Genomic DNA, 142,192 nt, shown 5'->3' on the forward strand with positions numbered 1-142,192 from the left:
CATTCCTTTACATCCTCAGTATAATAGTGGTCATGTTTGCAGGGTAAAGTATAATATGGTACATTTTACGTGAGGTGCACAAAGAGCGACGCCTAGAGGACAAATGCATCCAGTTGACTGTTGTGCAGTCAAAAAAGACACGAGTAAATTATACAGATATAACGTTTGTATCCAACAGTAGAAAACAGTGACAACAAAGCCTAATAACCATGATTAGAGGTTGTGGGTGATCCCTTTAACCAAAAGTAGGCCGGCCTATTGAAACATGCTGCAATAACACATTTCCATTGAAGAGCCGCAAATACCAAACGAAGCCTTTATTCATTTGACTATTTACAGGCTCAAATGTTCATGTGTCACATGAAGGCTATAGTGTGCTCATGTATTAGATGATTCAACATAAAATAGTCGTGCAACTCTAAAGTCACTCACATGTCAGGTTGTAACTCCAGAGATGATGCGATGCGCGTGGTGTCCAGTGCTATCATACACCAAATTAAAATGTCCAAGAACATTATTAATTCACACAGAGAAGACCACGAAGTAAAGAATGATGTGGTGATAGGTAAATATCTCCTATAGTCGCGTCAAATAATTATGTGCATCCTGTCTCCGACTGAAAACGCTCCGAAACAAGACTACAATGCTTCGTCTCCAGCCACAAGATTGTACCGTATCTCGAGAGCTTGAGAGAAGGTCTTGTTGTCCCCACAGTTTGCATCCCCCTTCACCGTATGGGCTCCATATTATATTATATTAGATCTCGTTGAGTTAGAAACAGCGACCTCCAGTGTTGTTGTCGTGAATTTATTAATAGCTATGTATTACAGGAGACTGCCCTTCTACGCAAATGTGCAGTTTTCTCATATGTTAATTCAAATGTAGGCTCACGGTACTGAGTGCAGAGTGGGACATTAATGGCTGTGTGTGTGTGTTTCTCTCTACATCCTGCACTTTCCATTCTCTCTACTTCTTTCTCTCTGTTTTTCTCCCTCTTTCTCTCTTTCATCTTCTCCTTCAATCACTTCCACTCCACTTTCACTTTCTGCATCTCCTCTGCCTTCTCTTCCACATCTACTTTTATTTTGTAGAGGAAGAATAAGATTAACATCTCATTCTCTGTCTTTTTTTCATCATCTCTCCTGTTCCTGTAATATTCTACCTTCTCTTATTCACATCCACTTTCAACCTTTCCACCGTCTTATTCTTCCTATCTAATTTCTCTTTCTCCTTTTCCAACTTTCCAACTTTCAGCAATATTTCAGGTTTCTTGCTCTTCTTCTCAAGTTTCTCTTTCTGCCTATCCAGCCCCTTATCTTTCGGCTCTACCTACTCCCACTTCTTCTCCATCCTCCGATTCTCCTTCTCTGCCACCTGTCTCTGCCTATCCAGCCCCTTGTCTTTCGGCTCTACCTACTCCCACTTCTTCTCCATCCTCCGATTCTCCTTCTCCGCCACCTGTCTCTGCCTATCCAGCCCCTTGTCTTTCGGCTCTACCTACTCCCACTTCTTCTCCATCCTCCGATTCTCCTTCTCCGCCACCTGTCTCTGCCTATCCAGCCCCTTGTCTTTCGGCTCTACCTACTCCCACTTCTTCTCCATCCTCCGATTCTCCTTCTCCGCCACCTGTCTCTGCCTTGCCACCTTCTCCTTCCTCTATACCTCCTCCTTCCTCTTCTTCATTTCCTCCTTTGCGTTCTCCATTCCCTACCTCCTCCAACACATTCCCCTTTATTTCCTCCTCCCTTCTTATGGATCTTCTCCGGCAGTTTGTAGAGCGTTTTCACAGTGTCTTCTATCATCTCTGCATCCACACTCTCTTTAACTCTCTGGATTTCCCTCTAAATCTCTGCACATGTTTTTGCTCCAACCTTCAAACAATTGTGATACAACTGCTGAATAAGTAGGCTTAATAATTTGTATCAGTTAATAATACACCAGGCAACATTTTAGGAAAATCGATGCATTCTTATGATCAAACAATAAAAAAAGTAGCTCAAATATGTTTTGACCTATGGTTAATAGGTACCTACCATGTGAGACAACATTTATTTTTACTTCACTACATTCCTAAAGAAAATAACGTAATTTTTACTCTATACATTTCCCCAGACATCAAAAACATTTTGAATGCTTAGCAGGACAGGAAAATACTCAAATTTATGCACATGACAACATCCACAGTCATCCATACTGACTCTCATCTGGCAAACTCTCTAAACACACATGCTTCGTTTGTAAATTATGTCTGAATGTTCGAGTGTGCCCGGGCTATCCGTCAAACAACCTCCACTCATCACTGTCAAACGCTCCCTGAAACACTTCAGCGAGCAGGCCTTTCTAATCGACCTGGCAGGGGTATCCTGGAAGGATAATGATCTCATCCCGTCAGTAGAGGATGCCTGGTTATTTTTTTTAAATGCCTTCCTCACCATCTTAAATAAGCATGCCCCATTCAAGACATTTAGAACCAGGAACAGATATAGCCCTTGTTTCTCTCCAGACCTAACTGCCTTTAACCAACACAAAAACATCCTTTGGCGTTCTGCATTAGCATTGAACTGTGATATGTAACTTTTCAGGGAAGCTAGAAACCAATATACACAGGCAGTTAGAAAAGCCAAGGCTAGCTTTTTCAAGCAGAAATTTACTTCCTGCAACACAAACTCAAAAAAGTTCTGGGACACTGTAAAGTCCATGGAGAATAAGAACACCTCCACCCAGCTGCCCACTGCACTGAGGATAGGAAACACTGTCACCACTGATAAATCCACTATAATTGAGAATAACAATAAGCATTTTTCTACGGCTGGCCATGCTTTCCACCTGGCTACCCCTACCCCGGTCAACAGCACTGCACCCCCCACAGCAACTCGCCCAAGCCTTCCCCATTTCTCCTTCTCCCAAATCCAGTCAGCTGATGTTCTGAAAGAGCTGCAAAATCTGGACCCCTACAAATCAGCAAATCAAATTTCTTTCTAAAATGATCTGCCGAAATTGTTGCAACCCCTATTACTAGCCTGTTTAACCTCTCTTTTGTGTTGTCTGAGATTCCCAAAGATTGGAAAGCAGCTGCGGTCATCCCCCTCTTCAAAGGGGGGGACACTCTTGACCCAAACTGCTACAGACCTATATCTATCCTACCCTGCCTTTCTAAGGTCTTCGAAAGCCAAGTCAATATACAGATTACCGACCATTTCGAATCCCACCATACCTTCTCCGGGTGCACCTCAGCCACGCTCAAGGTCCTAAATGATATCTTAACCGCCATCGATAAGAAACAATACTGTGTAGCCGTATTCATTGACCTGGCCAAGGCTTTCGACTCTGTCAATCCCCACATCCTCATCGGCAGACTCGATAGCCTTGGTTTCTCAAATGATTGCCTGGCCTGGTTCACCAACTACTTCTCTGATAGAGTTCAGTGTGTCAAATCGGAGGGCCTGTTGTCCAGGCCTCTGGCAGTCTCTATGGGGGTGCCACAAGGTTCAATTCTTGGACCGACTCTCTTCTCTGTATACATCAATGATGTCGCTCTTGCTGCTGGTGAGTCTCTGATCCACCTCTACGCAGACAACACCATTCTGTATACTTCTGGCCCTTCTTTGGACACTGTGTTAGCAACCTTCCAGATGAGCTTCAATGCCATACAACTCTCCTTCCGTGGCCTCCAATTTCTCTTCAATACAAGTAAAACTAAATGCATGCTCTTCAACAGATCGCTGCCTGCACCTGCCCGCCCGTCCAACATCACTACTCTGGACGGTTCAGACTTAGAATATGTGGACAACTATAAATACCTAGGTGTCTGGTTAGACTGTAAACTCTCCTTCCAGACTCACATCAAACATCTCCAATCCAAAGTTAAATCTAGAATTGGCTTCCTATTTCACAACAAAGCATCCTTCACTCATGCTGCCAAACATACCCTTGTAAAACTGACCATCCTACCGATCCTCGACTTGGGCGATGTCATTTACAAAATAGCCTTCAATACCCTACTCAATAAATTGGATGCAGTCTATCACAGTGCCATCCGTTTTCTCAACAAAGCCACATATACTACCCACCACTGCGACCTGTACGCTCTCGTTGGCTGGCCCTCGCTTCATACTCGTCGCCAAACCCACTGGCTCCAGGTCATCTACAAGACCCTGCTAGGTAAAGTCCCCCCTTATCTCAGCTCTCTGGTCACCATAGCAGCACCCACCTGTAGCATGCGCTCCAGCAGGTATATCTCTCTGGTCATCGCCAAACCAATTCTTTGGCCGCCTCTCCTTCCAGTTCTCTAATGCCAATGACTGGAACGAACTACAAAAATCTCTGAAAGTGGAAACACTTATCTCCCTCACTAGCTTTAAGCACCAGCTGTCAGAGCAGCTCACAGATTACTGCACCTGTACATAGCCCATCTATGATTTAGCCCAAACAACTACCTCTGCCCCTACTGTATTTATTTATTTTGCTCCTTTGCACCCCATTATTTCTATCTCCACTTTGCACATTATTCCACTGCAAATCTACCATTCCAGTGTTTTACTTGCTATATTGTATTTACTTTTCCACCATGGCCTTTTTTTGCCTTTACCTCCCTTAGCTCACCTCATTTGCTCACATTGTATATAGACTTATTTTTCTACTGTATTATTGACTGTATGTTTGTTTTACTCCATGTGTAACTCTGTGTTGTTATATGTGTCGAACTGCTTTGCTATATCTTGGCCAGGTCGCAATTGTAAATGAGAACTTGTTCTCAACTTGCCTACCTTGTGAAATAAATTCAAATAAATTCAAATTAAAAAAGCAAGAATTTGATGCCGTCTGGTTTGCTTAATATAAGGAATTTGAAATAATTTATACTTTTAATTTTGATACTTTAGTATATTTTAGCAATTACATTTACTTTTGATACTTAAAGTAAAACCATAGACTTTTAGACTTTTACTCAAGTAGTATTTTACGGGGTCATGTGGACTCCCTTCAAATGAGTGGATTCGGCTATTTCAGCCACACCCGTTGCTGACAGGTGCATAAAATCGAACAGTCATGCAATCTCCATAGGCAAACATTAGCAGTAGAATGGCCTGTACTGAATAGCTCAGTGACTTTCAACTGTAAGTGCTGTTATTGTGAAGTGGAAACTTCTAGGAGCAACAACAGCTCAGTCTGCAAAGTGGTAGGCCACATAAGCTCACAGAACAGAACCACTGAGTGCTGAAGCGCAAAGCACGTACAAATCGTCTTTCCTCTGGAAGCAACGTCAGCACAAGAACTGTTCGTCGGGCGCGTCATGAAATGGGTTTCCATGGCTGAGCAGCTGCACACAAGCCTACGATCACAATGCTCAATACCAAGCGTCTGCTGGGGTGGTGTAACGCTCGTTGCCATTGGACTCTGAAACAGTGGAAACAGGTTCTCTGAGTGATGAATCACGCTTCGCCATCTGGCAGTCCGACTGACGATCTGGGTTTGGCAAATGCCAGGAGAACGCTACCTGCCCCAATGCATAGTGCCAACTGTAAAGTTAGGTGGAGGAGGAATAATGGTTTGGGGCTGTTTTTCATGGTTCGGGCTAGGCCCATAAGTTCCAAAGAAGGGAAATCTTAATGCTACAGCATAAAATGACATTGTAGACGATTCTGGGCTTCCAGCTTTGTGACAACAGTTTGGGGAAAGCCCTTTCCTGTTTCAGCGTGACAATGCCCCATGCACAAAGCGAGGTCCATACAGATCGGTATGGAAGAAATTGACTGGCTTGCACAGAGACCTGACCTCAACCCCATGGAACACATTTGGGATGAATGGGAACTCGGACTGCAAGCCAGGCCTAATAGCCCAGCATCAGTGCCCAACCTCACTAATGCTCTTGTGGCTGAGTGGAAGCAAGTCCCTGCAGCAATATTCCAACGTCTAGTGGAAAGACTTCCCAGATCCGTTGAGGCTGTTATAGCTGCAAAGGGGGACCAACTCCATATTAATGCCCATTATTTTGAAATGAGATGTTCGATGAGCATGTGTCCACATACTTTTGGCCATGTAGTGTATCTTTACTTTTACCCAAATATGACAATTGGGTACTTTTTCCAACACTGCAGAAATCATTACAACAGATATTATAACAGGTATTTTATTGTACCAAGAACAATCATTTTCATGTGACGTAAAACAACTTCCGGTTTCGGTCCACATCCATTACATTCGTTCAGGGCTGCAGTGTACATTGTTGTCCCTTTCAGCTTCCTGGAATCAACATATAAGGATGCTACATCATTTGTAATGCACTCTTGAATCTTCAGCTGGACCATATCCATTTTTGCACGTATATTTAATTGATGGGAGAAGAACAAACCAAAGGGTAAGGCCAGCTAGGTAGCTACCACTACCAGCTAGAAATTGAGCTAGCGTGCTAGATAACTGCCTGTCATACCGACATTTCAAAGTATCTGGTCAGGCCGCAGTCAGTAGTTAGCTTGCTACTCGCTAAATACTATTTGGAATTGCATTTATGGGGCTTTATATGGGTAAACATTACAGACACTAAGCGCACCAACATATCTAGATAGCTAATTTAGCTAGCTAGCCAGCTTGATACCTAGACAGCTATTTTTTGCTGATATTCCAGCCATCCAAGGTCTATTTTGGTTTCATTGGTGAAAATACTAGCTATTAGTAAGTGGTCCTCATTTGGAGAGTGGAGATACATTCAGGCCATTGATTCAGATGCTCCTTTTATCCTTATCACATGATAGCATCGCGAACATTCGTTGTATTTTAATCCAACGACGAAGACCATCACCATCAATGTTTCCTGGGGTATAGTTAGTTAAAAAATAAGCCTATATGTGGCTACATGGATAAAGCATTTTATTTTAGCGCCTCTTCTCTTAATACATAAACTGAAACTTGCATGTCGTTGTATTATTGTTGTGAAGGGGAATTCCAAACTATGTTGTGTAACCAGTTAGTTGGGTTTGCTGATATTGAAAGTAAATGACGCTTTTAAAAATATTTTTCAGCCAAATGAACGGAGCAGCATTCCCCTCTCCCACTGCAGAGATGGCGGAGATGAACCGCATCCACTACGAGCTGGAGTACACAGAGGGCATCAGCCAGCGCATGAGGATTCCAGAGATGCTCAAAATTGGCCCCTATGGTCATGACAACCCCGAGGCAGTCTCACATGACCTGCACAACGTCATGATGCAGGTCCCAGAGAGGATCGTAATGTCAGGTAGCCACATTGGTCCTCCACAGGGTCTCTGTAGTGTTGATACTCGTGGACCATGTTCATTAGGCTCAAAATCGATGATGTTCTTCCAGACACGAGTTTCATTTTCCATTGCAAACTGTTTTAGGTTTCAAGTCTTAATAAACATAACCCTTTATTGGCCCTTATGTGACACCCCTCCTGACTGCTCTTCTCAGGAGACAGTGAGGACTCTCAGTTCCCCAGGCCCAGAGACCTGGACTTGATCCAGTCCACCCCGCTAGAGAGCCTGTCCCTGAAGACCCCTCCTCGGGTCCTCACCCTCAACGAGCGGCCACTGGACTTCATGGAAATGGAGCGCAGTGCAGCCCCAGCCCAGCCCAGTGAGGAGGTAGTGGAGGCTGGAAAGTCTAGAGATGAACAGAGAAAGTACTGATGGGTTGATGTGATGGACCAGGGCAGGCATGTGTGAACAAGCGGTATCAAACCCTGGTCACCCAAGCAACTCAAGACTGTGCTAGCTCTTTGAGCTAAAGCTTAGACATTAGTTATTTGAGCTTACACAAATGTTCAGATCTCTGTCATGTCCATTTGTCTTGTGATCTTAGTTCACAGAACCACATCCTCTACACTGAATGTGGAGTTTATTTGAATGTGAAGGCAAAGTCAGTATTTTACAGGAAGAGGATATTAGTATTTAACTGTTCTCCCCTTCTCATAGGTGCGTTTGCAAGGGCGGTTGCGGCGGGAACGTTCAGCCAGCGAGAACACCACTGTCCGTCACAATGGCCAGATTGCCAGAAACGATTCAACGTAAGTAGCCTATCAACTGTGGTCCACACCCCAGTAGGCCATGCACAATCCACCACCACACCCCTCTCCTCTTCTGGAAGCCTGTCCTTATCCTCCCATCTGTCCAGTGGTTTTCCCCTGTCTGCTGACCTGTTTGTCCATCTCTCACTCTCTGTTTGTTGTGATAAAGGCTGTAGTTGGGTGTCTGTATCTCAACGGTGTTGTTGCTCACTCTGTAGCCTGTTTGGTTGGAACCTGTCTTTGGGTCTGCACCCAGTGCTGTTGCAATGCTGTGTCACTGTGAAGGTAGTGTAGTTTCCTCCTGTCCTGAGCGTGGTACTAAAACTTGCTCTTAATTCTCTTCACTATTAACATATTAATATATTATACTGTACCAGGGAGAGGCACCTTACAGTAAACTTGGCATAGAGCCATTTAATTTGTTCAAAGCTTATTTCACTATATAAAGTCCTTGGGGATCCTCTTTTGTTCAGAGCAGCTTTGTGGGGGATGATTCATTGGGACCTTTAATTAGGACCTTTCCATGCTTTTGTTTCTGCATCTCCCTTCCTGGTAGAGGGTTAGGTATAGTTCAATGGTGCACTAGTATGATCTGTTTGGCATCACACCATCAGTACCATCTGTTACTCTTTGGTCACTTATCTCTGCTCAGTGAGTAAAGTGCAGATGGTCTTTCTCTCCTCCCTCTTATTCACTCTCTCGCTCTCTCTGCTCTGTTTTCTCTGGCTTGGCCACTCATGTTGGTGGGGGCAGTGTGACCCCGTTCCCCCCAGCCCCTCTCCGCGTCTTCCCCCCTCTCGCCATGGCCGAGGACGAACAGAACCTGTACAGCGCTAGCGGCGTTCTCTCTTTCATCCAGTCCACCACGCGCCGGGCCTACCAGCAGGTCTTGGAGGTTCTGGACGAGAACCACCGCAGGTGATCCCATGACCCCTCTTAAGGTCATCTCTAGGCTGACCTCTCCCACTCTGCTCACCATGCAGAGATTAACCCCAAAATTCAACACAGTGCAATTGTATTCATTCTCTCTGAGGCAATGAAGTCCCTGCTGTTGTTTCTTTCGTGTGGACAGGGTCATCAAATCTCGGCTATTTGGACAATTTAAAAAATCGACGATAATTTAATTTGGATATTTGCTCGATGAACAAAATGATTTCTTCTTGACCATATTTTGATAATTTATTTTGGGGCAATGGGTAGGAAACACCTGGTAATTTCTAACATTCAGTAACACTATTAATATGTCATGATGTATATTTATCATTGCAAATCAAGATTGACTTTGCTTGATGTGCTGTTATCGAGCTGTGATAGGAGAGTAGTGTGTAGATCTCAGTCATATTTTCATTGAAAACAGTCCGTTTTAAATTAGTCCTCTTCTTGCTCTATCCATGTGTTGTAAGGCCATTATCAAGCATTGTCAACAGCCAGCCTATATAGTGACGTCTACTCTGAGGAGAAGTTGGTGTTTTGGAGATTAATATATTGGCAGTCTTACAGAGGTCTGTTTTACACTGCATGATCGAAGTCATGAGACCTGAGTGAATGTGAGAGACTTTGGGATTGTATGTGTGAGACTGTACTTTGGTGTGCTGCTCCATCTCTTTCTATTGCTTCCTCTCTCCCTTCCCTGTTTCTGCCCTCTTCAGCAAGCCGTCACTGCGAGGGGGGTCTGCTTCGACCTCTAACCACCTGCATGAATCCAGGTAACTCCACCTGGCACGTAGACTTCACTCCTCTCTTTCTTCCCTTTTCCTCCTCTCTCTCTTTCCTTTCATAATATAGGCCCCTCATACTCAACTCTGGACCCTTTTTTATTTGTTATTTTTAACATTTATTTAACAGCAAGTCAGTTAAGAACAAATTCTTATTTACAATGACGGTCTAAGAACAGTGGGTTAATTTCCTTGTTCAGAAGCAGAACGACATATTTTTACCTTGTTATCTCGGGGATTCGATCTAGCAACCTTTCGGTTACTGGCCCAATGCTCTAACCACTAGGCTACCTCTTCAGAAAGCCAGTTCCACGCCATTTTTTTTTTTTCATTGTGCCCCCTAATCAGGAACTTACTTAGACATGGAACATCAGGTGTGTACAGATAATGATCAGGTGGAACAGAACCAGCAGGCTCCGGACCTTGTAGGGTCAGAGTTGAATACCCCTGATATAGGCTGTAGTTATTGTCAGAGGATGAGTGTCATTGCTGTCAATTTTTCAAGTTTCCAATATTAGTTGAAAAGATAGTTGGGCAATGAGTAATGCCGGTCTATTGAACTATTGTCAATGTATTGTGATTTTATTTATAATAGAAATACATTGACAATAGTTCAATCATTGATCATTAAGCTGAGAACTTCAATGTCATATTATGATCAATGATCAGAAATATAATCTTGCATGATCCATGATAGAAATGGTTAACCAGGATGTGTTTGGTCTATTTCTCTTCACCCAAGGCTTAACCTGGCCACTCTAGACACTACTCTGGATGTTTCCATGGCTCCTGATGACATGGCTGTCGTAGATGCAGCAACGCTTCGACGTCAGGTCTGCTCCTAATACGTCTTGACTGTACTACGGAAGGTATATCATTTAGCGGTTTTTGTTTTGGCTATATTGGTTGGTGGTGTTGATGTGATTGTCATTGGTGTGCCTTTAGATCATCAAGCTGAACCGGAGGCTCCAGCTCATAGAAGAGGAGAACAAGGAGAGGGCCAAACGTGAGATGATCATGTACTCCGTCACCGTAGCCTTCTGGCTTATCAACAGCTGGGTTTGGTTCCGCCGCTAGAATCCTTTCCTCGGAACCACTGACAGAGAGTGGAGAACATAGCCTCTCCCCTCCTCTTCTATGTTTCAAATGGTAGAAAAATGTACTCTCTGCATTTAGCCACAGTGCTGGACAGCCTTGCTCTTGGGCAATGGGATGTTTGATTTCATTTTATTGTATACATGTACTTGTAATTATTTTTTACAATGCTATATTTTTTTTTTGCTTAAGAATCAAAGAATGACTCGGCTGTAAATATTTCTTCATGTTACTCAGTTGTTATCATTGCTCCTGAGGTATTTCCAACAGATAAGGTCTAAAGAAAATGAAATCATAAGCCACGGTGGAGACGCATCAAAATGGGTTAAATATTTATTGGGAATTGGAATGATGTGAAAAGATTTAAAAATAAATATATATTGTGAAGCACTGCTGATATATTGTAAGATAATACATAATGTAAAATTGACTCATGGTTTTAATTGATGTATAGTACTGCAAGGAAATATAAAGTCACACTGTTGCTATTACACCATTCATTATGTTATTATTATTTATTCATTGTGTATGGCCCATATCCACCAAGCCATAAGCATGATATGCTTTTTCTCATATTTTATCTTCAGTTACTACCTTCTTTTTTTTTTTTACCAATAACTTTTTGGCTGAAGTACAATGTTATCAAATTGGTTGTAGTTTTCAGTTGTAATGTACCAGCATATTATGCTGAGAGTCATGCAATTTTATTGGAATAAATGACAAAATAGCTCATTTGGATGTTTGAGTTTAGTTATATTAGTTGTTACCAGTATTAATTAGCAGTGTTGGGGAAGCTACTCTGAAAATATAGTTGACCAATTACTTCACACTGAAAGAAGTTAAACTACACTAAAGTTACCCGTAAGAAAAATATAGCAAACTACTTCATGAACGATTCTCCCATCTAAATCTGAAATGTCATAGACTAAAAATTGCATGAACAGATCACCCTGTGATCAGATGTAAACAGAATGTGTAAATTAGCCTATTAAATACAGTGATTTAGCCTATAAAAACCAAGCTACTGCTAAATCTAATGAAATTACTAGTTGAACTAAATGTAGGTCATTACTCCCTGCCTAACATTGTTAATTAGTATTAAGTATATTGTTATTACAACGTAAAATGGAACCGTTTATAATCTGGAACTAATTTGACGCTTTATGGTTGCTTTCCGGAAGGTTTTCATAGTCACACACCATCCGAAAACTGTCATGGCGTCTGGATACATTGTAAATCGTGGTGTGCTAACATTTGGAATTCACTATCAACATGTTTCTAGAAATGTACTCCTTACACATACCCGAGAGAAGAAGCGATGGATGAAAGCATATACTCTTTTGATGGAAAGAAAGTTGAAGATAGAAGGGCCTCCACCACCTAAGCCACGGTATGTAAAATGCTAGCTTAGTAAGGTAACGTTATCTTGGCATCATAGGGGTCAAGGCCATTGGTGTTCATGGTTAGCTTGATAAGAAAGTTGGCATAAATAGGATGCAGAATTCAACCATTTTGTGTAAAATCCAGTGCACCTGTTCATTATCTAATGCAATGCAATACGTCCCCGCAGGAGGCCTAATGGTAGGCCGTTATTGTAAATAACAATTTGTTCTTGAGTTCTTAATTTTTATTTTACTATGTAAGTCAGTTATCTTAATAGGATCAATTTGATAATCGATTGGACATGGGCTATAGAATCTGGAGCAATTGACAATAAATACGGAAATTAGCTGGCTAGCCAATATAGAACAGACTACACTACATGAACAAAAGTATATGGACACCTGCTCGTCGAACATTTTATTCCAAAATCATGGCCATTGATATGACTTGCCTAGTTAAATAAAGTAAAAAATAAACAAAGGTGCAGCGTGATTCATCACTCCAGGGAACACGTTTCCGCTGCTCCAGAGTCCAATGGCGGCGAACTTTGCACCACTCCAACCAACGCTTTGCATTGTGCATGGTGAACTTAGGCTTGTGTGCGGCTGCTTGGCCATGGAAACCCATTTCATGAAGCTCCAGGCAAACTGTTCTTGTGCTGACGTTGCTTCCAGAGGCAGTTTGGAACTCAGTAGTGAGTGTTGAAACCGAGGACAGAAGATTTTTACGCGCTTCAGCACTCGCCGGTCCCGTTCTGTGAGCTGTGTGGCCTACCACTTTGCGGCTGAGCCGTTGTTGCTCCTAGTAATTGCCACTTCACAATAACAGCACTTACATTTGACCGAGGCATTGAAAGTCTGTGAGCTCTTTAGTAAGGCCATTTTACTGCCAATGTTTGTCTGTAGAGATTGTATGGCTGTGTGCTCAAGTTTATACACCTGTCAGTATCTTAGCTACATACTGATTGCATGTACCGTGATCTTCGTTATGAATTTCCCTATGTTCTGTCTCCTAGTGCTCAAAAACCTAACTGGGACTACCATGCAGAAGTCCAGGCATTCAGCAGCCGCCTTAAAGAAAGTTTCTCCCCGGAGCTCCTGAAGACAGCCTTTGTGAACCCCTGTTACATTCAGTCAGAGCAAGAGAGGAGGCAGGCACTCGGTGTGGACTCTGAAATGGCCGCTCTGGTCCTGGGGGACAACATTCAGCTGCACAGACAGGGTTTGGTGTTCACCAAGAGCTTCTTGTCTGACTGGTGCAGGGCTAGCTTCCCTAGCCTGCCCAGCATGGGAGTGGTCGCCATTGTCGCGCACCTGACCAGTCATCCAGTCGTGTGCCTTGTGGCGCAGAACCTCGCCATTGAGGACCTAACTATGAGCGCTCAATTCCCGGTCCCTGATGAAGTATTGCACAGTACGTTCCTCGCTGTGATCGGAGCACTCCATGAGAGCAGTGGAGCTGAGAGAGCAGGATTTTTCCTTCGGGTAAGAAGATTCTTACAACTTTCAACACCCATCTCAACAGTTATGATTAATCATCTCAAATTTACATTAGTTTGTTTGTGTAGCTGAAGATGATCACACCTCCCATGCCCTCTTCTCTCCTTTCAGGATTTCCTGGTCACTCAGCTGGTAGGGAAAGACCTGTTTGAGATGTGGTCGGTGGTAAACCCAATGGGGCTGCTGGTGGAGGAGTTGTCCAAAAGGAACAGGGCCCTCCCAGAGCCTCGCCTCACCAGGTCGGCCGGCGCCGGCACTGTGCTCCCACTCTACTTTGTAGGGCTGTACAGGTATGCCTCGCTGGTCACTCCCATCAGTACACCTCCTGATAAAGCCAGGAGATTTTCCTGACCAGGAATACGCTGTGTCCCAGGACTGAAAGTGTTTTTTTCTGGTCAGGACAAACTCTTTGCATTACTTATGGAGTATGTGTGTTCTGCCGGTACTTATTTGTTTGTTGATCATGTTACTGAGTGAGTATGTGTCCTCAGTGATAAGAAGCTCCTTGCCGAGGCTCCAGGGGAGACCGTTCTGGCTGCGGAGGAGGAGGCGGCGCGCGTGGCCCTGAGGAAACTCTACGGCTACACTGAGAACCGGAGACCCTGTGACTTCTCTGCAGCGGCGCAGCCTCAGGCTCCTGGCCTCCAATCCTTCAGCAGCAGCTAAAGGACGTCACCCCAAGCACTACAATGTCTTCCATCAGTTGATGACAGCTCTTGACACAACAGAGGGTCAAAGTCAAGTGGTTCCCTTAGCCTATAAGGACCAACCTCTGACAGACTCATACCTAAAGACATAGGAATTACCCTCCAAACTATGTGGTCTCATCAGCCTTGCAATTAGAGGACTGTCCTTGGGCAAAAGATTGTTTTTTTTTGTGTAATAGATTATTGATCTAAGAGCTAAATGTTTCATGTCCATAATAAATCTGTATCCCTGAGCACATCTCTTCAAAGGAAGTGTATCATACCATCTTTGGTTTCTCCTTGTCTGCTTATTATTAGGTGTTATTTATTGATGTATGACATTAGTCTGCTCTATAAAAAACATGGTTTAGCAATGTGTAAAGTGTCTGGATTGATTTCACAAGAGCAGAATCCAAGACACTAAGTTGGCAAGTCATTTTTGGCTAGTCAGGATCACCTGCTGTGATTGGTTGCCAGGACAATGTCTCTGACATCCATAGTGGGAGATGTGGCTCCCTCCTTTATCCTCCGCAAATGCCACGGCAACCAATCGGCAGAACTTCGGGTGAGAACTCGGCTTGAGTGTCTGGCCTGGTTTATTAAATCAGTATTTTACTTTAAAAAGTGACGCCAGTATAGACACCCGTTTTAGCACTTTGAAAATGCACTTTTGTGCATTTATTTGCACAGTATGGGAACAACTGGATAATTGCTATAGAACTGAACTGGGTAATTTGTCTTTTACATCAAATTACTTTTACAGAGAGTATTTGTATTCTGTAATTCATCTTTGTTTCAAATGAAGTATTTTATCTGTAGTGATTGCAGGCAAAATTTAGCATGGCTGAACAGTGATGTTATATGTGGGTGTGAAATATGCACTTGTTTCACTCCATCTGGTTCACTTCATGCCAACTGTGCTATCCTCCCTCCCTGGTCCCTCAGCATTGGCAGCAGAACCTGTGGGCCTAGCTGCATTCTTTCTCATCAATTCTTTATTGAAGCTGTCATTTTGCCTTTAGGGGGAGAATTTCTGCAGGCAGAAAGTGTAGGCCGCCCTAATAGGCCTACATCTTACTATATTAATCACTAGGATCACAGAGCAGGGTAGAAAGGGTTACATCCTCCTTCTCATTCATGTCCATTTGTATTTTGTCTTAAAATTGACATTGGATTCTACACTTATTTTTCTGCGCTGATACATTTGTATTGATAGACTGATGTTTCTTGACCCGTATTCAAAATGCATCTCAATGTAGGAGTGCTAATCTAGGTTTTGCCTTTTGAATCATAATGAATAAGAGGGGCAACCTGATCCTGCATCAGCACTCCTATTGTGAGATGCTTTATGAATACAGGCACAGTACTCTTGACCTATGTTAAGCCAGTGTCCTCCAAGGTAAGTTGTCAAAACAGATCTTCTCTCAGGTGTAGGCTACTCAGTGGGACCGAGTCACCCTTGGAGTTCCAGGAAACAGCACTTGTTTTTAAACAGTAGGAGCCATGAATGGGAAGCACAGTCACTCACATGGGGCATGCAAGCACAACAGCCTTTTCATTTACTATCAATGCAGTAGCCCATCACTGTATGTACCCCAACATTATGTGCTGATTTTTGTCTGAATGATAAGAAAACCAGTGAGAATAGCACACTCTCAAATTGTGTTCCACCACTAATTAAGAAATTTACGATCATTGAAATCTATAACACATCGTCGCCTAAGGTACAGTAGGTGACGTACAAATCTTCTGCACATCTCTGACATCTACAAATCTTCTACACATATCTGACATCTTCTATTCCAAGGATAATCAACTAGATTCAGCCGCCGATTCTTTTGTTGAGCAGATGGTCGGGGGGCTGGAACATAATTACAAATAATTTGTAGACTGCAAATTGACCGCAAGAAGCCCAAAGAGATATAATGTTAGACTAAAACAATCACTTCAAACCTTGCTTACGTTTGTTTATGATCACGTGTCTCTCTATTATGCATGGGAATACTTGGGAACAGATTTCTTAAATTAAAATCACTTGGAGCCGATTTCCTGTTTTTACAGTATTTTATGTCCCACAATGTAAATGAAAAAAATATATGTAGTTTTTTCTTTTCTCAGAAGACTTACGGAGCAAAATAAAACCACCTCCGTGCCAAATTATATTCTAACTATTATATTCAAATTCTTGTTCCAATGAATGATAGACTAATAATATATTTACATCTGGAGACGTTTGAGATGAGAGGGGTGTTTCCTCTTGGTATCATGAAAAGGAAAGTGCCAGGAATTAGGCCACATGAAATGATAAGCGTCAATCCGTTGGGTGGCGCTGGTAAACCCATGGAAATCAGGAGCGTGCAGTGCGTGACTCTCCTCTCTTGACTACAACGCCTCCTGTTCAGCCGACAGTCACAGTAGCCACTCTTCCTTTCAGAGTAGGTACCCGTTTAGCAGCAAAAGCTTTTCCCGTTACCTGCAATTCCCCATCCTTCCCTGGTGTTGTGTCCTTCCCCTACCTGTCCCAGTCATGGCGGCGAGTGCGAAAAGAAAGCAGGAGGAGAAACACCTGAAGATGCTGAGAGAAATGACGAGTTTGCCTCCTAACAGAAAGTGCTTTGACTGCGATCAGCGCGGCCCAACCTATGCCAACATGACGGTGGGGTCTTTCGTCTGCACCTCCTGCTCTGGCATACTGTAAGTATAAATGTGATTGGATGAGTGACCTTTTCATTCTGCGTTGACAGGCCGCATTCAGGATGCTAACTACCTAGTTACTTGCTAGCTAACCGTTAGCTAAGTAGTTAGCTATAATCCATTCCTCCCTGTCTCTTTCCACTTCGAGCTTAAATTGTCTTGTGGGTTGGGTGTCTGCTGTGCTAGCTATAGCTAGCTAAATAACGTTTAGATATATTTCGTTAATCTGTCTTTATCTAGTACAAGAATATGATAGTTCGCTAAATAACCAGATACAGTTAGCATATTTTAGCCACCAGCGAGTTTAGTAGCCTAATACTAGCCACATACTGTAACGGCAATTTACCAGTACAGTAGTTAGCTACAGAAGCTAACGTTAGCTGGATCAAATCAATTAACGCGTGAATCAGTTTAGTTAGCTACTGTACCTAACTAAATTGTAAACTGCTACATGTGAAGGTATCTAGGCGAGAAGCCAGACTGAGATGGGTGTGTTAAGCGAGTTTGAGATGTGTGGACAAGATGAGTATCATTTTTAAAAACGTGTCACCTGCTGCAGTAGTTTTCACACTGCAACCTGGACTCAGGAGTAGATGTAACATAGTGAACGAAAATCCGGGAGACCTAATTAGTATATGTTCCATTTCGTATGCAGGGATTTACACTGACCTTTTTTACAAGGAGCACATGTGCGCCTAAAGTTGAAAAATGTAGACACACACACAGAAATGTAGGTAGCCAGGGAACCAAAACAGCAGAGAAGTTGAGCCTCATGCTTCAATGCTCTTAGTTGTTTTGTTATATATATATATATTTTATTTATTTATTTAACCTTTATTTAACTTGGCAAGTCAGTTAGGAACACATTCTTATTTACATTGACAGCCTAGGAACAGTGGGTAAACTGCCTTGTTCAGGGGCAGAACGACAGATTTTTACCTTGTCAGCTCGGGGATTCGATCTAGCAACATTTCAGTTACTGGCCGAACGTCCACTATGCGTTTTACTTCCTGTATCTAAGTCATATTGCTGAGTCTACTTAAATAAAAATTCCACCCGAAAACCATCCTTTGGTATTTGTTTCATTAGTCCATTGTTTATATAGTCCCACACAGACATACAGCTGGATGAGGCGTTTTGCATCATATGGGGCTAAATGTATCAATACTGGCTGTATTTCTGGATTTTGAAGGATATATATCTTGAAAACTTGATTGTGACATGCAAAACATTTAGGGACTATATCAACAATGGACGAGTGAAACAAATACCAAAGTATATTGTTTTGCTGGAGATTAACCTTCTATCTTATGTAACCATAACAAAGGTAACATATCATACTAATTTCAGTGTCCCAGATTTTTGTTTACTATGTTACGTCTATGAGCCAGCTAACTTTTCTCCTCGGGTGGCTAGCTAGAGTTTTTTTTTTTGCCCACCACACAGCTTTTTTTTGGTCGACCACCCAGCTAGCTATCAAGCCAGGCAAAGTTGACCATATTAAAACAAGTGTCATCTACCAAGCTATGCAGTTCATAGGGGCAACTCAATTGCAAAATGGCGTTTGACTATTTAACATTACAGTATTTCTGTGATGCAAGGTTGATGCTCTACCTCTGGCTTGTACGCTTGTGTAACCAAGCATCTGTATAGTTTGGGATTTGAGGATTAGTGGGACCGAAGCTGTGCTTTTCTCATTCCTACCCGCAACAAAATAATGCAATCTCAATTAAATGTCAAATATTGTTGAGGAAATTTATTTTAAAAGATATAACACCACACAGGCAGAAAATAAAACAAGATAATTTTCTAGATTTTTATGTGCCACTCGGCTACTTTATGTCAACCTGACCTTGTTTGTTCAGAATCTGCCAGCAATGCCTGGTGATTGAATGCATGGTAACGAATGACCTGTTACATATCTCAAACAGAGGGCGTCATTGGTAACGAGGTAAAAATCTGTCTTTCTGCCCCTGAGCAAGGCAGTTAACCCAGTGTTTCCCGGGCGCCGAAGACGTGGATGTTGATTAAGACAGCCCCCCGCACCTCTGATTCAGAGGGGTTGGGTTAAATGCAGAAGACATATTTCAGTTGAATGCATTCAGTTGTACAACTGACTGGGTATCCCCTTTCCCTTTAATAATTTGCTGCTTTGCAACTAGGTTGAAGAACATCAGGTGTCTTCAACAGCATCAAGCTTGTTTTCGCCATTGAAGGAATTCCTACAGACATTCAAATGAGATGAAAATGACCCCAGCCCTCCCTGGTTTGCTAGCCTATAATATTCTTTAGTAGATCTATATGATGTAGTTATGCTCATCTTTTCATTTTCACTTGAAGAACATCTTTCCTCTCGAGTCTTTGGGGGATTTCAGTTTTCACTCTTTCTTACAGTTAGGCCTGAAACCACCCATGTTGTGCTAGTCAGTACATTCAGCCATTTTTCACTATCAGTTTGTCTATGAGATTTGCTGTAGCCATTCCTCCCCCTCCCTCCCAGGCCCCCACTGTTTGCCGAGCCCTTTGTGGAGACACTTGTGTAACCTTGTTCAGAAAGAAACACAACCACATTGCCTGTTAATTCAATAAGTTGTTCATTGTAATGTCCTGGTTACTTCGTCAATGCTGCCCAGTGAGACGCCAGTCGCCGGGCTTAGCTTTCCTACCCTCAATGCCTCACTGAGGTCAACCTGTCATGGTCCATTAGAGGGTAGTGGTTAGCTTAATAAAGACAGAAAATGTGAAGTGTGTGTGTGTCCCTCCCTGACTCTCTTATTAAGTCCTCCATAGCTCCGTAAAGAGGTAGGGGAACTGAGACTGACTCGGCAGCTTCCCAGTCTGGTTTTAAGGTGCACCTGTCTCCGTGTTGGGTTTTCCCCGTCAGAATTGTTCTCCTGCACCACAACCCCTTTCTCTTATGACACACACTGGATTAGTTTTAAGTGTGTATTTGCATCATGAGGTCTAGCCTAAATGCTACTATCTGGGTGGGCAGTGTTTCTCATGTCTTAGTTTTGGCAGCTAAGGGGGAGGGGTGGGGGGGTGCACTTCAACTGTGAGAACACGGTGTGATAATCATTGCAGATGGACAGAGTTTGGCCCTTCTCTCTCATCTCTGTAATGGTTCTGCAGGGAGTCCACTGTGAATTTCCCTGTGGTGCTGTAGTATTAAACTTTGATGTGGGATAATGGAATTATTTTCTAAGCTCAGACACACAGGCTCCTCTGAAGAGGTTCACACTGTCTCTGACTGTGTAATGTGAAAAAAGAAGATGGTAGCCAAACTGTAAAGTGTATGCTACCTAGACTTTACCTAACAAACGTAGGCCTATAGGCTAGCCATATCAGATAGGTTATTCATATGTAGTCTAGATAGTGGTCGATACCTTGTTCCAATGTAATAACACAGTAGCTAGGTGGTCATCTTTAGTACTGGCGGGATTATATTTGGTTTCCCAGCAGAACAATGACCTCACTGACCTATCCTCCTTTCTGCTGATCAGGCGATCCATTTTACTTATGCGGTGAATCTTGAGTCTTGTGCAAATCTTTCTTGGCAGGACTGAGCGACTGCCATGTTGCTGAGCTAGAGAGACGTGTGGGACTCAGGGAAAAGGACTGCTTTGCTGTCTGCCTCTTGGTACTGTATGTATGCAGGAAGCCTGGTGTGATTCTAGTGTGGGGAAGTGGTGGCATGGCCCTTTGGCCCTGTTTCGCTACATCAGCAGCAAGCAGGGTAGTTAAACAGGAAGTGGAAAAATGCAGGAAGTTGCGAATTGACTTCAGCTCTCTCACTTTGGTTCCCAGAAAGGGTAGAGGAGGTTAGCACTGACTGAGAGACATCAAATGACTGTATGCGGGACAATTTCCCTGACCCAGAGAAGTATTTTTCTTGGGAAACACTTTCAGTGGGGAATCTGTGTTGAGGAAGCATTTTAGTCCAGCAGTAGGCTTATTCTGGGTCTAAGAAACTGCCCCATTGTGTTCTTTGAGACTCATTTGTGCTTGGCGACTTATACAGTCACAGACTAATCATAGTGTTACAAGCTCCTGGTTTAGGCCTATAATTTAAGGATGTGTGTGTTTGTATTTTTTATAGGAAAGCTCTTAGTGCTGCTGGCATGTCTGTCCTTCCCACACCCTGAAGAGGAATCTGAGGGAAATGTGACCAGTTTCACACCCATCCTCCTGAGCTCTGTCTCTTTATTGACCCCTTCCCTTCTACAGGAACCTACCTTAAAGACCCCCCTCACTATTTCAATGCCCATTCATGGGACTCTCTTTTACTTCTGTTGATCCTAATGCCTTTTGATTTGGTTTGAGATTAATAGTTGGTTTTTGGTCTTGTCTTCTCGTCATTGATTTGAGTCGTTAACTAGGCCAGTTAGTTAGGCTAACTCATTTGAGTCGTTAACTAGGCCAGTTAGTTAGGCTAACTCATTTGAGTCGTTAACTAGGCCAGTTAGTTAGGCTAACTCATTTGAGTCGTTAACTAGGCCAATTAATTAGGCTAACTGATTTGAGTCGTTAACTAGGTCAGTTAGTCTAACTCATTTGAGTAGTTAGCCAGTTAGCTAACTGCTTGCCTACTTGTCAGGGGTTCAGAGCCAGGGCACCCCCCCTCCCTTGCCTGTGGCTTGTTTAATGGGTGGGGTTGGAATCTACTGTGTAAACACATTCCATATGAAGGTGGAGAGGCTTTCCCCAGGAGGAACACAATGTTTGTTGTAGAGGTTTCCTTACAGTAGGAAGTTATTATAGTGACACATTGACCATAGTTCAGCGACCATAGTTCTTTTCTGACCATGTGACTTGACCAGGAAAACCTCAGACCTATTTGAATTTTCTGGTTAATTTGATTAGTAAAAACTCCAGAGCCCAACCATAGTTTATGGTGACCTGAATCAAGATGACGGACCCTTGTGTTCTTGTAAGCATTGAATGAATGCTGAACAGTGCTGACGGACACCATGTTATCATCTACAGGGTCATCTGTTGGCTTTGGCTTAGAAGTGTGTGTGTCTGAGTACTACAGAGGCGTTGGCTGGTGAGGATGCTGCATAGATGGCCTCTGCTGTGATATGGGTTCAGCGCTCTCTGTCCCTCTCGGTCTGTCACCCTCTGTCCCTCTCGGTCTGTCCCCCTCTGTCTCTGTCCCTCTGTCCCGCTCTGTTTGTCTCTGTCCCCCTCTGTCTGTCCCCCTCTGTCTGTCCCCCTCTGTCTGTCCATCTCTCGGTCTGTCCCCCTCTGTCTGTCCATCTCTCGGTCTGTCCCCCTCTGTCTGTCCATCTCTCGGTCTGTCCCCCTCTGTCTGTCCATCTCTCGGTCTGTCCCCCTCTGTCTGTCCATCTCTCGGTCTGTCCCCCTCTGTCTGTCCATCTCTCGGTCTGTCCCCCTCTGTCTGTCCATCTCTCGGTCTGTCCCCCTCTGTCTGTCCATCTCTCGGTCTGTCCCCCTCTGTCTGTCCATCTCTCGGTCTGTCCCCCTCTGTCTGTCCATCTCTCGGTCTGTCCCCCTCTGTCTGTCCATCTCTCGGTCTGTCCCCCTCTGTCTGTCCATCTCTCGGTCTGTCCCCCTCTGTCTGTCCATCTCTCGGTCTGTCCCCCTCTGTCTGTCCATCTCTCGGTCTGTCCCCCTCTGTCTGTCCATCTCTCGGTCTGTCCCCCTCTGTCTGTCCATCTCTCGGTCTGTCCCCCTCTGTCTGTCCATCTCTCGGTCTGTCCCCCTCTGTCTGTCCATCTCTCGGTCTGTCCCCCTCTGTCTGTCCATCTCTCGGTCTGTCCCCCTCTGTCTGTCCATCTCTCGGTCTGTCCCCCTCTGTCTGTCCATCTCTCGGTCTGTCCCCCTCTGTCTGTCCATCTCTCGGTCTGTCCCCCTCTGTCTGTCCATCTCTCGGTCTGTCCCCCTCTGTCTGTCCATCTCTCGGTCTGTCCCCCTGTCGGTCTGTCTCTCTCGGTCGGTCTGTCCCCCTCTGTCCATCTCTGTCTGTCTCTCATCCTGGAGGAGTCCGTATGCTAGGCGCTTCCCTGATGGGTGTTTCCGCTCTCTCTACACATACTGTGTGAGAGTGAGAGAATAGTGTCAACGTTTGACAATACCACTGGGTATGCAAATCAACTGGGTTTCACTGTAACCACGTACAAAGTGTCTGAATTGTTCAATTGCGGTGTGATGCCATCCTTTTTCAGAGCTGGAGGGGTTTGGAACTCTCTCCCAGTATCTGACCTACTTTCCTCCTCATGAGACTGTGAACTGATCCTTCATATGCCCCACACACACACACACACACACACACACACACACACACACACACACACACAGAGTCAAACGCTCACTTCGCCCTCATAGTTGGCTAACTGGCCGGTCTTAGCTAGAGAGAGAAGGTTGAAAAGTCAAATGTTCCCTGCACTTGTGACCACAACTGCGCTGTCGGGTGTGCTGTATTTTGTGCCAGCATGAACATGGTCGGAATGATGCTTCTGACAGGCTGAATAGAATGTATGTATTGGTCTGGGTCTCATTCATTAGTGCACTTCACACCGTAGCAAAATGCTTTGCAGCGGAAAACAAGCTTTTCTCAAGTTCAAACTCGTTCCTCCCCGTTTTGGTCTGTTATCTTTCGTTTGGTGTCTGGTATGTAACACAGGTTGACTGTAATCTCAGTGTGAGACCTTTATGTGTCAGTCATTCTATTTGTGACAAAGTGGATACACCCCAAAGCTCAATAGTAGATCTGAATATACAACTACCCCTGTAATTGGTCAGTAATTCAATTAACATTTTATTGGTCACATACTAGAGGTCGACCGATTATGGTATTTCAACCCCGATACCGATTATTGGAGGACCAAAAAAAGCCAATACCGATTTACAATATATATATATTTTTAATAATGACAATTACAACAATACTGAATGAACACTTATTTTAACTGAATATAATATATCAATTTAGCCTCAAATAAATAATGAAACATGTTCAATTTGGTTTAAATAATGCAAAAACAAAGTGTTGGAGAAGAAAGTAAAAGTGCAATATGTGCTATGTAAGAAAGCTAACGTTTAAGTTCCTTGCTCAAAACATGAGAACATATGAAAGCTGGTGGTTCCTTTTAACATGAGTCTTCAATATTCCCAGGTAAGAAGTTTTAGGTTGTAGGAATTATAGAACAATTTCTCTATACGATTTGTATTTCATATACCTTTGACTATTGGATGTTCTTATAGGCACTTTAGTATTGCCAGTGTAACAGTATAGCTTCCGTCCCTCTCCTCGCTCCTACCTGGGCTCGAACCAGGAACACATCGACAACAGCCACCCCCGAAGCAGCGTTACCCATGCAGAACAAGGGGAACAACCACTCCAAGTCTCAGAGCGAGTGACATTTGAAATGCTATTAGCGTGCACCCCGCTAACTAGCTAGCCATTTCACATCGGTTACACCAGCCTAATCTCGGGAGTTTGATAGTCATAAACAGCGCAATGCTTGAAGCATTGTGAAGAGCTGCTGGAAAAACGCACAAAAGTGCTGTTTGAATGAATGCTTACGAGCCTGCTGGTGCCTACCATCGCTCAGTCAGACTGCTATATCAAATCATAGAATTAATTATAACATAATAACACACAGAAATACGAGCCTTTGGTCATTAATATGGTTGAATCCGGAAACTATCATTTCGAAAACAAAACCTTTATTCTTTCAGTGAAATACAGAACCGTTCCGTATTTCATCTAACGGGTGGCAACCCTAAGTCTAAATGTTTCTGTTACATTGCACAACCTTCAATGTTATGTCATAATTATGTACAATTCTGGCAAATTAATTACGGCCTTTTGTTAGGAATAAATGGACTTCACACAGTTCGCAATGAGCCAGGCGGCCCAAACTGCTTGCACGGAACGCAAGAGAAGTGACACAATTTCCCTAGTTATAAGAAATTCATGTTAGCAGGCATTATTAACTAAATATGCAGGTTAAAAAATATATACTTGTGTATTGATTTTAAAGAAAGGCATTGATGTTTATGGTTAGGTACATTGGTGCAACGACAGTGCTTTTTTCGCAAATGCGCTTGTTAAATCATCACCTGTTTGTCGAAGTAGGCTGTGATTCAATGAGAAATTAACAGGCACCGCATCGATTATATGCAACGCAGGACACACTAGTTAAACTAGTAATATCATCAACCACGTGTAGTTAACTAGTGATTATGATTGAATGATTGTTTTTATAAGTTAAGTTTAATGCTAGCTAGTAACTTACCTTGGCTTCTTGCTGCCCTCACGTAACAGGTAGTCAGCCTGCCACGCAGGCTCCTCGTGGAGTGCAATGTAAGGCAGGTGGTCAGAGCGTTGGACTACTTACCGGAAGGTTGCAAAAATGAATCCCCGAGCTGACAAGGTAAAGAAATCTATCGTTCTGCCCCTGAACAAGTCCGTTAACCCACCGTTCCTAGGCCATCATTGAAAATAAGAATGTGTTCTTTTTTTATTTTTTTATTTTATTTTACCTTTATTTAACCAGGTAGGCAAGTTGAGAACAAGTTCTCATTTACATTTGCGACCTGGTCAAGATAAAGCAAAGCAGTTCGACAGATACAACGACACAGAGTTACACATGGAGTAAAACAAACATACATTCAATAATACAGTAGAAACAAGTCTATATACAATGTGAGCAAATGAGGTGAGAAGGGAGGTAAAGGCAAAAAAGGCCATGGTGGCAAAGTAAATACAATATAGCAAGTAAAACACTGGAATGGTAGTTTTGCAATGGAAGAATGTGCAAAGTAGAAATAAAAAATAATGGGGTGCAAAGGAGCAAAATAAGTAAATAAATTCAAATTAAATACAGTTGGGAAAGAGGTAGTTGTTTGGGCTAAATTATAGGTGGGCTATGTACAGGTGCAGTAATCTGTGAGCTGCTTCCAGTGTTTCCAGTTTCAGAGATTTTTGTAGTTCGTTCCCGTCATTGGCAGCAGAGAACTGGAAGGAGAGGCGGCCAAAGAAAGAATTGGTTTTGGGGGTGACTAGAGAGATATACCTGCTGGAGCGTGTGCTACAGGTGGGAGATGCTATGGTGACCAGCGAGCTGAGATAAGGGGGGACTTTACCTAGCAGGGTCTTGTAGATGACATGGAGCCAGTGGGTTTGGTGACGAGTATGAAGCGAGGGCCAGCCAACGAGAGCGTACAGGTCGCAATGGTGGGTAGTATATGGGGATTTGGTGATAAAACGGATTGCACTGTGATAGACTGCATCCAATTTGTTGAGTAGGGTATTGGAGGCTATTTTGTAAATGACATCGCCAAAGTCGAGGATTGGTAGGATGGTCAGTTTTACAAGGGTATGTTTGGCAGCATGAATGAAGGATGCTTTGTTGTGAAATAGGAAGCCAATTCTAGATTTAACTTTGGATTGGAGATGTTTGATATGGGTCTGGAAGGAGAGTTTACAGTCTAACCAGACACCTAAGTATTTGTAGTTGTCCACGTATTCTAAGTCAGAGCCGTCCAGAGTAGTGATGTTGGACAGGCGGGTAGGTGCAGGTAGCGATCGGTTGAAGAGCATGCATTTAGTTTTACTTGTATTTAAGAGCAATTGGAGGCCACGGAAGGAGAGTTGTATGGCATTGAAGCTTGCCTGGAGGGTTGTTAACACAGTGTCCAAAGAAGGGCCGGAAGTATACAGAATGGTGTCGTCTGCGTAGAGGTGGATCAGGGACTCACCAGCAGCAAGAGCGACCTCATTGATGTATACAGAGAAGAGAGTCGGTCCAAGAATTGAACCCTGTGGCACCCCCATAGAGACTGCCAGAGGTCCGGACAGCAGACCCTCCGATTTGACACACCGAACTCTATCAGAGAAGTAGTTGGTGAACCAGGCGAGGCAATCATTTGAGATGATCTTAACTGACTTGCCTAGTTAAATAAAGGTGAAAAAAAAAAAAAAATTCTGCAAATTGGTGTCCAAAAATACAGATTGTTATAAAAACTTGAAATCGGCCCTAATTAATCGGTCGACCTCTATCACATACACATGGTTAGTAGATGTTCATGCGAGTGTAGCGATAATTTAACCCCATACACAGGCCGTGTACCAAATGACACCCTATTCCCAGTCTAGTGTCACTACTTTTGACCAGGGAACTCTGAGTGCCGCTCCAGTCAGTCAGTTGAGTGAGTAGTGCTGTATAGAACTGAAGATGGAAGGTGATGGATGGGTGATCCATAGGTATACAATGAGCTGCTCTACCATTTGGGTGGCACTCATCCCTAATTTCAACAGAGGGCTAAAGGCAAGAGCAGTGAATAATTGAAGAACAGCCCTAGTCTAGTCTTACACAGCGTTGCTCCCTCCCTCCCATGTTCTCTAGAGCTTTTAGAGCTCTTGGGTCTCCATGGAGACTGTTTAGGCAAAGTGTGTGTGTGCGAGGACCACCATTCGCAGATTCCTTTTTACATCATATCTTGGCTGTCAAATTTAGTCCATTTTAGCAGTGAATGTAAACAGGCCTATTATTATAAACAATTTGCATTGTGAAAGTAATGTCAAATTGTGTATTATACCATTAATAATCCCAACTGTCTTTTATAATATATATATATATATATATATTACAAAAATTGCGGACCACCTGCAGTACCCCGGACCACAGGTTGAAAACTAGTGGTCTAGAGCAAATGTTAACGAGACAGATCTTACTAACAAGTGCTGAGGCTCAGGTGTCCCGAGTGACACAGGGTACAGTTTCACCTGTTCCTCAGACACCTGTTCCTTAGGATTGAGCTCAGTGAGCTAACACGGTCTTGTGTGTCGTGACGGCAACCTGGGTTTCAGTACCCGTGTTAGGCTATACAAGGGAAAAATTGCGCTCTCTCTCTCTCTCCCCCTCTCTAGTGATGTCTCTGTTGTCCCAGATTCTGCAGTCATAAGCCCAGCAGAACTCAGCACGTTCCTAATTAATCGCGCCAGTCTGAGGAGCTGTCAGTACAGGGATCTGAATCTTCTGATCCTATCTAATGGGAGCTCTTAATCTGTGATGCTTTACAATTAAATGAACCCCCTTCCTGCTTTCTCTCCCCTCCTCTCCCTCCCCTCTCCCATCTTCCTGTTCTTTCATTACTCCTCCCCTTTCCCATCTTCCTCCCTATTTCTTCTCTTCTCTCCCCCTCTCCTGTCCTCAGGCGAGGGCTGAACCCACCCCACAGAGTGAAGTCCATCTCCATGACGACCTTCACGCAACAGGAAATCGAGTTTCTCCAGAAACACGGCAATGAGGTAGGGTCAAACATTGTGACCGGGCCCCACAGACCTCCCAGGACTGTTGTCAACATGGCTGATGTCTGCCTGGGTTGTATTCACTAGGAGCCAAAGGGAAGCAAACAGGCCAAAATGAAATGCTAGTTTTTGTTGTCCAGCTCTTCCAGTTCTTAGCACCCCGATTGAGACTAGAATGCAGAAACACATAGGTTTATAATGATAAAGAAGTGTTTTTCAAGCCTGGTCCCAGATCTGTTTATGCTCTCTTGCTGACTTCTATGCTCATTGTGATGGCCAGGCACACAAACAGATCTGGGACCCGGCTAGTAGCCTATGTTTCTATTCAACTTCCATTGTCCTCCAAGCTAGGCCACCATTCGGATGTCCACCTCTTTTTGTTTGATAAAAAAAATATAAAAAAATAACCTGTATTTGACTTGGCAAGTCAGTTCTTATTTACAATGACGGCCAAACCCGGACGATGCTGGGCCAATTGTGCGCCGCCCTATGGGACTCTCAATCATGGTCTGATGTGATACAGCCTGGATTTGAATCAGGGACTGTAGTGATGCCTCTTGCACTGAGATGCAGTGCCTTAGACCACTGCGCCACTCGGGAGCTCTTAATCTGTCTGAGGGCTGGCTGGCTGACTCCTTGTCATCAATGCCCTGAGACTTACTTTAACCCCAGATCATGGAAATCCATACGTTGTGTTCCAGAATCCTATATGGCCGGCCTCACCCTTTCCCCCTTTTGGTTTTGGGTGACATTCCACAGATATTTCCCCTAATCCTATAAAGTGTGATTTGTGTGTTCTCTGAGAATAGCGTGGTGGCCTGCCGACCGGGTGGCCACGGCACAACAGACACAGAGCAGCTCTTTCAGGAGATGGTGCTCTGATGCTCACTCATGCATTCCATGTGTCTGGTTATTTATTTAGTTGTCCCTGACACACACACACACACATACACACACACTTTAATCTGCCAAGGATTCTGAATTGGAGTAATGCTCTTCTGCTAGATGATGTGGTAGTGGTACAGAATTGAGCTTGTGCTTGTCCTTGTTGCTGTTCTGCAGGCTATGTATGTCAGGTGCTTTATGTAGAAGAATATTCTAGGCCTATTGGAAACATCGACACAAGCCTTGGAGGACATGCATTATCTTCAGCCTTGACTTTCCTGTTTGCTGTTGTCTGTCCTCTTTTTATAAATGGTGTCTCTCTCGGGGTGTCTCGGCCTCTCTCTTGGTCTCAGTTTGTCTCTCTCCTCTTCTCCTCTCGCTCAGGCTCGGTTTGTCTCTCGCCTCTCCTCCTGCATCTCCTTCTGCCTCTCCTCCTGTCCGTCTGTCTCTCTGTTTCAGTATGTATTCGGTTGTTTGTCTGCATCTAATTGTAAAATGCTAGATATCCATGTATACTGTAACCTCTCTTATCCCTTGGCAAGTTGTCTGTAGATCGCTCCATTTCCGGGCTCCCAAGAGACCCTGGAATGACCCTGAATGTGCTACATTCTGCTGCAGCTGTCTTGGCCTGGAGGTGTTGAAGGGTTTTCTCTCTCTCTTTCACGTTTGTCTTTTTCCTCTGTAAAGGTGATGAACCACATCTTCTGATTTGCATGTGACTTTTATTCGCCTTTCATTTTTCACCAAACATGTTTTTCTGCTCTCTCTGTCCGTTCTCTCTCTCTCTGCCCCCCCCCCCTCTCTCTCTCTCTGTCTGTCCCCTCTCTCTCTCTCTCTCTCTCTGTCCGTCCCCTCTCTCTCGTCTGTCTTCTCTAGTCATGCAAACAGATATGGCTGGGGCTTTATGACGACAGAACTACCTCCATACCAGACTTCAGGGAACCCCAGAAAGTCAAGGAGTTCCTTCAGGAGAAATACGAGAAGAAGAGATGGTGAGAGGCTGCTGTAGTCCATAGAGCTCTGGTCAGAAGGAGCAGCAAGGCACTTTGCAGCAGTAACAACCCAGATGTATTTGGTGGATGATGTCTGGGTCACTATGCATTAGTTGAATCCAAAAGGAAAGTCTAATATTTACACACAACCGTCATACCAGTCAGCATAGCGGGACAAGGAAGCAAGGAAGAGGGTGGCGGAACGACGGTATGCGTTGCTATGATGATATCAGTAAACAAACAGTGCAAATCAACATCCGGTAGGAAACGCGATGGCAAAAGTCCTGTTTACCGTGGCGGCTGGCGGCATTTACCGGCATGCTATCATTGAAAACTTGTCCATTTCAATTAAAGCCTGTGTTGCTGTGTAACCAATTGAACATGGTTGTTGTTGTGATTTAGGTTTGTTCCCCCGGAGCAGGCCAAAGTGGTGGCTTCTGTCCACGCCTCCATCTCCGGCTCGTCAGCCAGCAGCACCAGCAGCACCCCCGAGGTCCGACCCCTCAAAACATTGCTGGGGGAGTCGGCCCCCACCTTGCACCTCAACAAGCACACGCCCAGTCAAGTAAGACACACTGGTTACTCAGCTGGCTGATAACAGGCCATACAACGTTTTTCCTGACCTGAAGTAGGGCCCAGGGAGTTTTTCCTGGAAAGATGTGTTCAGGAAACCCTCCTGGCTCTAGTAGGCAAAACATCATATTTTTTTGAGTTGCTTTCGACAAGATGGCCTGTGTGAAGTGCGGATATCCAGGTGAACTATTTCTGCATGGTTGAAGTGTCCGTCTCTCTGTGAGTTAACTGGGTCATATTTAGCACGAAATGGAGTGAAACGGGGAGGTTTCATCCAAACTTCTGTCCAATAAGAAACGCCCATTTTTGATTTCTGTTGCAAAGCGTTTTGCTACGGCATGCCCCAATGAACACAGCCCTGTTGTCTCTCTAGTCTCCGGTGGGGAGCCGTGTGGCCCAGGCCCTCCAGCTGAGCCAGCAGCAGCAGTTCCACGACAAGAAGTTTGACCTCCTCAGCGACCTGGGAGGAGACATCTTCGCCGCGCCGCCCCACTCTCAGACTGCAGCAGGCTCGGCGGCCAACTTTGCCAACTTTGCACATTTCAACAGTCAGCCAGGTAAGGAGGAGGAGTGGCACGAGCTGCACCGGTCCCCGGAGCCGTCACTACACCTTGTGTTAGAAAAACCCTTGGCACAGTGGTTACATCTACTGCTTAGTGCTTAGACTCCATTGGTCAATGATACGTATACTCAATGATAGTTATGGAATTAGAACGAGGTCAATTTCCTGAAGAGTATTTGGGTGTTTTGCTTCAGCAAAAGTCTGTTTTATGGTAGTGGAAGAAACTTTAGAGGCATTTCGATTTCCTTCATTTCAAGAGTATGGACCTTCACATTTTCTTACCACACTTTGTTTTTCATCTTACGATACAAATATACACATAAGAATGACAACTTGCACACAAACAACGACGTCATCTCCTCTGCCCAGACCCGCATGTTCACACCCCCCTCCCTAGTGCCTGCATTATGGTTTGCCACATGGCCTTAAATTGTACCAATCTGTTTTTCTCGGTTGCCCAGGCTATTTCAATAATAAATCATTTGATTTTTACATTGTTAATGATGGCGATTGGTTGATTTCCAAGTTTTTGGATACGTTTTTAACCCCCTCGTTGTCCATCACACTGATCTATGTAAAGCATCGCCAGATACTAGAGTTCTCATAGGGCTATGGGCGGTCAGTCTCCTTGGTTACTGAGGCCAACGTAAAGCTGTTTGCTCAGAGGATAACGTTTTCTCGTCCTCCAAGAGCCATAAAGTTCTACCTTTGTGCAGAGAGGCTGCACCAAGGTCAGCCCACACGAGGCTGAAAGACACACGCACGCCCTCTAAAAACACATCACAATTTGGTACTTGAAATATGATTCCTTTTTTTAAAATAGAAAATGGACGATAACCTACACACTTATCACACGTTCTATACCTGTCAACCCTTTCCTATCCTATTTTCTACTACTTAAACAAAATAAATCAGTCACAGGAAGCCCATCTCTGCAGCCCACTCCCAACACCCCCAGAATGGCTTCCAGATTCCCCATCTCTGCAGCCCACTCCCAACACCCCCAGAATGGCTTCCAGATTCCCCATCTCTGCAGCCCACTCTCAACACCCCCAGAATGGCTTCCAGTTTCCCCATCTCTGCAGCCCACTCCCAACACCCCCAGAATGGCTTCCAGTTTCCCCATCTCTGCAGCCCACTCCCAACACCCCCAGAATGGCTTCCAGTTTCCCCATCTCTGCAGCCCACTCCCAACACCCCCAGAATGGCTTCCAGTTTCCCCATCTCTGCAGCCCACTCCCAACACTCCCAGAATGGCTTCCAGTTTCCCCATCTCTGCAGCCCACTCCCAACACCCACAGAATGGCTTCCAGTTTCCCCATCTCTGCAGCCCACTCCCAACACCCACAGAATGGCTTCCAGTTTCCCCATCTCTGCAGCCCACTCCCAACACCCACAGAATGGCTTCCAGTTTCCCCATCTCTGCAGCCCACTCCCAACACCCCCAGAATGGCTTCCAGTTTCCCCATCTCTGCAGCCCACTCCCAACACCCCCAGAATGGCTTCCAGTTTCCCCATCTCTGCAGCCCACTCCCAACACCCCCAGAATGGCTTCCAGTTTCCCCATCTCTGCAGCCCACTCCCAACACCCCCAGAATGGCTTCCAGTTTCCCCATCTCTGCAGCCCACTCCCAACACCCCCAGAATGGCTTCCAGTTTCCCCATCTCTGCAGCCCACTCCCAACACCCACAGAATGGCTTCCAGTTTCCCCATCTCTGCAGCCCACTCCCAACACCCCCAGAATGGCTTCCAGTTTCCCCATGTTCTTGTAGAACAGATGTTTCTCCTGCTCAGGCAGGTGCTGGTTGTGGTAGCAGAAGCTGGCCATGTTAAGGGACTGGAACGTACAAAAACTCAAAACGCCAGATCTATGAGTCACTCGGGAGGACCTGGCCTAAAGTAACAATAAAAACCAATTCCATTTATCTACATGGAATTTGAGAAATACTCCATAATAAGCCAAATGGAAAGACAGAAATTAACCAAATCATGGTAAGAATACAGTATTTGATGCTTACAATTGATGGAATTTGAAGTTCTCGCAGGAAGATGCGTCTCTGTGCCGTCCATGGTATGAACTGGTGAAATTACTGGGTGTTGAAGTTAATTTGTGAACCATTTATAATCTTCGATAGCAGAGCCAAGTCAGACATCTAGTCTTGAGGTGGTTGTCGAGTTCCAAGTCAACATTGGTGCCTGTTAACATTCGACATTCTACTGAAGTTGCTCTTCTCGACTGTGATATCACATTGAAATGTAATTGAATTCTCATGAATAGAATGACCATGGCAAGGAAATAAAATGGGGTTTCAAATGAACACTGTTACACTTACCAACCAAACATTATACATTCAAACATCTATAGAGATCCAATTAAATTATTCGTTCTACCAACTCTGCTTTGGTTGATTTATTATTTGTATTATTCAGAATTGTCATGACGATGAGTGTGTAGAATCAATGGATGTACTGTGTGCTTCATTTAAAATATGTTTTACATTGAACCAGAACAGTGGCAGACACACACACTAGAAGGGAACATGAGCTTCGGTCAGAGCAGTGCTCTATAGGAGAATGTGAACCTATCATCATCACATCCATTTTTGGATGGTCATTGTCATCTGGTGCCAGTCTGTCATTAGCCATCTAGTTTAGTTCCATATCTCTGTGTCATTTCTGTCATTTTCTGTCCAAATGGCACACTATTCCCTATTTAGTGCACTACTTTTGACCAAAGCACTGGTCAAAATTAGTGCCCTAAAGCAATAGAGTGCCATTTGGGTTGCTGCCTGTGTCATGTGACCATTAGTCGTCTCATTCATTGAGTCCTGTTTTGTTTGTCTTTTTTGATTTTATGTGTCTGACCCTGGTACAAACCTCCAGCTGCTCAGAACGCAAACGCAGACTTTGCTAACTTTGATGCGTTTGGGAGCGCGGGTCCATCGGGTGCTTTCCCCTCGGCACCCCAAGCCCCCTTCCAGACCTCACATACAGGTAGAGCATGCTCCATTCACCTCTCATGGCCAGTCTCTATCTCACACACGCTCACATTTTCACACAGGTCACTGTTAGGCACTCTTCCTCCTTTCCCAGAGGCTCTGTCTTTCTGTCTCTGTGTTACACACTCGCATCAGTTCACTCCTACTTGTCATGTGTTTGTGTCCATTTTGTCTGTGTTGTAGTTAGCATTAATGACAACAATTTACTCTCATTGGCTCTATTTGCTAGCTGGCTGCTCAAGGCACACACACTTACTCACTGGCTCCCAAGGGAATTAGTTTCGAATGTACCACACCGCCCTCTGCCGGACACTGTCTGCAGATGACATCTATGCAGTGGTGGATGGGAAAGCACTGCTCTCTGGGTGCATCGCAGCACTCTACAGTGGCATCCTCTCCTTGTCTCCTTTCCATCATCCACACTGATCTGAAAGAATCTGTTTGCACCTATCCTATATGTTTTCAGATCTGTGCAGATGAGGAGACAAGGAGAGGAAACCACTTTAGACTATGGAGATGCACCACTTTCTCTCAAAAGCTCCTCCTTCTCTCATTCACACTGACCACCACACTGCTTGGCTTCTGCTTTCACACCGACTCCATTCTCTCTGTTATGATTTGGTTTTGCTTTTGGGTGACGTTCACACTTTTCCCCCCTTTTTGGTTTATATTTCTTTCTCATTTTTTTTTTCACCCTGTCTCTCTGGTACTCACCCCCCACCCCCATCCTGTTTTGGCTGCCAGCGTTCACGCCCCTCTCATCCAGCCGCAGTGTGGGTGAGTTTGCCACCGCTGGCACTGCTCTACCTCACCCGGGTGCAGGTGCTCACAGTAAGTTCTCTCCCTCTCACTGGGCTCAGCCTCTAGCGAACACCTTTCTCCCCACTCTGTCTGTCTGGTAGGCTCTAGGGGTTTTCCCATATCAATGCTTATGGTTGTTCCTATTGATGCGTGTGTGCCTGTCTGTGGATGTGTGTGTTGTATGCTGTTCGTTGTTTGCTGACCTGTTCATATCCAGAAGTACAGGGCCATTGGTGCAAAATAACATGATATCATGCAGTCTAAACTGCAGCCAACAGTGTAGGAAAGAAAAGAAGGGCAACTTTTACCTCGGGCTCTGGAACTCTTATCCTGCAGAAAATCCTCTTAATGATTTGAGATTATTAATAAAAAATCGAAAGATTTCTCCACCTGTGTATTGTACTAAGATCTTGTAACAGTGTAGGTGGTTCAGTAATTCACTGTAGGTGTGTTCATTTGTTAAGACAGGAGAGTAGACAGTATTTCTCATTCCCATAGCAACAGTCAGGTTCCTCCCTCAAACCACTCCCCGTGAAGTGATGATGCTTCGACTCTCACGCTGTTTCCTCAGACCGTGACCTAACCTCGACTCTCCCGCGGTTTCCTCAGACCGTGACCTAACCTCGACTCTCCCGCGGTTTCCTCAGACCGTGACCTAACCTCGACTCTCCCGCTGTTTCCTCAGACCGTGACCTAACCTCGACTCTCCCGCGGTTTCCTCAGACCGTGACCTAACCTCGACTCTCCCGCTGTTTCCTCAGACCGTGACCTAACCTCGACTCTCCCGCTGTTTCCTCAGACCGTGACCTAACCTCGACTCTCCCCGCTGTTTCCTCAGACCGTGACCTAACCTCGACTCTCCCGCTGTTTCCTCAGACCGTGACCTAACCTCGGTCTCTGTGCTGAACTAACCTTCCGTGTGAGACGATTGCTAAGAAAGACACCAATCTTCCTACAAACACACTTGAAGCCACTGTGTGGCTCTTGTGACAGTCAGACTAAGGCGCATGACTGCCGTTGGGCTCATTTCAAGTCTGCCACCGTTGACCCCATTTAGATCTGACTGTTATACTACTCAACAGTATAATGCAGATCCTCTCCATTGATTTCAGGTCAGATGAAGCACGGCGCTGTTGGAAATTACAGATGACACTGCTGTGCTCTGTAGATGCTGCCTGCCTCCTGTAGCACACAGTGTTCAATCCATCCTCACAGATTTATGCTGCACAGTCAGGAACACACACAGCCACCCCCAGGCCCCTCGTGACTCCTTTCTGTCATCTCTCTCTCGCAGGTAGCACGGCCTCGGGGGCCTAGTTAACGCTAGCAAGTTAGCGCTAGATATTTAGCTAATTTTGACCACTTCCCCAAATCCTGTAGTGCCAACTGGATGCTTCACTTCCTCCTCCCAGAGCCAGAGTAACGCCTCCTCTGCAGGAACGCCCAATGGGCCGGTAGACCGAGACACTACTAGCGTCCCCGCCGATAGATACGCAGCTCTGGCTGACCTGCATACCATCTTTAGCTCTGACAAAGACGCAAGGTTAACCTGTCCCACTCTGTTTGGCAGACTTCAAGATGCGTCGAGAAGAGTGAGATGGCTATCGGGTTGGGGACGATGAGCTCATGCATGGTGTAGAATAGATAAAGTCCGGGTCCCATCCTTTCTGAACGAGCAGGGTCCGTGGGTCCTCATTTAAAGGTTGCGTCATACCACAGCACAGCTTGCGGGGTGCTGCGGAATGGTATGGCACGTTGGGGTTGCATGATGTCATAGTATTTTACTGTCAGCCATTGTTGCCTTTTAATGCTAGTTTGACCAACAGAGGGCATCTTTTTGACGTTTGTTGGCGCTTGCTCACTTTTCAAAATAATATTAGAGAGATCCATACAGGCCAGACATTTTGATTGCTTTACCTTATTCCAAGGTTTTTAACTTAGTTTTGCCAAACAACACAATGTTTTACAGATAGTCTCCCTTTTCAGAATATGTTTTATCCAGAATAATCACATCCTTTCTATTGTATTCTCTTATATTCCATCATATTCATATTGTAAAGGCCTGGGGAATATAAGCATGTGATGTCTGCTAAATGAACAAGTTAATTTCATTGACATGGCGCCTCCATAGCCTCAGCTACTATAGCACAGATAAATACATCTTAAAACACTCTATTCTGTTCTTTTGAAATAAATTGTCTTAGTAGCATGTTTTTTTTATGACCCTAAACAAAATATGAATATATTTATTTGTGATTGTGGATGTTACATAGATTTATTAGACTGGCGGGTATTGGTAGGCTACTCATTGAGTCCCGGCTATTCTACTGTTAATATGCATACGGTGAAGCAGACTTTCGTGGTGCTTTTGAAGATGAAAGGCTCAGTCAGTTATATGTATCTCAATGTCGGTCTACTGGTAGAGGAGCAGGGTCAGGTCTCGTTTGTGTGGGCGTGATGTGTTGTTGCCCTCGCTGCCGTGTGTAGGAGACGGATGGAGCTTCTACAGTGCCCCCCTGGCCTCCTGTGTTGTGAACCGGTCTGTGTGTTTTCAGGAGGTAGTGTCCCGAGCGGGGTTCCGGGCTCTCTCCCCCCGGGGGCGTCGGCAGGACTGCGTCACCCCCAGAGTCAGCTGACGGGTACGTCGGCGGCAGACCGCTACGCCGCGCTGGCCGAGCTGGACAACGTGTTCGGCTCGTCGGCCCCCGCCACCAGCGTCTACAACACCGTTAGCACTTCACAAGGGTACGAGAACACGCCATCCGAGGAATTCACCCTCTTTCCATTACCCTCTAGTCTATGCCTTGGTCTTTCTGTCTGTCTCATATTGACATCTTTGTAAATATATAAATCAACTTTCTTGTTATCAACAAGTAGGTCTGCCTTTCAAAATGACACTCAGCCATCTCACCTCAAATCGCACCCTGTTCTCTAAAAGTGCACTACTTTTAGTACTACTGCTAGGGCATAATAGGCTGTCACTTGGGATACAGCCTCTGTCATGCTGAGTCCATGGGGTCACTCTAACGCCGTTGTTGTTTCCCAGGGGGATGTTTGGCCCTGTGACAGGAGTCTCGTCAGCCCAGGCACAGCAATGCATGTCCAGCATGCCCCAGGGTTTTGGAGGTGAGTGACATCACTCCATGTGTGTGTTTCCATCCCTGCCCTTTCCCCCTCAGTGTGCGCTTCACTAGTTCACTCGCCTCTTGGGTTTAAAAACCACTGGGTAGGTGTGAGCATGAGAGTTTTCTTCATATTTCACTCACTCTCTTGCGTGAATGAGTGCACACTTCGGGGAGAATTGGGTGGATTAGAATGGGACCGCAACACATTTCTCCAGATTTGTAGACACTTAGCTACTCAGAGAGGAACTAATAGGAGTTGGATGTCTCCTCTTCCCTTCTGCCAGGTCTGTCAACAAACCCTTTTGCTGCTGCAGCCGTTGCCCCGGCGACAGCCACCACCAACCCCTTCCAGAGCAACGGCAGAGCAGCGGCCGTGGCGGCAGCAGGTGGGGACACGCCACGGAAGTCTTGCATACCCAATGTACTTGAAACTAAAGCCATAGGCTGTGTCTGAAATCATTTTTCTTACTATTTACAAAAAAAATGTTATACTATGTACTAACTATACTACACACTGTTTAGATGGAACATACTGTTCACAAAAAATGTATGCAGTAAGCAACGGACTAGACACGCATACTGAGAAGGCGTCATGTAATGCGCAATTGGGTTCCTTGCCATTTTTACATTACGTCTGATCACGTGGTAGTCTGAAAAGACAATTCTCTTCCTCAATATCATGCAGCGAATTCGTTCTAGACGAAAAGCCGAAGTGAGTGTGACGTCTTGGAATTGAACGCTTTCAAAATGTTCTAAATATCACATCCTCGAAAACATCTTATTTTGCTCAACGCACTATTCAGAACGCAAGTACGGGTATACGGACGTGGCCACTGAGTTCGATAAGAGGGCGCACCCAAAGCCTCATGGGCAGCCCCATTGCAAAGATACTAGATGAGCTCTGACGTACATCTCTATGACTAAAGCGGTTAGTGGCCGTTTTGAGGTCGTGCAGAACAGCCATGCTGAAATCTCCCAAATGAACTGAGGCAGGTGATCATGTAAAAGCTTCTCTACGTCGCATAATTCAAGGAATAGCCTAGTAACCAACCGAAATCTCAAGTCCCTATTCTTGGATTACTTTTACAGAGGATGACTGTGACCTCCTGAAACCCTGTGAGAGGACTCGTGGTCACGAGTCATCAGAGGTCATAATGAGGTTACGAACCAGATGTCTTCACTTCGCTCAGCTAATTGTATTCATCTCGAAGTCGATTGCCGGTGGCTCGGCTGCTACAAGACGGCGGCCTTATTCACTAACAATTGTCTGTAGCTAAATGAGGATCTAGTCCAAGTAGTAACAGTCTTGCATAGAGTAAATCAAAGAGACACTGATTGGTGACTGAGTGTTTCTGTAAAGAGAGTGTGAAGGTGTATCAGCGCAAATGATAATGGCTCTGTCTGATTGCTCTCGTGATGCTGGACAGGCCTGTTTGGGGGTCTGCATGGGCAGGGTTACCCTCCAGCCCACTTTGGTAGGTCCCCTCCTCTTCCAGCTCACTCCTTTTCTCCTTCCTTCCCCTCCTCTCTGCCTCCCTGTGTCTTGACTCTGGCAGTGCTTCCTAGAGCTCTCCAGAGCGTCCTGTGACTGTCTCGCCGACTGTGCATGTGTTGTGTGCCCTGACCCCAATGCTGCTTCTACTGTATCTGTGAGTGTGGGGGTCCTGATGCCTCAGCTGCCCTCACCAATCCCCCCCTCTGCCCTCACTGATGCTCCCAGACTGTAGTGATGTGGCATCGCTGATTACCCCATCTTGCCCCTTGCTGGCCTAGAGAAATAGCCTAACTAACAGTCGTAGCTTTTCAGACTATAGCTGTTGGCGGTATGTATGTCCTCCAGCTGAGCTCTGAGGTTGTAAACTGGTGTTGGAAGGACATCAAACTGCCAGATAACCATTTAAGAGTATCCTTTAACTGCACAACCATCTTGACTGTAAGCTTCTTATTGTTTCTCACCCTCCTGGATTCTGTACACTGCCTTTGCTAAGAGTGCTTATACCCTGAGTGCTTAGTACTGTAGCTGTGTGCTAGATGCTGTCTAATTTAATTCGGATTATGTTATGGATAGAGCTAGTCTCTGTAGGTGTTTTGTTGTTGCTGTGTTTGTTTCTCTGTGTTAAGTGTAAAGGTGTTTTTAGTTCAGGTTGTGTGCCGATGTTAACCTGGTGTCAGGTGTGATTATAGCTTGACGAGGTAGGTAGGGGTGTGTGTGTGCGTGCAGATGTTTTGTGGTCTGCGTTAGCACTTAGCAGTGATCTTGTATAGCGTGAGCTCTGTGTAACTGATGTGATATTGTGTAGATTGAGTGTCCTCTCCTCTCCCGCCTATCTTGCAGCCACGTTTGGCACAGGGTCCATGAGCATGCCAGCCGGATTCAGGACCGCTGCTACCTACAACCTCCCCACCAGCTTCAGTGGGACCTTCCAACCTCCTTTCCCTGGCCAGGCCCCCTTCCCCCAGCCTCCGGCCTATCCCCAGCAACCCAACGGTGTGTGTGTGGGTGTTTGCATGGGTGCATGTTTGCTTTGCATGAATTTGTGTAGTGTACCCTTTTAATTTAAACCTTGATTATTCAACTCTTTCTCTGGTCCACCAGGAGTGGGGTTTTCAGCCTATGGACAGGCCAAGGCTGTGGTAACCCCCTTTGGACAGGCGATGGCCGCACCCGGGGTCTCTAGTAACCCCTTCTTGGTGAGTGGGACCATCAGGTGGTTTTCAACCAAATGTCCAGACTTGATAGTTTTACTAGTGGTGATTTAATGGCTCCCCTTCCCTCTCTGTGTCTCTCTCTCTCGTCCTTCCAGGCGGGCGCCCCTTCAGGACACTACCCCTCAGGAAGCTCTTCAACAAATCCTTTCTTATAGCGCTGCTCCACCTGAACTCCACCACTAGGGTGTTGTCAACTGGCGTGCTCCGCTCTCACCTCTTGCACTGTTTTGTTTTACAAGACTCTTTAAAAAGACAAACACTGTTTCTAAAACTGGTATTTTGTTTTAAGAACAATGATAACAACAAAGTGACGTAACTGACACCGTCCATGGCAACAAAAATCACAACAACGTAAAGGTGTGTGGAGGGAGGGGTTGTTAGGGGCGGCAGGAAGCCTAGCGGTTAAGAGCGTTGGGGCAGTAACCGAAATGTTGCTGAATCGGTGGAAAATCTGTCGATGTGCCCTTGAGCAAGGCACTTAACCCTAGTTGCTCCTCCTGTAAGTTGCTCTGGGTAAGAGTGTATGTAAATGTGTTAAAGGGACAGGGTCTCATCCTCTATCTAACCTGTGAACTGGCCCGGACTCAGCTGAGGCATATGTATATTCAAACTGGCTGATACTAAGTTATTGCAAAATATTCCCATTCATTACACTGGAATTTTGTAAATATTTTTTTCTTAGTGGAAATTAGCTCTGTGCATATCCGTATTTGTACATTTAACACAAGTTTAAGGGCAGAAATGTTATTTGGAAAAGCTGAGAAGACTGCTTTGAGTTGCTTTATTTGTAAAGAGGAACCAAAAGGGGTTTGTGCAGCGTGATATCGGTAGGACTATTTTTACAGAGAAAAAGAGAACATACATTTCATCATTTATTACAGAAGAGGGGGAGGAGTCTCTCCTCTTCTGTGATTGGCCCCAAGGGCAGAGGCTCCACCTGGAAGGGAATTGGCTCTCACCTATGCTCTGACCTGTCCAGGTGGTTTACCACAATATAGACTGAAGACCACTGACTTTGGGTGTTAAAGAGATTTAAGTTAATGTGTTTGTGTGTATATATATATATATTAAAATGAATTTTAACTAAAAAAGAATGACCAAACCATGCCTTTTAAATTGCTGCACTGTACATCTCCATTTAAATATTTGATCTATATATATATGTCACTATGAAGATGTTGCAGTCTGAATGTGGAGATCTTGCTCAGGAGTATGGCTGCTGGAATAAACCATAGACTGTGTAAAAAAATATCAAACAAACAGACTGGAATGTCATTGGTGTCTAATTCAGTAGGGCACCATGTACCAAAATGTTTTGTAACAGAAAACAAAAATGTGCTTTATTTTTGACACATTCAGGTAGAAACTCTCCATTTCAAAACGTTTTCTCCCATTCTGTGCCTACCAAACACGGCCCAGTGGTCAGTTTCTTCTGCTCAGTCTTTGTTCAGGGCAAGTGTCACTGTCTTTCAGACTTGGAGGCTGCTCTGCAGTGGTGGAGTCTCTGTGGCTTTGCCGCACTCTCATTATCGTGTACACACCTCTCAGAAAGAAAATGACAGCGATGGCTGAGAAGTAGCTTCCATAAATGATGAACTGCAAGAAAGAGTGGAGAGAGGTATGTTTTTTCTCCCCTTATTCTTCAGTTGTAGGGCTAGCAAGCAGGTATTTTTGTCCTGTGACACTTGAACTGTTAACTCACCTGTGGGATGATGCCCAAGCCCAGCCCCCTGCCATCCACCACAACAGATGTGATGATAGTCTGAAGGACCAAAGCCCCAAAGTTGTTTGCTCCAAAGATCAGTGCATACCTCTCCATAGAGAGATCAGTAGCAATTTGGAACCTGGGAGGAAAGAGGGCACATGTTTTTTTCTCTACCAAATATTTAAGGTTAATTGTTTTACATTTCAGATCTAAAAAGGTTTCCACGTCCCAGGCCATTTTGTTTTTTAAAGATCCAGCTATATACCACAATCTAAAATGAATAGAATAAATAGATATGGAACATTAGTCTCTACTCCACATTTTGCAGCCAGGTAGTTGTTCAGAGATTCTGGTTTGACAGAGGTATGTCTATAGATATCATTTTGACCTTTGCTTAATTCCCTCATAATTCCACCACCTTCACGCATGGTGAAACAATGAATCGTGTCGAGCAACCTGTCTGTTCTGAGAAATGTAATTTTTTCCCCCAATACAAATAAACCATTCTCCATGCACTGTAATTTTACAAATTGATAAGCTCTAGGTAAATGACTGAGTTGTTGAGATAAGGGGATTGTAAATATATTTTGCCCTCTGATTGCTGGAGACAAATGTGAAACCAGTCATATGCCAGAACTGGGATATCAATTTTCCCACTGATGCTTATGAAATGCTGGTATTATAACCTGCAGGGATGCAATTTGGAGACTCAAACTATCGGCATCTGTAGACATGCGCATATGACAGTATAGTGCCAAACCTACCAAGTTGATTTATGATTTCTAGAATGTTTGAATTATACGCCCTGACTTTTCACTGTATTTTTTTTACAATTTGTATTGTGTTAAATATTTGCCACAATCGGTAGCCACCGTCAGTTATACCAATACATTTATAACTCCCTTTAGTGTTAGTTTCTTTACATTTTACATTTCATTCCATTGTTAATTTACCATTCATCTGTCACATTTGTGTGGTTGTCCCTGAGGTTCGCTAGTAATAGTGGACCATATTAGGCTAACGTATTACAATTGGCAATGTAGCCTATTTGAATCATTATGGGACGCAGACCACATGTAGCCGTTTAAACCTGGTGCATGGTTCACAACGACTGGACCCTTTGTCATCACAGTTCCATGATTATTGGGGATTATTAAGGATACAAGATCAGAGTATTATTTATTTACCAATTGGTGCTGAAAAGGAGACCAATACGAGTGTATTTACAAGGCTTTCTTTCATTGATCCCTAATATTCTGAATGTTCTCTCCATATAATACTCTAGTAACTCTGGAGAGAATTGAAATTAAAGCTACCCCAATTTTAAATGGATGGCATTAGATAAATGTACTGAAAACTATATTGAATGAAAATTCCACGAGAAAATGTTTGGACTGCAAGTAGGAGGGTTTTCAGCGGTTGAATGAAATGTATTCGGCGTATGCAAGGGAACCACGCCTGCAAAGCCAGCATAAGGTACGTCTGAATAGTAACTATTAAGAAAGGCGTAGTAGTTTGAATCGGGCACCATGTAATTATCTTTTCCATTAATTTGGGCATGAGATGTTTAACTAGATCTATCTACATAACCAATGGTGTGGCATGGGCACTCATATTGACATTAGACAACTTTGGAGGTATGAAAACATCTGATTTAGGAGTGTAAGGTCCCTGTAACATGTGTCCCTTTTTAACAATTGACCATCAAAAGGGAATTTCTAAATGTGAAATGAGGCATATTGTTCTTCAGTCGGCAGCAGTTCTTAATGTATCATTACTGTATTTGCACTCACATGGCTATGGTGATGAGCAGAATGTAGAGGCACTTGAAGACAATGTAGCCAGCGTAGCAGGCCCAGATGTTGGCTGTGAAAGTCATCGTGAAAAGGGCTGCAGCTCCTAGGCCAGAGAATGAACCCAGAGCCAACTCTCCCCACTGGGCCCAATCCACCTGGGTGAAACCAATACCATAGGCTGTTGCTGCTCCTGCAAGAAACACAATGCTCTGAGCCCTAACATTTTACATGATGTTGCTATATACCTTTTGTGAGGGGGGTGGTAGCCTAGTAGTTAGAGCGTTGTAACCGAAAGGTTGCAAGATCGAATCCCCGAGCTGACAAGGTAAAAAACTGTCGCTCTGCCCCTTAACTAGGCAAGTCAGTTAAGAACAAATTCTTATTTTCAATGGCGGCCTTGGAACAGTTCCTAGGCCGTCCTAGGTCCTGGATGGCTTCCTGCCAATACCATTGGCAGGAAGCCAGGCGGTGTCAGAGGAAGGCCCTAAAAGCTGCCAAAGACTCCAACCACCCTAGTCATAGACTGTTCTCTCTGCTACTGCACAGCAAGCGGTACCGGTTGTCTAGGTCCAAGAGGCTACCTCCAAGCCATAAGACACCTGAACAGCTAATCAAATGGCTGCCCAGACTATTTGCATTGCCCCCCCCCCCCCCCCTTTTCTACGCTGTTGCTACTCTGTTATTATCTATGTATAGTCACTTTAATAACTACCTACATGTACATATTACCTAAATTACCTCTACTAACCGGTGCCTCCCTCCGCACACTGACTCTGTGCCGGTATGTTAACTAACTTTGCCTCCCTGGGAAGTTCTGGCCTGGCACAGGACGTGGGTCGCAGTCAGAGCCGACTCGAACTGCGCACACAACGTTTCATGACGGCGCAAGGAAATGGGTCGTTTTTGGCTACTCACCAAATAGGTTGGACACAGCTTCCACCCCTCCATTGTAGACTGTGAAGTTCTGGGATGGCTCTACGTGCTGCCACAGCACCTGAACATAGTTGACTGTCTGGTTATAGCCACAGGTGGCAAGTGCCCACCACACTGACCAGTACAGCAGCTCCCTGGTAGAGTAACACTGGAGGAAGTCTCTCCACAGCTGGATAAGAACCTGGCTGCAGCTCCTAGTTCTCACTGGCTCCTCAGGGGACTCTGCCATTTCCCCATCACCTGCACACATGTCCTCTCTTCCTAGGGCCTCTGGTAGTTCTTGGGCGTCCTGTTCTTCTACATTTCCAGTTTCATGCCTCTCCTGACTCCGATGGAAGAACATGCTTCTCTGTGGCATGGGCAGGAAGAGGGAAGTCACCAGGGCGATGGAGATCAACACCAGGGTAAGTACCAGGATGTTGTTGTAGGACATGAGGTTGAAACTGACCAGTAACTGTCCCAGCACAGAGCCCACCGTGTAGCCTAGCAGCTGTACACTACGGCAGTAGGATGTAGCTTTGCGGTAGTGTTTCAGCTCCGCTATGCTGTAGATGTATGAAAAGTAGGCCACCTCGCTGGCTGTCACCACGGCGTAGGCAAACTGCATTGCCTGCATGGCTGCCACTCCCTGCAACCAGAGCAGCATTGCCGTGGTAACAAAGAGGTTGATGCACTGGAACACCATGACGGGCTTGTAGCGCAGCCAATCGGTGAGCAGGAAGACGGGCACCAGCACAGCCAGGTAGGAGTATGTCCACACAGGGAAAATCTCATTGGTCACCTGAGGTAAATGGTAATGATGTCAAAGACTGGTGGTGTGTTCATATTGGTAAGTCTGAGAAATTAATTCCCGAGTCGGAAAACCCACTAAATGACCCTCCAAATCGGAGTTCCAAGTGAGAAACTCAGACCAGAATGAATGACGATGCCTGACCTTTCACCTTCAGATCAAAAGATGGCGGACATAGCCATTTACAACCTTAGTAATGTGTCCAATAGTCTATAGCTTGACACATTGTCAACATAAGCAAGCTAACTCGTTTATTAGCAACATTATCTTGCTTAGCCATCTAGTTTCTCATTAGTTTAATAGTTTTTCAGATTTCAAGCACTCAAATGCATTCATGATGACATCCAGAGTTCACCAATTGGGAGCTATGAGTTCCCGAAAAGCATTGGAACGCGCCATCAGTGGACCTTACCAAGAATACTTTATATTTCTTCACGTCATTCAATACATTGCACTTTTTTTATCAAGCAGGCAATAAAGGGATCATAACACCTGGTACATTGACTCACAATGATTAGGGTAACACTTTAACACAGTGACACAGTCATAACCATGTCATATGTTGTAACTTGTCATGACAGCATATTTAGACCTGTTGTGACATATTTTATGGCTGGTTATGACGCCTACATAAGAGTGTCAACCTACCACACAAGGCAAAACATTGCATTTCCTTGTCATAGCCTACTTGTCAAAAGTATGCCCCTTGTTATATAATATTTTCTGAAATTGACCATATTAAATTACCATTGTAATTGCTCACAAATTGATGACTGGGATGAATGCAGGAGCAGATTTCGGGAGAAGTATTGATGACTCTTTTTGACTGACATAAGGGCATGTACGTGACCGGCCTATCTGGCTTATATGATTATGTTGGTCATAATGCTTCTAGGCAGTGTCAAAGTGTATTTTCTTAGTCCAAGTAAAGTGACACAGGAGGGTCAAAAGGCTTCTTGACGGTGTATTTTAGTTATTTAAAATCGATGAAAAAAGCATGACAGTGAACAGAATTCATTACAACAACAACAAATGACTTAAACAAACGTTCAAATGAAAGGATACTCCTTGGCTGGGAAAAAACATTGTTTTGACACTTATGTAGTTGTCAATATTCACAACTGGTCACACTATGGGCCATGACAGTGTTATGACCATATTATGACAGGTTGTTACAAGTTACGTCAGCTGTTATGACATATTAAGACATGGTTATGACCTTATCATAATGTGTTATGACGCTCAGTGTCAACTAAAGGGTTACCGTGATTAGAAATACGGTAGATTGGTATGGTATTGGTTGAGATTATAAATATAAATCAATTGCTTGACAAAGAACCCAATGCTCACTCTGACAGCGCTCCAGAGCTCCTCTGTGGAGATGGGAGAACCTTCCAGAAGGACAACAGTCTCTCAACAGTCTCTCAAACACCCCACCAATCAGGCCTTTTTGGCAGAGTGGCCAGAGGGAATCCACTCCTCAGTAAAAGGCACATGACAGCTCGCTTGGAGTTTGCCAAAAGGTACCTAAAGGACTCTGACCACAAACTAATTATCTGGTCTAATGAAATCAAGATGGAACTCTTTGGCCTGAATGCCAAGCGTCACATCTGGAGGAAACCTGGCACCATCCCTACGGTGAAGCATGGTGGTGGCAGCAGGATCGAGGGAAAGATGAACAGAGCAAAGTACAGAGAGATCCTTGATGAAAACCTGCTCCAGAGCACTCGGGACCTCAGACTGTGGCGAAGGTTCACCTTCCAACAGGACAACGACCATAAACACACAGCCAAGACAACGCAGGAGTGGCTTCGGGACAAGTCTCTAAATGTCCTTGAGTGGCGCAGCCAGAGACCGGACTTGAACCCAATCTAACATCTCGGAAGAGACCTGAAAACAGTTATGCAGCAATGCTCCCCATCCAACCTGACAGAGCTTGCGAGGATCTGCAGAGAAGAATGGGAGAAACTCTCCAAATACAGCTGTACCAAGCTTGTAGCGTCATACCCAAGAATACTTGAGGCTGTAATCGCTGCCAAAGGTGCTTCAACAAAGTACTGGGTAAAGGGTCTGAATACTTATATTTCCTTTTCTTTTTTTTATACATTTGCAAAAATTCAAAAAAACTGTTTTTGCTTTGTCATTATGGAGTATTGTTTGTAGATTGACAACGGAAAAAAATAATTTAATCAATTTTAGAATAAGGCTAACATTACCAAATGGGGAAAAAGTCAAGGGGTCTTTCTAAATGCACCGTGTGTAACAAGCTGTGGGATTAATGTGACACTGTCTTCAATAGTAAAACAAATATTACAAAAATAAGGGTAATTGCAAAATGTTATGATTTGAAACTGATATTTGGATAAAATTCACAATTTACAACTAATATTTTATGAATTTCACATTGACCAAAAACTCTCAATTGACCAACATTAATGTACAGGGCTGGGAAAAGGTATTCGCCCACTTTCTAATGAATCTTATTAGATCTTCAACCAAAACCTAATATTAGATAAGGGAAATGTGTGAACAAATAACACAACAATTGCATACTTATTTCATAAACAAAGTTATGTAACACCCAATGCCCCTGTGCAGTGTTATAGTGCAGTGCTTATGCAGGTTGAGGAGTAATGCTGGGAAAGGTACTTTCTTCTATACTGGAGCCTCAGAGTAGAATGTGTAGCCTTTTCCCATAAAAACGATGTCCTCTCTGGGCAGCTTTAAAAGTAAAGTTAAACACCGTTGTATTCTGTGCCCATATGAATAAACCCTACGATGTAACTGCAATGATTAGATGTTTTTATGTTTTATTATCTAGCTGTCATCATACTGTGTTCAACCGTGCTTGATCTTAGCCATCATGTTTCAAGAGGACCACAATTGAAATAAATCCCAAAGTGTGTGTGTTATCCTATTTTATTCATGTGCATGTATGGCTTTTTTCAAGATGTATGGGTCCTTGATTTTTTTAAATGGTCAAATTAATAACATAACTCAAGACCGGTCGGGTAAAAAACTTTATCAGCTTCCACTCAATGTAGGAGAGTGTACCTTTTGTAAAACACAACGGGCCAGTGGTGTAGAGGTGGGTAATACACAGGTCAAAGCCGTATACCCACTTTTTTTTTTTGTGGGCATTGCTTATACTCACTTCTTAATCTTTACCGATGCGTGTCAAAGTAGTATAGTGGAGGTATACGATTTATCAATTATGTAGTACAATAGAGAAAGCATGCACAAAGTAGCCTACACGATCCTACACGACAGTGTATTCACATGCGCGCCGCACACAGCCTAGTTTCAGCGGAATATCATCTGTAGGCAGCAAGAGGGTGCAGCTCCCAAATGGTTTTGGCATGGAGCAGCTCACAGAAGATTGACATCGGTAGCTGGTAGGGTAGGAAAGACGTTTCAATTTATATTTACACGTAACTGCTAACTAAGGCAACAATAGGTATGCAAACCAGGTATTGAAAAGGTTTAGTCCAAAGTGTTGGTTAGTAGGCTATTTGCAATTTGTCTTCATGTACTGTTTGCATCAGGGGCGTGGACATGGATGAGCCTGGGTGGACAGAGGCCCACCCACTGGGGAGCCAGGCCCTGACAGGCCCACCCAATCAGATTGATGTGGTTTCAGCATTGCTGTGGACTCTTAGACCATTAAATGTTTGTATTTTCTCTATTAACAAAGTGTGTTTTTTAGAGTGGAAATCTGAAAAATATACAGGAAAACTCAGAAATAAAAAAACGGAAAACCTATGATATTTCACAAAGGGTGCCTTTCTTTCGCTGGGCGGGCCGTTTGGGAACGTTTTGGCAGAATTTGAGTATACGTACTTCTCCAGGCACCACTGCATAGGGCCGATGGAAAGACAACAGTCACACACAGCATGATGTTAAAGGATAAGCAGTCCATAAACTCGGACATAATAAGCCAGTAGGTACCAATCATAAGAATACAAAAATACAACCATTTAAGTATTTATTTCCCAATCTAACGTTACAACTATTACTTCCCATTTTTTTTAAAGAGGTTATATTTGACTTAACGCTCCATGACGTACACTAAGGAAGAAATTGTTGGCTGAATAGATGGATGCAGTTCAATGCATGAATAATAGGATTCACCATTACATTCCTTGGTCGTCTACATTTTTTTGCTATCAGGTTGTAAATCACAGCTTGACACTCAGCTGGCCTGGAACATTGTTGCCTGCATTCGGCATGCACTGTTTCAGTTTCAATGACTGAATAGTCTGGACAAAAATGGACGAATGTAACTAAGGCAGTATTGCCAATTTAGCGACTTAGTCGCTATATTCAGCAAGTCTTCAGACCCCTTTAGCGACACATTTGTTAAAAATCGACTAGGGACAACTCTAGTGACTTTTTCTGGTGTTATTGGAGACTTTTGGAGACTGACGTGAAAGCACATCTTTCTTAAGCTTCTCAATGAGCAGCAGGTGCTGCCGTGGGCCTCGTCGTCCCCGTCCCAAAGCACTCACAGGCATCCCAGTCCTCACACAGCAGTCCCTCCCAGCTGCAGGCAGAGCAGGAGATGTTCACCCCTCCGTGTCCAGACTTCAAATGAATCGCGCATGCGGGAAGCCACAGCAGGCTGGTCCCTCCCTGGCTGGGCGGGACTGCTGTGTGATGAAAATGTTCTTTGTCTAAAATAAATCACTGCATTTGACTCGCACTGCCTCAGACACTTACTCACCTTGTCAACTGTGTGTGTGTGCCTCTCTGTGACATAAGCTAAACCTCTAGCTGTCTAGCTCATCATGTTTCAGTCTAAACTGTACACCGAAAAACACCAAAAGGAGTGGAAATCAAACCCTGAACTCAAAAGGCTGGATGAAGCCGTTTATTGATAAGGTACTTTAGTGACACCAAGCAGACAATTGTATCAACATTACTGGGGCTTGTTGAGTTGGAGGGAGGAGATGCCAAATCTATAGCCCTTGCTATTGTGGCTTTCCTCTAAGTGTTGTCTTAAAAAAGAGAAACTCCTGGGGATAGGGACTGACGATGCCTCTGTTATGACAGGGATTAACAATGGGGTCCATAAAGTGCTGAAGGAGGAGTATGGCCTCAAATATCTGGTTCTTATTCGCTGTGTGTGCCACTCTCTGCAGCTTGCTCATTTGTAGTACTAAACATATTTAGGGTGTTTTTTACTCACGTTTTGTCTCTCCCACAACGTTATTCCTCTCTCCTACAGCGTCCATAACAATTACATGCACATGGCCAAATATGCAAATTACTGATGACATCATTTAGCGACTTTTAGGACAGCCAATAGCTGTGAGGAGTTGGCAACACTGAACTAAGGCTGGGAATGTCAATACAATCAAACTAGCAAGGGCAAGTCAGTTATAACGTGGCTAATAGGCTAGCGTATCTATTTATGTAGCAAGCTAAAAACACAGAGCCTAACGTTTGGTCGATATTTAGCTAGCTGCTAGGAGGATGTAATGTCAAGCCATTGGAGGAGTGGGTAACAGACGTTTTTCGGTGTCATACACAGCTAGAGATGCAGGTGTCATTTGGTTAGCAACAACTAATGAATATGACTGGTGTCCGTAAACAAGCAAAACAAATAAAGTAATAGTTAGTGAAGAACGCTCTAGATAACAAGTAAACAGCCTGACCAGCTCTACTACGGCAACTACAATGGTCAGAGTGAGGTGTTCTCTAATTTTTGTCGAAGTAGCAAGCTAGCCAACTTTAGCCAGTTAGCTTGGATGCTTGTCTGGGACAAGCATGCATTGGCAGGCAAGCTGCAGAAAGATGAGGCTACAATTCAAATCAAATATACTTTTTCATGGTTGTTTGAGCAATAGGACTGTAATAGGACTCCCATGGTGTTTACATACTTGCAGAAATCCATTCAAGTGTTTTTTGTGGCTTTTGGCAAATGCGTTCTAATGATCTAAATTCATGCTGTTGCAAACAGCCTGCAAACACAAAGTCTAGTTCAAAGTGAATGATGGCAGGCCCGTGTGGCAAATTACTTGTTTGTATAAAGGTCTACTGGAGCTCCGAATGGCTTAAACGCACAGGTCTCTGTAGACTCCGGTCCTGGACAAGAGATGGTTTTATTTGGTTTTATTTTGTGCAGTGTCTATTAATTGTCCAAATGCACAATCACTTTCCCGCTCTATATTGCTATAGAATTTTCACAATTTTTTTACAAAATTTTTATTTGACTTGGCAAGTCAGTTAAGAAGAAATTCTTATTATAATGACGGCCTTTACAATGACGGACAAACCCTCTCCTCTCCGTGCTTCTACACCTGCATTGCTTGCTGTTTGGGGTTTTAGGCTGGGTTTCTGTACAGCACTTTGAGATATCAGCTGATGTACGAAGGGCTATATAAATAAATTTGATTTGATTCCTAATCCGGACGATGCTGGGCTAATTGTGTGCCGCCCCATAGGACTCCCGATCACGGCCGGTCGTGATACAGCCCGGGATCGAACCAGGGTCTGTAGTGATGCCTCTAGCACTGAGATGCAGTGCCTCAGACCGCTGTGCCACTCGTGCCCCAAAATGCCTTAATTTCCATAATTGCCAAAAATTCTAAGAATTTATGAAAAGGTGAAAATAACCATCTCTAAGTGATCAATTGTCACAATAAAATAAAAAAATATCATATTTCTGGGGGTGTATATGTATAGATTTGAATAAGAGTCCATTTAGCGAAAAATGCTGTCAGTTCCACTTTAGATGCAACAATGTTTCACACACAAGTTATTTTCAAAGAGATGGCAAACAACAGCAAGCACGTTGAATTAAAAAACACAGTTCCACTCACCAGATGATGATAATTTGAAACTTAACTTGTTGAAAGTTAGAATCTAACAAATTAGCACCAACATCCTCTTTGATAACATCTGCTGCATCTCCTGCAAACTAACCAACAAAAAAAGCTAGCAAGACTGTGGGAAAACTACTGTTCACTATTGTGCAGTGACCTGTTGACCTTCAAGGCAGAAGTATCCATACGTTTTTGTAAAAACGGTCCCACTCATTAACTCAAAATGTGATTGGTTGATTCCACTGTCACTACAAAATGTTGCCCTAAAACAGTTGAATGGCAGATGCCTTATCTAACTTCTGATGGCCTAGCCAGTGGCTGAATTAACTAGCTAGATTTATCTTCCCAGAGACCCGCAAAGAAAAATCCTTCAGTGTTAACTCTTTCCTTTCCAACAAAAACTGAAGACTATAAGAAAAGGAGGACTGAGCACGCCCCCATTCTTATCAACGGGGCTGTAGTGGAGCAGATTGAGAGCTTCAAGTTCCTTGGTGTCCACATCACCAACAAACTATCATGGTCCAAACACACCAAGACAGTCGTGAAGAAGGCACAACAAAGCTTATTCCCCCTCAGGAGACTGAAAAGATTTGGCATGGGTCCTCAGATCCTCAAAAAGTTCTACAGCTGCACCATCGAGAGCATCCTGACTGGTTGCATCACTGCCTGGTATGGCAACTGCTCGGCCTCCGACCGCAAGGTACTACAGAGGGTAGTGCGTACAGCTCAGTACATCACCGGGGCAAAGCTTCCTACCATCCAGGACCTCTATACCAGGCAGTGTCAGAGGAAAGCCCTAAAAATGGTCAAAGACTCCAGCCACCCTAGTCATAGACTGTTTTCTCTGCTACCACATGGCAAGCGATACCGGAGCGCCAAGACTAGGTCCAAAAGGCTTCTTAACTGCTTCTACCCCCAAGCCAATAGACTCTTGAACAGCTAATCAAATGGCTACCCAGACTATTTGTATTGTCCCCTCACCCCCTCTTTTAAGCTGCTGCTACTCATTGTTTATCTATGCATACTCACTTTAACTCTACCTACATGTACATATTACCTCAATTATCTCGACTAACCTGTGCCCCCCCACACATTGACTCTGTACCGGTAACCCCTGTATATAGCCTCACTACTGTTATTTTACTGTGGCTCTTTAAATATTTGTTATTTTAATTTACATTTTAATTTTTCTTAACTGCATTGTTGGTTTAGGGCTTGCAAGTAAGAATTTCACTGTAAGGTCTACACCTGTTGTATTCGGGGCATTTGACAAATACAATTTGATTTGAGATTAAATCAGAACATCATTGAAAATAATAATAATAATAATAATATAATCATTATTTTTTAGATTCTAATCATTATTTTAGAAATCTTCAGCTTTCTCTGATGGCGTAGAAGGCCCATTGTTGCCCACTGCAGAGAGGCTTCTCTCAGCATGCATTTCTTCACTATTCTCAATGTCTGAAGAATCGATATGTTGTTCCAAATACAGTGGGCATAATGGGAACCATGTCATCCCAAAAGTTATACCTTTGACTCATCTGTCCATGGAACATTCCTCCAAGAGTCTTGATGATCGTCCAGGTGCTTACAGGTACTTTTTTGGCAAAAACTACAGTCAACTTTTTGGATGAGATGGGTCCCATTATGTCTGGCGAAAGCCAAACACTGCATTCCACAGTAAGAACCTCATACCAACGGTCAAGCATGGTGATGGTAGTGTGATAGTTTGGGGATACTTTTCTGCCTCAGGACCCAGACATATTGCCTTAATAGAAGGAACCATGAATTCTGCACTGCATCAGAGAATTCTACAGGAGAATGTCAGGCCATCTGTCTGTGAGCCGAAACTGAAGCGCAGCTGGGTCCTGCAGCAAGACAATGATCCTAAACACACAATCAAGTGTACATGGTTAAAATGGTTCAAAAGTAACACATTTGAAGTTTTGTAATGGCCTAGTCAAGTCCAGACCTAATACCAATTGAGATGTTGTGTCAGGACTTCAAACAAGCAGTCGCTGAGTTAAGGCAGTTCTGCGTGCAAGAGTGGGCCAAAAATCCTCCACAGCGATGTGGGAGACTGATCAACAACTACAGGAAGCAGTCATTGCAGCTAAATGTGACACAACCAGTTACTGAGTGTAAGAGGGCAATTCATTTTTCACACAGGGGAATTGGTTGCATAACTTTCTTAATTAAATGAATAAAATAAGTATAAAACTTTTTATTTGTAAACTCAGGTTCACTTTATCTAATATTAGGTTTTGGTTGAAGATCTGACAACAATCAGTATCAATATTATGCAAAAATAGTGAAAAGGGGAAGTACTTTCCATGGCACTGTAGGTTATTTATATTAATAGTCAAAGTATGAGTTTGACTTTTCTTTTTTCTAAGGTATTCTCTTAGTTGTGCTGCTAAACCTGATGTAAAGAAGTGACATTTTATATAATTATGTGAATATGTCTAAATACCATATAAGGTTTTAAGTACTGAGTTACAACTAACCCCCGCATAGGAGCCTATACTTTTCTAAATCTTGTGAGAAAATACAATAATTCTTATCATCAACTATACAAATAAAAAATGGAGAATGTTCCAAAGGTCAAACATAAAAAAAGAGAGGCTGCTAGGATATTTTTTTTTGTCAATAAAACCAAAGATAATTGATTAATTTAAACAAACTTCTTAGGCATGTAGAGACACTAACCAAGCATTAGTATATTGAATAACATTCCATTATCAGGCTGTTACAACTGAGCCTGTGTTACTTTGTTCCATGGTCTCCTCATAGATATAGTGCTGTTCAAAATCTCAAAACTGCGGGAATGACAACATTTTATTTACATTTTAGCACTGTCGTAGCTTACCTCTTCCACTGTCAGGTTTTTGTCTGGCCCTGTCAGGTAAGGTATGAGGAAAGGTTCTGTAGGTTTCACAGTACTGAAAAACCCATAGATGCACAGCAGAGTGGTGGGATAGCCCCATCCTGCCCTCCACCGCTTCAAAGCCTCCAGCCTCACAGATCCAAAGAGAGAGTCACCAGTGTCACCACACAACTTCATGACTTTCACGTGCTGAGGTTTTGCTGCTTTACCTGCTCAGATGAGTCTGCTCTTTCATGCCACATATGCAGGAGTTTACCTGCTCAGATTTAACTGTTACCTGTCCAGGCTAATCGGCTCCCTACTATAATACTGTAGTAGTAGCGTACTAGTCTCAGGTTGTGTGTGTAATCAATGAGCTCTGTCTGTCAATCAACAACTTGTTCAAAGGGCATTGCTTCTGGTCCACTCACATGTTCCTTCTAGAACTGAGACATGAGCTCAATAAATAAAACCAAATAAATCATACCTGCACATCAGCTGTACACCTTATCTTTTTTAGTTTACTTATAGAGTAGTTGGAGTAGGCTAAATCATGCTTATGCAACATGTACCCACTGGACAAAACTGCTTGAATAAGTGTTGTTTCTAAGTCACAAACATGTGTGAGATCAAATAGTGACTAAAGTTCAGGGCAGGGTACTGTGTAGAGGCTGGCTAGTGGTGACTATTTAACAGTCTGATGGCCTTGAGATATAAGATGTTTTTCAGTCTCTTGGTCCCAGCTTTGGTCCTTGATGATCTTCTTGGCCTTCCTGTGACACTGGGTGCTATAGATGTCCTAGAGGGCAGGCAGTGTGCCCCCGGTGATGCATTTGGCAGACTGCACCACCTTTTGGAGAGCCCTGCGGATGTGGACAGTGCAGTTAGCGTGCCAGGCGGGGATGCAGCCCGACAGGATGTTCTCAATGGTGCATGTGTAGAACTTTATGAAGGTCTTTGGTGCCAAGCCAAATTTCTTCAGCCTCTTGAGGTTGAAAAGGCGCTATTGCGCCTTCTACACCACACTGTCTCTGTGGGTGGACCATTTCAGATTGTCAGTGGTTTGTACCCGAGGAACATTCATTTTTATTTTTATTATAAATACAAGTATACAGAGCAGCATGACATTCTATGTTAAAGTAGATGTTTGGTGAGACACCTAGTCCCCCCCAGTTTTGGACAGATTAATGTCTATGGTCAGAATCGGTCAGATGAAAACACTTATACTTTGGGTTCTTCTTTTTGTTCCACTGCATGTTCAAGCTTGCAGTGGTGTACACGTGGTTGGGCTTGGAGGCTCCTCTGCAGTGGTGTACACGTGGTTGGGCTTGGAGGCTCCTCTGCAGTGGTGTACACATGGTTGGGCTTGGAGGCTCCTCTGCAGTGGTGTACACGTGACTGGGCTTGGAGGCTCCTCTGCAGTGGTGTACACGTGGTTGGGCTTGGAGGCTCCTCTGCAGTGGTGTACACGTGGTTGGGCTTGGAGGCTCCTCTGCAGTGGTGTACACGTGGTTGGGCTTGGAGGCTCCTCTGCAGTGGTGTACACGTGGTTGGGCTTGGAGGCTCCTCTGCAGTGGTGTACACGTGGTTGGGCTTGGAGGCTCCTCTGCAGTGGTGTACACGTGGTTGGGCTTGGAGGCTCCTCTGCAGTGGTGTACACGTGGTTGGGCTTGGAGGCTCCTCTGCAGTGGTGTACACGTGGTTGGGCTTGGAGGCTCCTCTGCAGTGGTGTACACGTGGTTGGGCTTGGAGGCTCCTCTGCAGTGGTGTACACGTGGTTGGGCTTGGAGGCTCCTCTGCAGTGGTGTACACGTGGTTGGGCTTGGAGGCTCCTCTGCAGTGGTGTACACGTGGTTGGGCTTGGAGGCTCCTCTGCAGTGGTGTACACGTGGTTGGGCTTGGAGGCTGCTCTGCAGTGGTGGAGTCTCTGTGGCTTTGCCGCACTCTCATTATCGTGTACACACCTCTCAGAAAGAAAATGACAGCGATGGCTGAGAAGTAGCTTCCATAAATGATGAACTGCAAGAAGAGTGGAAAAGCATTACGCTTATTTTTCAGTTACACAGTTCAGATACATATATTTTTTTAATGTTTTGAATTAGCCAGATATTTAACGCTGTTTATTTGGACAAACATCAAGGACAGTTCATAACATCCAAGGCAAAAGTCCAAGGTACCTATTCATAATGTTGGATAATGACATTGTTGGATGGAATTTCCACCACAACCCCCAATGGTGCAGAGTCGAGATCTAATGGTTTGTAGGAACTTGCCTCCTTTGACACTTGAACTGTTAACTCACCTGTGGGATGATGCCCAAGCCCAGCCCCCTGCCATCCACCACAACAGATGTGATGATAGTCTGAAGGACCAAAGACCCAAAGTTGTTTGCTCCAAAGATCAGTGCATATCTCTCCATAGAGAGATCAGTAGCAATTTGGAACCTGGGAGGAAATGGTCACGCTTATTCTTGTCTAATAATCATTCAAGTTTGGCAGCTACATTTCTCTAATGGCAGTAATTCACAAACTCACATGGCAAATGTGATAAGCAGCATGTAGAGGCCCTTAAAGGCAACATAGCCGGCATAGCAGACCCAGATGTTGTCAGTGAAGGTCATGATGAACAGGGCTACAGCACCCAGGCCAGAGATGGAGCCCAGGAACAACTCTCCCCACTGGGCCCAGTCCACCTGGATGAAACCAATGCCATAGGCCGTCGCTGCACCTGTAAGACACACGCATGATGTGATAAACTTACCAATAAGTAATTACATATTAGTAGTATGACTGAAGATTGACTGTTGGTGGTGATTGATTATTAATGCCAGACAAACATCTACAAATACCTGATGGTCATGTGAACTCGAACAGTTGATGCTTCGCTACTCACCAAACAGATTGGACACAGCTTCCACCCCTCCGTTGTAGACTTGGACTTTCTGGGATGGCTGTATGTGTGCCCATAACACCTGTACATAGTTAATTGCCTGGTTGTAGCCGCAGGTAGCCAGTACCCACCATAATGACCAGTACAGCAGTGCCCTGGTTGAGTAGCACTGGAGAAAGTCTCTCCACAGCAGCAAAAATACCTGGCTGCAGCCCCTAGCCCAAACTGGCCCCTCAGTGGACACATCACCTGCACACCTGTCCCCTCCTTCTGGGGTCTGTGGTGGGTCACTTTGACTCCGATGGAAGAACATGCTTCTCTGTGGCATGGGCAGGAAGAGGGAAGTCACCAGGGCGATGGAGATCAACACCAGGGTAAGTACCAGGATGTTGTTGTAGGACATGAGGTTGAAACTGACCAGTAACTGTCCCAGCACAGAGCCCACCGTGTAGCCTAGCAGCTGTACACTACGGCAGTAGGATGTAGCCTTTCGGTAGTATTTCAGGTCCACTATGCTGTAGATGTATGAGAAGTAGGCCACCTCACAGGCCGACTTCACGCCGTAGAAGAACTGCATCGCCTTAAAGACTGCCACCTCCTGCACCAATAGCATCATCGCCCAGGTTATGAAGAGGTTGATGCACTGAAACACCACGACGGGCTTGTAGCGCAGCCAATCGGTGAGCAGAAAGACTGGCACCATCACAGCCAGGTAGGAGTACGTCCACACAGGGTAGATCTCGTTGGTCACCTGGTTTAGAGTGCAACACTGCTGTCTGTTTGGGAGGTTGCAACATTGCAGAACATTCAGATAGAAAATGTATTGATTGTAGCGACCTTAACGCAACACCTAGCGAGCAACGCAGCGACCTCATCAAGAGATTCAGATCTCTTGCCGTAAAGGCTAAGGTGTTGGGTTGACAGCCGCAAGGTCACAAGTTCAAACTCTGGTCCGCACTAGTTCCTGACCTCACTACATCAGTTGCGGCCATCAAAAGCATGGGGGCAAGAATTTGGTAATGTAGCGAGCACAATTCAACACCTAGCAACCTCATCAAGCGGTTTGGATCTCTTGGGATAAATAAAGTGTTGAGTTGACAGTCGTATGGTCCTGTGTTTTAAGGTTAAAGCCCAGGCTGGGACGACCCCCTGATTCGCTACAGTATTGTGTAAAACAGAAATGATTGTCATAGAATCAGGAATCATGTCCACTCTGTTTATTACTTTGTTTTGTTCTGAACATTTCCCTTCACTGAATACACCCCCTGGTTTCAAGAGCGTTTTCTTCCTTGCTTTTCCTTTTCTTTATCAAGTTGGTAGGTAGTAAATTGTTCATAAACATGGTTATATTACTCATAAAGTTGTAAAGGCTCGGATTTAAAAAATATATTTAAAAAATGGGTCACTCCTCTAAAGAGACTAAGAGTATGAAGACAAGACATTGAAATGTTTGTCCTGTAGTCTACTGTACCTGTTCCACCGTCAGGTTTTTGTCTGGACCAGTCAGGTAAGGGTAGATGAAGGGCACGAGAGGTTTCACAGTACTGAAGAACCCATAGACGCACAGCATAGTCGTGGGATAGCCCCATCCTGCCTTCCACCGCTTCACAGCATCCATCTTCACAGATCCACAAATAGCGATAGCCACTACTATCACCCATGCACGTTTTTATACTTCATACGAAAAGCAGGTTTATTGCTTTACCTGCTAAAGTTAGTCTGCTCTCTCACACGACTCTTAATCCAGCCTGTGTCTCCTCCCCATATGGAAGTCACCTCGGTTTGTTTGTGTAATCAGTGAGCTCAGTCTGTCAATCAACAACCTCCTCAATAAATGTATGTGATACCTAAAACGCTAGATAGATAATGCACAATTAACATGGCCATGACTATCAATTGAACACACCTTATCTTTTGGATGACTTAAAGAGAAGTTGGACAAAACGATGCTTACGCAACATTGGTTTTATTTTTATTATAAATACAAGTATGTAACACCCTGAAATTCAATGTTAGGGTGAACTCCTGAAGACTCCTTGCCCCCCAGTCTCTGATAGTCTGTGGTCAGGACAGAACCGGTCTGAAGAGGGCACCTCCACTTTGGTTTCATCTTTCTGCTCCTAGTCCATTGACCGTTTAGGCCTGCAGGGGTGTGCACAGACTGTGTACATCCCTCGGATCAGGAAAAGCTCAGATATTGCTGCATAGTAGCTGCCATAGACGACGAACTGGAGAAAGAAAAATTTGATTAGACGGGTCAAGAACAGTAAGAATGTGGTAAGAATTATCCACCAGGTGTCACTCTCTCTTCACTTTTGGCAACTTGTGCAGCGATCCGATAAAAGAATGGGCACTGCCCTTTCTGGCTCTGGATTGTGTAACCATAGCTGTGTGACAATGTCTAGCCCCAGTGCAGTTTCCTCAACAACGATGGCTGTGAGAATGGTCTGCAGCAAGAGGGCGACAAAAGTGTTGACCTCTCCATAGCACGCCATGAAGAGGTTGGCTGCATTCTGGAATCTGGAAGGACGAAACAGATAACACGTTGTCCTGAATATTTTGTGCAGTTCTGATGAATGTCTACTGGATGCATGGAAGGTGTATTAAATAAATATAGCAGAGCTCATTGAAGTATGGCCTAGAGAGTATTCAGCATTTCCTAAGTGAGGCCTGGAAGACAAGGCCGCATGAGGCCGCATCAGCAGCATGAGGCCTTGAAGATGATGTTGCCAGCATAGCTTGCCCAAATTTTGCTGGTGAGCCCAATCAGAAACACGGCCCCTGCCCCCACCGGAGAGAACACCCTCAGTGACAGCTCCCCCCAGACATTCCAGGTCACCTTTACATGACCCACACAAAAGGCTGTGGCTGCTCCTATGGGACAACAACAGTGAATTATTTCCTTTTTTAGATCCTGAGTAAACACTTGTAAACTGTTTAAATACTTGTAAACTGCATCCTTCCTTCCTCCCTTCCTTGAAGCAATCATTGATCCAACACTGTTGGCTGGGTTAAAGCATAGGATTCAATACATGGCTTTCATCAATCAATTAATCAAATGCATTTATAAAGCCATTTTTACATCAGATATTGTCACAAAGTGCTTATACAGAAGCCCAGCCTAAAACCCCAAAGAGCAAGCAATGCAGATGTAGAAGCACGGTGGCTAGGAAAAACTCCCTAGAAAGGCAGGAACCTAAGAAGAAACCTAGAGAGGAACCAGGCTCTGAGGGGTGTCCACTCGTCTTCTGGCTGTGTCGGGTGGAGATTATAAGAGTACATAGCCATTAAGGCCAGATCGTTCTTCAAGATGTTGAAAATGCATTCATATCAGATCAGTGGTTACTCCTAGCCAGGACGGATGCAAAATTTGAAGAATTCAAACAGGACCCTCATCGTATTCCTAGGGACAGTGTTCCTACCATCATTTATAGGACAGTATAATGTCTCTATCCCTGAACACAAAGGATCGAAGAGAGGGCTTTGATTTAATTAAAGGGATACTTCGGGATTTTGGCAATGAGGCCCTTTATCCACTTCCCCAGAGTCAAATTGACTTGTTACAATAAGTCACTATCTCTCAAACCCGAGCTATCAGCAATAATCAGAAAAATAGTTTCCCAAGCTATCACTTCAATTAAAGCAATTACTCTTCTCTGCGTGCAGAGCCCAATTTGGACCAAAGCGAAGATGACCATGGAACTACTTTGCCTTAAGCCAATCGAAACACATTACCCATTTAATCATGGAGCACATATAAATCAGATTGTAAGACCAACATTCAGCTGTGTCCTGGCAATTTGGGAGTTTTATTAGTCTATTTTTATTGAGTAATAAAAAAAATATTAGCATTGTAAAATTTTATCTCAATATAAAATTGACCAACCGGTAAGCCCCAGAGCACAGTTACTCCACTGAACAAACACACAGCTCCTGTGCCTCCTCCACTGCACTCACTTCATCCCCCACCTGGATCTGGGCACTCAGGTCTAGGACAGCCTTCTCCCCCCTGAAGAACATCCCCCGCTGGGGAATGGGTAGCAAGACTGAGATGAGGAATGCAACACTGAGGATCCCCAGGGAGATGGCGTTGAGGTACAAGTAGTCCAGCCCTGCCAGGGAGACCAGCAACTGGCCTAGGGTGGAGCCTGTCAGTATGGCACTGCGGAGGTACCTCGCTGGAGGGATCACACTGTAGATGTAGGAGAAGTAGGCCACCTCCATGGAGGTCACCACAGCATAGTTGATGTGCAGAAAGGTCATGGCGGTCAGGCCAGGGGCGAAGCAGAGCAAGACATAGTTGGTGACCAGGAAGAGGCCCTGGACCACGATTACCGGCTTGTACTTCATGAGGTCTGTCAGCAGGAAGACGGGGAAGAGGTAGGACTACGTCCAGATGGGGAACAGGTAGTTGGTCACCTGAGGAGGTGATTCATTTATCAGTAGATCTAGTCAATATCCACAGGGATACTGAATAGTCATACCGATCCTCTATATGAAGCAAAAAAAGAACATAGCCCATTGTATACGGTAGCACATATGCTATTTATACAAAAGTAGGTGGACTCACCATCAAATTAGCGGATTTGCTATTTCACCCACACCCGTTTCTGACAGGTGTTTAAAATTGAGCACACAGCCATGCAATCTCCATAAACACTGGCAGTAGAATGGCCTTACTGAAGAGCTCAGTGACTTTCAACATGGCACTTTCATAGGATGCCACCTTTCCAGTAAGTGTTTAAATTCCTGCCCTGCTAGAGCTGCCCCAGTCAACTGTAAGTGCTGTTATTGTGAAGTGGAAACGTCTAGGAGCAACAACGGCTCAGCCGCGAAGTGGTAGGCCACACAAGCTCAGAGAATGGGACTGCCTAGTGATGAAACTGTCCTCGGTTGCAACACTCACTACCGAGTTCCAAACTGCCTCTGGAAGCAACATCAGCACGATAACTGTTCGTCAGGAGCTTCATGAAATGGGTTTCCATGGCTGAGAAGCAGCACACAAGCCTAAGATCACCATGCGCAATGCCAAGCGGTTCTCTTGGAGTTGTGTAAAGTTCACCACCAAAGTTCACCACCATTGGAGTCTGGAAATGCTTCTCTGGAGTGATGAATCACGCTTCACCATCTGGTAGTCCGAAGGACTAATCTGGGTTTGGAGGATGCCAGGAGAATGCTACCTGCCCAGGTGCATAGTGCCAACTGTAAAGTTTGGTGGAGGAGGAACAATGGTCTTGGGCTGTTTTTCATGGTTTGGGCTAGGCCCCTTAGTTCCAGTGAAGGGAAATCTTATCGCTACAGCATACAATGACATTCTAGGCAATTCTGTGCTTCCATCTTTGTGACAACAGTTTGAGGAAGGCCCTTTTCAGTTTCAGCATGACAATGCCCCCATGCACAAAGCGAGGTCTATACAGACATGGTTTGGCGAGTGTGGAAGAACTTGACTGGCCTGCACAGAGTCCTGATCTCAACCCCATCGAATACCTTTGGGATGAATTGGAACGCCGACTGCGAGCCAGGCCTAATTGCCCAACAACAGTGACTCAACCTCACTAATGCTTTTGTGGCTAAATGGAAGTCCCTGCAGCAATGTTCCAACATCTAATGGAAAGCCTTCCCAGAAGAGTGGAGACTGTTGTAGCAGCAAAGGGGGGACCAACTCCATATTAATGCCCCTGATTTTGGAATGAGATGTTCGACGAGCAGGTGCCCACATACTTTTGGTCATGTAGTGTATTTCATTCTATCATTATAGTGTGTATCATTTACTTTCTTATCACAACCTTGTTAACACATCCCATCAGAACTGATCATGTGTAGCATACAGCTCTCTGCTGCTGGTTACTTTACCACCTCCTCAGAGATGTTCTTGTATGGTCCAATAAGATATGTTGTTATGAAGGGCTCAGCTGGTCTGCAGTTAGTGAAGAACACATTGAGCGACAGAACGAACTGTGGGAAACACCCAGCCAGTGGACTTTAGCTTGGCCCAGCAACACATCCTGGTAGCCTACGCCTTCCGCACCCCTCACGTGCCCGACCTCTGGGTCTGAGTTCTGTGTACCACTAGTGTCTGTTGGCAGTAGGCAGCTGTAGATCACTGGGCTAAGTCTTTGTCGGGGAAATTTATTAATTTAGTCTTTGTCTATGAACTACATGTGCATAACTGAGAATGCAAGTTTATATGAGGGAGACTTTGAGCTCTTGGGAAATAGTCCAACTGAAAAAGTTTACGTCAGCCTCTGTTGTCATGACACAGAGTTTTCTAGTTTCTCGTTTCTAGTCTCTATTCTTTATGTACATGTTATTTTTTATTTTTTTGTGGACAGTTATGGAACAAGTTCTGTCTTTTTTGAACAGATTAGTTGTAGGCGAATGCGTTTCAGTCCATCTGCGCATGCGTTTTGGCCGCGATAGCCTGTCGCCATAACAACGCTTTGTTGACAAGTGATTTCTGCTGGAGAAGCGAAATGAAACTCAAACGATTCCTTCTCAGATATTATCCACCAGGTAATGAACATGTTGTTGATGATGCTAACATGCATTAGAATTAAGGTAATAAGGAATGTTTGGACAAGTAGGTAGCTAATTATTTGTACCATTTTGTGCAACTACACTGCAACTTCAGTGCTGTTCTGACCTACTGAGCTAGCTGGCTTTGCTAGCCCAGAGCAGAGCTAGGCTCTGTGCTAGACAGACCAGTTAACGTTAGCTGTAACAGGATTTGTTTTGCATGATGCACATGTTGATGCAAGTTGAAGTTACAAGTAGGCCTAAAGTAACTCGTATCTCACACTTGGTCTGGTGTCGAATATTGAATATTGAATTGATGCCTTTTGTTCACAGGTATCATCCTGGAATATGAGAAAGGAGGAGCTCTGAAGACTAAATCCATCGATCTGTTGGATTTGTCTCCGGAGTGGGTAGACAATAGTACAATTCATGTTTATGAATGAGATGATGTGTTTTTAGTGTTCATGATATGTGCAGGGTTGCCAACTTTTGAAGAAAGCTTCGAATGAGATTTGCTTTCTGAATTTCATTACTGCCTGGCACAACCCCAAGACACGGAGGCTAATTTCCTGCAAGTCTACGTATTTTGAAATGGTTTAGGCCTATGACCAGGGTGTAAAAAAACACACACAAAAAAAACACAGGTCAGTTGTATTCAGGATGTTTTAAAAATTAAATGAACACTCAAAATTCGGCGCCTTTGTTACTTTGATATTTCTTTCGGGGGGGGGGGGACGTTTAAAGTATGCTAATATTTTTTTAGGTGGTTTGACATTTCATTCAGAAAGTAATGAAATGAGATGGGGGGGGGGGGGGGGGGGGGGTACTAGAACCATTGGGAAGGTTGGAGCAGGGATTTGTATGCAACACTTACCAGTACACCAAGACGGTAACCACATCATAGATTGCAGTCTCCTTGTCCATAGACTGCTTTCAAGGAAAATACACAAACATTTTGTAATTTGGTTGATCCATCCCTTTAAAATAGGGCTCTGAGAAAATCCTGCTCGCTCTCCAGGAGGGTTGTCCACCCCTGATCTATATTTCCCAAGTGCTGGGTGTTTGATAATGTACTTGGTATAACAATTAATTTCTCACAATCACCCAACCTTCAAGCAAAGTCTAATGAATATCAATATTCAGGTGGTTTATGTCTACTAGTTGTAGATCCTTGCCATCATCTTACTCAACATAGACAAAATATGATGCGTCTATGAGTTGTGAGTCCCCCCACCATCTCTGTCCAGCATGTACTAAAATATATACAATTATATTTGATTCCTGGAGCATTTAATATCCCATGCTCAAACGGTCCGTGAATGGCTGCAAAAATGCATTGCCTCATATCATTCATTTATCAAAGACACAAGTAGGCATATCAGATTTCAAATATGTGATGATACTGGCATAATTGGGAAGAAGTGGAATAATAAAATACGTTTGGGGAATAACAGTAATGTTGTTGCTGACAAGCACAGTAATAAACCTATATTTTAGCACATTATTAAGAATGAGCATTGTTCCACTGATCAGACCAAATAAAGTAAATAGATAATAAAATCTGAAGACAAGATGACATTAATCTTCCCCTACACCCTAACCAAATTATTCTTCTATTTATTTTCCCGCTCTAGAATCAAACATTCACTTTTGGTTTCACAATCTGTTTGACAAAATAATTTTTTATAGTTACTAAAGATCACCCTACCAAACGTCCCTGCTAAAACATACTGTAGGTCTGTCTGCTGCCTTTTTGTTGTCACAGCCTAAATGCCCATCACCAAATGAGGGGACTAAAGCAAGTGTGGGTTAAATCGACTTTAGTATATGCTGTCAAAAGGCTGCATTCTGCAATAGATACATGGACGGTAGTAACAGCATTTTACATAAAACAGCGCTACCATGCTGCTCTTTTTACAGTTTTATAAAATCAGCGGAGAATGTTCTCTCTCTCCATTCAGCTCCACTCTAATCTTGAGGGGCATTTCTTTAAAACATGCATCCTATCCCCTCTGATCCCTCACATAACTAGACCAATCATATGCTGCTATGTGATGCGGTTCACAATGCTGCGGCAAGGCAGGGCAATGATAGAGGTTTTGCTCGTGATGTTAAATTGTAGGCGCAGATGCTCTGATTTCAAAACGATTTGGAGCACAGTTGAAAAGTTAATGACATGGACTAATTAGAAAAATAAAAGCAGTAGTTTTCAATGTGTGAGATATATGAAGAGGGTCAAATGCGGGTGTCTCATGGCCAATGTGTGAAAGTTGGCAGCCCTGTATGGTATGCAGTTGATTATACTAGTGCTAGTGTAGTATGAGGATGATGATTATATAGGTAAATAAACACACCCACTAATTCTTTACAATTTCTCACTGATCCTGTATGACGTCTATTCTCCTTTTTTCAATGACCATGATGCATCGCTCTGACACGTCTCTATCCATATAGGACAGACACCGAGGAGTTAATATCAGCGATCAGGAAATCGGAGCCACTGATCACAGCATCACGCGTCGACCAAGTCAAACTCTTGATCGTCAGACTGCAGGAGAAACTGGGTCAGCAGGACAATCGCAGATTCTGCCTCTTCAAGGTCAAATACAGCTTCCATATTTCTGAGCTACCTATTTATTTTCATTAGGCTCTCTTCTAATGGATAATGTCACCGTCTGCCTCCTGATCGTCCACTCTTGTGTGCCAGTGCACACTGTCTATGCAGCCATAAACAGCCATTAACATGCACGACCACACTGCCAGTGCCTTGTGCAAACGGTGCAGCCATCCTGTAATTCCTCATTTGAAGCATAGATGGCAGCAGGGGGTGGGAATTGTAGATTTCTCCTAGAATAACAGGACTCTTCCTCAGCACATCAAAGCCAGATATATTATGTATGGGTATTACATGGTCAAAAGTATAGATGTACATTTATTTAATTCAGTCAAGTAAACTGCCTCAGAGTTAACCTTTTTTTTTATCCTTCTCCCTTGCAGGCGCTGCAGGCGCACATACTGCCACTGACAAACGTTGCCTTCAATAAATCAGGGTCGAGGTAAGTTTATCTGCACTGCATGGAGATGTGCAGAGAACCCCTGGCGCTTGTCTTTTTGGTGTGCAGGAGAAGTAAACATCTCTCTTTTTACACTCTGTCTCTTTCTTTATCCTTTTCTCTGTCTCTTTCTCTGTTTCTCACTCTCTCCCCAATCTCTCCCCAATCTCTCACCCTCTCTCTCTGTCTCTCTCACCCTCTCTCTCTCTCTCTCTCTCTCTCTCTCTCTCTCTCTCTCTCTCTCTCTCTCTCTCTCTCTCACCCTCTCTCTCTCTCTCTCTCTCTCTCACCCTCTCTCTCTCTCTCACCCTCTCTCTCTCTCTCTCTCACCCTCTCTCTCTCTCTCTCACCCTCTCTCTCTCTCTCTCACCCTCTCTCTCTCTCTCTCACCCTCTCTCTCTCTCTCTCTGCAGTTTTATAACTGGGAGCTATGACAGGACATGTAAAATATGGGACACGGCGTCAGGCGAGGAGCTGCACACACTGGAGGGCCACAGGAACGTGGTGTACGCCATCGCCTTCAACAACCCCTATGGGTAACCACCTTCCTGTCACTCTACCCCAGGTTTAAAAACACCAGGACCCGTATTCATAAAAAAATCAATTATTTTTCCTATCTCAAATCATACCTTTATTTATCCCTTTTAATCCAGGGACAAGATTGCCACTGGGTCCTTTGATAAGACCTGCAGGCTGTGGAGTGTAGAGACGGGCAAATGTTTCCACACCTTCCGAGGACACACTGCTGAAATAGTACGAGGGACTTTCTAATCTAGAGATGGGACTTTCTGAGAGATTGGACTTGTCCTTCAGTATCAATATGATTGCAGTGAGCTTCGAATCAGATTTTCTATGTGAATGGCAGCTAACACTGTTTTCTGTGCTGAACAGGTGTGTTTGGCGTTTAACCCTCAAAGTACCTTGGTGGCCACGGGTAGCATGGACACTACGGCCAAGCTATGGGACATCCAGACTGGAGAGGAGGTGTCCACACTGACAGTGAGTCAGCTCTCTCTCTCTCTCTCTGTCTCTCTCTCTCTCTCTCTCATATCTCATCTCTCCTTTCCTCTCATCTCCACATGCTCTCACAACCATCCATGTCCACATCCATTTGTTAATGACTTTATTCAGTCACTTATCTGCATTCATCCATTCATTTTTGTATATAATTATTCATGATGTGCTGGTCCAGCAGTCACCCTGCTTACTGTGTTCTATCCTCCCATCATATATGAGTATGCAGCTGTGACTGTAATACATTCATAAGGTAATCTATCTACATCCTCAGTTATTGGACAGGCAGCAGTTTCCTGCTGCACGTGGGCAAACTGTGTGGCTGGGTGTTCCAGAGAGGGGATTCTGTGTGCTGCTCTCTACCCCTCCTCTCTACCCCTCCTCTCTACACCTCCTCTCTACCCCTTCTTCTTCAATTATTCCAACATTAGTCATGCTGGTGAATATTTGACTCGAGCACAAAAAGGCAAATGTGTTCCTCAAACTGAATTGGATGAAATTATGCAATTTAGCTTTTTTAAAGAAGAAAGAATGGCTTGTTTACTTGACTGTGCTTTCGTTTGCTCACTCGCTCTCCCCCCCCCCCCCCCCCCCCTCTTTCTTTCCTCTCTCAGGGCCACTCAGCAGAGATCATCTCCTTGTCATTTAACACAGTGGGTGACCAGCTAGTCACTGGCTCCTTTGACCACACTGTTTCTCTGTGGGATGTTCCATCTGGGAGGTGAGAGCCCAAGTGTGTGTGTGTGTGTGTCCATCCATGTTTGTGTCCGAGTCTAACCACCATTAACAACCTCCTATCATTCTACCAGGCGTGTCCACACACTGATAGGCCACAGAGGGGAGATCAGCAGTGTTCAGTTTAACTGGGACTGCTCCCTCATCATCACCGGCTCCATGGACAAAAGTTGTAGGGTGAGCTCTCACATCCTCTCTCACATCCCACCTCACATCATGTCACATCTCCTATCATCTCTCTCACACCCTCTTTCACATCCCATCTCACATTGTGTCACATCTCCTATCATCTCTCTCTTTCTCTCTGGTAGGGACTCCTATCTCTTTTAAGCTCTGCATAATTTAATAAGGAAAATTAAATCCTTTAATTATTCCAAGATGAGTCACACTCGCTGGTTAGTTGTGTGAATTATTCACGTGGTTGCATTCCTAAAGAGACGATTGTGGAGAGGGGAAAACACCACCATTGTGTTGTTACAGCACTTACCAAGATGGTTGTCTGTTTTAAAAGGCTTTTAAAAATAGATTCATTAACATTTGACACTTTGACATTGTGTGTGTTTGTGTCCTTATGTGTGTGTGGGTACCGGGATATGTGTGTGTGTCTATGCTTCCCCAGGTGTGGGAGGCAGCGAGTGGGAAGTGTATGGCCACACTAGCAGGCCATGAAGACGAGGTGCTGGATGTGTGTTTCGACTACACCGGTCAACTCATAGCCACCGCCTCGGCTGACGGTACGACCGCAGAGATGCTTATCTTGTTCTATTTAACTACGGGGATACCTCGACCTCTCTGCTGGTTCCGTGATTGTTCAGTCCAGGAACTTTGTGTTGACAATGTCCTAGGCACTGAACAACTATATCCGTACTGTACCCAGCCCAACCACCCCTATTTTACACTGTCATGCCAACCCAAATCGTACTGTGGTGGCTTGAATATTTATTTTTCACATTGTCCTTTCCAGCACAGTTCCAGCAACTATGGTGTATGACTAACCAGGCCAGCTCAATTTAATTCCTTTTATTTTAAGGTTCAACTTCACTCACCGGATGATATGAGAAATCAATATTTCCCCCTGACTCTTAGGCACAGCGAGAGTGTACAGCGCTGTCAGCTACCAGTGCATCTCCAGACTGGAGAGCCATGAGGGAGAGATCTCCAAGGTGAGTCACTGAGACAGGTAATGGTTCAAACAGGAACCAAAATGCCCCCTCTCTCTCGGTCTCTTTTGTCTGCCTCGGAGCATCCGTCAGACTCACAAGGGTACAGGACTGGACAGGGGGGATGAGGACGGCGGGCCGCTTGCCGGGGGGATGTTTCTACCTCCTGTTACTGCTTCTTGTGTCAGTTGCTAGGTCAACCACGTCTTGACGATGACAGAGAGAGACATGACCTTGAAGGTGTGTGTCCCTCAGGCCAGAACGTTCCAGAAATATTTTCCTGCTCTACCTATAGGCTGATTCTTGCTCTACCTATAGGCTGATTCCTGGTCTACAGGCTGATAAAAAATGACAGACCTCTACATGCTTTGTAAGTAGGAAACACTGCCGATTTTGCAGGTTATCAAATACTTGTTCTCCCCACTGTAGGTAGAGCAGGAATCAACCTATAGGTCGACCAGGAATCAGCCTATAGGTCGACCAGGAATCAGCCTATAGGTCGACCAGGAATCAGCCTATAGATTCCTGGTCTACCTATAGGCTGATTGCTGGTCTACCTATAGGCTGATTCCTGCTCTACCTATAGGCTGATTCCTGCTCTACCTATAGGCTGATTCCTGCTCTACCTATAGGCTGATTCCTGGTCGACCTATAGGCTGATTCCTGGTCGACCTATAGGCTGATTCCTGGTCGACCTATAGGCTTATTCCTGGTCGACCTATAGGCTTATTCCTGCTCGACCTATAGGCTTATTCCTGCTCTACCTATAGGCTTATTCCTGCTCTACCTATAGGCTGATTCCTGCTCTACCTATAGGCTGATTCCTGCTCTACCTATAGGCTGATTCCTGCTCTACCTATGCCCTTTTCAAAACAGCCCTGTTAAATCTCACTTCCCAAGTTTTTCTGCCTAGCGACTCTGATTCCCCCTTCCCCCCCCGGTAGTCTCATTTGATTCCCTGTAATGTTTCACCTTGAGCCCTTTAATGTCACACCTTGGTTGATTTTATTAATAAAACACCATGACATAGTCTGTCCCTTCTCACTCTGTAACTGCATTAGCCACGGCTGTATAGAGCCACATGTGACCTGGGCCTGTATTGTAGGTGACCCAGCTGTGACCTAAGTGTGTGATCTTATCAGCCTCTGCCATTTGACAGTTCTGCCAGTGTACGTGTGTGTACATATTTGTTAGTGTGTGTGTATGTGCCTGCATGTTGTGTGTGTTTGTCGCTTGGTGCCACAGCCACTAGGAGACCGATTCAGACTTAGGAAATGTACTCCTTTCCTACACACACCTTTCCTCTCAATAGTTGGATATCAGACTTACCTTATGCAGATGCGTAATGGGCTTCGCAGGCGTGGTTAACATTTATTAAATCGCTGGAAAGTGCTGGCCAACCGGTTTTCTCCTGGAGTTTTCATTCAATAGGATTTTCAGTACATTTAATCTAAATCTATGCCTTTTGTACCTTTAACTAGAATTTGTTTTCTTTTTCAGTAACAATTGGTAGATTGAAAAATATTCTGATATTGTATATTATTAAGGTTTAGGAAAGTATTTATGAATAATAAAACAACAGCTTTGGAGAGCCTTTATGCAAAAAAACCTCACTAATCATGGAACTGTGATGACAAGTTCAGTTGTTGTGCAGCGTGCTCCAGGTTTAACCTGCTTACGTGTGGTCTGTTCCATAATGATTCTAATAGGCTACATGTCCTAAATTACTGTACAGCGTTAGCCTAATATGATCCAGTAATGCTAGTGACCCTCAGGAACAACTGCACAGACGTGACAGAGGAAAGAAAGGTCAATGGAATGGAATGATGTGAAATGTAAGGGAACTAACACTAAAGTCAGTGTATGTGGGTATAACTGCCGGTGGCTACCGATGGTCGTTAATATTTAACATGAAGCAAATTGTAAAAAATACAGTGAAAGGTCTGGGCGTATGATTAAAACATTCTCATATGGTCTCCAAATTTCAGCCATAGGGCCAGCATTTCATAAACTTCACTGTGGAAAAGTTAATATACATTTCTGTCATTTAGCAGACACTTATCCAGAGCGACTTACAGGAACAATTAGTGATAGTGCCTTGCTCAAGAACACATCGGCAGGATTTTCACCTAGTCAGGCGAGAGGAATTGAACCAGTGACTTTTCAGTTACTGGCCTAACACTCTTAACCACTCGGCTATATTGATATACTTTAGTTTGTTGCCATATGACTGGTTTTACATTTGGCTCCAAGGTAAAATAAGGTAAAATATATCTAAAACAATGATAGGTTGCTCAACCTTATTCATCATTTCATTGTGCGTAAAGGTGGTGGAATCACGAGGGAGTCTAGGTCAGAATACGACGTATCTGTAGAAACCTCCGCCACATTCGTTTTATTTTATCTCCAGGCCTAGCGAATAGGGGGTGAATAGCATGTTATTATCATGCTTAAGTTCAAGGTCAGAATACACTTAGAGAGAAAAGTGCATAAAAAGGGAATTATGTTCCAATTTATACGCACTTAACTCAGGTCGCAATCCCCCCCAGCTGACTCATTGGGCTGCCTGTCTTGTGTCTGTTTACTGAAAGCCATCAGGGCCCAGCCTCGGTAATAGGCTGGAAGGAGGATGATTTCACAGGATTATGACACTAATCTCCCCCTAACAGGACACCTCTCTCCCCTCCCTCCGCCTCTTAACCGCTGTGTCAATCTCTTTTTTTTTCATCACTTCTCCCATTATTTCTGTCTCTGTCGGTCCCTGTTTTTACTTCCATTCTGATTTCCACTGTCATCCCTCCAGCTCCCTCTCCCCAATCTTTGTTGTTCCTTTCTTCCTCTCGTTACAAAGGGTCAGATTTAATCGGTAGAAGCTGACTTTTTCTTAAAGGTCCAATGCAACTGTTTTTTATCTCAATATCAAATCATTTCTGGGTCACAATTAAGTACCTCACTGTGATTGGTTTTCAATTAAAATTGTAAAAAATATTCTCAGCAAAGAGCAATTTCTCAAGCAAGAATTTTGCTAGGACTGACTGGGGGTGGTCTGAGTGGGGAGGGGGAAACTGAAAACTAGCTGTTATTGACAGAAGTTTAGAACTCTCTTTCTTATTGGTCTATTAACTAATTGACTGTCTGGTGATGCCACCAGGCAGGCCAAAACTCAGTCCCACCAAAACAGGCAGAAATTTCATGTGGTCTATTCAAACAGCTCTTATACTAAAAGGGCATTATCATCATTTTCACAACTTCACAGTGTTATTCTAACCTCATAGTGTGGAAATATATAAACTCAGCAAAAAAAGAAACGTCCTCTCACTGTCAACTGCGTTTATTTTCAGCGAACTTAACATGTGTAAATATTTGTATGAACATAACAAGATTCAACAACTGAGACATAAACTGGACAAGGTCCACAGATATGTGACTAACAGAAATGGAATAATGTGTCCCTGAACAAAGGGGGGGTCAAAATCAAAACTAACAGTCAGTTTCTGGGGTGGCCACCAGCTGCATTAAGAACTGCAGTGTATCACCTCCTCGTGGACTGCACTAGATTGACCAGTTCATGCTGTGAGATGTTACCCCACTCTTCCACCAAGGCACCTGCAAGTTCCCGGACATTTCTGGGGGGAATGGCCCTAGCTCTCACCCTACGATCCAACAGGTCCCAGACGTGCTCAATGGGATTGAGATCCGGGCTCTTCGCTGGCCATGGCAGAACACTGACGTTCCTGTCTTGCAGGAAATCACACACAGAACGAGCAGTATGGCTGGTGGCATTGTCATGTTGGATGGTCATGTCAGGATGAGCCTGCAGGAAGGGTACCAACATGAGGGAGGAGGATGTCTTCTCTGTAACGCACAGCGTTGAGATTGCCTGCAATGACAACAAGCTCAGTCCGATGATGCTGTGATACACCGCCGAGGACCATGACGGACCCACCACCTCCAAATCGATTCTGCTCCAGAGTGCAGGCCTCGGCGTAACGCTCATTCCTTTGACGATAAACGCAAATCTGACCATCACCCCTAGTGAGACAAAACTGCGACTCGTCAGTGAAGAGCATTTTTGCCAGTCCTGTCTGGTCCAGCGACGGTGGGTTTGTGCCCATAGGCGACGTTGTTGCCGGTGATGTCTGGTGAGGACCTGCCTTACAACAGGCCTACAAGCCCTCAGTCCAGCCTCTCTCATCCTATTGCGGACAGTCTGAGCACTGATGGAGGGATTGTGCATTCCTGGTGTAACTCAGGCAGTTGTTGCCATCCTGTACCTATCCCGCAGGTGTGATGTTCGGATGTACTGATCCTGTGCAGGTGTTGTTACACGTGGTCTGCCACTGTGAGGATGATCAGCTGTCTGTCCTGTCTCCCTGTAGCTCTGTCTTAGGTGTCTCACAGTACTGACATTGCAATGTATTGCCCTGGCCACATCTGCAGTACTCATGCCTCCTTGCAGCATGCCTAAGACACGTTCACGCAATTGAGCAGGGACCCTGGGCACCTTTCTTTTGGTGTTTTTCAGAATCCGCAGAAAGGCCTCTTTAGTGTCCTACATTTTCATAACTGTGACCTACCTACCGTCTGTAAGCTGTTAGTGTCTTAACGACCACAGGTGCATGTTCATTAATTGTTTATGGTTCATTGAACAAGCATGGGAAACAGTGTTTAAACCCTTTACAATGAAGATCTGTGAAGTTATTTAGATTTTTACGAATTATCTTTGAAAGACGGTCCTGAAAAAAGGCTGTTTCTTTTTTTTCTGAGTTTAGATGTGTTTTTTACTGCACTCGGCCATTAAATGAAAATAATATCTGTGGAATGAATGTCATAGAACCAAATATTGCTAAAAACATAAATTCATTGTTTTGTTGATTAAATATGCAAGAAATAATGTAAAATAGTCATTGTTATGGCATTGAATCATCTCAACAGAATCCATGTGAGTCTACTCATGACCATTCACTTACTCCATCTTCTTCTAATCAAATCAAATCAAATTCATCCTTCTATTTCTCTTCTGTTTTTCCTCTCGTTTCACCAGTCTCTTTCCCCGTTTCTTCTTTTCTAAAAATGTGACACCTCTGTGCTCTCCTCTCTGCCTCCTCCATGCTCCCCCCGTTCCTCTTTGCTCCCCCCTTCTACCTCTCCTCAGTGCCCTCTCGCTCTCCTCTTTGTGCTCGTTCCTTTTTCCCTCGCTCTCCTCTGTATTCTGTCAGTGTCACCCTCTCCCAGAGTTCTATTTCTATTTCCTGTCTGAGGCCCGCTCACCGCCCTGCAGCGTGAGGCCTTTAATAAAAACACACTTTACTTTTAGACAATGGAGAGTCAGCATCATTTAATCATCCCAGCCCCATGTTCATTTCTTCACCTCACTGTGTGCTTGTAGATCTCTCTGAAGTCTGGCTATGTGTTCCATTGGAGCCATTCCTCCATAACAAATGCCTGGCAGACCTCCAAATGCCTAACAGACCTCCATTTAGTTAATAGCCTTTTAAGAATATAGTGCTGACATGGTTGAACGTTCCGCTTGCTCTGCTCATTTGGCGGTTCCTATCTACTCTTGCACACTTCCTCATCAGTGCACCCGCCATCCAGCCATTCACTCCATCACTCCTTTTCACTCTCGTAACACACACACCCTTATGTCAATTTCAACCTCCCAGATCTGTTTTAACGCTCAGGGCAGTAGAGTTCTGACGGCCAGCGCTGACAAGACGGCTCGCCTGTGGGACGTCCAGTCTGGCGTCTGTCTGCAGGTCCTCGAGGGACACACGGACGAGATCTTCTCCTCTGCCTTCAACTACGAGGGTGACACCATCATCACAGGTAATATGTACCCTCTATCAGGGCTGGGGTCAATTCCATTTCAATTCAGCATTAAGTTAGCATTGAGAAAAATGTGAATTTCAGTTTACTTCCTGAATTGTCAGAAATGGAATTGAGCCCAACTCTGCCCTCTATATAATCATACCTAGTTCAAATGTAGCGATGCCATTGCAAACTCTTCACAGCCAAACAAGCATAATGTTTTCTCCACTCACAAACACTTTATCAAGGTTCAAATGAACAGGCCATAGCTGGGTGCGGTGAGCTACCTCCTTTTCATCCACCTGTCCCTGTCTTCTCTCTGCTGCAGGCAGCAAGGACAACACCTGTCGCATCTGGCGCTGACCCATCCTGTGGTCAGTGGTCAGTAGGGTGTGTGAGGAGGGGAAGGCCATCTGTCCATCCACCAACAAAGAAGATGACTCCAACAGGGCCCCGATTGAAGATGCCCTTCCTGGAAGTTATCACTAACCCAACGTATGTGACCTCTAACCTCCTAGTTGCTGTGGAGTAAGATTCAGTAGAACGGATAGCTTTGGTGAATGAATTTGGTCCCACTGTCATTTTACTATGTAGGACTGTCTAGACAGACAGTTTAGTGCTGTGGATGCATCCCAATGGCACCCAATCTCTATTAAGTGCACTACTTCTGAGCAGGGCCTATAGGGCTTTGCGGCCTGCATTCAACAGTTAGGATTTGACCTGGACTGGTCACTTTGGTCCTCTGTCATGTTCAGTGTTGATACTCAGTGTTTGTTTGTGTGTTAATAGTAGAATGGGCTGGATGGAATAATGTTTTCTCTACCCCTCTTTTGCTCAATAAAGTCTATTCATGCTCACATATTACATGGATTTATTGATCTCAAAAGATAAAGATACATTCAGTTTCTACAGCAACAGAGTTGAATTGTGTGCTTTTTAATGCCAACGATTTAACACTAGGGTACCACCACGCAGATAAAACCTGACAAACCAGATTCACGTACAAATTAGACACTACAAACCTTCTCTGTCTTTCTGATAGTAGTAAAAATGAAATGATAGAGAGCAGTCTTTCTACCCCAAGGTGCAGCAGTTCAAGAATCTACAATATGTACAGCTATCCATGATAAACAATTCTCAAAGAACATGAAGAACGACAGATTACTTTACATAAGAACGACAGATAACAATGAAGAATGACAGGTAACTTAAGCAGAGTTCAAAGTTACAACAGAAGTAGACAACGTTGACCGACGTAAACGACAACTATGTTCATCTGGGTCTGTATTCACAAAGCATCTCAGGAGGGCTGATATAGGATCCGTTTGGTATGATTACCAGAACCACAGGGGGGGGGGGGGGGGGATCTGATCCTAGAACAGCATTCCTGCTTTGAGACACATTGTGAATACAGGCTCTGGGCAACTGTCAAGCGTAGTAGTGCACACCTATGTTGCTGTCAGCAAATCCCAACTGGAATGATGGCTGCTGTCTGACAGTCTCTTCAAGATAGCTACTGTACATTAAAACATCATCTGGTGTCTTTTTGAGTTCGATTGGTTGAGGGAATGTGGTACAGTGTTCTATTGGTGCCTTGTTGTGTGTGTGTTTATGTTTAATAAATACATCATTTCTAAAGTAACACATCAGATTGTGAAAATGTAATGTATAAGATATATAACAACTAAAGGAATACAAATTCTGCAGGCTAGAATCTCAGATGGCTGATTTGTTTGCACTAAATAAATAAGGCCTACACCCCAAACTGATGCTGGGTTTTCCATGGGTTCGTCTAACTAGGGACCGTGCATCAGAAAATGAGAAACATGCTTATCTTATTAAAGGGAGACATGTCTGCTCACTGCAGCCTAATGAAAGTCCTCAGTCCCATAAGGTGTGTATAATGTCACGGGGTGTGGTGTTTCTTTTAGCCTGGAAGCCCGACCTGTTTGGGCTTCAGCCAGATCTTCTACTCCTCGTTGTCCATTGACCATAGGAGTTGGTAAGACAGCACAAACTAATCTGGGACCTTCTATCCTAGTAGCCAGACTTCTAGCGTTCCCTGTCATGGCTTACATCACAATTAACGAAAGAGGAATTGGCTAAAGCACAAACAGATCTGGCTACCAGGCTAGTTTTTTTTTTCATGATTCGCACTCCGTGTGCTGGGAATCACTAGGCTTTATGGTGGGGTTTGATGCATGGCGGGGTACACACAGTTGGGGACATTGGCTGGTGTGTGTGTGTGTTTGTGTAGATGGGGGGGTGTTGGCAGAGCCTAGTGGGTCTCCAGTAGCCAGTCGAAAAGACTGGACAGAGAGCTGCCTCCGTCCTCCTCTTCCTGGTGGAGTTTACAGAACTGGATCACAGCATTGAAGAGATCTCCGATCCTCCATGCCTTCTGAGACACCAGCTGCAACACCCTCTGGAACTGAGACATCACACTCAGCCAGATTACCATGCTCCTTGTGCACTACACGAGACATGCACATAACAGAGTACAATACACACACGCGTAGGGGCATAATCAGAGTCTGTGTACCTGCATGTGCTGTGCTGCACCCACCTTGGACGTCCTCTCCTTACACTTCCTGAAGTAGACGGCATGCAGGCCCAGCTCGGAGGCGGCGATCCACTGCAGGGCCAAGCGCAGCTCTGAGTCCACACACTCTGGATCCAAGTCACAGTTGACCACCAGAAGCTCCCTGTGGCTGCTACTGCCCCCTACTGTCCACAGGGAGCTGCCCTCTGCAACACACACAGGAAATACATCACGCCCACTTTCTGTATACATCACACTCACTTTGTGTAGTGTCAATGCCAATGCTACGCCGAGGTCCGATGGAACATTGGATGGATTTGGCACTAAATAGGTTCAAGTTGGGTTGGGTATAGAGAGCTTGATACCATCAATGTTGGGAAGTAGTGAAATACATTTAGTTCAACTATTTAAATACATTTTTCAGTAGCTTGGTGGTAGTTAAACTCAATTAAAATCTTGGTAGTGGTTTTAGTAGTTAATTACTTTGCCATTTAGTGGTGTAGCTAACTACTGGAACTAAACGCTACTTTTTTTTGCACAAATAAAATACGGGTGAAGTAGGCAAGAATTTACTTTCGGTTTTGGCATCAGACCTGCCTAATTCTAACTTGAAACACTTCTTGTGTGCCTCATTCTCACTTTTTGTGTTTAAAAGGCTAAATTACACATGTTAACATCTGACTCCAGAGTGAACAGTTATTGCCATTTTTATTTATTTTTCTGCAATTTGTTCTTGCAATTTAACATTTCAGATTTAGATATATAGTACCGGTCATATGTTTGGACACACTTACTCATTCAAGGGTTTTTCTTAATTTTTACTATTTTCTACATTGTAGAATAATAGTGAAGACATCAAAACTATGAAACACATGGAATCATGTAATAACCAAAAAGTGTCAAACAAATTCAAAATATATTTTAGATTTGAGATTCTTCAAAGTAGCCACCCTTTGCCTTGATGACAGGTTTGCATTCTCTCAACCAGCATCATGAGGTAGTCACCTGGAATGCATTTCAATTAACAGGTGTGGCTTGTTAACTTGTTATTTTGTGGAATTATTACTTTAAAGACTTGAAGGTCAGTCAATGCGGAAAATGTCAAGAACTTTGAAAGTTTCTTCAAGTGCAGTCGTAAAAACCATCAAGCACTATGATGAAACTGGCTCTCATGAAGACCGCCACAGGAAATGAAGACCCAGAGTTACATCTGCTGCAAAGGATAAGTTCATTAGAGTTACCAGCCTCAGAAATCCGCAATTAACTGCACCTCAGATTGCACCTCACAGAGTTCAAGTAACAGACATCTCAACATAAACTGTTCAGAGGAGACTGTGTGAATCAGGCCTTCATGGTCAAATTGCTGCAAAAAAAAACACTACTAAAGGACACCAATAATAAGAAGAGACTTGCTTGGGCTAAGAAACATGGGCAATGGACATTAGACCGGTGGAAAACTGTCCTTTGGTCTGATGAGTCCAAATTTGACATTTTTGGTCCCAACAGCCGTGTCTTTATGAGACGCAGAGTAGGTGAACGGATGATCTCCGTATTTACTGGTTTGCACCGTGAAGCATGGAGGAGGAGGTGTGATGGTGACACTGTCAGTGATTTATTTAGATTTCATGGAATTCAAGGCACACTTAACCATCATGGCTATCCCAGCATTCTGCAGCGATAACCCATCCCATCTGGTTTGTGCTTAGTGGGAATATAATTTGTTTTTCAACAGGACAATGACCCAACACACCTCCAGGCTGTGTAAGGGCTATTTGACCAAGAAGGAGAGTGATGGAGTGCTGCATCAGATGACCTGGCCTCCACAATCACCCGACCTCAACCCAATTGAGATGGTTTGGGATGAGTTGAACTGTAGAGTGAATGAAAAACAGCCAACAAGTGCTCAGCATATGTGGGAACTCCTTCAATACGGTTGGAAAAGCATTCCAGGTGAATACCTCATGAAGCTGGTTGAGAGAATGAAGCTGTCATCAAGGCAAAGGGGGGCTACATTGAAAAATCTCAAATATATTTAGTTTCTTTAACACTTTTTTGGTTACTACATGATTCCATATGTGTTATTTCATGGTTTTGATGTCTTCACTATAATTTTACAATGTAAAAAATAGTAAAAATAAAGAAAACTCCTTGAATGAGTAGGTGTGTTCAAACTTTTGACTGGTACTGCAATTTCTCATGAAGTAGTTAAGGGATGTAGTGAATTACTTTTTTCTAAGTCACTTTAGTTAAGTAAGCTATATTTTTATTAAGGGTAACTTTAGTGAAGTTTAACTTCTTCCAGTGTGAAGTAATTTGTAGCTTGGTAAACTTTATTTTCAGTGTAGTTTCCCCAACACTGGATACAATGCCGCTATATTGACCTAAAATGTTTAACTGGCACCACAGCAGAGATAAAGCAGTGATATATTTACAATTTCGACATTTGAGTTAGAATATTCATAGAACTCTGAGTGTGTAGAGATCTTACAGTGAAGAGGTTGTGAAGAGGCTGAAAAGAAGTTATCGCGAAGACAAACGAGAACAAAGATAAGACAGTAGGGGAGACAGAGAGAGTTGATTTCCTGTGTGACAGATATAGACAGTAATGACATTGAAATGAGACAGTGTGATGTAGTGTGTGTGTGTGGGTGTATGTGTGTGTGTAAGACAAGGTGACACTACTCACCATTTACGTTCTCCTTGCTCTCCCTTAGGTGACCCTTGTCTGCCTCCTCACTGAGAACAGAGAACATGACCATTAAGACAATACAGTAGGTCGCGTTCTGATTTTTTCACGTTCTACCGTTAGGCCAGATTTACTAAGCATCAGTTTTTTTTCAGTAAGGGATAACTCTAAACACAAAGGAAGAAAAAGGAAAATGTCATATTTTTCACCTTTCTGTCAATCTTAATCGTTCTCCTTACCTATTTGTTCTGTCCTGAATGTTTCATTTCCTTAACATTTTGGGGGGTGCAAACACTTATTTAATCTAGCACTGGGCATGAATTTACTTACTCCCTGTCATGGATTTAAAAACACTTAATTACACCACATTTCCTACATCGGTTGATCTCTTCATGAGGTGGTGAACAAGTATACACTTCATAAACAGGGTAGAGACTAGAGAGAATCAGACTGGAGCCTATGAGACTGCATTCTCCTGTTCAAAGGGCCTTATTTAAAGCCTCAGCGCTGTGTTTTCATGTTGTTAGGAGTTATCAGTTACCTGTTCACTGTGCTCTGACTGGGGATGTCAGACAAGCCCTCCAAGTCTGCCAGACCCAGGCTAGACGTGCTGCTGTTCCCGTTCCTGCAAATCCAAACAGAACCAAAACTCACATCCTGTCTCTTGAAATGTGACACAATCAGTGACTTGTGAAAGGAACAACAAGGAGCTGCAGTGAAGCGAGCAACGTTGTTCATTAGCTGGTGATTAACATAGAAACAGCAGCTGCAGCTGAGCAGAGTGGCTGGGCTGGCAGAGAGAACCTGACTGGCAATTGGCCCTTCCGTGTGGAGATGGGGGATGTGGAACGATTGAGAAGTCGGGCGGAGTGGGCGACCATGTCCAGTGTCAGCAGCGGAGTTAATCGGGGATGAGGTGGTCAGGTGGAGAGGAAGGCAACAGCAACCAGGTGTTTGTTTCTGCCACAGCTGTCTGCACCGGCAGATTAAAGCAGCGCGCATTTCATCCCCACTACTGTCAAGCTGAAGTCAGCCAGCCAAACAGCCCTCCTTCTGGTCTTCTGGAGCCTACAACTGTATCCATCCCACTCTTTTATCTATCCCCTGGTCTCATTTCTCCTGGCTTAGAGGAATGGCAGTAATAGACTTGCTACCTCAGTCTTTTGGCTTGGCTACGTGTCAGTATGAGACTAGCTTGTGGAACTGAGAAATGGCACTAGCTGAAGCAGGGAATGATAAAGCTAATGTTCTGTGGGCGTTTGATACGTGAAAAGCAGTGTGACATCATACCTATGCTAGCGCGGCTGCAGCCCCACTCTCTCTAACTATATTTCAGCGCAGGCTGCAGGCCCCAAGAGCTCCACACCACGCTTATTAAGGAGTAGGGCTGAGTGCACTAGGTGAGCTCTCTGCCAGTGAGCGGAAAGCCCCCGGGCAGACAGCTATTCCACTGCAGCAACAAAGGCCGAAGACTGGCACAGGACAGCAAAGAGTGAGCAGCAATGGGCTGATGAGAGGGCGACGGACGGCGAGGGCGGTAGTAGCGGTAGGAGTGCTAGGAGCGGTGCATGATAGGACGGAGCAGTGGTTGGTTGCTACGGTTACTGACCCCTCGCTCAGCTGGATAAAACTACTGGTCTCCTCGTGGGGGTCGTCATCAGGGGCGATCTGGGACCAGCTTTCTGAGCTGTCCTCACTGCTAGCACTCAGAGAGCGCTTGTTTCGTTCATCTACTGCGGGTACCGCAGCGGGCGCAGAGGGCACTGCCGTCTTGTCTCTCTCAAAGCTGGGGAGAGCAAACAGCAGGGTCAACCACTGTATACACTCTTAGAAAAAAAATGTCCTAAAAGTGTTCTAGCAGGCTGTACCTGTAGGAACCTTTTATGGTTCTAGTTAGCCATTTTTTTTCTAAGAGTGTACATACAGTGGCTTGCGAAAGTATTCACCCCCCTTGTTTGTGTCACAAGAAAAAATATTTTACATCTTCAAAGTGGTAGGCATGTTGTGTAAATAAAATGATACAAACCCCCCCCCAAAAAAATCTATTTTAATTCCAGGTTGTAAGGCAACAAAATATAAAAAATGCCAAGAAATAAGACAAAAAAACAGAACTTGAGTGTGCATAACTATTCACCCGCCCCAAAGTCAATACTTTGTTAGAGACACCTTTTGCAGCAATTACAGCTGCAAGTCTCTTGGGGTATAAGTTTAGTACATCTAGCCACTGGGATTTTTGTCCATTCTTCAAGGCAAAACTGTTCCAGCTCCTTCAAGTTGGATGGGTTCCGCTGGTGTACAGCAATCTTTAAGTCATACCACAGATTTGAAATTGGATTGAGGTCTGGGCTTTGACTAGGCCATTCCAAGACATTTAAATGTTTCCCCTTAAACCACTTGAATGTTGCTTTAGCAGTATGCCTAAGGTCATTGTCCTGCTGGAAGGTGAACCTCTGTCCACAGTCTCAAATCTGTGGAAGACTGAAACAGGTTTCCCTCAAGAATTTCCCTATATTGAACGCCATCCATCATTCCTTCAATTCTGATCAGTTTCCCAGTCCCTGCCGATGAAAAACATCCCCACAGCATGATGCTGTTATTCTCGGGGGGATGGGAGGTGTTGGGTTTGCACCAGACATAGCGTTTTCCTTGATGGCCAAAAAGCTACATTTTAGTCTCATCTGACCAGAGTACCTTCTTCCACATGTCTCCAACATGCTTTTTGGCAAACACCAAACTTGTTTGCTTATTTTTTCTTTAAGAAATTACTTTTTTCTAGCCACTTCCGTAAAGCCCAGCTCTGTGGAGTATATGGCTTAAAGTGGTCTTATGGACAGACACTCCAATCTCCGCTGTGGAGCTTTGCAGCTCCTTCAGGGTTATCGTTGGTCTCTTTGATGCTTGGTGGTGTCCCTTGCTTAGTGGTGATGCAGACTGGGGCCTTTCAGTACAGGTGTATATATACTGAGATCATGTGACAGGTCATGTGACACTTAGAATACACACAGGTGGACTTTATTTAACTAATTATGTAACTTCTGAAGGTAATTGGTTGCACCAGATCTTATTTAGGGGCTTCATAGCAAAAGGGGTGAATACATATGCACACACCACTTTTCCGTTGTTTATTTTGGGGAATTTTTTAAAACTAGTTCTTTTTTTCATTTCACTTCACCAATTTTGACTATTTTGGGGAAGTCCATTACATTAAATCCATCAATTTAAATGACAGGTTGTAATGCAACAAAATAGGAAAAACGCCAAGGGGGATGAATACTTTTGCAAGGCAAAGGCACTGTATGGTGTGATGGGTTTGGGAGACTGGGAGGAGCTCAACCCCTCTGATTTGAACTTCCCCCTCATTGGTTGATTTGGTTCCATATTTTTTTCTTTGGATACAGATTGTAAAATTATTGATTATTTTTTCAAGTGTGCTATGTACTGTGACTATACACATTTTACATTTGTGTTGGGCCGATCATCACATATTACATACAACCCCCCACCACCACAACCAAGTATTGGCCTTTTTAAAATCTTTGCCCCTTTTATAGAGGGTGGATAACCCAGGTCCTTTAGTGTGTAAAGGATGTTTTGTATTTGTACCTATCCAAATGAACCATAAATAAATAATGAAATGAAAGGCTGTAGTGTTGGCTGGTTTTTTAATGCAACAGAGCAACTGATGAATTTAAATCCTGATTAGATGATTGAAAGCTGCCAGATTCCCATAGTGGGTTAAGGTGTTGTTTGTCAATGTCAATGAACCTCACATTACCAAAAGGGAAAGACTCACCTGGCGATCTGTTCAACGTCTGCCCTGGTCGTCTCCCCCTGTCTGGGACAGGTACCCCGACCCCACTCCCCCCTCTCTCCCGAGCTTTTGCTCGCCTCCGGCACACAGGCACTGTTGGGGCGAGTGACTCTGAACTTAAAATGGCTAAACCCAAGTCGTTATATATTTTTTCTTGTGCATTTTGCTATTTGCCTCATGACTCCTGCGTGCTTTGTTGACTATGAACATTCTTGTTTACCCAACCGTGGGACAGACTATGCTTGTTCTCACACTCGGGACTCTGACTCTCTATTGGTTACACAGACTTTTGGCCTCCCATCCTATTCTAGCCACCTCTCGCCAGCTTTGTATTCATGTCACCTGATGAAATTGCTGTATAATATGATCTTGTTGCCATCTAATGTGCATTCAAATGTCATAAATCAACACTGCAGAGCTCTCCCTGTCCTCTGCCGTGCCTTGATTGTATTAGTGTTGATATCTGGAAATATGCATATACACCCTGGCCCATCTACTGTTGCTAGCCCCAATTCTGATTTGTGCTCTGATATCGGTTTCACGGATTTCTGCTCTCGTAAAAGCCTGTGTTTTCTGCACGTTAACACTAGAAGCTTATTACCTAAAATGAAAGTGTGGGTTCACAGCTCCAATTCAGGATGTGTTGGTCATTACTGAGATGTGGTTAAAAAATTGTGTTTTGAATACTGATGTTAACCTTTCTGGTTATAACCTTTTTCGGCAAGACAGATCTTCCAAAGGTGATGGAGTGGCAATCTTTACCAAGGAACACCTTCAGTGCTCAGTTGTCTCCACCAAGGCTGTCCCCAAACAATTTGATTTGCTTGTTTTTGTTGACTGCTGGGTGTTATCATCCTCCATCAGCACCGGCCTGTACCCTACCTGCCGTAAACTCTCTCCTGGCCCCTTACACTAAGTCTGAATTTGTCCTGCTAGGTGACCTAAACTGGGACATGCTTAAACCACCTGATCAACTCCTAAAGCAATGGGACTCCCTAAATCTTTCTCAGATTATTACCAATCCCACAAGGTAGGACTCCAAACACCCAGAAAAGGCTACTCTTCTTGATGTTATCCTCACAAATAGTCCTGATAGGTATCAGCCTCAAGGCTCAATCCTAGGCCCCACGCTCTTCTCTATGTACATCAACAACATAGCTCAGGCAGTAGGAAGCTCTCATCCATTTATATGCAGATGATACAGTCTTATACTCAGCTGGCCCCTCTCCGGATTTTGTGCTAAACACTCTGCAACAAAGCTTTCTTAGTGCCCAACAAGCTTTCTCTGCCCTTAACCTTGTTCTGAACACCCCCAAAATAAAGGTCATGTGGTTTAGTAAGAAGAATGCCCTTCTCCCCACAGGTGTGAATACTACCTCTGAGGGTTTAGAGCTTGAAGTAGCCACCTCATACAAGTACTTGGGAGTATGGCTTACAGTACACTGTCCTTATCTCAGCACATATTCAAGTTGCAGACTAAGGTTAAATCTCGACGTGGTTTCCTCTATCGTAATTGATCCTCTTTCACCCCATCTGCCAAACTAACCTGATTCAGATGACCATGCTACCCATGCAAGATTACGGAGACGTAATTTATAGATTGGCAGGTAAGGGTGCTCTCGAGGGGCTAGATGTTCTTTACCATTCGGCCATCAAATTTGCCACCAATGCTCCTTATAAGTCACATCACTGCACTCTATACTCCTCTGTAAACTGGCCATCTCTGTATACCTGGCGCAAGATCCACTGGTTGATTGGTTGATGCTTATTTATAAAATCCTCTTAGGCCTCACTCCTCCTATCTGAGATACCTGATGCAACCCTCATCCTCCTCATACAACACCCGTTCTGCCAGTCACATTCTGTTAAAGGTCCCCAATGCACACACATCCCTGGGTCGCTCCTCTTTTCAGTTCGCTGCAGCTAGCGAATGGCACGAGCTGCAACAAACACTCAAACTGGACAGTTTTATCTCTTCATTCAAAGACTCAATCATAGACACTCTTACTGACAGTTGTGGCTGCTTTGCGTGATGTATTGTTGTCTCTACCTTCTTGCCCTTTGTGCTGTTTTCTGTGCCCAATAATGTTTGTACCATGTTTTGTGCTGCTACCATGTTGTACTGCTGCCATGTTGTGTTGCTACCATGTTGTTGTCATGTTGTGTTGCTACCATGCTGTGCTGTCATGTGTTGCTGCCATGCTATGGTGTTGTCTTAGGTCTCTCTTTATGTAGTGTTGTGTTTTCTCTCTTGTCGTGATGTGTGTTTTGTCCTATATTTTTATATTTTTAATCCCAGCCCCCGTCCCCGCAGGAGGCCTTTTGCCTTTTGGTAGGCCGTCATTGTAAATAAGAATTTGTTCTTAACTGACTTGTCTAGTTAAATAAAGGTTAAGTAAAAAATAAAAAGATACAGATGACTCGTTCCCTAATTGGGAGTTTATTAAGTGTTACGTGAATAACCAGCAAACCCTGCAATCGTTTAGCAGCCTAAATGTAATAATCTCTTCCATCTATGTTCCTTTTCATCTTATTTATTGCATGTGTCAATCCAATCTAGAGGTAACTGCCAAAATAATGGAAACACTTGAGTAAATGAGGGATACAAAGTATATTGAAAGCAGGTGCTTCCACACAGGTGTGGTTCCTGAGTTAATTAAGCAATTAACATCCCATCATGTATAGGGTCATGTATAAAAATACTTGGCAGGCCATTCTTTTGGCTACGATGGCTATGCTCTCATATTTGGTATTTACTAGGATCCCCATTAGCCGCTGCAAAAGCATCAGCTACTCTTCCTGAGGTCCACGGGATGACAATTCCCCCCTCCCACAGGGCACGGGTGGTCACTGAATGGTTTGATGAGCATTGAAACTATGTAAACCATATGCCGTGGCCATCTCAGTCACCAGATCTAAACCCAAATGAACACTTATGGGTGATTCTGGAGCGATGCCTGAGTCAGCGTTTTCCACCACAATCAACAAAGCACTAAATTATGGAATTTCCTGCAGAAGAATAGTGTCGCATCCCTCTGATAGAGTTTAGAATCTTGTAGAATCTATCCCAAGGTGCACTGAAGCTGTTCCGGAATGTGGTGGCCAAACGCCCCATTGGTCTTTCTTTCATTTTGGCAGTTACCTGTATATGATACTAAGATTATTTTTCTGAAGTATCAACATTTACAAATAACCTCCAAAGTATTTAAACCCCATTTTCCTTTCTAAACACATAAACTTTATATTTGATCTGCTCTACCTATTTGTGCGACCTTGTGTTGTCACCTATGTCAACGTGGTCTGTAAATGTGGTCTGTAAATGTTTGTCGCTTAGCTGATGAGCTCAAGATTCTGGAACACCAATAAAGTGACCTGAAGTACATTGGAAGTTATCTGTAACCTCCTCTTTGTGGTGCCCAACTCTTCCAATACCAGGCCTCCCTGCAGTGTGTATATATCCATGTTTCACTGCTCCCCTAAAGGCCACTCTCACTTTACCAAGGTCTGTGTGAATCTTCTCACCTTACTGAGTCCCTGTTACACAATTGACCTCTGAGTGAAATGTCAGACCCAAATTACAGGACAATATTATGCCACTGTTGCATGTAGTCTGTGTCTCTTATATGCATAATATACTGTATGTGTGACATACACTCGTCTCCATATGTATTTGGAAAGGGAATTCTTTCTTTTTTATTTGAGATCCAATGTTTCCTTTGAGGTGACAGTACAGAATGTCACCTTTTACAGTGCCCTCCATTATTATTGGGACAGAGAAGCATTTAGACTTATTTTGGATCTACACTCCAAAAGTGTGGATTTGAAATCAAACCATGACTATGAGGTTAATGTTAATGTTCACTCATATCTGGTGAACCATTTAGAAGGATAGACCTGAAAATAGCTGTGCAGTACACTCCCCATCACACCTGATAGAGTTTGAGAGGATCTGCAGAGAAGAATGGGAGAAACTCAACCAAATACAGGTGTGCCAAGCTTGTAGCGTCATTCCCAAAAATACTTGAGGCTGTAATAGCTGCCAAAGGTGCTTCAACAAAGTACTGAGTAAATGGTCTGAATACCTATGTAAATGTGATATCTGTTTTTTATGTTGTATACATTTGCAAAAAAAAATATTTTTTAAACAGTTTTGATTTGTCATTGTGTATTATTGTGTCTAGATTGATGAGAAGAAAAAAAACAATTTAATAAATTTTTTAATAATGCTGTAACATAACAAAATGTGGTAATAGTCAAGGGGTCTGAAAACTTTCAGAATGCACTGCATGTGTGTATTGGTTCCATATTCATAGCACACAATGACTACATCAAGTTTGTGACTCTACACATTTGTTGGATACATTTACTGTTTCTTTTGGTTGCGTTTCAGATTTTTTTTGTCCCCAATAGAAATGAATGGTAAATAATGTATTGTGTCATTTTGGAGCGTTGGACTAGTATCCGAAAGGTCGCCAGATGTGGCCAGATGTGCAACTACGACCCAAAATGGAAGGAAGGCTTTTGATACTGTTAACCATGAGATTCTCATCACAAAATTGTCCAAGTTCAACTTTTCCCCTGATGCCTTGAGATGGATGAAATCATACCTTGAAGGCAGAACTCAGTGTGTCAGAGTGAGCAATGAGCTGTCGCCCACTCGTAGCTATGATGTGGGCGTGCCCCAAGGGTCAATACTGGGGCCCCTCCTGTTCAGCCTGTACATTAATGATATGCCTTCTGTCTGTACTGGGTCTGAAGTTCAAATGTATGCAGATGATACAGTGATATATGTGCATGCAAAGAGCAAACAACAAGCTGCACAAGAACTCACTACTGTAATGGTCCAGGTTACAAAGTGGCTCAGTGACTCGTGTTTGCATCTCAATGTGAAAAAAACTGTTTGCATGTTCTTCACAAAGAGGGCAACAGATGCTACTGAGCCAGATGTCTATGTGTCAGGGGAGAAGCTCCAGGTGGTATCCGATTTTAAGTACCTTGGCATCATACTTGATTCCAACCTCTCTTTTAAAAAGCATGTGAAAAAGGTAATTCAAATAACCAAATTCAACCTAGCTAATTTCCGATTTATACGAAATTGTTTGACTACAGAGGTAGCAAAACTGTACTTCAAATCTATGATACTCCCCCACTTAACATACTGCTTGACTAGTTGGGCCCAAGCTTGCTGTACAACATTAAAACCTATTCAGTCTGTCTACAAACAGGCTCTCAAAGTGCTTGATAGGAAGCCCAATAGCCATCATCATTGTCACATCCTTAGAAAGCATGAGCTCTCAAGTTGGGAAAATCTTGTGCAATACACCGACGCATGTCTTGTATTCAAGATCCTCAATGGCCTGGCTCCCCCTCCACTCAATATTTTTGTTAAACAGAAAACCCAGACATATGGCAGCAGATCCACAAGGTCTGCCATGAGAGGTGACTGTATAGTTCCCCTAAGGAAAAGCACCTTTAGTAAATCTGCATTCTCTGTGAGAGCTTCCCATGTCTGGAATACACTGCCATCAGACACACATAACTGCACCACATATCACACTTTCACAAAATGCTTGAAGACATGGCTAAAGGTCAATCAGATTTGTGAACATGGTCCCTAGCTGTGTGTTGCCGCTCTCCATGTTGTCTGTTGTCTGTAGCTTGTGAGGTGTGGAAACACTTTGTTGCTTTTATGAATTTTGTCTTGCTGCTTTTTGTTTTATGCTGCTCTGTCTGTATGCTACGTCTTGCTTGTCCTATGTTGCTCTGTCTGTATGCTATGTCTTGCTTGTCCTATGTTGCTATGTCTTGCTTGTTCTATGTTGCTATTGTCTATATTGTAATTGTTTTTAATAACCTGCCCAGGGACTGCGGTTGAAAATTAGCCGGTTGGCTAAAACCGGCACTTTTACTGAAATGTTGATTAATGTGCACTGTCCCTGTAAAAATAAAAATAAACTCAAATAAACTCAAACTCAAATGGCCATTGTTTTATTAGAAAAAATATGGCCCTTTATAATGTCCACTTAACGTTATGTCCATAGGATGCTGCATCCAGAAATCATATTTTTCCAGCTTTTGCTTCCCTGCTTGTATATGTGCATAATATAATGTGACCTTAGTCAAAAAGTATTTAATAACTCCAAAAAGGTATAGCTGTAGGTTGTTGTAACATTTAAGCTCAAAACATGTTTTTCATTTTTTTGCACAGCAAGGATCATCGGTGTGGTTGAATGCAGCATTGCTGTGTGGTGCACTCAAATGTATTGTAGTTGAGTGGCCAGCCGAGGCTACTGCTCAAATGTATTGTAGTTGAGTGGCCAGCCGAGGCTACTGCTCAAATGTATTGTAGTTGAGTGGCCAGCCGATGCTACTGCTCAAATATATTGTAGTTGAGTGGCCAGCCGAGGCTACTGCTCAAATATATTGTAGTTGAGTGGCCAGCCGAGGCTACTGCTCAAATATATTGTAGTTGAGTGGCCAGCCGAGGCTACTGCTCAAATATATTGTAGTTGAGTGGCCAGCCGAGGCTACTGCTCAAATATATTGTAGTTGAGTGGCCAGCCGAGGCTACTGCTCAAATATATTGTAGTTGAGTGGCCAGCCGAGGCTACTGCTCAAATGTATTGTAGTTGAGTGGCCAGCCGAGGCTACTGCTCAAATATATTGTAGTTGAGTGGCCAGCCGAGGCTACTGCTCAAATGTATGTAGTTGAGTGGCCAGCCGAGGCTACTGCTCAAATGTATTGTAGTTGAGTGGCCAGCCGAGGCTACTGCTCAAATGTATTGTAGTTGAGTGGCCAGCCGAGGCTACTGCTCAAATGTATTGTAGTTGAGTGGCCAGCCGAGGCTACTGCTCAAATGTATTGTAGTTGAGTGGCCAGCCGAGGCTACTGCTCAAATGTATTGTAGTTGAGTGGCCAGCCGAGGCTACTGCTCAAATATATTGTAGTTGAGTGGCCAGCCGAGGCTACTGCTCAAATATATTGTAGTTGAGTGGCCAGCCGAGGCTACTGCTCAAATATATTGTAGTTGAGTGGCCAGCCGAGGCTACTGCTCAAATGTTGCTGCAATAGGCCTACATGTTTCTCCTTTGCATTGTGTTTTGATGCAGGTTTAGTTTTTTGGTTATTCATTGTCAAGCTTAACCGAAGCCAGACAGCCACATTTGACACGTTCCCTCTGCTGCGCTGCACGCTGTAAGCGGGACATACGAAAGCAATGAGTGAAGTTGAATTCACTGATCCCAGCGCATCAGGCAGTAATTTCATAAAGTAGATTACTCAACTGTTGACTAATTCATACTAGCTTGTGTGTCCTATTCGGCCCACGGGCCTTGTGTTTGACACGTGTGCTAGTCTATTAGCCATATAACTGGCTTGTGATCATTGTCCTTGCGAGTTTGATTATATTGACATTTCCAGCTTTAGTAACAGCCGTCCGTTTTTGGGTCATTGAAACTGAAACAGTACATCGTAGATGGGTGGAGGCAGCAGACGATGTATGAGGCAAGCTGTGATTTACAACCCGATACAAATATTTTTTGGACTACCAAGAAATGGTAGTTGGTTTTGAAGAATAAACTGGGAATTTGATATTTTTTTTACTAATATTAGGATTATCGGTTTCATATCTGCAAAGTAATTCAAACGCTGTCAGTTCCACTATAAATTAGTCAAAAGTTTAGTCCCATATTCCTTGCACGCAATGACTAAATCAATCTTGTGACTTTACAAACTCATTGGATGCATTTACAGTTTGTTTTGGTTGTGTTTTGGGTTATGTTTTGCCAGTACCTGAATGATGACAGCAGTACATTTCTTTCTAATTAAGTAGATAAGATGTTTCATCATGAATAATGATTAGGGAGATGCCGGTTAAGAGGCAACAACAAAACATGCTAACCTCTCACCATTACCAATAACTGGGGAGGTCAGAATTCTGGGGGGGATCTTTGTGCCTCTGCAACCTTCTCATCCATCATTATTCACGATTCAGTCATGATTATCCATTATCATGGTAGCATCCACATGAATGTAGAAGTGTTCAGAAACATCTTCTATTCTTACTTACAATAAAAGTGACTCCAAAATGGCACAAAATATTATTCACCATTCAGTTCCTATTGGGCAAAACATAACGGGCAATTCCATGGTAACAGAAAACCCAAAACTATTATTGCAAAGTTAAACAAACCATACAACTCTATGCACAAGGGTGACTTTCAACAATTTCCACAGAAAATGTAAAAAAAAAAAAAACATTTACTTGAAGAACAGAATGACAGCACAAACCATTGCTTCTTGTTTGAAATACATTTTAAAAGAAAGAAATCGGAGCATCATTCTGTTAGCTTGGAATTGTCCAAATCCAGAACACAACCAAAACAAACCACAAATGCATCTAACATGTTTGTAGTCACAAGCTTCATGTTGTCATTGCCTGCAAGGAATACGGGACCAAATACCAACATTTGGATGACCTAAATACAAGTGAATGTGTCCAAATATTTGTGAATTCTTCAAATGGGGGACTAGATATTAGAGGTCGACCGATTATGATTTTTCGCCGCCGATACCGATTATTGGGGGTGTGGGGGGGGGGGGGGGTACCGATACCGATTAATCGGCCGATTTTTAAAATGTATTTGTAATAATGACAATTACAACAATACTGAATGAACACTTATTTTAACTTAATATAATACATCAATAAAATCAATTTAGCCTCAAATAAATAATGAAACATGTTCAATTTGGTTTAAATAATGCAAAAAACAAAGTGTTGGAGAATAAAGTAGAAGCGCAATATGTGCCATGTAAGAAAGCTAACGTTTAAGTTCCTTGCTCAGAACATGAAAACATGTGAAAGCTGGTGGTTCCTTTTAACATGAGTCTTCAATATTCCCAGGTAAGAAGTTTTAGGTTGTAGTTATTATAGGAATTATAGGACTATTTCTCTCTATACCATTTGTATTTCATATACCTTTGACTATTGGATGTTCTTATAGGCACTTTAGTATTGCCAGTGTAGCTTCCATACCTCTCCTCGCTCCTACCTGGGCTCGAACCAGGAACACAACAACAGCTACCCTCGAAGCAGCGTTACCCATGCAGAGCAAGGGGAACAACTACACCAAGTCTCAGAGTGAGTGACGTTTGAAACGCTATTAGCGCACACCCCGCTAACTAGCCTTTTCACATCACATCGTTACACCAGCCTAATCTCGGGAGTTGATAGGCTTGAAGTCATAAACAGCAGAGCTGCTGGCAAAACGCACAAAAGTGCTGTTTGAATGAATGCTTTTGAGCCTGCTGGTGCCTACCATCGCTCAGTCAGACTGCTCTATCAAATCATAGACTTAATTATAACATAATAACACACAGAAATGCAAGCCTTAGGTCATTAATATGGTCGAATTCGGAAACTATCATCTCGAAAACAAGACGTTTATTCTTTCAGTGAAATACGGAACCGTTCCGTATTTTATCTAACGGGTGGCATCCATAAGTCTAAATATTCCTGTTACATTGCACAACCTTCAATGTTATGTCATAATTACGTACAATTCTGGCAAATTAGTTCGCAATGAGCCAGGCGGCCCAAACTGTTCCATATACCCTGACTCTGCGTGCAATATTGCCTGCTAACCTGGATTTATTTTAGCTAAATATGCAGGTTTAAAAATATAGACTTCTGTGTAATGATTTTAAGAAAGGCATTGGTGTTTATGGTTAGGTACACATTTGAGCAACGACGGTCCTTTTCCGCGAATGTGCACTGCATCGATTATATGCAACGCAGGACACGCTAGATAAACTAGTAATATCATCAACCATGTGTAGTTATAACTAGTGATTATGATTGATTAAGTTTAATGCTAGCTAGCAACTTACCATGGTTTCTTACTGCATTCGCGTAACAGGCAGGCTCCTCGTGAGGCAGGTAGTTAGAGCGTTGGACTTGTTAACCGTAAGGTTGCAAGATTGAATCTCTGAGCTGACAAGGTAAAAATCTGTCGTTCTGCCCCTGAACAAGAAAGTTAACCCACCATTCCTAGGCCGTCATTGAAAATAAGAATATATTCTTAATATATTCTTATTTAACTGACTTGCCTAGTTAAATAAAGGTTACATAAAGGTGTAAAAAAATAAATATAATAATAATAATAATCGGCGTCCAAAATGACCGATTTCCGATTGTTATGAAAACGGCTGATTAATCGGTCGACCTCTACTAGATATATAAAGTGCTTTCATTTCTAAACTGTAAAACAGATATGAATGAAAATACCTAACTAAAAGCTGACATTCTGTACTCTTGCCTAATATGAAATATCTAAAATGCTGGAGTATAGAGCAAAATAAAAAATGTTGCTTTACTGTCCAAATACATATTTATTTATTTAACCTTTATGTAACTAGGCAAGTCTTAAGAACAAATTCTTATTTACAATGACGGCCTACACCGGCCAAACCCGGACGACGCTGGGCCAATTGTGCACCGCCCTTTGGGACTCCCAATCACGGCCGGTTGTGATACAGCCTGGATTCAAACCAGGGTGTCTGTAGTGACGCCTCTAGCACTGAGATGCAGTGCCTTAGACTGCTGCGCCCCTCGGGAGCATATGGGGGAGTGTATATATATGCGTGTGTGTTTGGGTTTGTATCAGTGTTTATGAGTATCTGCAGTATGTCGTGACTAGAGGCATGTCTATGCCACCTTGAAGATCAAGGTTAGCTTTAGATAAAAGCTGTAGCCTTCAACACAGAAACATGACTCATAACCTGGCTGCGGGTGTGTATAACCCCAGAGACTTTCACAATAGACTACGTTCTCTCTGTGAATGCAGTAGAAGCCATTATGTGGCTGGGTCTCTGATACCCAACACTATAAAGAGTTTAACAACTCATGGATGGTTATTGATTTATAAACACATTAGGTCACAATTCAAGGTGTTTTGGAAAATAATTTCTAAGGAGGACTATGGAAAGATACTACCATCTCTCTCTGTTTGAGGGTGCGATTGACTCACAGGGGAATCGCTCACTGAGAGAGAGCTTACCTGCTGCGGCTCACTGAGGCCCTCTCAGCGCGCCACTGGGCTGTCCCCTCAGGGGGCGCTGGGTCCCAGGGGTGATGCCAGGCCCTTTCCACCAGATTCCCAGACTCTGGATCGTCCCTCTGATCTGTCTCGATGTGGATCACTGGTACAGGGACCTCCCTGGGGCCCCTGACGGGGGGACCCGCTGCTGTACATGTGCTGTCTCCGCCCCCTCCTGGTTGCTCCTGGCTGGCTCTGCTCCGGGTGCAGCCAGGGCGGGACTGTTTGAAGCCTCTCCTCCTCTCCCCCACGGGCATGTGTTGTTGTCGCCCCACCACGCCTCCTCCTCCGGCTCCATCCCCATCCTGCAGGACAGACTTCCCGGTTTCCACGATGTCTGCGGCCAGGCGGTTGGCATACTGCAGCATGTGGGTCTGGGACTCTGCATCCACCAGGTCAATGCTGTCCTCCGGGTCTGCAATGATCTTGTTCTTCCGCATCAGGGACTCAATGGAGCTGGACCAGGTCTCGTGGATCAGCATGTCGGTGATCTGGTCAGTCTGGCCCCTCTGGTACAGACATGAATCAGACTTGCAGAGGCCCGTGGCAGACACCTGCACCGAGTTGGTGGGGTAGATGTTGAGTGTGTCCCCGTGCACATTGCGGACGAAGCCATCAAAGGAGTTGGCCTTGATGGGCGAGTTGACGGTCAGCCTGGAGTCTGAGAAACGTCTGTCCGGCACAGAGGACTGACGGATACAGAAGAGGGTTCTGGGAGATGGAGGCAATAGGCTGTTGCTCCACTCTTTAGTTCTTCCCATACTGTAGTCTTTGCTCTCCATGTCCATGTCTTTGAGCATGAACCTGTAGAACTCCTCCGTGATGCTCTCCGTACTGGACTGCTTGGACAGACAGGAGGTGGCCCTCACATTGAGGTGGCCGTTCTTCTTGGTGGCTGCCTGCTGCACGGCTGCCGCCAGGATGCTGCTGGCGTTCTGCCCGGCGTAGTAGTCCAGGAGCAGGTCAAAACCCCGGCCCTCCATCTCCATCTGGTTCACCATGAAGCGGGAGAACTCGTCCGTAATACTCTCGCAGCTGGACTGCTTGGAGATGGAGCCTCCCCTGCTCAGGTTCTGGCCCAGCCGGCTGCCAGGGCCCAGGGTGTTGGGGGTACCCGGGGGACCGGCGTCCTCCTCTGGGATGCTTTCGTAGCTGGCGGCCTTGCCCCGGCTCCACCGCTCGCACTGCAGCCGGCTGCGGGTCTGCTGGCCGGGCTTGGAGGTGTCAACTACGTTGAGCTCGGGGCAGTTCATGATGCGGGCGGTGACCTCGGAGGCAAAGAGTGCGAATGGGTCAAGAGTCTGGGGCATGTCGTCTAGGTTGACGGTCTCATCCACCACGCGGTTGACCAGGCACTCCATCAACTCGGGCTGCTCTTCCGTCTTCCTCTTGATCTCACTGAGGCGTGGCGGCCGGTGCTTTTTGGATGCCACACCGCCGTTCTGGCCCTCCTTTCTGCGGAGGGCCGTGCAACAGGAGGGCAGCAGGTATCCCCCCTCGGGGTAGTAGCCGGCTGCGCCCTTCAGGGCACAGAACCACGGCTGCTTCCCGCTGGAATTCTCCAGGCAGATGGCGGCCAGCTCAGTGGCCATGGAGACCACGGTGGTGGCCAGGTCATCAGCGAAGTAGTTGACAGGGGTAGTTCTGGACTCTGAGTCCATCTTTAGGCAGACCAAGGCCCCTGTGGAGGAGGAGCTAAAAGAGGACTGAGGGGTCAGAGAAGACTGTCTGCTGTCCGTACTGGCTCTCCATCTTTTCTCTGTGCCCAGGGATGAAGAGACCTGGTGGGCTAAGCTCTCTGTAAAAGGCTCTCTGATGTTTCCTCTGGCCTGCTGGCCCTGGAGATCATAGCAGTCCTTAGTAGAGGACGAGACTTTAGTCTGAGCTTGTCCGAGCTGCTGCTGCTCTCTGAAATGTGGCGAGCTGTGAGACCCATAAGGTTCACTCTCCCTCTCGAGTCCATATTTGTCCTCCCTTATCGCGGAGTAGATGGGCGTCTTCTCTGCCCAGTGGGCTTCATAATTATCGGGCTGGCTGGAGCCATCGAAGCGCTGTAATTGACTTAATGGTTCCTTGGTGTTGGCGGCTGTCTCGTAGTCCCTGGAGCCGACATCACCCTCTTGTCTGTCAAACGACCCTATATCATATTTGGAAATGTCACCGATCCTCTTTGAAGTGAGACAAAGGACGTCGAAGAGCACATTGCTCACGCTCTCCTGCAGAAAGCCCTGGATATTAGGGACGTCTTTGCCCGGGCCTTCTAGTTCTCTTTTCTTTTTCGCTTTCTCAAACGCGTGCTTGAAGAGGCCATTGGCCACCTCGCTGATGAAATCGTCCACCTTAGTCTCATCCATCTTGTCCAGATAGGACTTTTTGGGAGACGTGATGCCATCCACGATCCTGTTGTGGGTGGACTCCAGTAGGTGGGCCACACTCTTGTAGTCCTGGGGCTGAGCCAGCACCCCTGCTGCCTCCTTGTGAAGAACTTCAGCGATGCTGGTGCGAAAGGCCTCGATGCTGGTTCCCTCGGCAATGCTGCAGTGAAGAGTGATTGCCGTGGAGGCCTGCGCTGCAGATAGGAGTCCCACGGAGGCAGCTGAGTAGACCTCAGTGGTGGAGTCATCTTCTGACTCGCAGCCCCCCTCCTCGGCCTCTTTAGCTAGCTCCACCACGGCCACTGCCCCCGCCACCTGGGCCATACCACACATGGCTGAGGAGAAGGAGTAGTTGGTGCCCTCAGGGTCTCTCTGTCCCTCTCTCTCCATGTCCTCCTCTGTTGGCTCCATCGCTAGCTGCTCTGCTACCTGTGGGCTGGAGATGGTGCCGATGACACTGGCAGCACATGCCAGGGCCTGCTGCAGGGGTTTGTTGGGGTGTCGTCCACTGGTAGTGGTGGTAGTGTGGAAGCTATGGGCCTCTGGTCCGTGTTCCGCCGTTACCTGTCTGGCAGCACCACAAACACCATACTCCACAGCCACGTGAGAGGCCTGAGTACCCAGCCACTCCGGTAGGCCCTCGCAATTATCCGGGCTCTGCACTATGACGATCTTAGGCAGCTCGAAAGAGCAGGCACGTGCCCGAGAGGGCTCCTCGACTCCTGTGCTGGTGAGGACGGCAGGGGGGCGGTGGCTGCCAGGGGTCATGCTCACAGCAGCCTCGGTGGCGAAGGACGGTTCGTCCTGAGACAGGCGGATGAAGGCGTCCTGCAGTACCGACTCAGCCAGGTTGGTGGCGTAGTGGCCGGCTGACTCCTTATTGTGGTGACCGCTAGCTCTCGCCGGTGCCCTTCCTCCTTGTTTCTTGGTGGCTGGAGGGGAGCAAATGGTCACCTCAGAGTCCTCGCTGTCCTGCCACTGGTTCTGGCCCAGGCGTCCCCTCTGACACGCAGGTCTATCGCTGTGCTCTGCGTCTGCCAACCCCACTGCCACATCACTGCACTCTGGCTCATTGTGGGGAGAGAGAGAGAGAGAGAGGCATGTCCAGACCTGTTAGAGAATAGTTCCATCAAACTCCCAATGTGCCACAACAACAGCAATGACAACCCAGCTCTGGATTAACCAAGCTAGCAATAACACCAGACTTTCACTGAGCAGCATTTACCCACTCAAACCTGCATATAGCTACCAACCAAACCCTAGCTGGCCCCAGTTAAGTGTGTGCTGTCTTACCAATGACCATAAGAGTTGGCTACACAGGCTATAATACAACACAGACAGATCTGGGAAAAGGCTAACTTACCCCCATGCAAAGTAAAAAAGAGCAACCTATTAAATTATAAATATTACTGGTACATTGACTCAAAGGAGAGGCTAACCTTCACACAGTGTTGGTTCTAATTTCATACAGGCAGGGCTGAGAACAATACAGATACAAAATACTATAAACATAAATGTATCCAAATAAACTACAAAATACTTGTATTTTGTAATGTATTTAAATAAAATACATGTATTTTCTATTTTAAAATACCAAAATACATTTGCACGTGCCGGCCCGAACAGAAACTAAATTCTCAGTATCAGTTACAAAAATGTTTTTCCTTGCAGTGACTGTAATGTGTTGTTTAACTTCCTTAGTTGAGCAAGTCACTCTGGATAAGTGTGTCTGCTAAATGACCAACAAATGTAATGTATACAGTATGTGAAAATGAACATAACAAAATGAACTGCAAAGCACTCTGGGTTTTGTTTCGGGTGGAGCTCATGAATAATACTCATTATGCTTTGCAATTGTTCATTTTCACATATACATTTAGTTCATTTAGCAGATGCATTTATCACATCATAGTGCCATCCGACTTCTGATACCAATGCAATGCAAGGGGGCCACAAAATGTGAACCACTATAAATTACAGTATTTAGATACATTGGAGTGTAGTTCATCCCAATGTAATTCAAATACGTATTTCAAATACATGTAACATAAATACTGTCCATCTCTGCATACAGGAGATGAATTATAGATAAGGGGAGACTGCAGAAAAGCACGGCCAAGCTCAGGGCCATATACTGTATATTAATCTCAATCATGCAAGGGATACACGCACTAAGGAGCTACGAAGCCAGCCAGCCACAGAGAAGTGTTTCTACAGATGAAGACTGACAGGCACGAGAGAACAAGAGAACAACAGCACAAGCGGCTGGGCGCCTGTCGTTCCCTTTTGAAACGAGACGAGGGACATCTTCAGTGGTAACAATAGCTTTCAAGGAACATGTAGACTATTCGTGATTTCCATACTGAAGACTCTATAATAAACACTACATCAATAACAACTTAGATCCTTATTGAGGTTGTTACCAGCACCTATACACTGGCCTGTTTTGAGAGTAGGCTACTGAATAATTTATTACCTGACAGAAATGTCAGATTTCTCCTCCCAAAATGAGTGCTTCAAGTTAGTAGCTTTGTAAATAATAAATGATTTATCCCATTTAGCATCCACTTTTGTCGAAAGTGACCTAGAACAGTGACTGAGATCGACATTTTCATATTGGTGCCCCAAGCAAGGATCAAACCCACAAACCTGCCGTTGCTATCCTCATGCTATTCAAACTTAGCCACATAGGATTACATTACTCTACTTTCATATTCACCACATATGTCAGTAAAATATATTGAACTCAAATACAGTACATGGGTATTCAAAAGGATGAGAGAAAATCACCATTTCGTAAGCCGTCATCCTCGCTGTCATCCCCCAGGTGTTCTGAGGCAGTGAGAAAGTCCTCCTCTATGGATGAGAAGGAGCGGTTGGTGTCGTCATCCATCCTCTGCCCTGCCATCATCCGCCCCTGAGACCCCTGCCTCTCCTGACCCCACTGTAGCCCGATCAGGAACTTGTTGATCTCATAGATGATGCTGGTGGGCCGCCGGCCCCCAGGACACTGGACCAGGCACACATCTGTACCCCTCTGGCCCTGGAGGCAATACACACATACATACACACACGCACGCACACAGGTACAAACACACACACACACACACGCAGACACACAGGTACAAACACACACACACAGGTACAAACACACAGGTACAAACACAAACACACACACACACACAGAGGAAGGAAGGAATTCAATAATTGATAAGTTCTACCTTGTCTGCTCGTGTAATACTCAGAGCTGATGAGTCAGTCAATGGGTGGATGGAGGGATCTCAACAAACCATAAAATGAGAAGGAAGAAGACGTGTTTGTGTGTGTATGTGTGCTCACCTGTGTGTGGGTGGGGTACTGGTGAGGGTGAGAGGGGTCCGGAGTCTCCAAACCACCGAGCAGCAGGATCTCGTTCACCTTGGGCTGTCGCACGCTCAGAGAGCCAACCAGCTTGGGCAGGTCTGGAGAGATGGAGGCCAGTTTCTAGGGGAAAGAGAGACGTCGCCCACAGTCACTGTGATAGTCACACAGGCAGTCATCACCAGCACACACCTGCTAATTACCTAAACAAATCAACCCCTCTCACCCAGGCTAATTATCCTGAATCCATGGCAACAGAGCCAGTGTTTACGATGGTTAAGAAAGACTGGGGGAACAGGAGGAGATGAAAGGATAGGAAAGAGACGAGAGGATGAGAGAGGGAGCAGAGGAGTTAATGGGTCGGGGGAGGAGAGGGGAGGAGGGAGGAGAGGATATGAGAGGAGAGCATGGGTAGGAGGGAATAGAGCATGGGAAGGGGGGAGGAGAGGATATGAGAGGAGAGCATGGGTAGGCGGGAGGAGAGCATGGATAGGGGGGAGGAGAGGATATGAGAGGAGAGCATGGGTAGGAGGGAGGAGAGCATGGGTAGGGGGGAGGATATGAGAGGAGAGCATGGGTAGGGGGGAGGAGATCATGGGTAGGGTGGAGGAGATCATGGGTAGGTGAGGAGAGGATATGAGAGGAGAGCATGGGTAGGGGGGAGGAGAGCATGGGTAGGGGGAGGAGATGATATGAGAGGAGAGCATGGGTAGGAGGGAGGGGAGCATGGGTAGGAGGGAGGAGAGGATATGAGAGGAGAGCATGGGTAGGCGGGAGGAGAGCATGGGTAGGAGGGAGGAGAGGATATGAGAGGAGAGCATGGGTAGGCGGGAGGAGAGCATGGGTAGGAGGGAGGAGAGGATATGAGAGGAGAGCATGGGTAGGAGGGAGAAGAGCATGGGTAGGAGGGAGGATATGAGAGGAGAGCATGGGTAGGGGGGAGGAGATCATGGGTAGGGGGGAGGAGATCATGGGTAGGGCGGAGGAGATCAATGGTAGGGTGGAGGAGATCATGGGTAGGGCGGAGGAGATCAATGGTAGGGGGGAGGAGATCATGGGTAGGGGGGAGAAGATCATGGGTAGGAGGGAGAAGTTCATGGGTATGGGGGAGGAGATCATGGGTAGGGGAGGAGAGGATATGAGAGGAGAGCATGGGTAGGGGGAAGGAGAGCATGGGTAGGGGGGAGGAGAGGATATGAGAGGAGAGCATGGGTAGGAGGGAGGGGAGTATGGGTAGGGGGGAGGAGAGGATATGAGAGGAGAGCATGGGTAGGAGGGAGGAGAGCATGGGTAGGAGGGAGGAGAGGATATGAGAGGAGAGCATGGGTAGGCGGGAGGAGAGCATGGGTAGGGGGGAGGATATGAGAGGAGAGCATGGGTAGGAGGGAGGAGAGCATGGGTAGGGGGGAGGAGAGGATATGAGAGGAGAGCATGGGTAGGCGGGAGGAGAGCATGGGTAGGAGGGAGGAGAGGATATGAGAGGAGAGCATGGGTAGGAGGGAGGAGAGGATATGAGAGGAGAGCATGGGTAGGAGGGAGGAGAGGATATGAGAGTAGAGCATGGGTAGGTGGGAGGAGAGCATGGGTAGGAGGGAGGAGAGCATGGGTAGGAGGGAGGAGATCATGGGTAGGAGGGAGGAGATCATGGGTAGGAGGGAGAAGATCATGGGTAGGAGGGAGAAGATCATGGGTATGGGGGAGGAGATCATCATGGGTATGGGGGTGGAGATCATGGGTAGGAGGGAGGAGATCATGGGTAGGGAGGAGAAGATCATGGGTAGGGGGAGGAGATTATGGGTAGGGGGAGGAGATCATGGGTAGGTGGGAGAAGATCGTGGGTAGGGGGAGAAGATCATGGGTAGTGAGAGGAGTTAATGGGTAGGTAGAGGAGTTCATGGGTAGGGGGAGGAGTTAATGGGTAGGGGAGGAGTTAATGGTAGTGGGAGAGGTTAATGGGTAGGGGAGGAGTTAATGGGTAGGGGGAGGAGTTAATGGGTAGGGGGGAGGAGATAGATGGAGAGAAGCCAGCACACCTTGATGCAGCTGTCGTTGTGACGATCCACCTTCTGCTGGTCCAGATTCACAAAGCACATCTGAAATGAGAGGGAAAAAGCTTCAGAACATTGGTTTTACCCAGATAAAAGCATGATTATTAGTCTGACAGAGGACGCAAACATGCTGTGTTAGCCCTCACTTGCCATTTACAAGCCTCTAACAGGAGGTGATTTTGGAGGTATGGCAACGTAAGACTAAGCAGGACACAACAGGGCTAATTGGCACCCACTTAGTCAGTCAGTCCCCAGGGAGCGAGCGACAGTCCCTACATACAGAATTTCACTGAATGGGTCCCAAATTACACTCTATTCCCTATATAGTGCATTACTTTGGACCAGAGTCCCTATTTGCCCTGGTCAAAGAAGTGCACTATACAGGGAATGAGGTGCTATTTTGGAGAATAATCTCACTGATTGCTTTCCCATTGTTTACTCAGGGGTGAGTTTTCCAAAGCAATCGTAGATGTATTGGTATGTTATTTCTCTTGCCAACCCAGACTATTGAACAGCAAAGTGCTACGAATGTTGTTCATTCATGCATAGAACATTGGCCGTCCCATCAAACATCGATTTTCATAAGTGTTACTCTGTCACGGCAGTGCGGCTGGATTGTGGATAGAAATGATGTCAAACTTCATCTACAAATGCTTTGGGAAAGTATTCATCAATAGTTGAGTTAATTAGAAAAGGGGCGTGAGGCATAGCCCTTGGTTGCAGAAGGATCATAACTTTTTTCTTCTTCTCAATAACCAATAAACAGCCCCTCCCCCAGCTGTAACACACAGGCACACACTCCATAACCACTTCTTCTTATCTAGCCATCGTTCTCTACAGCTCTCTCTCTATTCATCCCAGATGAATTTATATACCATCTCTCCAAAACCAATATATAACCAGAGAATCAGAAGGAGATATACAAACAGATGCAGCAATTGAAACTGGAACGAATGGCCCAATCAGTTTAGAGATACAACAGTTCTATCTGCCAATCAGGCTAAATCTGGAAGTTTGTTACTCTGTGACATCATGGATGTTAGTCTCTGTTACGAGTGTATTTGATTGACATTTTCCTCTTTTACAAATTAGTCTTGCACCCCATTTTATTCCACATACTTTCTGCCTATTTCATTGGTATGTTATCAACAGCAACCTATAGGGTGAAACACTGAGCTAATCATCCCAAAGCTGAAAAGGGGACAGAATTGAACGGAGGAAACAGAACGAGGAAAGCAGCTGGAGTGGTGCTCTTTATCGGTAGAGTTAAAATGTCCACCGGAGTGAAACACCACATTTCACCCCTGTTTACATTATCAGCATCACATTCAGCCTTTCCCCTACATTTTCTTTCACGAAAGCCCACCCTGGTACTTGTACAACCAATTTAGAAGCTGTCTTAGAATGGCGGTTCTATCAAGCCCGTGCGAGCTGAGGTGTTGTGAAGGTTATCAAATGATTGGGTTTATTGTGTGTTGCATGCAGGTCAAAGCAATCGCAGAGAAAAATAAGCAGATGACTGTTGGAGAATGAGAGGGGGAGAAAAAAAAAGAAGAGGGAGGGAAGAGGAACGAGGAGTTAAAAAAAATAGGAGATATGGTGCCCTTCCCAAGGACAAAATCATTTAAACAAATCACCATTAGGTGGGAGAGGCAATTGCCTGCAGTCCCAAAAATGGGTTTCGGGTTGAAAGCTGTATGTGCCATCTAGCTATCTCTGTCAGTGAGACAGAGACCACAGATGTGAACGAGGCTCCACTAATTCTTCAGAGCAGACAGACCAGTTTAATCTATGCCTAACTAATTGACGCACAGAGATTACAAATCAAAATAGATGCTAGAAAATAGGGGTTCTGATTGGTTGCACACCCGAGTGCGTGTGATGTGCGCGTGTATGTATGATAAATAGGACCGGGACAATAACAGTGTTTCGCAATATTTTTTCCTTGGCAAACATGAAAACACGAAGCAGGCCACAATCTTTGGTCCATTAAAAACCTGCTGTATGTAAAATAGTATGCTATAGCTTGGAAAATAAATAAATGTGACTCTGGATGACAACATAATATTTGTTCCCAACATTAGGGCTGTTTTCCTAAAGAAGTTAAATCTGCTTCTTGTTTAGTTTCCTTGCCACGATACAAACGAATATCGTGATACTGTTATCCTCGACTAACCTGTACTCCTGCACATTGACTCCGTACCGATAACCCTGTATATAGCCTCATTATTTTTGTTTATTTAGTCAATATTTTCTTAACTGAATTGTTGGTTAATGGACTTGTAAGTAAGCATTTCATGGTAAGGTCTACATCTGTTGTATTCGGCGCATGTGACAAATACGATTTTATTTGATCCCGGCCCCAATGATAAATTCTGCGATTTTGGCTCAATTTATCTATGCGCCCGTTTCCTCGTGTTGTGCCCCTGCTGAGGTGGCGTCCTTTGGATGGGTGCCTGGCGGCTGGAGGACAGCGCTGGGTGTGACCCAGGGTCTCGCGGTTCACCGGGCACCCAACAAGCGGGCAAATCTACAGCTGTGCTCCAGCCTCCAGGTCAACCCAGCCAAGTGACCAATCACAACCTCAGGGTGATTCTACTCTAAATACCATAACCAATCAGGGACAGCTGGATGACTCAAACATGAAACTAATCAAGAGGTTTTTGCAGCGAGTAGCCACGAGGAAAACAGTGGTGGACAGTTATGAATTTGAAAAAAAAAAAAAGAACTCTCTCCTCTCTCAGTTAACATGCTGGTGAGAGGGGTCATATTCATTAGAAAACACTGTAGCAAAACATTTAGCAACAGACATTTTTTAGGTAGTCCCCACCTGACTGTTTTTGTCTGTTTGACCATGCAGTAGGATGTTAACAGTGAGGAGGCAACAGCAAAACTAGACTTTTCTTGCCTAGAGTGAACTTTTATTAGCAAATGTGAAGCTGGCAAAAACTGTATAAATATTTACAAACAAAAATAAATAGGACGATGAACTAAAGTTGGGCCTAATAAACTTATCGGAATCCTAATCAGCTCTAACCAAAGAAAATCCAGCAGCATATCAACCTGTTACCTGTCTGTCTTGTTTCACAAACAAAGCAATGACATGCTTCTTGTAGAAATACCCATTACCCAGAATGCATGGCAAACTCTTTAAATCACCTAATTGACAATCAACTTCAATAAAGGTATACCAACACACTCAGGTAATGTATTCCACATGATACATTTCCCCACATCAATTACAGTCGATAAAATGCTTCTCATAATAAACAGGTGTTAATCAATGTCTGGACATACATAATTAGGACAGACCCTAGTTTATGTGACAGAAGATATAGGACAATCGTCACAGTGCATAATGACCATGGTGCTATGGCAGCAGTGATGTCAATGTTTTTAACGGAGAGCTATAGCTCTGAAAAGAGTGGGTTAGATGTGTTGCTGTTCCTTGGGCACTGCAGAAGTCAGGTGTGCTTGTGTGTACGTGTAGTTAAAGCCCTGGACTGGGGACAGGAGGTTGAATGGGTACAGGACTGGTTACACAAAGAGTCAAGACAGGAACACACACAAACACGCCCACAAATGTAGAGGCTCGTTTAAGACGCTCTGACTCATTTTCCATAAAGATTACAAACATTCACAGGCTATAATACAATATATTGCAATACACACACATGCTTGGTCACACAAGCACAGGCGCAGAAAGTCCTTATTACGCTCTCACTCATTTTCGATAAAGATTACAAATATTCACAGGCTATGTAGTACAATACACATGTGCGTGCACATCCACCCACCCTAAGCTCTCCCCTCAACAACAAATCCTCTTCCCCTCACTCAATCTCACCCTCCTTTCCACCCTTCTTCTCAACTCTAACCTCTGTCGCTCTGGTTCTCTCTACGCCCCATTGCTCTCATCTCAGCACACTCAGTCATTCTTCCTGTGTCCGCTGTGTGTTCCCCTGTGGTTGTTATGTAAGCCCGCCAAAGCCAGGCCACGTTGTGACCGTGAGCCACTTGGATGCTCTGTCTCTGGTTGTCTCTCAAATGGTACCCTGTTCCCTATATCATGCACTACAGTAGTGCACTAAATAGGGAATACGGTGCTGTTTGGAACACATCCTTGGTATCCTACTGCGGCTCCTGACCCCTGACCTCCAAGCAATAGCGCCAGCCAGGAGGCATTACATGCACTTCCATTATTCATGTGCGCTGTCTGTATAGCTGTTCTGGGTTGTGATAGTCTCTCGTGAACAGATTGCACGTAAACCGAAGAAAATGACCTAGCTGACAAAATTACGCAAGATTTCAGTTCCGGTAGATTAGGGTAATGGAGCTCATTGAATATTCACAGCACCATGTGTATAGTGTCTACACCTGTTCAGCTTTCCATTCAGCCTCCAACTCTGGAATAATATTATATCATCTAACCAAGTAGTGATGATGTCCCATTGCCAGACATACCCAATCCTAGACCCAGGCACACAAGCAGGCAGGCAGGCAGACACACAAGCAGGCAGGCAGACAAACAGGCAGGCAGACACACAAGCAGGCAGGCAGACAGACAAGCAGGCAGACACACAGTTGCTGTGGGACCAAGCAGGCAATTAGAGCAGTGAGGAATGATACGAATTGGGAATATCTAATCTCATCACTGTAACTAACGCCGTCCTAGCCATCAGCCGTGAGATACAGTTAACATTCAGTATTTCTCACCTCCCCTATCTCATTGAATACCACTCAATTATCTACATAGATGCAGCTGTTAGAGCCCTTAGAGAGTGGAATAAAGACGTTAACATGATGTTTAATCATAGAACCTGGCAGCAGAAACAGCAGTGAGGACACTTTGGGTCATATTCATTACGGCACACCGTAGCTAAACATTTTGCAATGGCAAAGGAAAATAAGCAAGTTCAGGTCGTTCTTCCCTGTTTCAGTATGTTTTCTTCCATTTGGTGCCTAACGAACACAACCCAGGTGTCATCCTGCAGTAAGTCAGTTCCTCGGCTGCAGATGGCATGTTTAGTCTATTCTTCCTCACTGGGGCTGTTTTATGATGCCAGTATGGGACACATAGCTGACGTGTATGCTCCCTCACTCTGAAGTGTTTAAACCTAAAGATGAATGGATGACTGAGAGCTGTGAGTTTCAAAACAAGAAGAGGAGTGGGTGTGTGTGTATGTGTGTGTGTGTGTGCGTGCGTGCGTGTGTGCGTGTGTGTGTGTGTGCGTGTGTGTGTGTGTGTGTGTGTGTGTGTGTGTGTGTGTGTGTGTGTGTGTGTGTGTGTGTGTGTGTAGAGAGAGAGTAGGTGAAACTGGGAATACTTTTGGTGTTGATGGAATAGGATGAGGTAAATAATAGTGATGAACTCTCGTGGCAGATGATTAGTGCATGCAGTATTTGGTTCTGGGGTCTGAGATGAACAACGACATAGATCTCATCTCTACAGGTGTTTAGAATAGGATCCGAAACATAACTCCGTAACTTCACTGTAACTAGCAGAGCAGAACTAAAGGTGCAGAAGACTTTGGTTCCAAATTGCTTATCCTCCGTCAATGTGTTCAAGGATTTGGTGGAATTCACTGTGACTATCTCAGCTAGGTAACATTTCTGTTCACTCCATGCATTAAAACATGAGAGAGTGATCAAAGGTGACAAGACCTAGATTTGGTGAGGAGTGACAAGAGAGAACTTACAAGCTTTTATCTTATCACTTTGAGCTCCTGAGTGCATAGTCCCTTTTCCTTCCGGAGCCTTCCACACACACATTTCTGTCCCTATTCAGGAATATACAGCACTATTGTCACATCCTGAACCAGGTGGTTTGGCCATATTGTCTCCATCGAATGGACAATAAAGATATCAGACTTTGTGAAAGTGAAAAACCCAGGATGACATATCAATGTCACCAACTTAGCACTGTGTCCAAGACAATTTCCCTTCAGGGACGATAAACTTGATCCTATCCTCAACACGACCTCTGACCTTAACTTAAATACATCTGCTGCCGCTGAGTGTGTAATCAATGACAAGGGCATTGTGTCAATGATTCCATAAATGAACCAAATGAATACACTAATAAACCAACCCTTCCCCCGCTCCCCAACTGAAACCCGGAGTAAACAAAAACCATATCCCATCAAGCTTATTAAATCTGCATTCCAAACACTCACTAACACAGACCCTGTTTACTCCTGGCCCAGGGTCTGTAATTAACTAAGCTGATATGGCCACAGGCCTATGACTGTGATAATCCTGGTTAACAGAAGAGGGAGTGAGGGGAATCAACAAACACACAAGCATAACCCCAAGCGTGCACACACACACAAACACACACACACAAACTCTCTCACACACACACTTCTTTTACATTTGAATGATTAGTTGTGTAACCCGGGAAGAATTGCGAATTGAGAGGCTGAACAATTTGTCATCGAGGAGAGAGGTGACACACACTCGCGCAAGTGCACGCACGCACACACACACACACACACACACACACACACACACACACACACACACACACACACACACACACACACACACACACACACACACACACACACACACACACACACACACACACACACACACAGAGAGGCGATGCTACAGGAAGATGGCTGGCATCTCTTCCTGCTCTCATAAAACACACCAGGGATTTATGGGATCTGGACACATTGTGTAAAAACGTCACTGTCTCATTTCCACACACAACAGGAAGATTAAAAAGCTTTTTAATCGATCCAGAGCTCGGAATGAGACTGAGGGAAAGGACAGACAAACGGAGGGATACCTTTGTTTTCTAGTAAGAACACCAGCCCCAAGGGAGAAGTCCTGTGCTACAAAGTGCTATAAATTGCCATAGATTTGATGGCAGTCAGATAGATACAAATTAAAGAATTCAATAAGATTTTAAAATCATCCTGATGTGCCGAGTAGCCTGTTTTGCATAAAAAACTGTACACACATGGCACACACACGCACAAAAGCACACATGGACACACACACATACTACTCACCGTATTGCTTCTCCCCTCAGCGTCATCCTCCAGGAGGCCCAGCCTGCACAGAGCCTTCTCATTCCTCAGCCAGTACTCTGACGAGTCCAGCACACTGCTACTGCACAGCACCTGGAAGACCCAGATAACACACAGTCTTACACACAGACACATGACTGAACTATTTCTCAGAATGTATAATATAGGAAAGTACATACAAATACACACACACACACACACACACACACACACACACACACACACACACACACACACACACACACACACACACACACACACACACACACACACACACACACACACACACACACACACACACACACACACACGAGTCCCCCATTCACCTTCAGCTGACAATCTTAGTGTTTACCCTCTGGCTAAAAAGATCTCTACAGGCCCTTTGTTCAGGAGGTGCTCTGTGGGACCTTCCTCTGTAAGAGGGATCAATAGCCTGTCAGTTAGCCTATTTACTCTCTACATATTTACTGTGTTTTTATTCTTCCCCCGTGGGCTGTTTCAATGGACCCTATAGGTTAAGTGCCAAGTCCTGTTGACCTGTGACTTTCAATGACACTCAAGAGTAAAGAGTTCCTTTGCCATCTTATTAAGAGATATTGATTATTTTCATATTGGGTAAATGGTGCTGGAATCCCTCAGGAGATACAACAGGATATTCTAATCATAATCTGTAAGATAACTTTGATATGTAACCTTTCACATACGTTTAGTCTGAAATTGCCATCCTAATTCATCAGCGATTGAATCATCTTTAACCAATCAGAGTATCAAAGCCAATGATTTTAGGCCGGCTCTGACCCAACCCATCGGTTTCTGGGACTAATCAGAACGGTCTGAATGTGTTCCCATTCTATAAGAAGGGGAAAGGGGATACCTAGTCAGTTGCACAACTGAATGCATTCAACTGCAATGTGTCTTCCGCATTTAGCCCAATCCCCCTGAAAGCAGGGAGGAAAACAAATCCGGGAAAAGAAACGCTAGTGGGCTTAGCGTTTGGCCAGAGAGATGTGGTTGGGTAGGGGCTACAAAACAATAGCGAATATAATCATTTCCATTGTGTATTTGTAGGCTGACGCATTCATGCCCCCTGTCCAGTCTCTCCCCAGTGTTGTCCATCTGCTCTGCGCCATGGCCAGGTAGAGGTGACTCACACTCAAGTGGCCTCATGGTCATGACATCACACAATTGGGCAGAGCTTGGAGTGAGGGCAGGGTAGTCTTCATTAGGCCCAAAACGGGGAGGTGCTATTTCAACTTGTCCAATAATAAATGCTTTAGTTTTTCTACGATGTGCACCAATAACACCTGTATAGAACATAACACAGTTCTATACAGGTGCTTGAGCAGGTGCTTGATATCATCGTAAATATTCACCAGTAAAAAAATGAAGACTGTGTAATAATATTATTCTACCACATGTATCTTATTCAGACAATATTTTTATTTTCATGTCTGTCAAGACAGGCGACCTGACCTACAGTCAGGGTTCAAATGTTGTCTTTATAAATATACACTTGGGAGCCATACAGTTTGTGTCATTGTGCAGAGACTTCCATTACAAATACTACACATAGTATTATTTTTGTATGTTATGGACAGAGTGGCGAGTCTGAATTGAAGTAAATTAACTCGACGACCCGTCTACTAATGAAGTAACTGAACAAAAAGCAATATTGACTGACAGTGCTGGTTATTCTAGAGCAAGGAGGGGGAGCAGAACTGAAGAGGTTGTCATCTCCCCTGAGACCAGTGTTATCTGCCATTTCACTCATTGTCTCCCTGACACAGTGAAATGATAAATCAAACTAGATTACCTAAAACTCCAAGTCCAGGCCCTCCATCATTACTGTCTGTTGCAATGGAACAAACTCTCCCTCACCAGGGAGAGGGGGAGACACACACACACACACACACACACACAAATATTTACCGGGCATACACACCTTCACACACACCGTCCCCCTGTATTTACCTTCTTGCAGGCGGTGACAGAGGATCCCAGGGTGCTGTCTGTGCTGACTCCTTCGGCGTCTCCCGACTCAGAGCTCTGGAACATGGCTGATGACTGGAAGTTACTGCAGGAGGAGAACAAAGTGTGTCTGTGTCAGAACCAACTGAACACAGCCCAAAGCTCCAGGGCTCTGTATGGGCTTTAGAGAACCTATTAGCCTATGGGTGAACACCCTGGCCTGGCGACATGCTCCCTGACATGCCCACTGCCGTTGAGCACCAGCCATTATAAAGTTGCATGAGAGTAACACAACAACTCTGAACTTCTACCAAAAACAAGGGCAAACTCAGCCATAACATTTGTCTTGAGGTGCTTGAGACAATCTATGGTGATCGTGGGTATGTTTACAACCAATATAGAATTGAATGGATTAAATCAATTGTTTATCTGTGAATAATTATCTGTGATCTGTAATCTTAAAGTTAACTTGGAGAAAAAAAGTGCCAGATTTATCATCAGAAGTTTGTATTAATTAGGATAAAACTGGCACATAAAAAGGAGGGAGGGACATGAAGACCAGAGAGCCAGCTGGCTCTGTGGTCATTACTTTCATGGTAAATTAAAAGTATTTAATTTTGGCACTTGTTTAAATTAGGGATTAACCTACTTATGTGTGTCTACATTGTATCTTCCCCAAGGTAAGTAAGTCCCTTCCTTTGAGGGGAAGTTTGCTGTGCAACCCACGGACCAAAAGTGTTATGCTCAAGCTGTACAACTGAACCTCTATGAAATAGTGTCAAATTATTATTATACCAAATTGTAATATTGTTATAACACAGTTATACCAAGGCCACACACACTGTTGAGTGCCAGCACAGTTAGTTCAGTGGTGACCAACAAAAACACTGGATGGCCATTTTCACACATGGCATTGAGCTCCGAGACGGATTGTGTCGAGGCACAGATCTGGGGAAGGGTACCAACACATATCTGTAGCATTGAAGGTCCTCAAGAACAGTGGCTGCCATCATTCTTAAATTGTCACATCATGTACAGTACCAGTCAAAAGTTTTTCTTTATTTTTACTTTTTTTTCTACATTGTAGAATAATAGTGAAGACATCAAAACTATGAAATAACACATGGAATCATGTAGTAACCCAAAAAGTGTTAAACAATTCCAAATATATTTGAGATTTGAGATTCTTCAAAGTAGCCACCCTTTGCCTTGATGACAGCTTTGCACACTCTTGACATTCTCTCAACCAGCTTCATGAGGAATGCTTTTCTGACAGTCTTGAAGGAGTTCCCACATATGCTGAGCACTTGTTGGCTGCTTTTCCTTCATTATGCGGCCTAACTCATTCCAAACCATCTCAATTGAGATGCAGTACTCCATCACTCTCCTTCTTGGTCAAATATCCCATACACAGCCTGGAGGTGTGTTTTAGGCCATTGTACTATTGAAAAACAAATGATAGTCACACTAAGCGCAAACCAGATGGGGTGGCGTATCGCTACAGAATGCAGTGGTACCCATGCTGGTTAAGTGGGCCTTGAATTCTAAATAAATCACTGACAGTGTCACCAGCAAAGCATCCCCACACCATCACTCCTCCTCCATGCTTCACGGTGGGAACCTCACATGCAGAGATCATCCGTTCACCTACTCTGCATCTCACAACGACGCAATGGTTGGAACCAAAAATCTCAAACTTGGACCCATTTCCACCGGTTTAATGTCCATTGCTCGTGTTTCTTGGCCCAAGCAATATCTTCTTCTTATTGGTGTCCTTTAGTAGTGGTTTCTTTGCAGAAATTCGACCACGAAGGCCTGATTTACAGTCTCCTCTGAACACTTGATGTTGAGATGTGTCTGATACTTGAACTCTGTGAAGCTATTATTTGGGCTGCAATCGGAGGTGCAGTTAACTCTAATGAACTTATTCTCTGCAGCAGAGGTAACTCTGGGTGTTCCTTTCCTATGGCGGTCCTCATGAGGGACAGTTTCATCATAGCGCTTAATGGTTTTTGAAAGATCTTGACATTTTCCAAATTGACTGACCTTCATGTCTTAAAGTAATGATGGACTGTTGTTTCCCTTTGCTTATTTGAGCTGTTCTTGATATAATATTAACTTGATCTTTTACCAAATAGAACTATATTCTGTGTACCACTCCTACCTTGTCACAACACAACTAATTGGCTCAAACGCATCAAGAAGGAAAGAAATTCCACAAATTAACTTTTAACAAGGCACACCTGTTAACTGAAATGCATCCCAGGTGACTACCTCATGATGCTGGTTGAGAGAATGCCAAGAGTGTGCAAAGCTGTCATCAAGGCAAAGGGTGGCTACTGTGAAGAATCTCAAATCTAAAATATATTTAGATTTTATTAACACTTTTTTGGTTACTACATGATGACATATGTGTAATTTCATAGTTTTGATGCCTTCACTACTTTCTACAATGTAGAAAATAGTAAAAAAATTAAGAAAAACCTTTGAATGAGTAGGTGTGTCCAAACTTTTGACTGGTACTATATGAAATCACTCCCGGGACCAAGTGCATTTGTCCTCTACATCACAGTAATGTATTTACAATGGTCAATACAAGAGCTCAGCACACAATCCCAAGATACTCTGTCATTCACCAGGATGCAAAACTGGAACTGACCGCACAGGTAACGTGCTCTTCTGGACATGCAGCCTAGCCTTGTGTCACAATCACAAACAACACCCTACTGTAACTCATTTCACATATGTGACCCATAAATTGTATGGCTATTATATGCCACACACAAAGAAAACAGAAACAAATCCCCACAAAATAGAGACAATTGAAGTCAGAATATGCTAAATCTTTAGTTTCGCTCACATCCGTGGCTCGGTAGGCTAACTGATTCCTGAGAATGACCTTTCCAAATGAAGATGGTTAGCTTGACGTTTGGAAAATCAGGATGCACATTTTGCGCGCTGCTGAGCGCCCCGGTCTCATCCGATCCATGTTGAAGCCGAAACACATTTAATCTTCTGATACAAGCGGTACTCTATAACGTTTCATCATCATGATAGGCTCATTGCCTTCGGTTTGTAGATGAGCCCGGTCAAAGCGGTGGAGGCAAGGTGGGAGATACGGTAATATCGACACTTAATCATGAGGTGATAAGCAGGTTCAGCTCGTGGCAAACTGCAAATCCCCTATGTGATGTACAAAATGTTAGATTTCATATAGGCTATATCTGAATCGCTGTTAAAACTCGTATTTTCTGGTGCTCCTACATTTTATGTTGTGCTCCTAACTTATTAAAGTTGGGAGCACCAGAGCTACCAGTTGTTTTTTCATTTTTATTTTTTTTTCATTTTAAGAGCCCTTACTATGAATGACGTTTTACAGTAATTGTAAAAGTAAAAGTAATTAACAATTTGGTGAGGTGTTGATTCAGGGGAACACATATGACAGGCACTCATTTACAATATAGCCTACGTTTTTAGCTTGGCTTTTATAATGTAGGCCTACAGAGATACAGAGAACAAGAAGAACACAGAGTGACACCAGAGGAGGGGGTTGAGTTGGCTGCATGCTCAGTGATGTGGGCTGGTGTGGATTAAATGCAAAGGCATTTCTTGACACAGTCTGCCCCTGGCAAACCGATAAAATGAATGCATAAAGTATTAGGCTAATGCATTGATTGACATTTGTCTTTAGGCTACTCTGTATTGCGCATTGAAGTGAGCCGAGATGGTTAGGCTGTGTCTCCAAATGCATGGCACCGCATACGCAAAGTGGGCATTTTTGGTTAGCTGCACGACACAATGTTTACACCATTTCTTCATCATTCAAATAACCATAACACATTTTAAGAGTAGTATAGGCTATTAAAACTGTTACACAGACTACATAGGCAGATGAACTGCATCATCTTTGGAAAAATGTAATTCCATGTATAGGTTCGATTACTGTCAATCTTATGTTTTCCTGTTTCAGTTATTCATTTTTCCTAAGGTCCTCTGAGTCTAACGCTCAAGAGCTTATGCACAGCACTTGTTTCGGCGACTGCTCTGTGCAAGCTGTGCTGATACAGGCTACTGTACTAAAAATACTGGATTTGTACAAAACGTTGTTGGCGTATTTTGGCTACATTATTGCAGTATTGCAATTGACACATAAGCAACCAATTGCATTGCAACGAAAGGATTTTTTTTTTTTTAAATAGGCTAACATTTATTTGCAGTCAATACGGGAACATTCAATTTTATTAAACTCCCACAACAGTCGCCGTAACCTATTAATTAACACGCTCCGTTAACATACCTCGGCGTCTTCAGAAGGCACTTAGCACCGGCCATCCCGTCCAAGATAAGCTTTCAGAGCCGGAGTTTGTATGTCCTAGGTAGGAGAGGAGCGTAGCAATGCGGTGCGTCGCTGTCCGTCCGGAGGACACTCTCCTGTCCAAATGCACATCCCCGAACGAGGAGAGGATCAATTCCAGCGCTACGGTGACGTTACGGTGACTTCGGGCGAGTGTCTGTACTACGGTCGTTAACAGCGTGCAGCCAGGAGCAAAATGACAGTCCGCTTGAAGAGAAGCGAAGCGAAGAGAAGAGAAGCGGGAGCATTTCCCAGCATATATATCAAAACACACACGCGCGCAAAGACACGCACACACACACTATATATATATATATATATATATATATATATATATATATATATATATATATATATATATATAAACGACATCTTCACGATTCTTCATGCTGGGAAATGCTCCCGCTTCTCTTCAAGCGGACTGTCATTTTGCTCCTGGCTGCACGCTGTATATATATATATATTCCCCTTAAAAGGAAACGAGCTGCTGTAGATAAAATAAGCATTCTCTACATTTTCATAATGGGTACAAAATTTATCCGCTTTATCTTATTGGGCTATTGGTTGGAGGCTGAACTATGTTTTGCTCATTATTTGTATTTGTATTTATTATGGATCCACATTAGCTGCTGCCAATTTTCCTGGGGTCCAGCGAAATTATGGCAGTTTATACAATTTTAAAAACATTTTTCACCATCCCCTAACAATATTAGATTGCTTTACAGTTCTAATATTATTTCACATGAAACCGTGTTAAGACAAAGTCACACTCTCAAAAGAGGTGTCTACCCTCAAGGGTATTGAGTTGAACAAAGGACAGTTTAATTAATGCACTGGTGTCAGTATAGTTGTCAACTCCTGAACCACAACAGGCAGAACAAGGTCAGACAGACCAATGGGTCACACAGGGTATTGATCTGTTTTGTCGACCAGGATATGCCCTATACCACAGCAAGTCCTGACCTAGACCTGACGCCAATAGCTCCGATGGAAAAGCAGCTTCAGGAGGCCTAGAATATCAGAATAGCCTATCCATGTTAGACAATATCTCATTGCTTGATGTCACTCAATGTAGATAGAAGATGAAGCTAAGGCTGCCTTCCAGAGCTCAGACGTTGCTGATGCCTGACATATCTTACAACGCCTGGATAGGTATTTGAAGTATCAGCTAACTGCATCATATGTTATAGCCATTGTTTGTTGCGTCACCTCGCCTTAGCTGTGGAACGCGGCCGAAGGATTTTTACGGGGACACGTGGCAACTTGATTTTTATACATAGATGAATCCTAATACCAAGCGAACCTTCCCTCCTGCCTTTCCCTGATGTTCTCATATCATTCACTTTATGAAGACCATAATGGCACCTGCGGAGCTAGGGTGTCTATTTGTCAGGCTGACTGCAATTTTACCCCTGTTTAGATGTCTAAAAAAAGCCTCCCCCTGTTTTTTTTACCATCACACAGACCCATTACCTTTATATAATGATCAGTATGGGAATTCTGAGAAAACGACATCTTCACGATTCTTCATGAATACCAATTGGTACTTCAGTCACCCCAACAGCGCAGGCAGGGCAGCCATAGTGAAATGAAATATTGCTCTCTTTACCCGATGGACACTGCAATATGGCCCCCCACTCCTCCCTGCATTAGGAGATCTAACCGACCTTTCAGGGTAATAGGACCATTAGTCTGCAGAGGGAGGGGTGTATGTGTGTGCATGTGTGTGCGTGTTGATTATGATATAGAGAGCAGGGCCCAGGATCCTGACAGGCTGCAGCTTGTTTTACTGTGTATGTGTTAGAGTGGTGGGGGTACTGTAAATGTGTCACATACTGCACATAAAAATAGACTTGTAAGTTGTGACATATAAGTTATTTTGCCAAATATTGTACTGTGAATGGATGTTCAACGTAGGCTGCCACAGTTACCTCATCACAGTGTCACCGCGGTCATAAACATATGTCAAACCAAGGTAAATCCAGAAAGATTAATTGTGAGTCCCTAAATTCATCACTGCCTCAGCCGTATGTTGAACTTCCATAGTCCCTAGGCTGCATAGAGGACAAGCAATGTGAAGTTGCTCACCTTGCTGTTCCCCTCTGGGTAAGTCATACTGGATCGATCTCTCTCTCTCTCTCTCTCTCTCTCTCTCTCTCTCTCGCTCTCAAATCGCCCCTAGTCACCTCATCTCGCCTTCCACTCAAGCACACACTCCCATCTAGTCTGCAGGAATAGTAATTTTCCTTTCCCCTTATTACCAAAGACAAGTGGTCCAACTACAGTAGACAGAGAAGTTATATTGTAATCTACAAGTTCATGTAGCCCTCAGTCTCCCTTCTCTTTCACCTGCAGAGGACTGGACTAGTGCTACACAAGCACCAGTGTGACCAAACATACACACACACAGGCACGCAAACACACACACACTCACAGTGCCATGCGACAGCACTTCCACCATGCCGAATCATTTCTTGTGATTCAAGGCAATACATTCTCCATCATTCCCTATGACTAGTACCTCTCTATCAAATCACATTTTATTGGTCACATAGACATGGTTAGTATATGTTAATGCAAGTGTAGCGAAATGCTTGTGCTTCTGGTTCCGACAGTGCAGTAATATTTAACAAGTAATCTAACAATTCCACAACAACCACCTAATGCACACAAATCTAAAGGGATGGAATAAGAATATGTACCTCTAAATATATTGATGAGCGATGCCCGAGCGGCATAGGCAAGATGCAATAGATGGTTTAAAATACAGTATATGCATATGAGATGAGTAATGTAAGATATGTAAACATTGTCGTCTGCAAACTGGATGATTGAGTTGGAGGCGTGCATGGCCACGCAGTCATGGGTGAACAGGGAGTACAGGAGGGTGCTGAGTACACACCCTTGTGGGGCCCCAGTGTTGAGGATCAGCGAAGTGGAGATGTTGTTTCCTACCTTCACCACCTAAGGGCGGCCCGTCAGAAAGTCCAGGACCCAATTGCACAGGGCGGCTGAGACTCAGGGCCTCAAGCTTATTGATGAACTTGAAGGGTACTATGGTGTTGAATGCTGAGCTGTAATTGATGAACAGCATTCTTACATAGGTATTTCTCTTGTCTAGATGGGATAGGGCAGTGTGCAGTATGATGGTGATTGCATCGTCTGTGGACCTGTTGGGGCGGTATGCAAATTGAAGTGGGTCTAGGGTTGCAGGTAAGGTAGAGGTGATATGATCCTTAACTAGCCTCTCAAATACACTTCATGATGACAGAAGTGAGTGCTACGGGTCTATAGTCATTTAGTTCAGTTATCTTTGCCTTCTTGGGTACAGGAACAGTGGTGGCCATCTTGAAGCATTTGGGGACAGCAGACTGGGATAGGGAGTGATTGAATATGTCCGTAAACACACCAGCCAGCTGGTCTGCACATGCTCTTGCGAGGGTTAACACGTTTAAATGTCTTACTCACGTCGGCAACGGAGAAGGAGAGGGGGGGGGGGGGCACAGTCCTTGGTAGCGGGCCATGTCGGTGGCACTGTATTATCCTCAAAGCGGGCAAATAAGGTGTTTAGTTTGTCTGGAAGCAAGACGTCGGTGTCCGTGATGTGGCTAGTTTTCTTTCTGTAGTTGCCTGTAGACCCTGCCACATACGTCTATCACAATCCCTACTGCTCTCTCTAGTCATGTCTCCCTCAAAACATACACCTCTCTAAAATACCTTTCTCTCAGTCAGACAGGTGTTAGTATTCATGACACAGGCATTTCCTGTTGGTAAGTATAGCCGTTTGTATTCAAACACTGCTACTTCTTGTTGTTCACAGGCTTTGTGTCCTCTCTGTCATTAGCCGGGGGTGTCTGTCAGTCAGACCAGACATGTTGTCCTCTTCACAGACAGACAGAGTGGCAGAGTGGTCAGATCATTAGACTGCATTTGCTAGCAGTTAGCGCTGTCGCTCGCATTCAAATCAGTCAGTGAGTGTTGTGAGTGACAGCTGTGTGTGTGTGTGTGTGTGTGTTTATGTGTGTGTTATACTATGAGTGACAGCGGTCACCTGCAGGCTGACAGTCATACAGTCAGTCAGTCAGACAGACAGACAGACAGATGTGTGTGTGAACACTGGGGTGTTCACTTAGGCCTTTTAGAATTACCCAGGCCACAAGTTTGCCCACTGGCCACTCATACAGTACATACCCAACACAACTGACACTAATACCCTCTTAGAAAAAAGGGTTCCAAAAGGGTTCTTCTGCTGTCCCTATATGAGAACCCTTTTTGGTTCCTAGTAGAACCCTTTTTGGTTCGAGGTAGAACTCTTTTGGGTTTCATGTAGAACCCTCTGTGGAAAGGGTTCTACATGGAACTTAAAATTACATATGGGGACAGCCGTGGGAACCCTGTGTACTGATTGTGTACTGATGTGTACTGATGGTCTGGCTCAGAGTAGACAGGACACCATGTCTTTTCTCTCTCTCTCTCTTCTCTTTCTCTTGCTCCATCTTTCCCCCTCTCTTCCTCTCCATATTTCCCCTCTGTTTACCGCTATCCTTCTCCCTCTTTCTCCCTTTCTCTCTCAATCCCTATCCCTTCCTCTGTTTGTTTCTCAGTGTCTCCTAATCCCACGGCCATTTAAAGGGAACAATTCCATCAGGTCTTTTCTTTTTTTTAAGATAGAAGGAACAACAAAGATTGAAGCAACCACTCAAATCATCTCATCCCCATCATCAACACAGAATCACATCAGAGTGAGCCAGTAGGAGCAAAGCGTTTCAGTGTGGAAATCAGAAGAAACCAGCCAGAGAGTGCTCTCACTGTCAAAGCCCTGTCACAGATGAGCTATTTTAAAGCTTGCCTGGTTACAAAACAGGAACGCACGATTGGAGTAGCGGTTGGAAAAAATATGTGTACATGCAAAAAGGAGAGAGAGAGGCAGAGCGAGAGAAAGAGGGAGGGAAGACGCAGAGAGGGAAGAGGCAGACAAACATGTATATACCGAGAGATAGGTTGAGAGAAAAAGATGATAAAGGCAGAGAGAGAGTGAAACAGAGAGAGAGATAAAGGCAGAGAGAGTGAAACAGAGAGAGGGATAAAGGCAGAGAGAGATAAAGGCAGAGAGAGAGTGAAACAGAGAGAGCGATAAAGGCAGAGAGAGAGTGAAACAGAGAGAAAGATAAAGGCAGAGAGAGAGTGAAACAGAGAGAGTGAAACAGAAAGAGATAAAGGCAGAGAGAGTGAAACAGAGAGAGAGATAAAGGCAGAGAGAGAGTGAAACAGAGAGATGGTGAATCACTAAAACAATACAGAAATACACTACGGAAAAAGAAGGAACAGCATGTCAGAAATCAGCTCAATGCAATTGAAGAATCCATAGACTCTAACCACTTCTGGGAAAATTGGAAAACACTAAACAAACAACAACACGAAGAATTATCTATCCAAAATGGAGATGTATGGGTAAACCACTTCTCCAATCTTTTTGGCTCTATAACAAAGAATAAAGAGCAAAAACATATACATGATCAAACACAGATCTTAGAATCAACTATTACAGACTACCAGAACCCACTGGATTCTCCAATTACATTGAAAGAGTTACAGGACAAAATAAAAACCCTCCAACCCAAAAAGGCCTGTGGTGTTGATGGTATCCTCAATGAAATGATCAAATATACAGACAACAAATTCCAATTGGCTATACTAAAACTCTTTAACATCATACTTAGCTCTGGCATCTTCCCCAATATTTGGAACCAAGGACTGATCACCCCAATCCACAAAAGTGGAGACAAATTTGACCCCAATAACTACCGTGGAATATGTGTCAACAGTAACCTTGGGAAAATCCTCTGCATTATTATTAACAGCAGACTCGTACATTTCCTCAATGAAAACAATGTACTGAGCAAATGTCAAATTGGCTCTTTACCAAATTACCGTACAACAGACCATGTATTCACCCTGCACACCCTAATTGACAATCAAACAAACCAAAACAAAGGCAAAGTCTTCTCATGCTTTGTTGATTTAAAAAAAGCCTTCGACTCAATCTGGCATGAGGGTCTGCTATACAAACTGATGGAAAGTGGTGTTGGGGGTAAAACATACGACATTATAAAATCCATGTACACAAACAACAAGTGTGCGGTTAAAATTGGCAAAAAACACACACATTTCTTCACACAGGGTCGTGGGGTTAGACAGGGATGCAGCTTAAGCCCCACCCTCTTCAACATATATATCAACGAATTGGCGAGGGCACTAGAAAAGTCTGCAGCACCCGGCCTCCCCCTGCTAGAATCCGAAGTCAAATGTCTGCTGTTTGCTGATGATCTGGTGCTTCTGTCACCAACCAAGGAGGGCCTACAGCAGCACCTAGATCTTATGCACAGATTCTGTCAGACCTGGACCCTGACAGTAAATCTCTGTAAGACCAAAATAATGGTGTTCCAAAAAAGGTCCAGTCACCAGGACCACAAATACAAATTCCATCTAGACACTGTTGCCCTAGAGCACACAAAAAACTATACATACCTTGGCCTAAACATCAGCACCACAGGTAACTTCCACAAAGCTGTGAACGATCTGAGAGACAAGGCAAGAAGGGCATTCTATGCCATCAAAAGAAACATAAATTTCAACATACCAATTAGGATCTGGCTAAAAATACTTGAATCAGTCATAGAGCCCATTGCCCTTTATGGTTGTGAGGTCTGGGGTCCGCTCACCAACCAAGACTTCACAAAATGGGACAAACACCAAATTGAGACTCTGCACGCAGAATTCTGCAAAAATATCCTCCGTGTACAACGTAGAACACCAAATAATGCATGCAGAGCAGAATTAGGCCGATACCCACTAATTATCAAAATCCAGAAAAGAGCTGTTAAATTCTACAACCACCTAAAAGGAAGCGATTCACAAACCTTCCATAACAAAGCCATCACCTACAGAGAGATGAACCTGGAGAAGAGTCCCCTAAGCAAGCTGGTCCTGGGGCTCTGTTCACAAACACAAACACACACTACAGAGCCCCAGGACAGCAGCACAATTAGACCCAACCAAATCATGAGAAAACAAAAAGATAACTACTTAACACATTGGAAAGAATTAACAAAAAAACAGAGCAAACTAGAATGCTATTTGGCCCTACACAGAGAGTACACAGCGGCAGAATACCTGACCACTGTGACTGACCCAAAATTAAGGAAAGCCTTGACTATGTACAGACTCAGTGAGCATAGCCTTGCTATTGAGAAAGGCCGCCGTAGGCAGACTTGGCTCTCAAGAGAAGACAGGCTATGTGCTCACTGCCCACAAAATGAGGTGGAAACTGAGCTGCACTTCCTAACCTCCTGCCCAATGTATGACCATATTAGAGAGACATATTTCCCTCAGATTACACAGATCTACAAAGAATTCGAAAACAAATCCAATTTTGAAAAACTCCCATATCTACTGGGTGAAATTCCACAGTGTGCCATCACAGCAGCAAGATTTGTGACCTGTTGCCACGAGAAAAGGGCAACCAGTGAAGAACAAACACCATTGTAAATACAACCCATATTTATGCTTATTTATTTTATCTTGTGTCCTTTAGCCATTTGTACATTGTTAGAACACTGTATATATATATAATATGACATTTGTAATGTCTTTATTGTTTTGAAACTTCTGTATGTGTAATGTTTACTGTTAATTTTGGTTGTTTTTCACTTTATATATTCACTTTGTATGTTGTCTACCTCACTTGCTTTGGCAATGTTAACACATGTTTCCCATGCCAATAAAGCCCTTGAATTGAATTGAATTGATAAAGGCAGAGAGAGTGAAACAGAGAGAGATAAAGGCAGAGAGAGTGAAACAGAGAGAGAGATAAAGGCAGAGAGAGAGTGAAACAGAGAGAGAGATAAAGGCAGAGAGAGTGAAACAGAGAGAGAGAGAGACTGCAGTGCTTTCAGAATGAGTCTGAGTGGTTGTGACACAGACAGAAATATTTATGGAACATTAGGAATAGTGAGGGTTTGACCCTTCACCCCTGGGACGAGAGGACACACAACACATGCTACTGTAAAGGAGAGGTTATGTCACCCACAGCTAAGAAAAATATTTTACTGGGTGGTGAGTGACTTCTCATGACATTGGAATTTACAGAAATGCATTTAAAGATCCAATGCAGTGATTTTTATCTCAATATCAAATAATTTCTGGATAACAGTTGTGAAAGTTGTGAAAATGATGATAATGCCCTGTTAGAGTAAGAGCTGTTTGAATAGACCACATTACATTTCTGCCTGTTTTGGTGGGATGGAGTTTTGGCCTGCCAGGCAGTAAATCAGTTCATAGACCAATAAGAAAGAGAGTTCCAAACCTCTCTGCCAACAATAGCTAGTTTTGAGCTTTCCCCTCCCCACTCAGACCACACCCAAACAGTCCTAGCTAAATTCTTGTTTGACTAATTGCTCTTCGCTAAGAAGCAATAAAAAAAAATTTAAAGACCGTTACTGTGATTGTTTTAAATTAAAATGGTCAAAAAGACACGTTTTTGACTGCACTGGCCCTTTATATGATATTTAGCGTTCATCGGTTAGAAAAGATGGAATACCAGAATTAGATGGCTACACATGGTTTGATTTGGTTCCTGTTTTGTAGGCAGATAATGGTTGTTTGTGAAAAATCATGTAATTGAAGGATGGGAAACAACAATAAATAAAGAATTGCACAAGTGTGTGTGTGTGTGTGTGTGTGTGTGTGTGTGTGTGTGTGTGTGTGTGTGCATCTTCCTGCATATTTGTGTGTATGTTTACACATGTATGTGTGTGTGTCCGCATTAGTGCCTGTGCGCGTACTTGTGTGTACGTGTGTGGCCTTGCTTGTTAGAAAAGGATTTGTGACTGCTTGGACTAACAGAAGTGTATTAAATGGACTTTTATTTCCATCACATCTCTCCAGTTGATGTGATCTGGCTTTTATCCCCTCATCAAAGGACAAGAAGAAGACTTTACTAATAAGAGTTTTACAATGGAGTGTGTGTGTGTGTGTGTGCGCGCACCCTGGATGGAAGATTACACTGATACACAAGACCGTTATGGATATCACTGACATTCCAATGACTGCCACACTTCGGTCTCAGATTTCTCTGAGAACGATGTACATGAAGGAGAGAAAAACGATTCTACGCAGAGTTCAATGATGCATGAAATCGGAGCTTCCCCGAAAGATGGACTTTAGCATATTATTTCCATTCTATCGATTTCACACCTATCAAACACACACGCACGTGCGCACGGTGGCAGGGAGCAGTGCATTTCAGTATTACATAAACGGCACATAGGGGCTCATTGACGTGGCCGCAATTATGGCTAATGACATCATTAACCAGTCTAATCACGCGGCCTCTCTCTGCAGTTATACCTGCTCATTCACATGATTGGTCCTCTGCATCTAGTCACCTGTTTACGTAGAATAATGAGCAGGGGATGTGATTAACAGAGATGATAATTATTATTATTAGAACCATATGGAGAGGTTAATGAGGGTCTGGGTGAGGGGTTTCTGCTGACATTGTTGCCAGTATTGTACATAGAGGTTAACACAGTGGGAGGGTCAACTTCATTTCACAAGCTGAGGTCAATATTTGACATTCATCCAATGGCCTGTCTGGGGAGGCAGTGGGACAGGAGGTCGGAAGGTGGGGAGTGTTGGCGGTGGGTATAGGTGGCAGGGGGTGATACTGTAAATGGTGGAGGTACATTTGGAGCTGTGGAGTGTTGGTGGGTAAATAGTAGTACAGTGAATGAGATGTACAGTGTGTGCAGTACAGTGGCAGTCAGAGGGGTGGGTGGTTGGAGTCTTGGCAGTGGGTATAGGGGATGGTAAAGGAAGGAGGTTGCCTTACGGTAGTGGCTGGTGACAGCCTAGGCGGTGGCCAAGCTCAGTTAGAGCCCAGAATCAAGCCAAGTCAGTACTAGTACGACAGAACACTAGGCTACATTGCTCATTTGAGACTCAGCGGTTTGTTTGATTGATTTTCTTGAAGAGTGGAGTTAGCTGAGGAGAAGACACAGCTCTCTCTCTCCCCCACTCTCGGTCTCTGACTCTCTCTATATCTCATTCTCTCTCTTTCTCTCTCTGTTCGGGCACTGATTATCGCCTGTCCCCTTTAATCCTCCCAGGATGCCAGAGAAACGAAGGAGGAAGCTTTTAGCCGACTTAATCCTAGACACCACTGTATGCACACTACAGTGTCTTCAGACAGTGTTCACACCCCGTGACCTATTCCACATATTGTTGTGGTACAACCTGATATCAAAATGGATTAAAACGCTATTTTCCTCTCACCCATTTACACACAATACCACACAATGACAAAGTGAAAACATGTTTTTAGAAATCTTTGCAAATTTTTATTGAAAATGAATTGAGAAATATCTCATTGGAGGTGGATGTGTCACTTCAACCTTAAAGGTCCAAAATGATGTCACCGCTGCCCTTGACTCTAAGCGATGTTGTGATGCTATTTAGATTAACTTGGACAAAGCTTTTGATACGGCAGACCATTCCATTATTGTGGAGAATTGGTGTCTCTGAGGGGTCTTTGATCTGGTTTGTGTACCTCTCTCAAATAGTGCAGTGTGTAAAGTCATACCATTTGCTATCTCAGCCACAGCCTGTCACCTGCCTTCTGAATTTACATCAGCGACATAGCTCAGGCAGTAGGAAGTTCTCTCATCTATTTAAATGCAGATGGTACAGTCTTATACTCAGCTGGCCCTTCCCTGGATGTTGTGTTAAATGCTCTATAACAAGGCTTTCTTAGTGTCCAGCAAACTTTCTCTCCCCGTTTTGTTCTGAACACCTCCAAAACATACAGTACCAGTCATAAGTTTGGACACACCTACTCTTTCCAGGGGTTTTCTTTATTTTTACTATTGTAGAATAATAGTGAAGACACCAAAACTATGAAATAACACATATGGAATCATGTAGTGTTAAACAAATATTTCTTTATATTAGAGATTCTTCAAAGCAGCCACCCTTTGCCTTGACAGCTTTGCACACAACCATGGCATTCTCTCAACCAGCTTCATGAGGTAGTCACCTGGAATGCATTTCAATTAACAGGTGTGCCTTGGTAAAAGTTCATTTGTGGAATTTCTTTCCTTCTTAATGCGTTTGAGCCAATCGGTTGTGTTGTGACGTGTGGTTCCTACCGTGAAGCATGGAGGAGGTGTGATGGTGTGGGGATGCTTTGCTGGTGACACTGTTGGTGATGTATTTAGAATTCAAGGCACACTTAACCAGCATGGCTACCACAGCATTCTGCAGCGATAAACCATCCCATCTGGTTTGCGCTTAGTGGCACAATCATTTGTTTCTCAACAGGACAATGACCCAACACACTGTGTTGGGGCTATTTGACGAAGAAGGATAGTGATGGAGTGCTGCATCAGATGACCTGGCCTCCACAATCACCCGACCTCAACCCAATTGAGATGGTTTGGGATGAGTTGGACCGCAGAGTGAAGGAAAAGCATCCAACAAGTGCTCAGCATATGTGGGAAGTCCTTCAATACTGTTGGAAAAGCATTCCAGGTGAAGCTGGTTGAGAGATTGCCAAGAGTGTGCAAAGCTTTGAAGACTCTCAAATCTAAAATACATATATTTGTTTAACACGTTTTTGGTTACTACATGATTCCATGTGTGTTATTTCATAGTTTTGATGTCTTCACGATTATTATACAATGTATAAAATAGTAAAAATAAAGAAAAACCCTTGAATAAGTAGGTGTGTCCAAACGTTTGACTGGTACCTTAGCTCATGTGGTCCCCCCACTGGTGTGATTACTACCTCTGAGGGTTTAGAGCTTGAAGTAGCCACCTCATACAAGTACTTGGGAGTATGGCTTACAGTACACTGTCCTTATCTCAGCACATATTCAAGTTGCAGGCTAAGGTTAAATCTCGACGTGGTTTCCTCTATTGTAATTGCTCCTCTTTCACCCCATCTGCCAAACTAACCTGATTCAGATGACCATGCTACCCATGCTAGATTACTGAGACATCATTTATAGATTGGCAGGTAAGGGTGCTCTCGAGGGGCTAGATGTTCTTTACCATTCGGCCATCAGATTTGCCACCAATGTTAAGTCACATCACTGCATATACTCCTCTGTAAACTGGCCATCTCTGTATACCTGGCGCAAGATCCACTGGTTGATTCTCCACCTGCATTGCTTGCTGTTTGGGGTTTTAGGCTGGGTTTCTGTACAGCACTTTGAGATATCAGCTGATGTACGAAGGGCTATATAAATAAATTTGATTTGATTTGATTTGATTTGATTGGTTGATGCTTATTTATAAAATCCTCTTAGGCCTCACTCCTATCTGAGATACCTGATGCAACCTTCATCCTCCTCATACAACACCCGTTCTGCCAGTCACATTCTGTTAAAGGTCCCCAATGCACACACATCCCTGGGTCGCTCGTCTTTTCAGTTTGCTGCAGCTAGCGACTGGAACAAGTTGCAAAAAAACACTCAAACTGGACAGTTTTATCTCCATCTCTGCATTCAAAGACTCAGTCATGGACACTCTTACTGACAGTTGTGGCTGCTTTGAGTGATGTATTGTTGAATCTAACTTTTTGCCCTTTGTTCTGTTGTCCGTGCCTAACAATGTTTGTACCATGTTTGTGCTGCTACCATGTTGTGGTGATGCCATGTTGTGTTGCTACCATGTTGTGTGGTTGTCATGTTGTGTTGCTGCCGTGTGGTGTTGTTGTCTTAGGTCTATTTTATGTAGTGTTGTGGTGTCTCTCTTGTCATGATGTATGTTTTGTCCTATATAAAAAATGTTTGCCCAGACCGTGTCCCCACAGGAGGCCTTTTGCCTCTTGGTAGGACGTCATTGTAAATAAGAATTTGTTCTTAATTGACTTGGCTAGTTAAATAAAGGTTAAAATAAAATAAAATACATTTACATAAGTATTCACACCCCTTTGCTTTGACACACCAACTTGAGCTCAAGAGCATCCAATTTCCTTTGATCATACTTGAGATGTTTCTACAACTTGATTGGAGTCCACCTCTGGCCTATTCAATTGTTAGGACATGATTTAGAAAGAAGCACACCTGTCTATATAATGTCTGACAGTTGACAGTGCATGTCAGAACAGAAACTATACCACGAATTCCAAGGAATTGTCCGTAGATCTGAGATTTTTAAACTGTGATGAGGTATATATCTGGGAAGGACACAATTTATAAAGTGTTGAAAGTTTCCAGAGCACAGTGGTCTCCATCATTGGGAAATTGAACAAATATGGAACCACCCAGTCTTTGTCTAGAGCTGTCCGTCCGACCAAACTGAGAAACCGGGCAAAAGGGACCTTTGGTCAGGGAGGTGATCAAGAACCCAATGACCACCCTGACAGAACTACAGAGTTCCTTGGCTGATATGGGAGAACCTGCCAGAAGGATAACAGTCTCTACAGCACTTTGCCAAATCTAGACTTTATGGGATAGTGACCAGACTAAAGCAATCCTGAGAAGGAGCCACATAACATCACACCTGGAATTAGCAAAAAGGCACATGAAAACTCTGAGATCATAAGGCAAAAGATTCTGTGTTCTAATGAGACAAAAAAATTATTTGGCCTGAATGAAAAGTGCTATATCGGGAGAAAACCAGGCACAGCTCATCACCCATCTAACACCATACCCACCGAGAAGCATGGTGTTGGCAGCATCATGCTATGGAAATGATTTTCAGCAGCAGGGACTGGGAGACTGGTAAGAATAGAGGGAACAATGAATGGAGACAAATACAGGAAAATCCTTGAAGAGAACCGGCTTTAGAATGCAAACAACAGAGCGCAAGCAACACAAGCATACAGCCAAAGCAATGCTGGATGGCTTCAGAACACAAATGTGAAAGACCTTGAGTCTCCCAGTCCAAGACCAGACTTGGATCCAATTGAAAATATGTGGAAAGAGTGCTGTTCACCACCGCTCCCCATCTAACCTAGCAGAGCAAATCTGCAAGGGGTAAAGGGGAGAAACGCATTGACTCAGGGCAGTGAATACTTATGTAAATTAGATATTTATGTATTTCATTTTCAATACGTTTGCTAAAATGTCTAAAAACACGTTTTCACTTTGTCATTATGGAGTATTGTGTGTCGATGGGTGAGAGAAAAACATCTAATTAATACACTTTAAATTCAAGCTTTCGGTCAATTTCTCGCTTCTTTGTCATTGAACATGTGCGTGCATGTTATATGTGAGACGTGCTTAGAGGCTATAAAGCCGTAACAGGGCTCAGTCTGCAGTTCAGAACCTCATCAACTAATCATTCGGCGATCACTTTCTAAGCTGAGGAGAAAACACGCTAGGCGGTCCACGCAGAACTTAATTAAGCTTTAGAAATAACATTGAAACCAAATGGAATAGCAGGTTGCTTTGGCTCCGCAATTAAATGATTGTCTTTCTAACAGGCTGCCTCCTCTTATCCAAGAGCAGCCCGTGGTTTCATTATGCTGCCGACTGTGTAGCGATAAGGATGATGAAGCTTGGTTAAATGTTCCCTATTCCCTATATAGTAATAGTGCCCTACTTTTGACCAGGGTGCATAGGGCTCTGTTCAAAAGTAGTGCACTACATAGGGAATAGGGATCCATTTGAAATGTGGCACGGACACAGCAAATTAGGCTGTAGTCTTTGAATGCACAGCGAAAACACATGGTAATAAACATGTCTGAAATGTGACACTAACGTGCATAATTGCAATGGCATATCAGACCGTTCACATTCTGGAAAGAAGAAAATTGCTTTCAGTTCCAGAGAGGAAGTGCAGCTTGGATGAGGTACAGCCGATCTCCCATTATTATCATCCAGCCGATCCCCCGTTATTATCATCCAGACGATCTCCCATTATTATCATTCATCTAATCAGGAACTATTTCTTCATCAGTACATGTTTGTGCTGCTGCTGCCTCCAAACCTCATCCTTGGAGATGGACGTAATATCCAGTATACACGGGTGGTGTGTGTGTGTGTGTGTAACTGTGAGTGTGTATGTAAGTGATTTGTGTGTGTATGTGTGTGCAGTTCGTGTGTGTGTGTGCGCGTGTGTGTGACCTGACTGACATGACCTGGTATCTGTTGTTAATACAGTATAGAGTGAGTCACTGTGCTCGCCTTAGAAACCTTTAATGTTGCCCCATTTACAGAGGTTTCTGAGGGAGTTATATATTTATTAGCAGGTTGCTTTCAAGTCAACAGGACGATTCTCACTGGTAGAGTAGATTTAAAACATGACAAAGTAATGGAATAGTCATGTTTACAAGCAGGTGTTTTATTCCCAACAAGCTCGCACAATCTCACATCAGAATTAGTTCTTCAATGTTTCTCAAATGTAAAATTTAGTCACTCAAAACGTCAAATTTCGAAGTGTTTCGTTACTTCACTGTATCGTTCCAAGGTCACGTTTAGGAATGAACAAGCAACTTTTAGAACCAGAGGCAGATGCTTAAACCCATCCACCATGCCCTAGCAAAACCAATCTACTTGAAGGTAACAGCGCTCACTATTTGCCCCTAGTGGCCGGTTTTGACGTCATCTCCCATCATCTTCAGACAAGGATGAACCTCGAATACTGACTTATATCACGGGTGTCCTGCCTGTTTATTCCACATGGCACGACATGATGATTTCTACCCACACACACACAAACAACAACCCACCTACAACTGCTCCAATGCAGCTATCCCCTCTCCCCCTTCTCCTCCAGTAGGTCAATTCTCACATTCCTACCTTCCAACTACCTAAACGCTCCCTTGCGTGATCCACCGCTCGCCCCCTTCCCCTGTGTGTCTCCCAATGGTCAGTCTCTGCAACCTGCAGCATACAAGCAGTGTCAGGGGGGCTGGCAGGGAGCCAAGGGAGGCAGAGAGCTGAGCAGCCAGCCTACCTGCAGGCCCAAAGCACTACCAGAGGCACTCTGCTCACTGTCCATCGATCCCACCTCTACTCTGATTAGTGGGACAGACAGGGTTTGTTTTTGTCGAAAATCTCCCCGAGAGAAATAGGGTGGTGTATACAAAGCCGGTGTGTGTGTATGTGTGTGTGTGTGTGTGTGTGTGTGTGTGTGTGTGTGTGTGTGTGTGTGTGTGTGTGTGTGTGTTTGCGTGCGAGTGCATGTGTCTCTGTGTGCATGTGTGTGGTAGTTGGTCTGCCCTGACTAAAGTGAGCGTTCCACATGAATGCTGCCCAGAAAGAAAAAGCTTAGAGTTGTCAAGTGCCGTCGGATGGGAGGGCCACTTTGAGTTTTTTACAGGCAACAAGGAAAAACAGAATTAAGCAATCGACAGAGAGTCATTTGGCTCTGTCCCAAATGGTCATATTCCCGTCTCTGGTCACAAGTAGTGCACTGCTGTATATTGAATAGGTGCCATTTGGGACGCGGACACTATACACTACCATGGACCACTAGCATGAAAACTATCCAGAATGTGCGATTAGGCTTTTAAAATGGATATTATAAGGGTTTATTTTAGAGTCCTGAGATGTGTTACATGAATTAGTTTCCTTTTACAGATAGTAGAACTCATCCAGTAGGCTGTAGTGCTGTGAAAGGCCTGAAGAGTCATTCACAACACAATAGTGAGAGATTAGTCTGAGCTAGAGAAGGTCGAGAGGTCACAGTCTATTTCTGTGTTTGTGTTTGTGTGCATGCACACACACACACACACACACACACACACACACACACACACACACACACACACACACACACACACACACACACACACACACACACACACACACACACACACACACACACACACACACACACACACACACACACACACACACACACACACACACACACACATGCCACACACACACATGCCAGCTTGAAATCTGATCAAGCATTTCAACAGGAGGGGAAATGACTCTAGCCTATCTGAGGCAGATTGAAAACAAACAGGCCCATCCCTTTCTTCTCAGGTGTGTCAATAACATGTGTCTTAGGAAACAGGATAGAGTATTCCACTAGCCCTCTCCAAGACTTAATTAGCAAACACTGCTCAATTATTAATTGCCTGTTATCAAATTTGTGATGAATTAATGCCACAGTGAATGTGCGGGTGGTGGATGTCCGGAAAAGAATTCTGTCTCAATGCTGTTTCCCATTGGACACGTGCTGATTATGGTACAAAACAACAGCACAGCCAGGAGGGGTGAATTAAAGCCCAACAGAGACATTATAGAACTAAAGACTTCCATGGTTTAAAAATTCATAAAGAAATGGAAAAGTCATAAAATGGCGCTGGTCATAAACAGTGTGATCGACGTTGTTCACCGTGCATGAGAGAGGGAGGGAGTGGAGCTAAATTTAGCCCCGGTTACCGCCGCATGCACCGCGTACGGTGAGAGGCTGATATTCCTGTTTGTTAGTATCATTTATTAAAATCTTGTGACAGCGCCATGACTGCAGGAGAGGGGTCTTTCCGTTCTCGTTGCTCAGGAGGCATGAAATCAGACAGCACAGCGAGTCCGTGGTTGGATGAAACACACACACACACAGGGAGTGAGAATATTAATCTGAAGGGAACATCTGTCCGACGTGGCCCGGGTTCTGTCCTCTAAAGAGTTACATTTTTCTATCCACCCTCCTTTTGTTTGCTTTGTTTACGTTCACTTCCTATTGTGTGTTTGTGTTGACATCTTCTGCGGGTCCAGTAATGTGTGTTGTCCACGTCTCAGTGCCTTACTGTGAATACATATTGAATTCTCTTTTCTCTTGTCTTGGCAAGGGAGTAGGTTGGCTAAATGCAAACCCTCAGAGGCACACATTTATTATGGGGGACTGAGTGTTTATCTGTGTAACTGGAGAGAGAGAGACATAGACACTTCATTACAACACTGTATATAGACATAATATTACATTTGAAATGATTATATTCTTTTGGAACTTTTGTAAGTGTAATGTTTACTGTTCATTTTTAAAAAGATTTATTCCACTTTTGTTTATTATCCATTTCACTTGCTTTGGCGATGTAAACATATGTTTCCCATGCCAGTAAAGCCCTTAAAATGAACTTGAATTGACAGAGACATACACTCACAGAGACAGAGACAGAGAGAGACAGAGAGAAAAGAGGTGATAGGATGTCCTTCTGTGAAAATACTTACACGTCGGCTGCTGCCTCTGGGCTCCAGTGTAACAGTGTGTTAAACATGTGCTCTCCCTGCTACTGAGGATCAGTGTGTGTGTCCGAGTCAGTGTGCTGTGTGCCAGGAGCAGATGTCCAGAGCCTGGGCTGCCCAGGCATCCTGCTGTCTGTGCAGGCCGCTCAACACAAACTGTCTGCTTCAATAGAGATATGGACTTTTTTTTATCAGATCAAAACTACTAAGCATCTGCTAGGGAGTGTGTGTATGTGGGGGGGGGTGGGGGCGGGACATGTGTGTGTGGAGATTGTGTGTGTGTGTGTGTGTGTGTCCAAGCATCACTCTTAACTGCGATATGAGCCTAGCGGAGCCTGGCTTACCTCAGAGGATCACTAAACCAGAGACGGACCAAAGCGAAGCGCCAGTGTTAGTACCTATACACAGACCCGCTCATCTCATTGCCCGACATGCAAACCCAATATAAATTCAACGAGGAGACATTAAAACCTCAATCAATAACAGTCTAGACAGATGAACATAAAACCTGATGTGAGAGGATAAAAGACAGAGGAGAAAGGGAGTGAGAGACAGAAAGAGGGGAGGCAGGTAGCCTAGTGGTTAGAGCGTTGGGCCAGTAACCGTAAAGGTTGCTAGATCGAATCCCCAAGCTGACAAGGTAAAAATCTGTCGTTCTGCCACTGAACAAGTCAGTTAACCCACTCTTCCTAGATCGTCATTGTAAATAAAAATGTGTTCTTAACTGACTTGCCTAGTTAAATTAAATTAAAAAATTGAGAGAGAGAGAGAGAGAGAACAAGCCACATCTCCTCCTGATTACTGTCACCATGCCCCCAGGACACCGATTACACACCTGCACACTTACCCAACCAAACCTCCCCGGGCCCCTTTTAACTACGTCCCTCTCCCCCCAAAACACCCTGTTTGAACCTGCCAGGCAGCCCTATCCCCTGGCTCCTCTCATCCACCACCCCCCTACACACCACAGGAGGTTGGTGGCACCTTCATTGGGGAGGATGCGCTCATGGTAATGGCTGGAGCGTAATAAATGTATTAAATACATCGAACAAATGGTTTGATTCCGTTCCAGCCATTATTATGAGCCGTCCCTCCCCTTAGCAGCCTCCAATGCTCCACAGCTGGAGGTGCAGGTACAGGGGCCTGCAGCTGGTACCAGTTCCCTTGGATCACACACTACAAACATTGATGCTAATGTTTCCTGTCAGACATGAAGCGGCTCACTCATCACACACTCGCGTCACAATCAGGGGAAAAGGGACCTTTACACCATCGTTGGTTAAGATCATAGTGTACCTCGTCTCCCAAATGACAGCAGAAATGATCAGACATCAAATAGCAGGGGTTTCTCTTTAACACAAATCATGTCAAATATCTCAATAACCTATGTCGGATATTGAATGAGTCGATATCGGGACAAAGGAAATTACCATGTGATATCTACAGTATATATTTTCGAGTCAAGTCAAGATATCTCCGGATATGCCTCTTTCCTGGGATATGGCCCATTTCCCAGTGGTGGGTTAGCCTATCACCAACACACCTGTCTCTGCTTCTCCTGTTTCTCTACCGTGGTGAGATATACTCACACCCCATTACCCAATGATCCCCCAGAACAGACAGGCATCAGTGCCATCATCAGCACTGCTTACATCTGTCCACAAAAACCACAGTCTTCCATCTTCCTCCTCCTTAACACCCCTAGTCCTGCCTTTGTCTGGGTCTAGGTCCTAGGGACGTGTGTGCTCAGTCAGCAGACATGCAAACAGGTAGACAGACAGAGACAGGCAGACAGGCAGCCAGCCAGCCAGACATCCAGAGAGGAAGGCATAAGCATTTTATGACCCACCTCTGCCTCAGCACAGAGAACTGCTGGCCTTATCATTTTTGTCTCTCTCTCTCTCTCTCTCCCCCTCCCTCCCTCCCTGAAGTAGCTTTGCCTGGTCCATGATGAATGGAGGCAATTTAGGGCCCGGTTCAATCAGATCCGCATAGCTGATGTTTTGATGTTGTCGGAGGTGGAATTGCATTATAGAGCTATTAAATCCACAATGGATCCCGGCATTATACTTAAGCTGACATTGCCATTGGATGCACGGAGTCGCATTGAGATAAATCCCATGCAGCCTTGTTTACAGGTTCGAACACTGGAATGTGAGATGTAATCGACACCTCAATGAAGCTGATAGAAATCCTCATTATTTAGTTGAATGATTTTCAATTTGAGTATCACTGATGGAAGGCCTTAATGTAGTCATCATGCCCAGAGAGTGATGTTGCTGCCATAGGTGGACATAGAAAGTACTCCACCATGTGGTGTGGTGGGGAAGTTGGCCTATACCGAACACCCAAAACTGTCAGCTTGTTTCCCTTAAAGGTTGTGTTCTGGATACTTTGGAACATTTCAAATCCAGTGAATCACGCAAGGCATACTGTCATCCCACACAGTCGAGCAGAGTGTTTCTCTTACCTCTCAGTGAAGTTTCTGAGCGCAGTGAAGAGTGACAATAGCATCTCTTAGTTCTTGTCTTCCTTCCTCAAACCTGTTTCTGCTAGTGGGGGGGTTTTCTGGCTGCAGAGGAAAATATTCAAATATAAATATAAAATACAATTGAATGTTGGATGATAGTGTTTGCGTACATCTATATTTCACAGACACACGCAGACACACGCACATGAACAGACAGAGAGACTGCTATAGATGAAGGAAACAGATGGAGCCGTCTTCACCTCTTCCACAGCACAGTGGTTTTCCCTTGAGTCGTAATGGCAGGTGTTTGCTGTGGCATTATGGGAATGGGAACTTGGAAAGTGGGAAGCACAGCAGTACATCGTCATATACAACACACACAAACACACGCCATCTTATATCAGCCCACGGTTAGAGAATGTTTGTCTGCCTTATGTTGTGCTGTTATTCTGCCCTGTGTCTCACACACCACCCACCCCCAACACACCTCTGCAGGGTAATAGCACACACATTACTTGTGAGGCTTTTCATTTGTGAACAATTCACATCCATATACACTGAGTGTACAAAACATAAGGAACACCTTCCTAATATTGAGTTTCAGAACAGCCTAGATTAGCCGGGGCATGGGCTCTACAAGGTGTCAAAAGCGTTCCACAAGGATGTTGGCCCATGTTGACTCCAATGCTTCCCACAGGTGTGTCAAGTTGGCTGGATGTAGTGTAATGGTAGTGGACCATTCTTGATACACACGGTAAACTGTTGAGCGTGGAAAAACCCAGAAGCATTGCAGTTCTTGATACACTCAAACCAGTGGGCCTGGCACCTACAGGGTACTACCATACCCTGTTCAAAGGCACTTAAATCTTGCCCATTCACCCTCTGAATGGCACACATACACAATCCATGTCTCAATTGTCTCAAGGCTGTTTTCAAGCCTTCTTTAACCTGTCTCCTCCCCGTCATCTACACTGACTGAAGTGGATTTAACAGGTGACATCAATATGGAAACATGGCTTTCACCTGGATTCACCTGGTCAGTCTATGTCATGGAAAGAGCAGGTGTTTCTAATATTTTGTACACTCAGTGTATGCTGATGAGAAGACTAGATATTGTAAGTTGTTTTCCCTTTTAGTGTAATGGTGACCCTAACCCAAATCCACAGTATTTCCATGGGGAACATAGCCTAAAAGCTGTAGCTCAGTTGGTAGAGCATGGTGCTTGTAATGCCCAGATAGTGGGTTTGATTCCCGCGACCACCCACATGTAAAAATGTATGCACACATGAGTGTAAGATGCTTCAGATAAAATCGTCTGCTAAATGCCAAAAAGTTGGTAAAAGTTTAAGTGCATAGCAATGGCACAGTACAATGGCTAAACTCATTAGACATAGCTCAGGCTGTCATGCAGATGCAAACAGTCACTTTGCACAATGAAGAAGTCACCACACATTGTAATGAGGTTGCCATGCACACTGATGAAGTAATAAGGCGCATATTAATGAGGTCACGGCACACAGTGATGACTTTGTTTGGCATGATGAAGGTGTCACTGTACTCAGTTATGGCTTCCTCCAACACAGCGATGGAGTCACAACCTTTCTGATGGATACCGAAGAGAGAGCTTGATTGAAAAATTGTCTTTGGTTTGAGATCCAATCCAACCACTGATCGCTTTCAGTCGCTCTCTTAAGACAGCTGATATACAAACACTTAAACAGGTTTTCCTGGTAACAGCGATCATCTTAGTCGTAGGCGTTCTCCCTCTTCTTCCCTCTCTACTGTCCTTGTCTCTCCAATCCACTCCGCCCGGAGTGTAAAGAGCATCATCCAAACATCTCATCAACGGATCCCTTATTGGCCCTAGTCGTCTCCCCTGTGTTCATCAACAGCTGCTCTCAAGCACCAGCCCACACTCCCATAATCATATCTTTGCCTTGCTCTTCCAGGCTGTATTACACACACAGGCAGGCAGACAGGCACGCCTGCTCTCCCAATCTGGAATACCTCACCATCAAATGCCGCCCTCATTAGCTCCCAAGACTGTCATCGATTATTGTCATGGCTGTTTATTATCCCCCCTCAAGCCGACATCACGGTGGCACTCAAGGAACTATACAGGACTTTGAGTAAGCTGGAAACCGCATATCTGGAGGCTGCATTTGTAGTAGCTGAGGACTTTAATTAACAAAGGAAATCTAAGGAAATTTGTCCTGAAATTCAACCAACACACCGCCTCTACTATACGCGGTGTCACGCCCTGATCTGTTTCACCTGTCCTTGTGATTGTCTCCACCTCCTCCAGGTGTCGCTTATTTTCCCCAGTGAATTTATCCCAGTGTTTCCTGTCTCTCTGTGCCAGTATGTCTTATATGTTTTCAAGTCGACTAGAGTGTTTTCCCGTGCTCCTGTTTTCTATTCTCTTTTTCTAGTCTTCCTGGTTTTGACCCTTGCCTGTTTTTCTGGAATCCGTACCCGCCTGCCTGACCCTTCTTCCTGCCCTGACATCGAACCTGTCTGCCACTCTTTACCTGTTGGACTCAGAATCTGGATTTGACCTTTTGCTTGTCCACGACCATTCTCCTGCCTACTCCTTTTGGATTAGAAATAAACTAACCATCCACCTCCTGTGTCTGCATTTGGGTCTCACCTTGTGACCTTATACACGGAAAGAAGACGCTTGTTATTCTCTCTTCTGAGATGGCTACAAGGCCCCCCTCCCTTTTCAGGAAAATCTGATCAGGCCTCCATTCTGCTCCTCCCCGCCCATAGGCAGAAATGAAAGCAGGAAGCATGTGTCGTACGGTCTGTTCAACGTTGGTCATTCACACAATAAAGAATGTGCGAATTACTGCATTTAACCACGGTAAGGGGACTGGGAACATGGACGAGTACATCAGTAAGAAGAAAGACATTGCAAGAATATAGTAGAGTTGCAACTCAATGGCTCAGACACGAGACGCATGTGGCAGGGACTTCAGACAATCACGGATTATAAAGGTCAAACCAGCCACGTTGTGGACACTGACTCCTCACTCCCAGACAAACTTAACATATTCTTTGCCCGCTTCGAGGAAAACAACACAGAGCCACCGTCGTGGACCCCTGCTG

General features: G+C 44.3%; 8 protein-coding genes and 1 pseudogene across 22 annotated transcripts in view; 4 read left to right on the forward strand and 5 right to left on the reverse strand.

Moving 5' to 3' along the window:
- Positions 1–694, reverse strand: part of LOC109909384 (multiple epidermal growth factor-like domains protein 6) — an 89,090-nt gene extending 88,396 nt beyond the window's left edge. The window contains exon 1 of one of the 2 annotated variants that reach the window (XM_031796499.1): positions 433–694. In XM_031796499.1, the coding sequence (XP_031652359.1) occupies positions 433–515 (83 nt within the window). In that variant the 5' untranslated portion in view covers positions 516–694. The remainder of the gene's footprint in view (positions 1–432) is intronic. The other variant, XM_031796498.1, reaches the window with a different exon arrangement.
- Positions 695–6,153: 5,459 nt separating this feature from the next.
- On the forward strand, positions 6,154–11,562 carry LOC109909040 (mitochondrial fission factor homolog B). Of its 4 annotated transcripts, none has more exons than XM_020507920.2 (8): positions 6,154–6,355; positions 7,017–7,231; positions 7,426–7,598; positions 7,929–8,020; positions 8,774–8,938; positions 9,670–9,726; positions 10,478–10,568; positions 10,681–11,562. In XM_020507920.2, exons 1-8 carry the CDS (start codon positions 6,333–6,335, stop codon positions 10,810–10,812), a joined length of 948 nt encoding a protein of 315 aa, XP_020363509.1. In that variant the 5' UTR covers positions 6,154–6,332; the 3' UTR covers positions 10,813–11,562. The 4 variants fall into 4 exon arrangements, with proteins under 4 accessions (XP_020363509.1, XP_020363512.1, XP_020363511.1 ...); XM_020507921.2 differs by having other exon boundaries at positions 6,186–6,355; positions 10,478–10,604; positions 10,681–11,328; XM_020507922.2 differs by lacking the exon at positions 8,774–8,938 and having other exon boundaries at positions 6,166–6,355.
- Positions 11,563–11,868: 306 nt separating this feature from the next.
- On the forward strand, positions 11,869–14,772 carry LOC109909535 (39S ribosomal protein L44, mitochondrial-like). Its single transcript, XM_020508551.2, has 4 exons — positions 11,869–12,220; positions 13,229–13,697; positions 13,824–14,002; positions 14,204–14,772. Exons 1-4 carry the CDS (start codon positions 11,994–11,996, stop codon positions 14,376–14,378), a joined length of 1,050 nt encoding a protein of 349 aa, XP_020364140.1. The 5' UTR covers positions 11,869–11,993; the 3' UTR covers positions 14,379–14,772.
- Positions 14,773–16,638: 1,866 nt separating this feature from the next.
- Positions 16,639–42,280, forward strand: LOC109909037 (arf-GAP domain and FG repeat-containing protein 1). Of its 7 annotated transcripts, XM_020507916.2 has the most exons (14): positions 16,696–17,092; positions 28,280–28,373; positions 30,135–30,250; positions 30,653–30,815; positions 31,197–31,380; positions 34,270–34,380; positions 35,130–35,216; positions 37,742–37,931; positions 38,233–38,312; positions 38,596–38,697; positions 39,739–39,786; positions 40,647–40,799; positions 40,908–41,002; positions 41,116–42,112. In XM_020507916.2, exons 1-14 carry the CDS (start codon positions 16,926–16,928, stop codon positions 41,173–41,175), a joined length of 1,650 nt encoding a protein of 549 aa, XP_020363505.1. In that variant the 5' UTR covers positions 16,696–16,925; the 3' UTR covers positions 41,176–42,112. The 7 variants fall into 7 exon arrangements, 6 of the variants coding, with proteins under 6 accessions (XP_031651772.1, XP_020363505.1, XP_031651773.1 ...); XR_004203975.1 differs by lacking the exon at positions 39,739–39,786 and having other exon boundaries at positions 38,596–38,732; positions 41,116–41,383; XM_031795911.1 differs by lacking the exon at positions 35,130–35,216 and having other exon boundaries at positions 16,697–17,092; positions 41,116–41,383.
- slc19a3a (solute carrier family 19 member 3a) lies at positions 41,788–56,676 on the reverse strand. The gene is made up of 5 exons (XM_020507919.2): positions 55,944–56,676; positions 45,437–46,235; positions 44,519–44,711; positions 42,723–42,864; positions 41,788–42,616 (listed from the first exon to the last, which is right to left on the reverse strand). Exons 1-5 carry the CDS (start codon positions 56,136–56,138, stop codon positions 42,443–42,445), a joined length of 1,503 nt encoding a protein of 500 aa, XP_020363508.2. The 5' UTR covers positions 56,139–56,676; the 3' UTR covers positions 41,788–42,442.
- Positions 56,677–56,771: 95 nt separating this feature from the next.
- On the reverse strand, positions 56,772–60,576 carry LOC109909383 (thiamine transporter 1-like). The gene is made up of 5 exons (XM_020508440.2): positions 60,301–60,576; positions 58,833–59,580; positions 58,475–58,667; positions 58,243–58,384; positions 56,772–57,959 (listed from the first exon to the last, which is right to left on the reverse strand). The coding sequence occupies exons 1-5, from the start codon at positions 60,445–60,447 to the stop codon at positions 57,162–57,164; spliced, it is 2,028 nt and encodes a 675-aa protein (XP_020364029.2). The 5' UTR covers positions 60,448–60,576; the 3' UTR covers positions 56,772–57,161.
- Positions 60,577–62,735: 2,159 nt separating this feature from the next.
- On the reverse strand, positions 62,736–64,833 carry LOC109909382 (thiamine transporter 2-like; annotated as a pseudogene).
- Positions 64,834–64,921: 88 nt separating this feature from the next.
- On the forward strand, positions 64,922–77,979 carry daw1 (dynein assembly factor with WDR repeat domains 1). Of its 2 annotated transcripts, none has more exons than XM_031795920.1 (13): positions 64,922–65,342; positions 65,679–65,751; positions 67,800–67,944; positions 68,343–68,401; positions 68,812–68,934; positions 69,052–69,151; positions 69,290–69,397; positions 70,027–70,133; positions 70,222–70,324; positions 70,767–70,881; positions 71,234–71,310; positions 76,974–77,136; positions 77,447–77,979. In XM_031795920.1, the coding sequence occupies exons 1-13, from the start codon at positions 65,303–65,305 to the stop codon at positions 77,479–77,481; spliced, it is 1,248 nt and encodes a 415-aa protein (XP_031651780.1). In that variant the 5' UTR covers positions 64,922–65,302; the 3' UTR covers positions 77,482–77,979. The 2 variants fall into 2 exon arrangements, with proteins under 2 accessions (XP_031651780.1, XP_031651781.1); XM_031795921.1 differs by having other exon boundaries at positions 64,968–65,342; positions 76,992–77,136; positions 77,447–77,977.
- On the reverse strand, positions 77,973–118,650 carry LOC109909380 (A-kinase anchor protein SPHKAP-like). 4 transcript variants are annotated; one of them, XM_031795916.1, is made up of 12 exons: positions 118,346–118,650; positions 114,052–114,154; positions 112,063–112,173; positions 105,026–105,085; positions 102,972–103,115; positions 102,423–102,675; positions 97,219–100,696; positions 83,956–84,132; positions 82,888–82,971; positions 82,347–82,396; positions 79,661–79,866; positions 77,973–79,549 (listed from the first exon to the last, which is right to left on the reverse strand). In XM_031795916.1, exons 1-12 carry the CDS (start codon positions 118,378–118,380, stop codon positions 79,397–79,399), a joined length of 4,854 nt encoding a protein of 1,617 aa, XP_031651776.1. In that variant the 5' UTR covers positions 118,381–118,650; the 3' UTR covers positions 77,973–79,396. The 4 variants fall into 4 exon arrangements, with proteins under 4 accessions (XP_031651776.1, XP_031651777.1, XP_031651779.1 ...); XM_031795917.1 differs by having other exon boundaries at positions 79,685–79,866; positions 118,346–118,481; XM_031795919.1 differs by lacking the exon at positions 83,956–84,132 and having other exon boundaries at positions 79,685–79,866; positions 118,346–118,637.
- Positions 118,651–142,192: the final 23,542 nt, after the last annotated feature.

The sequence above is a fragment of the Oncorhynchus kisutch genome, linkage group LG18 (assembly GCF_002021735.2).
Source record: "Oncorhynchus kisutch isolate 150728-3 linkage group LG18, Okis_V2, whole genome shotgun sequence".
Classification (NCBI taxonomy): Eukaryota; Metazoa; Chordata; class Actinopteri; order Salmoniformes; family Salmonidae; genus Oncorhynchus; species Oncorhynchus kisutch.

What these genes read in the sequence shown, in the direction of transcription:
- daw1 (XM_031795920.1), top strand. Translation starts at nt 65,303, where the DNA reads ATGAAACTCAAACGATTCCTTCTCAGATATTATCCACCAG. An exon ending in TCTCAGATATTATCCACCAG is followed by an intron (nt 65,343 to 65,678) that starts GTAATGAACATG and finishes TTTTGTTCACAG; the next exon opens with GTATCATCCTGGAATATGAG. An exon ending in CCATGGACAAAAGTTGTAGG is followed by an intron (nt 70,325 to 70,766) that starts GTGAGCTCTCAC and finishes ATGCTTCCCCAG; the next exon opens with GTGTGGGAGGCAGCGAGTGG.
- LOC109909040 (XM_020507920.2), top strand. Translation starts at nt 6,333, where the DNA reads ATGGGAGAAGAACAAACCAAAGG. An exon ending in CAGCCCAGCCCAGTGAGGAG is followed by an intron (nt 7,599 to 7,928) that starts GTAGTGGAGGCT and finishes CCCTTCTCATAG; the next exon opens with GTGCGTTTGCAAGGGCGGTT. An exon ending in CAGCAACGCTTCGACGTCAG is followed by an intron (nt 10,569 to 10,680) that starts GTCTGCTCCTAA and finishes GTGTGCCTTTAG; the next exon opens with ATCATCAAGCTGAACCGGAG.
- LOC109909380 (XM_031795916.1), bottom strand. Translation starts at nt 118,380, where the DNA reads ATGGCCGGTGCTAAGTGCCTTCTGAAGACGCCGAG. An exon ending in AGTACCCCACCCACACACAG is followed by an intron (nt 102,676 to 102,971) that starts GTGAGCACACAT and finishes TATTGCCTCCAG; the next exon opens with GGCCAGAGGGGTACAGATGT. An exon ending in GTGCAGCACAGCACATGCAG is followed by an intron (nt 79,550 to 79,660) that starts GTACACAGACTC and finishes GTGATGTCTCAG; the next exon opens with TTCCAGAGGGTGTTGCAGCT.
- LOC109909535 (XM_020508551.2), top strand. Translation starts at nt 11,994, where the DNA reads ATGGTTGCTTTCCGGAAGGTTTTCATAGTCACACACCATCCGAAAACT. An exon ending in CCTCCACCACCTAAGCCACG is followed by an intron (nt 12,221 to 13,228) that starts GTATGTAAAATG and finishes TCTGTCTCCTAG; the next exon opens with TGCTCAAAAACCTAACTGGG. An exon ending in TACTTTGTAGGGCTGTACAG is followed by an intron (nt 14,003 to 14,203) that starts GTATGCCTCGCT and finishes ATGTGTCCTCAG; the next exon opens with TGATAAGAAGCTCCTTGCCG.
- slc19a3a (XM_020507919.2), bottom strand. Translation starts at nt 56,138, where the DNA reads ATGAAGTTGTGTGGTGACACTGGTGACTCTCTCTTTGGATCTGTGAGG. An exon ending in AAAACCTGACAGTGGAAGAG is followed by an intron (nt 46,236 to 55,943) that starts GTAAGCTACGAC and finishes CATTTACCTCAG; the next exon opens with GTGACCAATGAGATTTTCCC. An exon ending in CTGCTCATCACCATAGCCAT is followed by an intron (nt 42,865 to 44,518) that starts GTGAGTGCAAAT and finishes CTTTCCTCCCAG; the next exon opens with GTTCCAAATTGCTACTGATC.
- LOC109909037 (XM_020507916.2), top strand. Translation starts at nt 16,926, where the DNA reads ATGGCGGCGAGTGCGAAAAGAAAGCAGGAGGAGAAACACCTGAAGATG. An exon ending in AAATACGAGAAGAAGAGATG is followed by an intron (nt 30,251 to 30,652) that starts GTGAGAGGCTGC and finishes GTTGTGATTTAG; the next exon opens with GTTTGTTCCCCCGGAGCAGG. An exon ending in ACATTTCAACAGTCAGCCAG is followed by an intron (nt 31,381 to 34,269) that starts GTAAGGAGGAGG and finishes ACAAACCTCCAG; the next exon opens with CTGCTCAGAACGCAAACGCA.
- LOC109909383 (XM_020508440.2), bottom strand. Translation starts at nt 60,447, where the DNA reads ATGGATGCTGTGAAGCGGTGGAAGGCAGGATGGGGCTATCCCACGACT. An exon ending in CTGCTTATCACATTTGCCAT is followed by an intron (nt 58,385 to 58,474) that starts GTGAGTTTGTGA and finishes ATTTCCTCCCAG; the next exon opens with GTTCCAAATTGCTACTGATC. An exon ending in GCTTGGGCATCATCCCACAG is followed by an intron (nt 57,960 to 58,242) that starts GTGAGTTAACAG and finishes CTCTTCTTGCAG; the next exon opens with TTCATCATTTATGGAAGCTA.